Genomic DNA, 144,179 nt, shown 5'->3' on the forward strand with positions numbered 1-144,179 from the left:
CTCCTTTTTCAAAGAATTTATCATTTCCTGTTTTAGAATCTTTTTAAATTTTCAGCTTTACAGTCATATCCCATCCCTTCATCATATTTACCATTATTTTGTCTGTTCTATTCACCAGTCTAATATATATAAATTTTTTCTTTTTTCCTTTTTTCCTCCTTTGTTTTCCTCCCAGTTTTGGGTCTCTTCTGACTTGGTTAGTATATAATTTTCTGGGATCACTGCCACCCTTTGTTCGAGAGAACATCTTTTTTATCTGGAAAAAATGACAAGGTGGAAAAACTCACCACAAAAAAAAAAAGAGAGAGAGAGAGAGAGAACAAGAGGCAGTACCGGTGCCTAGGGATCTACAATACAAACATTAATAATATCTCAGAACTACAGTTCAGAATGATGATTATCAAGGTGCTAGCTTGGCTTGAAAAAAGCATGGAAGACCCTAGAGAATCCCTTTCTGGAGAAAAAAATCCCTTTCTGGAGGAATACAAGAATGAAAATCTAACTAAGTTGAAATCGAAAAAGAATTTAATGAGGTGTAATAAAAAAATGGAGGCTCTTACTTCTAGGATAAATGAGGCAGAAGAGAGAATTAAGTGATTTAGAAGACCAAATGATAGAGAATAAAGAAGCTGAGAAAAAGACAAACAACTACTGAACCACAAGGGCAGAATTTGAGAGATAAATGATACCATAAAATGAAATAATATTGGGATTATTGGGATCCCAGAAGAAGAAAGAAAGAGAGAGGCAGAAGGTATTTTGGAACAAATTATAGCAGAGAATTAATTTCCCTAATTGGGCAAAGGTACAAGCACCAAAATCCAGGAGGCACAGAGAAGCCACCTCAAAATCAATAAAAATAAGGGGGAAGGGAGTTGGGAGAGAGGGGTGGGGTTATGGACATTGGGGAGGGTATGTGCTATGGTGAGTGCTGTGAAGTGTGTAAACCTGGTGATTCACAGACCCGTACCCCTAGGGATAAAAATATGTTTATAAAAAAAATAAAAATATATTAAAAAATTAAAAAATCAATAAAAATAGGCCCACACCCTATCATCTAATAGTAAAACTTCCAATTCCCAGTGACAAAGGGAAAATCCTGAAAGCAGCCCAGGACAAGAGGTCGGTAAACTCGAACAGTAAAAATATTAGATTGGAAGCAGACCAAGCTACAGAGATCATGCCAAAAGGACTGGCATGATATAATCAGAGCAATATAATGAGGAAAATATGCAATCAAGAATACTATATCCAGTTAGGCTGTCACTGAAAATAGAAGGAGAGATAAAAAGCTTCCAGGACAAAGACTAAAAGAATTTGCAATCACCAAACCAGCCCTACAGGAAATATTGAAAGGGGTCCTCTAATCAAAGACAGATCCTAAAAGTAACAGACCAGAAAGGAACAAAGACAACATACAGTAACCGTAACCTTACAGGCAATAGTAGGGCACTAAATGTATAGCTTTCAATAGTTACTCTGAATGTAAGTAGGCTAAATGCCCCAGTCAAAAGACACAGGGTATCAGAATGGATTTAAAAAAAAAAAAAAGAACAAGAATGAAAAGACCCATCGTTATGCTGTCTCCAAGAAACTCATTTGAGACCTAAAGACACCTCCAGATTTAAAGTCAGGAGGGGGTGTAAAACAAGTTACCATGCTAATGGACATCAAAAGAAAGCTGGCATAGCAATCCCTACATCAGATAAATTAGATTTTAAGCCAAAGACTATAGTAAGAGATGAGGAAGGACACTATATCTTACTTACAAGGTCTGTCCAAAAAGATCTAACATTTTAAATATCTATGCCCCTAACATGGGAGCAGCCAATTATATACACCAATTAATAACAAAATCAAAGAAACATATCGATAATAATAAAATAATAGTAGGCAACTTTAACAACTCTTCACTGAAATGGACAGATCATCTAAGGAAAAGACCAACAAGGAAATGAAGCCTTTAAATGACACACTGGACATATGGAAATCACAGTTATATTTAGAACATTCCATCCCAGAATAACAGATTACACATACTTCTCTAGTGCACATGGAACATTCTACAGAATAGATCACATCCTGGGCCACAAATCAGGTCTCAACTGGCATCAAAAGATTGGGATCATTCCCCACATATTTTCAGGCCACAATTCTTTGAAACTAGAACTCAACTACAAGAGGAAAGTTGGAAAAAAAACCTCAAATACATAGAGGCTAAAGAGAATAATGCTAAAGAATGAATGGGTCAACCAGGAAATTAAAGAATTTAAAAAAATCATGGAAACAAATGAAAATGAAAACACAACTGTTCTAAATCCTTGGGAAACAACAAAGGGAGTCCTGATAGGAAAGTATATAGCAATACAACTCTTCTCAAGAAACAAGAAAGGTCTCAAGGACACAACCTAACCCTCCACCTAAAGGAGCTGGAGAAAGAACAGTAAAGAAAGCCTAAACCCAGCAGGCGAAGAGAAATCATAAAGATCAGAGCAGAAATCAATGAAATGGAAACTAAAACAAACAAACAAACAAACAAACAAACAAAAAAAAACAGTAGAACAAGTCAACAAAACTAGGAGCTGGTTCTTTGAAAGAACTAATAAGATTGATAAACTCCTGGCCAGACTTATCAAAAAGAAAAGAGAAAGGACCCAAATAAATAAAAACACGAATGAAAGAGGAGAGATCACAACCAACACCAAAGAAATACAAACAATTATAAGAACATATTATGAGCAACTATTCACCAGCAAATTTGACAATCTGGAAGAAATGGATGAATTCCTAGAGACATATAAACTACCACAACTAAACCAGGAAGAAACAGAAAACCTGAACATACCCATAACCAGTAAGGAGACTGAAGCAGTCATTTAAAAAAAAAAAAAATCTCCCAGCTAACAAGAGCCCAGGGCCACATGGCTTCTAAGGATGTCTACCAAGCATTTAAAGAAGAATTTAGTTTCCTGAAACTATTCCAAAAAACAGAAATGGAAGGAAAACTTCCAAACTCATTTTATGAAACCAGCATTACCTTGATCCCAAAACCAGACAGAGACCCCATCAAAAAGAATTATAGACCAATATCCTTGATGAACATGGATGCAAAATATCTCACCAAAATACTAGCCAATAGGAACCAACAGTACATTAAAAGGATTATTCACCACAACCACGTGGGATTTATTCTTCGGCTGCAGGGTTGGTTCAACATCTGCAAATCAATCAATGTGATACATTAATAAAAGAAAGAACATGAACCATATGATACTTTTAATAGATGCTGAAAAAGCGTCTGACAAAGTACAGCATCCTTTCTTGATCATAACTGTCCACAGTGTAGGGATAGAGGGTACATACCTCAATATCATCAAAGCCATCTATGAAAAACTCACAACAAATATCCATTCTCAATATCCGTTCTCAGAGAAAAACAGAACTTTTTCTCTAAGGTCAAGAACACAGAAGGGATGTTCACTATCACCACTGCTATTAAACATAATACCAGAAGTACTAACCTCAATAATCAGACAGGAAAAAGAAATTAAAGGCATCCTAATAGGTAAAGAAGAAGTGAAACTCTTGAGTCTTTGCAGATAGGATACTTTATGTGGAAAACCCAAAAGACTCCACTCCAAAACTGCTAGAACTCATACAGGAATTCAGTAAAGTGTCGGGATATAAAATCAGTGCACAGAAATCAGTTCCATTTCTATACACCAACAACAAGACAGAACAAAGAGAAATTAAAGAGTCAATCCCATTTACAATTGCACCCAAAACCATAAGACACCTAGAAATAAACCTAACCAAAGAGGCAAGGAATCTGTGCTCAGAAAACTATAATGTATTCATGAAAGAAATTGAGGAAGACAAAAAGAAATGGAAAAGTGTTCCATGCTCATGGGTTGGAAAAACAAATATTGTGAATATGTTCATGCTACCTACCTATAGCAATCTACACATTTAATGCAATTTCTATCAAAATACCATCAATTTTTTTTTCAAAGAAATGGAATAAATAATCTTAAAATTTATATGGAACCAGAAAAGACCCCAAATAGCTAGAGGAATGTTGAAAAGAAAACTAAAGTTGGCAGAATCACAATTCTGGACTTCAAGCTCTATTACAAACCTATAATCATCAAGACAGTATGGGACTGGCAGAAAAACAGACACATAGGTCAATGAAACAGAATAGAGAGCCCAGAAATGGATCCTCAACTCTATGGTCAACTAATCTTTGACAAGGCAGGAAACAACGTTTAATGGAAAAAAGACAGTCTCTTCAACAAATGGTGTTGGGGAAATTGGACTGCCACATGCAGAGGGATGAAGCTGGATCATTTACTTACACCACACACAAAAACAGACTCAAAATGGATGGAATACCTCATTGTGAGACAGAAATCCATCAAAATCTTTGAGAAGAACACAGGTAGCAAAACCTCTTCAACCTCAGCTGCAGCAACTTCTTCCTAGAAACATCAGCAAAGGCAAGGCAAGTGAGGGCAAAAATGAACTATTGGGATTTCATCAAGATCAAAAGCTTTTGCACAGCAAAGGAAACAGTCAACAAAACCAGAAGACAACTGACAGAATGGGAGAAGATATCTGAAAATGACATATCTGATAAAGGACTAGTACCTAAAATCTATAAAGAACTTACCAAACTCAACACCCAAAGAACAAATAATCCAATCAAGAAATGGGCAGAAGACATGAACAGACATTTCTGCAAAGAAGACATCCAGATGGCCATCAGACACATGAAAAAGAACTCAACATCGCTCGGCATCAGGGACATACAAATCAAAACCACAGTAAGATACCATACCATACCAATGAGAATGGCTAAAATTAACAAGTCAGGAAACAATAGATGTTGAAGAGGATGGGGAGAAAGGGGAACCCTCCTACACTGTTGGTGGGAATGCAAGTTGGTGCAGCCACTCTGGAAAACAGTATAGAGGTTCCTCAAAAGGTTTAAAATAGAGCTACCCTATGACTTAGCACTCTCACTCCTGGCTATTTACCCTAACGATACAAATGTAGTAATCTGAAGGGGTACATGCACCCAAATGTCTACAGCAGTAATGTCCACAATAGCCAAACTATGGAAAGATCTGCAAGATCCCTGAAGATCTCTTCTGAACCTTCTCCAGTTTGTGAGGGTCTCCCTCAATACGGAACATCTCCAGAAGTGAACACGACCACCCAGATGCAAGCTGCCGAATAAATCATGTAGTCATATCAGTATTTCTCCAGACCCCTACAACATATATCTTGATTCTATAAGATTGGATTAACACATTGATGGCAATCCCATCTTACAGCTAATTCCAAGTGCTCCATTAGTCAACAAACGCCTCTGGATCATTTTCCTCTATTGTATGCTGAGTTTGACTTTTGATTTAATCTAGATTGGTATCATAGCAAACTCTCAAACCCCTTACTAATATTACAAATACATTATGTTTGGGGGCACCTGAGTGGCTCAGTTGGTTAACTGTCTCTTTTCAGCTCAGGTCATGATCCCAAGGTCCTGGAATGGAGCCCTGGGTCAGGCTCAGCCTGCCTCTCCCTGTCCCTGTCCCTCCACTTGTGCTCTCTTTCTCTTTCAAATAAATACAATTTTTAAAAAATCTTTAAAAACTACATTATGTTTAAGTCATTACCATAAGTTCCCATTAGCTCCTAGCTCCTGATCAAAAACCAGAATAATATTAATTAACCTCTGTGAGGTAAAACACTTCTTTTCAAAAACAGCCCAAAGCATCTGTTTAATAATCTATTAATGAAACTTTGTGGGGTAATGACATCGAGCCCAACAATCTTGTTATCTTTTAAAGTATATCTCACAATATAAACATAACATCACTCCTATTATATTTTACTAAATCCTACCAAGACGTTTCTATCCCTGTAATGATATGTCTTTAATATTTAACAGCCAGCTTTAAGAATCAGTACATTAGGTACCTTTACCATCTTCTACCAGAGTAGAATAGTAATAGTATTAGATAATAGTAAACTACTACTGTCACATGAAATGTCCATTAAATAAATCCCAGAGGACTGCTTACACACTTAAAGGAATCTGTGTTGAACATACACATTTGTCTAAAAAAACTCCTTCTAAATGAATGGCCTATAGCATTTCTCTTTATACCATGTGTATAAGCTGTAAATGGTCAAGAAGAACCATTGTGCCCTTGATTTACCATGATTGAATCTGTGCATTATTACTAGGACAATGGCAACTAGAAATCAGTAAGAACCTCTTAACTACAGAGACATACAATGTTAGAAATATTAAAAATTTGACCAAGTGTATATACCATCTTCTGTATAGTCATGATATGCCTCTCACTTCAAATCCATCCCCTGTACAAGTAGACACTTAATAAGCGTCTCTTTTAAAATAATGTTGTGTTATTTTCCCCTTGCTTACATGATAAATCTACCTTTCTTTGTAGCTAAAACAAAAGAAAACAAAACAAAACCCTCATGACTTTATCTTTAAAGTAAATGAAATGTATGATATTTCGAAATTACATGCAATTTTTTTTCATTTACCTAGAAATCCCAGGAGAGCTTCTGGGGTTAGAAATAAAGAAGTCAAGCTACAAAATTCACGGAAGAAATTGAAATATAGTATGGCTATGAACATCAGATTACTAGGTAAGAGTCAGGAGCACTAAAGTCTATCAAAATGACAACGTCAGGCAAGTGAACTAGAATATAAAAAATGTCAAAGCAGTAAAACAAGCCAGGCAGATCATCAGAAGACAGCAAAGCCTCTAGGGCAATGGGTCTCAAAGGTTAGAGTTTGGGAGACACACCTGATATGCTTCTTGAAATTCCCAGGTTCCCTGGTCCTACCTTCGGAGATTGAAACTGAGTAAAGCTGGGGTAGGTCCCACGTCATTCCAGTAAATGCTGATGCATGTGGAACACTCTAAGTAAAATTGCCTTGGAGGCTTTGAGTACCTGATTGCAGGTGCTCAAGTGATCCTATGGCAACCCTGCTGACAGGGAGATAGAGGTGAGTACAGGTCTCTGCCTGAGGTAGTCCTGACTGCTTCCTAGTCCCAGGGTAGATAGGCATTGATCGTGTTACCATGGTCGCAAATATACCACATGGTCACCTCTGGTATATTTCATCACTGGTGAATATTCAATTATACCTAAGTAATGTTACATAACCTAGTTAGTGTTTTATCTTCATTTTGAAAATTGATGCTAATTTTTAAATCTAGAAATCTGTTCTTTGGCAATTCCATATTTAGTCATTGAACAATCATGTATGATAAACACTTTTCTCTAGATGAATACAAAATCAGGGTTTTAACATTTCTATAACATGCCAAACAATGTGTTAAACATTTTTTCCTGGTATAAATCTCTAGCAAGTAGGCTTCTCTGTAAAGTTTTAGGAAGCAAGAGGGAGAGAGGGAGACGGGAGTGAGGAAGAAAAGGAGGAAGGGAGGAAGGAAGGGAGGAAGGAAGGAAGGAAGGAAGGAAGGAAGGAAGGAAGGAAGGAGGAAAGAAATATGGTGGGAGGACAGGAGGAAGGAAAATAAAAGAAAGGGAAAGATGTTTGGTTAGATCAGTTTTGTACAGTCTTTCATGGGTCACCAAGTAGATGTTGAGGGCGGCAGATTATTTCACTATGGGAAAAACCCTATAGAAATACTTTTACAAAGATGGAATTTCATGTGTCTGTGAAAAAAAATATTGCCCATTAAAATAAGCTATTTTAACAGTACAGTGATATATCATAGAGTCATAAACGAACATTTGAAGGCAAGGTATAAAGAATTATTTTAAAAAGTAAGAGGGGGGCGCCTGGGTGGCTCAGTGGGTTAAAGCCTCTGCCTTCGGCTCAGGTCATGATCCCAGGGTCCTGGGATCGAGCGCCGCATCAGGCTCTTTGCTCAGCAGGGAGCCTGCTTCCTCCTCTCTCTCTGCCTGCCTAGTTGTGATTTCTCTCTGTCAAATAAATAAAGTATTAAAAAAAAAATAAGAGGGCTTGTATAAATCATTAATTTTGGACTATCCGAAAGCTATTGCCCATAATGTAATATGTATATGTACATATTCAATACAGATTTTTTTAAAAGATTTTACTTATTTATTTGACACAGACAGAGAGAGATCACAAGCTGGCAGAGAGGCAAGCAGAGAGAGAGGGGGGAAGCAGGCTCCCTGCTGAGCAGAGCCCGGTGTGGGGCTCGATCCCACAACCCTGAGACCATGACCTGAGCCGAAGGCAGAGGCTTTAACCCACTGAGCCACCTAGGCGCCCCAGTACAGATATTTTTAAATAATGTGTTTACCCATATGATTCAGACTTTTGCTGTCTCAGCAATCCCTTAAAAAATAACCAAAATAATGTACTTTTTTCACCTAGATGATTTATCCTTTTTAACATGCATTTCCCTTTAAGAAGCAACATTTATCATGTAAAATCACACCTGTGATGAAGTATATATATATATATATATATATATATATATATATAACTAAATACAACAAAGCCCCAGCAAGGACGTTCCATGGATGGTTCTAATCCTGACCACTTTTATTAAATCAGGAAAGGGAGGCTGAGTGGCCGTTCAAGGGGAGAAGTAACCACCCATTAATAACTGCACCATGGGTGGGAATCTACTCATCCAGTGCCTCTCCTTCCAAAAGCTTCTCCTTCTAGTCCAGTCTGTGGAAACCCATCTCATCCCTCCTCCTTCACCTTGGTCCCAGCAGGTGCAAAGGCTTGGGACTTGACCCCTGTTCCAGATTCTAGTGGAAGAAACAGATATGAAAGCATAGAATTAAATGCAGTGTGATCACTGCAGTAACAGAGTAGCAACAAAATGAGAGCTGGCCTGAATTAACACTCTTAGAGATAACTGTGTGTGTGTGATTATTTATCATTAACTATATAGTTCATTCCATGTCGTGGTTTCAGGTTTCAATCACTCTTTAGGGATTTTCTTTGTCAGACAAAGTACACCATTTCAGTATCACCTTCTGATAGGGTGAAAAGATCAGTATGAAATGGATAGAGCAAACCATGACTTCAGTCACTAAAGCCAGGACCCAGCGGCAGTCCATGTTGGCAACACTCCTCACCAAAGGCTCCTCTTCCCACTGTGGGTGTCTCATGGTCAAGATCCAGCCAGAAAATGGTGACAATTCAGAATCTAATTTGTTAAGAAGCTGAATAATTTTGATTCTATGAATTGGAGGTATAATCAGGTGTGAATTATATAGTCAGCATACATGAAAGACTAGTAAATTCAAAGTGCCATTACAGAATTGAATGTAATTTAATTTAATGTGGAATATGATGAATTTCCATAGGTGGACACAAGTTAGGTGACAAAGTATGCTTTCAGAAAATGACAACACCCAGAAAAGACAGTCAGGAGCGTGTGGATTTATTTTATGGCCCCTTTTCTAATTTCCAGTGTGTCTTCAAACATTAAAATGATTTATGAAGCACTGCAACAATAGAACAAAGCCCCACCTCTGAAAAAGACCCAATGAAAATACTATTGCTAAACCACATCTGGATTATTTGAAAGGTAAATCTTTTTATGTTAAGTTCTCTTAATATGTTATGGAAGGGTTCATTACTGATTCTTTGCAGCTATGAGGAGGCAAAAAATCACTATAATAGGAAACTAGTCACTAATTATCTGACCCCACTGTCAGCGCTCCCTGCTTAACACCAGAGTCTACCCCATTCATCTTGTCAACTCAATGTTGAATGTCAATACTGGAAAAATGCAGACTGCAGAGAGAAGGCATAATCTTGGCAAAGGAGGAGGATGACAGGAGGCCCTGAAACTTCCCCCAATCATATACAAAGCACTGACAGATGAAGATCTAACAAGAGCTAGACCCACTCACTGTGGAAGAAAAGAAAATTGACAAGAATGACAACTAGGTGAGCGTCTCATAAGAGAATGATTTCAGTATCAAAGGAGTGTCTCGAGAAAATGAATGAAGCATTTGAATATTCTTTCAAAAAACCTTTTAAATCTACTAGAAAAGTTAAACATGAAATGAAGAATATCACATCATTTTATCATAGACTGTCATAAAATGTATGTCTCACAGCAATATTCAGCATTTGGTTCACTCTTTTTGAGATTCAATTTATTAACTGATGTTTTTTTTTTTTTTTTTTTTTTTTTTTTTTTCCTTTTTATTTATTTATTTTTTTTTCAGCGTAACAGTATTCATTCTTTTTGCACAACACCCAGTGCTCCATGCAAAACGTGCCCTCCCCATCACCCACCACCTGTTCCCCCAACCTCCCACCCCTGACCCTTCAAAACCCTCAGGTTGTTTTTCAGAGTCCATAGTCTCTTATGGTTCGCCTCCCCTCCCCAATGTCCATAGCCCGCACCCCCTCTCCCAATCCCACCTCCCCCCAGCAACCCCCAGTTTGTTTTGTGAGATTAAGAGTCATTTATGGTTTGTCTCCCTCCCAATCCCATCTTGTTTCATTTAAATTAACTGATGTTTTAACCTAGATTCTGTCATCTATTAGATAAAACTAATAACATAAATGTTCGTTTTATCGAAATGAAGTCCCAATCAACCTTCCCCCCTCCCACTCAGGAAATTCTGCTCCCTTTCTACATAGATTGACTTTCAATGGCCTTCTTCCCAAACCACCTGTCCTTAAGTAACAAGAGCCATCTATAAATCAATTCTGTCTCAAGGCAGTAGACAAATTTGTATCTACCAAATCACCTTGTAGAAAGAAAAAAAAATTCTCATCACAACCTCTGTTAGACTCATACTCATAAAGTAAGAGAACATGACTTGAAGTCAATATACTGTCAGACACAATCATATATAAAAAGCAGGAAATGGATGTTAAAACGGTTTTGTGCCATTATATTTCTCCACGCAGAAAGCCAAGAGGTGTCAAATTTCTATTCTGTTTCTATTTCATAAAATGCAGTAACTATTTTGATCTTATTTTTTCCAGCACCTTCATATGTTAATAATTCTCCCTCTTATCTTCGAATATGATTGTTTTCAGATTTGAGAGGTCTATTCCAAACAGGGCTATCACGGATATAAAGCTGAATTACCAAGTGATATAATGCTTTTTGATACTCCCTTGTCGACAGAGTTCATTAGGACTCCAAAGATTAGAGTTACCATTACAATACTATCAATCAGCCAAAAAGCAGACCAAGACGGCGACTGGTCCTGCTCTATGAAATGAATCAGTGACTCTGATTAAACAACTAATGAACTTCCTTTCCAAGCACACTGATCACTGCCCTACAATTACCTTTGGTAGAATATCCTGTGCAATGCTCTGAATGTTGGAGAAGACATAAAACTGAGATATCATAAATTATACTAATAAAAGGCAGAACTTCAAATCTGAGCAATTAAACTACAGATCTTCTGTAATGGCAGTCACTATGTAAATGATGACAAACACCTAATTTCTATAGTAAATTTACTTCTAAATGGCAAGCAATCAACGTAATCTAAAGAATTAGCTTAATTTTTTTTCTGAGTAGATACAATACTACACGGTGACAAGGAATATAGGTTTAAACTCTGCCATCCATTAGCTATAAGCACTTAGGGGTAAATCATACGGGCCCTCACTTTTTAAATCTGTGTAATGGGGATTATAAAACCTCAGCCAACGGTTAAGGGCTCACCAAGATTGCATACAATGGAAGATCAGCCTTTCCTCAAAAGGGAAGTGGCTGACTGGCCAACAAGGACATCTGTCCTCCCCTAGGCAAGACTACAGGAATCTTAGATTTTGACCTTGAATCTTGAGTGATGTAATAAAATGGTAGAAAACATTATTAGAGTCTATCCATTTTACTCAGGGCACTGATGAACCTACCTACCAGTTCTGGCTGCCTAGACACCCTTGAGAGTGTAGCTTTTCTACTGATTCTGTGAGCTACTCCATATCTTTTAAAATTAATTTTTCTTTTAGTTTCTGTGACTTGGAGGTATCTAACCTTAAGTGAAGTGATATAATACCTTCAGTAGTCAGGAGCTTGTATTAGACAAATAGGAATTTCTCAACGGTAAAAATCCTACCATTGAACCAGAGCTTTAAAATACTTCTCATTTGCATAGGATTTTACAGTATTCAAAGCACTTCCACTTATTTCGTTTGACTCCTGTAATAATCCACATACTATGTGGGAGAGGTCTGATATATCATCCCCAAAGTAAGGGTTAGAGTCCGGACTAGAGAAAATCATGTTTCACCTCTGTGTTATCTAATTTGGGACCATAGATTTCAATCACTTGTTTACCTAAATTCAACATAAAGGAATGTAACGATAATTTATAGCACAAAATATTAGACAGGCAAGATACCAGACAGATTTTACTATAAAAAGCCTTCATTTGATTAATGAGAAAATAAGACTGGATAATTAAGTGACTTACATGAAATAAATAATCCACCTAAGGTGAAAACAATGCTAATTCATGCTGTATCAGATTCAGATCCCATTCAAGAAATTTTATAGTTACTGGAGCGAGGGTGTCATCCCTCAGGTGGTCCTCAAGGGTCTGCAGGAGCTTGGGGAAGGAACTAGACAGGGAGTTGTTTCCCAGCCTTCTTAGCTCAAGACTTCTCACCTCAAAGGCTTTTTAAGGAACTCTCCATTCTTGGCCAGCCTGCCACCTGACATCTGCCCTTGGCCATGTCCTAACCCCACGAGAGCTACTCTAAACATACACAAAGCTCTCTGCAAGCTGAGCAGTAATCTTTGTTTGCAATTCAGAGAAAGCTCTGTAACTATCCTCCTTCCCTCCCAGGGCCTGCATTCATCCTGTAAGACTACCCCTCTCTCCTGGACAAATCGGGAGTCCTATCAGCAGTTTCTCCAAAGCTTCCAGGAACAGACCAGGTGTGAGTATTGTAAGAGCTTTGCCCCTCTCTCCAAGCTGGTGGACTGAGATGAGGAATCATGTTCTTATCTAAAGTTGCCAACCAGTTAGCTGGGCATTCCTCCAAGCTCCGTTCCCTCAATGTCCCAAAACCCCCCAAAGTAGCCTGGCTGTGTCTTATGCAATTATATTCAAATCCTACTCCAATAGAATCTGCGTCACTGCCCTTTTTTGGGACCTGAACTCATATGATCTCCTCTGTGCCTGCTGGGACTGTAGTAATATCTGATTTCCTGCAGCCAGTTTCCTCTGTCCCGATGCTGCATTTTCCTCTTGCACTTCAACTGTTTGTTGTAAACAGAGAGCGCTGGTGAGATTGAGGCACCCCCTGTTAGGGACTGTAAGTAACGGAACATGATCCACACACATTCTTCCTCTGAGTAACTGCCATGCCCAGAGCAAGAAATATCAACTTTTTAAAGAATCTCTTAATTCTGCAGTAGATACATTTTTTTTTTTTAGAATATACATGAGGAGGAACAAAATTATGACAGATTCCATTCCCCTAGAGTACCGAGAAGAACCTGTGAGGTTTTGTTTTGGGAAAAGGCCTGGCAAATATCAATGAGAAACCCTGCAGTTTAAAGCATGTTCAGTTTTTCTTCCAATGCTCGCGTGACAACAGAACGACAAAAGCAAACTTCAGTCCATTTTCCTCAACCCAGCAGGCCAAGCGCTCCCCAAGAAAGGAATTATCATCATGAATCAACTGCAAAACACACAACCATTTTAACTGACTGAAATAATTAGCATTCATGCTGAAATGGGAGGTCCCCCTGGACACTTGAAATGAAAGAATATAGATGAAGAGAAAACTTCCATCCTAGCTGGATTTGAAAATTTCATGGTGAAGGGTGGATAAACTGGTGAATTCCCGGAGGTCAACGTTTGAGGTTTCTTTGCAAATCTGAATGGATATAATTTTTGAATGGATTTAATTTTAGATCTAAATGGAAACCAACATTTTGAAGATATGAAACAAATCAGTCAATTATAAGGTCCTAAAGATACAAAGCAATTCTCTCGAATTTGTGTGAAAACATTATTTGGTTGGAAACATTTTAAATCTTCTCTATCCCTTTAAAAAATGTCTTAATTGCTTTACTTTATAAAACTAAATGATCCCGGTTGAAAGCTCATCTCATCTCAATTAAGTCAATTTAAAGACAAAATTTCAGTTTATGCTTTATATAGCACTAAAATAACACATGGCTCCAACCCCATGAAATAACAAGGATTCAAAGTTACCATGGATGAAAACATATAACAGAGTCTGAATATCATTCTTTGTTTGCTTCTTTTATCATTTAAAAAAATCTTTCTTTAATGAGTCATAAATCCGTAAGACTTTTCATCTTGAATGGACCTTGAAAATCACATCATAAGACAGTTTCTTCACTTAGAAATGATGAAATAATTGCAAAGAAATGCAGTTTAAGAGATTAAGTGACCTTAACATGAAATTCATCATCAAACACCTAATTTAGAATCTGAAAATAACAGTATCATAGAACACATACGGGGCGTTACTCCCCTTCCTTACTCTCTCCAGGTTTCAGGCTATGTACTTATTGATCAAAGGTAGGCAGGGAAAAGGATAATCAAGATGCACAAATACTGAAATACCAAAGCTTATAACCCACACAACATTAGAAGGCTCTATGACAAAGCTTTCAGGTTGACGTTAAGTCAATTAACTTGCCACTCTAAAGAGATTTAAAAATAATAATGACAGCACTTTGCAGAAATGGTTATAGCCCTCTGGCATTATCTGGGAAAATGACCATTTATGGCTCCATCCACTGTCAACAATTCTACATGCAGCATAAGACATAACACAACTATTTTAAGCTCCACTGTTGAGTAGAGTAAATGTACCTCCCAGCCTTCAATGTGAGACTGCCATTCCTCTAAAACTTCTAACTTCTCCATCTGCCTCTTGGCCTCGTTTATGTTGGGGTAGACAGCTTTCATGGCTTGGAGGGCTTCCATTACTGCTGCGTAGACACTGTGTTTCCTTGGAGTCCGATTCAGCAACTCCTGTTTATACACAAAAAAAACCTAATCGCCCTTTGATCTTCAGCTTTCTGGTATAGCAGGTTCAGAATGATCAGGAAATGAGAACTGCAGAGATCGTGAGAGCCACCTTCAGAAGGGACATCACAAACTCCACTGAAATTCAGATCAATGAATGTACGTTACCCTGACACACATTTTGCAGCTCCTTTAATTTTTTGGCCTTAAAATTATTTTGTTTTAAAAACTAAATTAGATTTCTCCTTTTGAATTGTCAAATATCTCACCTGCAGCATGTAATTTGTTTATAAGATTGACCTCTGCTCCAACAGAAATAGAACTCTGTATGTCTTCCTAGAGTCTTAGCGGAACAGTAAGTCTTTAAATAAATATGTCCCATAATTTCAAAAATAATTTCAATGCCTTATTTCCTAAAACACTTTTGAGAAACTACAAAAACATGCCATGAGTAAAGCAAAATTTTTAAATGATGTCTTATACTCTAGCAAAATAAGTAACTTACAAGTTCCATGATACTCCATCACTAACGGAGCAATTTATGCTATTTACACCAATAACTCAGTTTCACTTTCTACAGTGAATGAATTGCCATAGGCCTCTCCAAAGCTTTTTTTGTTGTTGTTTTGATTTGGGTTTGGTTTTTTTTTTTTTGGCATTTTATGGTTTTGTCCATTCAGGATATCAGAGCAAGCGTGATCTTTAATCTTTTAAATATATTAAAAGGTTTTGTTTAGAAGCACGAAATTAAACATCTTCACCCACTGTCTAGACAGTTGTGACCACATTGCTTTTTCATTAGTCATTTGTCTCTTTACTACAGTTGCCATCATCACATTAACTAACACAATTACAGAAATCCTGGGGCAAGTCTTTAAAATAAGTTTCTTCATTCTTAACATCCAATGGGAAACTATGCAATTGTTATACTCTCTTGAGGTCTGTTGCTGTTGAAACTTCTGCCATAAACTTTGACCCTGCATTCAGTATGTTCACATTCCGTTCTGCAGGGCTAGCACCAGAAGAGTGCACATTACATCACTCCCAAGACAAGATTTAAAAACTTATGTTGGATCACAAATCCATAAAAGAGATATGCTGGCTTCTCTAAAAATTCTAAAGTGCAGAAGTATTTGTAAATTATGTGAAGTGGTCAAGTCAGTCTGCAGACTGTGATTTGAGGTCCTATGGAATTGTGCCAGTGCGTATCTGTGAAGTTGAGACATGAATGTAGACAATGTGAAACAGCAAGAAAAATGAGTAGTACTAATCGTTTGTCAGTTACTTTCTATCAACATTGTACTGGTTGGCCATGCCAATAATTTCAAGTTCCACAAAGATGACCGATAGATTGTATAACACACAGCCTAACCCCTAATGCTTTTCTCCGAATAAATAAAACCAACCAAAATCAAAGAGACTATAGGCACAATGGTACAACAACAACAAAATTATCAACACCAACATATCTACTACACAAATAAATAGTTTCTTCATGTTTCTTTGTGAAGATAATCATCCAAAGAAGGGGAAAGATGTCATCTTTCCACTTCTCGAAGGAGCTCTGAGTTGATCTTTTTCTTCCTAAGCAAGGATGTGTCCATTGTTCTATCTTTGGAGAGGTCAGATCAGCCAACCCTATCTGGTGGTCATCCCCATCCAGAAGTGATTTAGAACAACTACTTAGCATGATATCCTTCTCTTAATAGCACTATCCCTTCTGACTCTTACAACAAACAAATGCCTGGGATTCCAAAATCAGGGCCAGGAATAGCTGACGTGATCTGAGTCACCAAGTCAAGAGTCTGAAAGGACTCTCAGAAAGACAGGAGTCACGTTTGCCCCAATCTTACTGAACTGAAGACCATATTAAAGGTCTGCAAAACTGAAGATCCCCATGTTAGCTTCCCTCTGTGGCTTAAGCAAGCAATTTTGACTTGTTTTTTTAATAAGGAGAAATTGTTTTCAAAGAAATTTTACACAAAAACCCAATTATGCAACTCATGGAAGTTGTAGTTAAAAAAATTTTTTTAAGTTCAAATTCCTTACATTTGTTTCTCAAAAAGTAAATCAATAAGAACACCAGTTAATATGTGCATAACATATTGAAATATTTTAAAAATTTAGAGAGCAAACAGTAGTTCATCTATTAAGATAAATCAGAATCAAATATATATGAATAATAGCAGCTAACATATACGGAGTACATAATAACTAACATATACGGAGTACATACTGTGCTAAATGATTTGCATAAAAGTTGAATTACTATTTTTATGTAATACATTTTCCATATGTGTGTATGTATATATGTATATACACACATACACAGACATACACATCCATTATACACATCCTTGCAGACATACGCTACAATTTCATCATCATTTTTTCTGCTTCATTAATAAAAACCCAAGGCTTTAAGAAGTTAGATTATGTGGGGGCACCTGGGTGGCTCAGTGGGTTAAAGCCTCTGTCTTCGGCTCGGATCATGATCCCAGAGGCCTGGGATCCAGCCCCGCATCCGGCTCTCTGCTCAGCGGGGAGCCTGCTTCCCTCTCTCTCTCTCTCTGCCAGCCTCTCTGCCTACTTGTGATCTCTGTCTGTCAAATAAATAAAAATAAAATCTTAAAAAAAAAAAAAGAAGTTAGGTTATGTGTTCAGTCATAGTAAGCAGAATACTTAGGATCTGAACTCAGAGTTCCTGTGCTCAACCGCCAACCCAAACTGCTGTTCTAGTTCCAAGAAGCACCATTTCCAGAATTGCTATTCTAATCTATTCACATATTCTTACAGTACAAGCATAATTAGCACATTAAAATGTGTATTTCACAGTAACACTTTTAGTCATTGTAATGAGACAATGGCCTATGACTATTAATGCGTCCACAGGCAGTATTTGCTTAGCACGGTCGTTCTACATCCTACCATTTATTGTCCCATGTGACCCACAACATTCCCTGAATACTGATTCAAAAACCAAACTGTGAAATTAGGTAACTTTCACTTTAAGTTCATTAGCATCAAGAGGAGACCAGTGTAAGGGGAAGTCAAAAAATACAACAATAGTAGATTTACTTAAGATAACGAACCCTGTAGACAATATGCAATATAAACTTGTCATAAGGTATTTAATGGGATCTATCTTGAAACTAATGCATTTACTCTAAATGAAACTCAAACGGATAAGTTTTCTACAAAGAGCACTAAAAAGTCTCTTTTCCTAAAAGATTTGTTTCCTAATCCATATATATGTGATGAAATAGCTATTTTCCCTAGTAAGTATAATCTGCCCTTTCTTTAGAAAATCAGATTATTTAAAAGAAAAACATTTTAAAGCAAAATATGCAGCAAAATATGCAGATACAAGAAAATACTACAGTGAAATAAACACATAAAATACCTTCAAAAGGAGAGGGTATTTGCAAATTCTTTGTATTGGTGTTACTAAATATCCTTCCAGGGGAACATCTGTATTCTTCCGTCCTCCAAGTAGCATGCAGTTCTGCAGTGGAAATAAAAATAATTAATCGCAATTTTTTAAACCTGGAGCCATGAAATTTTCTTCTATCATAAAATTTTCTGCTAAAATCTTTTGAAAGCCTGTCTTTATACCTTCTTTCTCTGAGATGAGCCTGTGAAATCACAAAGAACATTGACAGAAGACAAAGAGAAGTATTTTCGTATCACGTTAGTTATAGAAACCAAAATAAGTTTTAAATACATACCTTTAAAATTAATTTTTATGTACTATCCTCTAAAGTCTGAGGAAAAAGAAATAGGATAGAGATGGAGGAATAAATGATGGGTAGGTGGATGGATGGATGGATGGACAGATGGGTGGATGAATGGACTGATGGATAAATAAATAACAGACAAAAAGATACACAGATCAATCCTGCTTATAAAAGGAGTTGTGTTGTAGCTGAATTGTGGTGTTGTGCTGTGTTGTAAAGAGCAGGGCCTGAAGACAACCGCGTTCTATACATCCTCACCACTGACTAGTGATGTAACTTTGGGTTGATTTCAGAATGCTAGTTTTCCTGCCTGTAAAACTGTCATGTTTTAACCAAGTGATTGCTCAGTCACTTTTAGCTATAATACCCCACCAGTGACAATGGCCAGTCAGTCTCTGAGAAGGAGGTCAGGTATGATCACCAGAGAGGCAAGATGAACGGAGAAATCTCAAAAGCAGCAATCAGAATAACATGAAATAGAAGGAAAATCAACTCTGATTAAAAAAAAAAAGCCTATATCCTCTGAAGCATCTGGTCTTTATTTTATAATTTAAGTATCAATTTAAAAAAGAAAAAGATTAGAAACTTGTGCCAAATCCTTTTCCTACAATGCCTATCAGAGGGACTGGCAAAAAGAAAGTAGTCGATAAATATGTAATAAATGGAGAAAAGGGCTCCTCAGATATCATACTGATAATTTAGCAACCTTTATACCAGCATTTTACAAGGGATCAGACTACTGTCCTACATTCACTGAGAAGAGAGACCAAGAGCTGAGCAGGAAAGGATGAAAATGAAAAGACTGGGGGTAGCAGTATCTGCCCCCCAGCCCCGAATGTCGTGAGCAACTTGGCTTTAGCCAAGTGTATTTGAGTCAGCAAAACTAACATCATGACTTTAACTTCACCCAGACACTTTAGAAGACAGGGGAGCAAAGAAGTGTTCTGACTCAAGCATGCTCTTTGAGGGCTTCATCCCCCCATTGCAATCAGTTTATCAAAATATTTTTTCCAACCCTACATGGTGTTGTCCCCAGAGGAACCGTATGAAACACAACTATGTACATCTCACTGTATTTTCAGTGATGTTTCAGCATCCTTACATACGTTAGCGCCCCTTATAAACACAGCCACCCCTTTCCCTAGCCCCGCGTTGAGGTACCCTAAGAAATTCATGACTGCTTAACACACTGTTATTTCCTTGTCTAAGAGGACTGTACAGATCATGAACTGTCTTCATAATAGCAGAGGTGGGTTGTCACTTTAGACTGGCTTAAGAAAGCCAACTCTCTCTCCATGCGTCTACAAAGAATATCTTCTAAATGAGCTCCCACAGATCTCCATGATGATGAAAACTGTGCCAGCATACCCAAGTACCCAAATAATACCACCACCAAATCTGTACTCTTACCTGTCTTCCCAAGGGTGACTGTTATTATCCCCCATTTTATGGAGATGGAAAATGACACCAGCGAAAAAATCAATTTCTTAAAGTCATTCAGGTAATTAGAGATCACTTAGTACCAGAGCAGGTATTATAAAAGCCAGGTTTCCTACCAGACTATGCTGCAGGATCATCTAAAAACCAACACACTTTGGACTTGACTGGCATGGCTTGACACAATTCAGTCAATAAACTAGATCAAGGGGATCAAAGAGTCAACTGTGCTGAGAACAGACTGGATTCACTAAGACAATGAAGCTTTAACACCTCCTAAAAAGCTCTAAAATTTTCGTGGCATAGAAGCCTCTTCTGGCTGTGGCAGAGAAAAGGGATTAGTAAATCCTCTTCCTAAAAAAAAACAACTGTAACCTCAGCAAAACTGTCGAAAATATCAACTTCAGGGCTCTGGAAATCAACTAAAGTCAAACAAAAAAACAGAGAAGTGTTTTTTCCATGAAAAACTGCGGAAATTTCTGGTAAGAAAGGTGGGAGTCTATAGCATTCTCACAAGAGCTTCTCCCACCTTCCCCCTGCCTCCCCGTGCTTCCGCCCTCCTCAGCTCGCCCTGCACAGTGGCCCTATCAAAATGGTGCTTCCACAGTGGCTCTCCTGCAGTGGCCGCATCACAGGGGCCCTGACATAGTGATAGACCCTGAAAACCTGCTTTCAGGTGGGGCTGCAGAAAGTAAATATCTCACTCCTGAGGGCGTTGTCAATAAAGTCAGCACACTATATAAGAAAAATGGAGAATGCCCACAATTCCCTTGGCCTAAGATTATAGCCCTCTTTGGAGCAGATATCAGGCTGTGCATCTGTAAAAAAGACCCAAGGGGGAAGCGGTGTCCCCATGGAAAGAAAAACCTAGATCTGACTTGAAAACTGCCTACTCTCTGAATGTCTCCCCCACCCCCCTAAAGTAACACATAGATCCATAGACAAGATGATTAACGATGTTTGGTCACCTCTGACAAACCACCGACAGAACTAAGTTAAGCAGTTACTGGAGTGACCCCTAAAAAGAGAGGCTAAATTAAAAAACAAAAAATTGAGTAGAGAGAGCAGTTGCACATACAAGAGTCACAGGTTCTTAAATCAAGTCCAGGAAAGTTACAAAAAGACAAAACAGAACAACACAAACAAAAAACAACAACCAACTTCAGGAAATAGACTTGATAAATTAAGATGAATAATGTTCTTAGAGCAATCACCCCCCCAAAAAAATAGTTCAAAAAAATCAACAGAGGAAATAAAACAGTACACTAAGGAAGGTAAAGGAGGAACAGAGGGGCAACAACAAAAACACATACAGAAAAAAACAATAAAATGATACCTGTCAATACAACAATACCAATAATTCAGTTAAAGATCAATGAATGGAACAGTCCAATCAAAAGTCAGAGATGATCAGGCTGGATAAAAAAATCAAGATCCATAATGATGTACTGTAGTTGGCTAATTGAATTTAAATAAAGTAAAATAAAAAAAAATAGGCAAGATCCAACTATATACTGTCTCCCAGAGACATGTTTTAGATTCAAAGACCTAAATAGTTTGTAAGGAAAATACTGGAAAAAGATACACAAACAGTACAAGAAGTGTCATGGCTATAATAATATCAGCCAAAACAGACTTTAAGAAATATCCCTAGGGACAAAGAAAAACATTTTATGATCAATAGAAATACAAATACAAGCACTTTCAATGAATATATATTTAACAACAGAGCCCCAAAACATATAAAACAAAACTGACATAATTGAAAGGCAAGACAGACAACTTAACAATTATACCTATAGATTTCAATATCCTACCCTCAATAACTGACAGAACACCTAGAGGAAAAGAGAAAGAAGAGAAGAACAACACTATGAACAAAACTGACCTAACATAGAACATTCCACCCAACAGTTACAGAATATGCATAGTTTTTAAGCACACATGGAGCATACAGAGAGGGGGAAAAAAACAAACAAAAAACAAAAAACTCCAGGACAGACCATATGCTAAACCATAAAAATGTCTTAATGAATTTAAAAAGATTTAAATGATTTAATTATGTTCTCTGACCAAAATGGAATTAAATTTAAAAAGTCAACTACAGGAAGAAATCTGGAAAATTCCAACCTTGGGAAATAAAATAACGGAATGTTAAAACTCATCATTCTAAGATTTTACCCTACTGACAAGCTCAAAAGTCAACTGGCCAGAGATTTCTGGATGCTGGAAGAACACATAAAACTCCTAGGCCAGAGCTACAGGACTTTTTTTTTCCCCTGAAAGCAATAGCAGTAGCCAGAGTATCATTATTTTGGGGCCAGTTTGCCAAGGCTCAGTTCCCAAATCGCAACACAAGAAAGACCAGGTGGCCCATGCACATGGATACCAGGAAAGGAGACCTGAAGCTAAGAACCATGCATCTTTCATGAGGGCAGCAGGCGTGACTGCCCGCCACTTAGGAGGAAGAGAATATCTCTACCTTCTGATATAAACATCCTTTATATCGTGATATAAACATCCTTTAAAGATCAGCCAGAACAAAAGCAGTCAGTTCCTCCGCTCCGAAACTGTGCAGGGACACAGTCCCATGCAGAACTGCCTTCCAAGACAAACTCTAAATAAAGAATAGACAGATATTACGAAGGAAACGAGACCTTTTCAATAACTGAATGAAACTGAAAACACATGTAAAATTTTATGGAATAAAACTAATGCAGTGTGTAGGACAAAATCATAGCTTTAAACACCTACGTCGGAAAAAGCAAAAAGGTCCCAATAAAAACTCTTGACAAACTATGAATATAGTGGAACTTCTTCAACTGGGAGAGGACATCTGTGACAACAGTAAACTTCACACTTCATGATGAAAAACTGATTGACTTCCCCCAAGATCAGAAACAAGGCAGGCATGTCTGTTCTTATCACTTCTATTCAATAGTAAACTGGTTCTAACCAGTGCAAAACCCAGGAGGGAAAAAAGACATCTATATTGAAAAGGAAGTAATATAACTGTCTACTCTCAGATGACTTCATTCGATATGTAAAGTGTCCTAAAGAGTCTACCAAAAAAACTCCTAGAACTAATACATGAATTTAAAGCACATGATATAAGAATATACAATAAACAAAAATAAATAAAAGTCAAATGCTTATATGGTAGCAATGAACAGTCCAAAAAATGATATTAAGATCATTCCGCTTAGTGAAATAAGTCAATCAGAGAAAGACAACTATCATATGATCTCCCTGATATGAGGACGTGGAGATGCAACATGGGGGGCTAGGGGATAGGAGAAGAATAAATGAAACGAGATGGGATTGGGAGGGAGACAAACCATAAGTGACTCTTAATCTCACAAAAAAAACCTGAGGTTTGCTGGGGGAGGGGGCTTGGGAGAGGGGGAGTGGGCTTATGGACATTGGGGAGGGTATGTGCTATGGTGAGTGCTGTGAAGTGTATGAACCTGGCGATTTACAGACCTGTACCCCTGGGGATAAAAATACATTATATGTTTATAAAAAAAAAATAAGAAATAAATTAAAAATTTTAAAAAAGAAAAGAAAACATCATTCCGATCACAGCAGCATCAAAAAGAGCAAAATACTTGGGGGAAAAATTAACAAAGTAAGTATAAAACCTGAATACAGAATTCTTTTTTTTTTTTTTAAGATTTTATTTATTTATTTGACAGAGAGAGATACAAGTAGGCAGAGAGGCAGGCAGAGAGAGTGAGAGGGAAGCAGGCTCCCCGCCGAGCAGAGAGCCCGATGCGGGACTCGATCCCAGGACCCTGCGATCATGACCTGAGCTGAAGGCAGCGGCTTAAACCACTGAGCCACCCAGGCGCCCCTGAATACAGACTTCTTAAATAAAATGAAAATATGTTCATATGGAAAAAATTTAATAAATCCTACTTCAACAAAATGTAAGAATTCTGATGTCCAAAAGATAACATTTTTAAACAAACCACACTGAGTGGAAATATTCACAAATTATATGTCAGATACAGAAGATGTGTTCCAAAATAAAGAACACTTATAGCTCAATATAAGATAAACATCTCAATTTAAAAATGGAACAAAAGATTTGAATAAGCATTTCACCAACAGGATATATGAATGTCTAATAAGAACATTGAAAGCATGCCTGGTATCAATGGTCATGAGAGAAATGCAAATAAATATCATCTTGAGATAAACTACACATCCAGTAACCCAGCTATAATTGCAACTGGTAATACCATGTGTTTGCAAAAATATAAAGAAACTGCAAACGTACATTGCTGGTGTATATGGCACAGTCATTTTGGCAGTTTCTTAAATATACACTTACTATGACCTAGCAATTCCACTCTTAGCATCCATCCAAGAGAATGAAAATATCCAAAGACTTGTACATGAATGTTCATCTCACCATCGTTGATAAAACAGTTCAAACTGGACATTTCCTGACTTTTTCTATACTAATACCTCTCTCTGAAAAGATCTTCAAGGCCCATCATTAATCATACTTGCTTGCTGACCCAAAGTCCATACACCGGCAAATGGATAAATAAAATATGGTATAGCCATACAACGAATACTATCCGGCAATAAAAATGAATGGCATATGGATACATGTTACAATGGAGATGAACCTCAAAACATTTACTCAGTAGAAGAAACCAGGTGTAAAATATTACATTGAACGATTCCATTTATAAGAACTATCCAGAAAAGGCAAACTACAGAGATTGAAAGTAAATCAATTGATAGCCTAGAGTTTACAGGGGTTGTAGAGATGAGCCATGAGCAGGCATGAGGGACTTTTCAGGGTGCTAGAAATCTCTATAACTGGATAGTGGGGATGGTTCCTCCACTCCACAATTGACTAAATAGTATTGAATTGTACACTTACAATGTGGTCCTTACGGGCAATTAAATTGTCCAAATTACTACCAAAATATGCATTTCTCTGTGCTATCCTAAAGAAATAAAACATATATTCTTGGGACCTGGGTGGCTCAGTGGGTTAAAGCCTCTGCCTTCGGCTCAGGTCATGATCCCAGGGTTCTGGGATCAAGCCCCGTATCCAGCTCTCTGCTTAGCAGGGAGCCTGCTTCTCCCTCTCTCTCTGCCTGCCTCTCTGCCTACTTGTGATCTCTGTCTGTCAAATAAATAAATAAAATCTTTAAAATAACATATATTCTTATTCTTTCTGTGGAAAGTGAGTAAGGAACTTATGCAGGAGAAAGTTCAATCTTGAAATTTCTTTTCTACTATACCCACGAATCGCTTCCTTCCTGTGATGGCCCCATTTACAGCTCTCTTAGCAAAAGCAAATGAAACCCTAGGGAGCTGAGGGATATACAAGCGATGATGAACTCTGGCATAAATGTCTTCTCTCACTAAGAATCTGAGGTTCTCACAAACAATTCATAGTCAGCCAGGAGAGGCCATTATCAGTGTTTTCCCATCCATGAGCTTCTGCCAACTCTCCCTTCTTACAATTAGAGTCCTTTGTGACTCTAGTCTCCTAGCCCGGACACATTTAAAGCATTGTCCCATGAGTAATTTTTGCACCACATTGACGCTAGTCCTTGGTTCCTTAGAGAGCCTAGCAACAAATCACAGCGTATGGTAACACTCATATATATACTTACCAAAAGAAATGTGCGGATTGTTCTTATTTTGTTAAGTTCGAAAAGCAATTTCTGTGCCTTCTCATGGTTACTACAATATTCATCATAGATACCAAACTTGTCTTTCTGTGAATTTGAATAAGGATAAGTTAGAGTCATGGTAATACCTATTTGGAAAGATCAACCTGTGTGATGTTTGTGAACATATTTTATGTGTCCAAAGCGTTTACTATATTTTGGGAGCTCTACTCTGTGTATGTATCTAAGCACACTTCATTTACCAATTTTCTCTGATTCAAGAAGAATAATCTAGGAAAAAAGGTTATACGAACTAGAGTCCAATATGACGTATGCAATACTAAGTAAATGAGCCAAATGGTAGCAAATTACAGAGAAGAGAGTACTTAGCTTTCCTGAGACGGTTCAGATACAGCTTTAAAAAAAAAAAAAAAAAGTAGTATCTGAGCAAGGTCCAGAGAGATGAATGCATCATTCCCAGGCAGGGTGAGGGAAGAAAGCATTTTAGGAACAGGGAAAAGCATGTGCCTGATCATGCAGGAATAGAGGGACCTAATACCCTGCAGTTCACATGCACCAATCTGGACAGCTGTGTTTAGGAGGGACACGGACAAACAAGAGAATAGTCAGCAACAAGTGACTAAGATAATGATGGACTTAGAGTCTCCAAATATGAGACTCTCTGTGACAAAGTATGAGAGGTCATTTCAAGTAGAATCATTTGTTAGTATAATAAAGTAAGGAAATGGTAGCTACTTTCAGACAGCTGTCATAGTGTAATGGGACTTACAACACTGTGTAGCTCCAAAACACAAAACTAAGACCACTGGGTGGACATTGCAAGGGCAATCCATAATGGGCAGTGGTAGGCAGATTCAGGATTAACATAAAGATCTTCTAGTGTTTATAGCTTTCATTAAAAGAGATCAAGTAGGAACAAGATAAATAACCTTCGTATTTGCCACAGAAGGGGTACATTCAAAAAGGGAGTAATTTCACCATCATGACCTCTAAGCATCCTTCTGTCATTAGATTTTTCTCTCAGTGGCTAGGATTAGTATCTACCAAAGCAACTCCAATAAGAGGAAGACACAGAAAATGTATTGATCAAATATTAGAACCGAAGTACACCCTCTGGAATTTCCATGACATACATTTGGAAAGCAACACTGAGTGCTATTTTATATAGCCAGCAAAAAATATTTTGAGTTACTTATATTTTGAGTTACTTATTTCAAGAGATGGTATGACCCAAAAGGAAATACGCTTCAGAAATAGTTTAGCTAAATTCATGGATGACAGATTCATAGTGTGTTACTGAGGAAATGGATGTCAGAGTGCAAGATTCCCATGTGAGGCCCTGGACTAAGGCAGCAGATGCTCCAGCTGGCAGAAGATGTGAATTCATTCATGAAGAGGAACAGTCTGCATTAAGTGGACACAAACATGCGTGGTTTCCAGTCATACCCAAGGAAAGTACGGCTTGATCTTCCTGCGCCAAGGAGCCTCTCTCCATTTAATATTAAGTACCTTTATGAAATATTTCCCGATTATAAAAAGAACATATGCAGCTTTGCCCACTCCAGACAGGATTACAGACCTAAAAATTACATACCGGGGGCGCCTGGGTGGCTCAGTGGATTAAGCCGCTGCCTTCGGCTCAGGTCATGATCTCAGGGTCCTGGGATCGAGCCCCGCATCGGGCTCTCTGCTCCGCAGGGAGCCTGCTTCCTCCTCTCTCTCTGCCTGCCTCTCTGCCTACTTGTGATCTCTGTCTATCAAATAAATAAATAAAATCTTAAAAAAAATTAAAAAAAAAATTACATACCGTTAACTTTCTAAAGGCTAAATAGAAATAAAAATAAACAAAAATTGACTTCTGTGACAAAATACTCTTTTGCATTTTTAACAAAGAGACGAAAATGATTACACGAGCATGATGTGTAATTTGAAACAACGGAGGACTGACTGGTTATTCTTCTGCACCACTCAGTACGACCTTCTGAGAAACTACCCTTGAAAAACAAGAGACTCCGGAGTCTGTGTACCTAGAGTGACAGGGCTCCTTCACCTGCAGGCTTGTCACCAGCCCATTAACAAGGGAACATTCTGACTCACAAAAGGCTCATCAGGCCATTGTAAGAGTAAGGATTTACTCCCTCAAAAGGGAAATGCTCTATGTTTGGGGGAAACATAAAAATCCATTCATTATGAACAGCCTGAATATTCATTAGGATTCAAAGCTACAGAGGATGCCAAGAACTAACTTGCTGGAAAAAAGAAAAGGCTGTTTGTTCTTCACTGAATAAAATGGATGATGTGAGGACCTCACCCCTTTCCTGGCTCTCAGTGGAAGATTTCATTGGCCTTAAAAGACCCCAAACTTTCGGTGTCACATTTTACTTCTACACTGAGTTCTCACATGCTACTGTGCCAAAAGCTAAACCTTAAAATCTGGGGGATGGGGCAGAGCTTCTAAAATAAACAGAAATTGATCTTACAAAGTGAAGAAAGCGGGTTCCCACTTCTTGTTGAGTGTTAGGTTCTGGATGCAGGCATTCTTCCACGCCTTTTAAAAATGCCTTAGGTACAGCAAGGATATCTTCAATATTTGAGAACAGCATCTACAAATAAATATAATAAGTGCAATAGTGAAGCAGGTCAAAAAAAAAGTCCATGAGAGGATAGTATTCTCTTTGCAAGCTGAAAATTTCAGGGCATGCTTATCCTTTCTACCCACGCAGAGGGCAGAGGACCAATTTTGTCTGGACATCCTTTCTACTCCTACACAGCTCTGGGAACCAGGAACCCATTCCTGGCTCTCAGGAAAAGCCCGAATAACTAAATCCAAGCGTGACAGTCCCCAACCCATTAGTGAGAATGGGCAGCAGGTAACATAGTGCAGGCAGATTTGCTGGCAGGCTTTTGGGGGCAAAGGCTTCTTTGGTCTCTGGAACAGCATCCTGGAATGGACAGCTTCCCCTCTGGAAAGGTGCTGTGTCTGGAAGTGATAGCTTGGACAGCTACAAGGTCATTTTGCAGGGATGAGAAGAGCCAGCCCTGGGGCAAAGCAGATAACCTGGATGAAAGTGAAGAGCTAGACAGAACCTGGCAATCTTATCCACCTCCCTGAGTCACAGGTCCTGAACCTTCTCTTCTGTCTGGAGTCCCCAAATGAGAGCTGATGTGTCTTCAACTTGTTTGAATAATAAGTGTCTATTGCTTGGGACCAAAAGCACACAAACTAAAATGCTCCCATGGTAAGAGAATTTGAAAGTTCATTTTTAATTTATAAAAAAATAGAAGAGCCTATAAAAATCCTTGGGAATTTTTTTTTTTTTTTTGTAAAATAAAACAGCAAATCAGCACCAAAAATAAATAATCAATAATAATTTAGGCAGCTTAAATGAATAATAACAGTAGTGCAATTAATTTTCTTGTACCTCCTCCCCCTTTACAAAACTCTTCATCATTTTCCTTTCCTAAAAGGAAAGGCTTATACATGTGTTTCTGAGTTGAAGACATTATGCAGACATTTTCTGCACCACGGAACCACCCAAATCATTTACTCTTTGGTGATCAAAGATTGAAGTCACATTTGTCCACATCTTGCTTCCTAAGCCACCTCAGGCAATGCTCCTACTTAGGGCTCTGTTCCCCCCTGCTCACAGACACTGAGGTTCTTGGTCATGTGTTTGTTTTTCTTCCTCTTTTCAAACTGCCCAAAGGCCTCGGCAAAAAATTGTTCCATGTCTTCTACGCCTCTACGTCCTCATCACTCTGTTTCTTTTCCCAAAACCTCTTTCCCTTTATCTCAGGGTCGTCCACACAAGTGACTGGCACAGAACTTAGAGTGGAACTGAGGAGAAGCTCAAGAGCCTAGAGTAACATCCCACAGAAGAAATTTTAACTAAAAGGGAATGTGTGCTTGGGTTGAGGGCAGACTGTGCCTCTTCTCACCTTCACTGTTTCTTCTGTTACATTTTGATCAATTTTTGATGCAGCACACTGGTTCATTCAGTGTAAGAAAACCTGCATGAAAAAAACAGAAAAAAAAAGATATTGTGAAGGCAACATTAGGTTAATAAAATAACAGGGTGTTGATTAGAACTAAATTTTTTATAGGAAACCAGAGTTTAAAAACCCAGTAACTCCTGAGAATAATTGTTTAGTTGTAAAAGGTGAAACCCTGGTTCACAGTGGTTTCTCCCTAGGAATATATCCTTCAGAATTTGGGGGCAAGGGGCGCCTGGGTGGCTCAGTGGGTTAAGCTGCTGCCTTCGGCTCAGGTCATGATCTCAGGGTCCTGGAATCGAGTCCTGCATCGGGCTCTCTGCTCAGCGGCGAGTCTGCTTCTCTCTCTCTCTCTGCCTGCCCCTCTGTCTACTTGTGATCTCTCTCTGTCAAATAAATAAATAAAATCTTCAAAAAAAAAAAAGAATTTGGGGGCAAGACCAAAAGTGATCATGTATATATGAACTAAATTTATCCACCACGATCTCAATGTTCTGTGGTAAACAGTTAGGAGTCAAAATTTCCTAAATTTCTAAGTCTTGCGAAGTACAAAACACCAAAATCTAATGAAAAATTATGAATAATGAATAATGAAATATTGAAATATTGAATAATGAAAATAATGAAATAATGAATAATGAAAAATGTATCTCCTTCAACTCATTTTTTTGTCCTCCCCACTCTTTCCGTCAGGCATGCACAGCAGATCACTCTTAAAAGTCACACAGACATGTTCATTGCTATAACATTTTCAGATAGTTGTGGATATTCTTCTTTAATACAACACCATACCTCAGGTCATTTCTTAAAGGGTAGTCATGATTTTTAATCTGAAACCAACCATATCAGTGAACTCTCCACACTCTGTTGCATTAAAACCAACTGATCTATCTGCAGTTTGAAGAGATCTATTATATATGCTTGATGCTATAAGGTATTTTAGCAATGATGCACTAGGAGTTAAACATATCTTCAAGATATTAACACATTTTGTTATTTAATATCAAAGAAAACCCACATCACAATAGTTAGTATCAGTATCCAACTCATTAGAAAAATCTGTAAGTATGAGGAAAGTATCGAGCTCATAGATATAAATTTTCCAAAACTCGAAATTCACTTGCAAACTTGAATTTATCATCATCAGCAAATACTATCAGTTGTTTTCCTTGAGGTGACAAGCTTACTTCATCCTTTTTGAAAAAAAACTATCTGCCAAATGCCTGAATGCCAGGAAACTGAAACATAGTTTATCTCACAGTTGTTATTTCAAGTAAATATAATGTTCCATAGCAACTCAACCACAAATTCTAGTCCCTGGAGACAACCATATTTTTGAGTATGAGCAGAAGTACTAGGTATACTTCCCATTTCATCACACAGAATATTAAAAAGACACATGCTCAAGAGTCAGGACTTAATAAAACTCGTAATTTTTACAGCTTTAAGTGAAATTGGCATCCCCTTGTCACTCCCTCATGAGTGAGGACCAGGAAGTATGTCGTGGCTACTAGTAGAGTTTGGTGCCACTGCTGGATTCACACTAAAACATCAGCAGTTTTACACATGACTGATTTTCCCCCACCAGTGTAAGCAACAGCACAGTAGCGGGTCAGGGGGGTGGGGGGGAAGCAAACGAAGTCTTAGAAGTCTTAGTATTACCACGAGAATAGCTTTGACCTTACATATTCTCCAAAAGGATTTTTGCAAAACGCCAAAAACCTGCAAAGCACCAGTTGAGAGCCACTGTTTTAGGTATATAAAACATATCAATAAACAAAATAGTCAAGAATTTCTGCTCTTATTCTAGTGGGAGGAGGCAGACAATATGCAATAAACATAATAAACATATTCAGCGTACTAGAAGCTAGGTGCTAAAACTGAGCAATGAACTTACTGTAATAATAACATATCTACACACAATTGAAAAAAATTATTATTAAATGTTACCAAACATTTAAATTATACCAAGTCTCTACAATCTCTTTCAGAAAACAGGAGTAGAAGAAACATTTCCTAACTTGTTTTATGAGGCCAGCATCATCCTAATACCAAAACCAAAGACTTCACAAGAAAATAACAGACCAATATCTCTTATAAGTATAAAAGTTCTAAGTGGGGCGCCTGGGTGGCTCGGTGGGTTAAAGCCTCTGCCTTAGGCTCAGGTCCTGATCTCAGGGTCCTGGGATCAAGCCCAGCATAGGCTCTCTGCTCAGTGGCGAGCCTGTTGCCTCCTCTCTCTCTGCCTGCCTTTGCCTACTTGTGATCTCTATCTGTAAAATAAATAAATACAATCTTTACAAAAGTTCTAAGCAGGGGCGCCTGGGTGGCTCAGTGGGTTAAAGCCTCTGCCTTCGGCTCAGGTCCTGATCTCAGGGTCCTGGGATCAAGCCCTGCATAGGGCTCTCTGCTCAGCAGGGAGCCTGCTTCCTCCCCTCTCTCTGCCTGCTTCTCTGCCTACTTGTGATCTCTGTCTGTCAAATAAATAAATAAAATCTTAAAAAAAAAAAGAAAAGAAAAAAGTTCTAAGCAAAATATTAACAAGTAAAAGCCAAAAATGTCTAAAAACAATTGTACTCCACAACCAAGGGGAATTTACCATAGGTATGCAAAGCTGGTTCAACATTCTAAAATCAGTTAATGAAATCCATCTCATTACCGATCTAAAAAGAAAAATCATACGATGTGATCAAAAGATGAAGAAAAAAGCATTTGACAATTCCAACACCCACTCATGACAAATACTCAGTAAACTAAGTATACAAGGGAATGTCCTCAACATTATTAAAAAAAAAAATCTTTTAAAAAAACCCTACAGCTAACATCATATATAATGGTGAGAAACTAGAAAATTTCCCATTACAATCAAGACCAAGGCAAATCCTGTCACCACTCCTTTTCAGCATTGTCTTCCATTTCCTAGTTAATACAGTAAGACAAAAAGGGAAGTAAAAGGCTTATAGGTTGGAAAGGAAAAATAAAACTGTCTTTGTTCACAAACGATATGATTGTCAGTGTGGGAAATGCAAAAGAATCGACAAAAAACCTCCTGGAACTTAGAAGCAATTATAGCAAAGTTGCAGGATACGTGGTTAATATACAAAATTCACTCACTTTCCTCTGTGCCAGCAATGAACAAATGGAATTGAAATTAAAAACACAATACCATTTACATTAGCACCTCCAAAAATGAAATACTTAGGTATAAATCTAACAAAATATGTACAACAGGAGGAAAGCCACAAAACTCTGATAAAAATATACCAAAAGAGACTAAATAAATGGAGAGAGGCAGTCCACATTAATGGATAGGAAGACTCGGTAATGTCAAGATGCTAGTTCTTCCCAACCTGATTTAACACAACTTTAATCAAAATTCTAGCAAGTTCTTTGGTGGATATCAACAAAACGATTATAAGTTTATATGGAGAATGAAAGACTCAGAATAGTCAAAACAGTACTAAAAAAAAATAAGGAAAAAGTCACAAGACTGACACTACTGGATTTCAAGGCTTAATATAAAGCCATAATCAAAACAGTATGGAATTGGTTAAAGAACAAATAGATAAATGAAATACAACAGAGAGCCCAGAAACAGACTCACACAAATATAGTCAACTAAGCTTTGACAAAGGAGCAAAGGCTATGCTATACAATGGAGAAAGGACAGTCTTTCTAACAAACAGTGCTGGGAACAACTGGACATCCACATGTAAAAAGATTAGAAAAAAAAAATCTAGACACAGACCTTACATCCTTCAGAAGAATTAGCTCAAAATGGATCAGACCCAGATATAAAATACAAAAGCCTAAAGTGCCTAGAATTAACATAGGGGGAAATTTCTAGGTGATGATATGGTGATGACTTTTTTAGATGTAACACCAAAGGCATGATCCATGAAAAAAAAAATTGACAATCCAGACATCATTAAAATTAAAAACTTTTCCTCTGTGATGACAAGAGAATGAGAAGACAAGCCACAAACCAGAAAGTATTTCCCTAAGAATTATATGACACATGTGATAAAGAATCATAGTCCAAAATGTACAAAGTAAAATTCAACAATAAGAAACTCAACAATGAAATTTAAAAATGGGCAGAACTGAACAGACACCTCACCGAAGATATACTCATGGCAAATAAGCGTATGAAAAGGTGTTCAAATCTTGTGTCACTAGGCAGCTACAAATTAAAACAACAATGAAATACTACACACCTATCAGAAAGGAGAAAATCCAAAATACTCAGAGTGCCAAAGGCTGTCAGGCTGGGGAATAATCAGAAACACTCACTCATTGCTGGTGGGAATGCAAACTGATACAGCCACTTTGGGAAACAGTTTGGCATATTCTTACCATAAATGTTCTTACCATGCCAATTCAGCGATCGTGTTCCTTAGAAGTTACCTAAATGAGCTGAAAATTTATCCATAACAAAACCTGCACCTGCAAGTTCACAGCAGCTGTATTCATTAATGACAAAAGTGGGAAGCAAACAAGATGTCCTTCAGTAAGTGAATGGATAAATACATCCAAACGATGGAATATTCTCAACCTAAAAAAGAAATGAGCATGATCTGGCCCCTCCATCCTCTCATATTCTGTCTCATCCCAGCTTCCCCATTCTGGACCACTGCCCAACCACAGCCACCTCTCTGTGCCTCCCCAACAAGCCACGCCTACTTCCACCTTGGCACCTTTTCACAACCTGCTTCCTCAGCCTAAAACCCTCTTCATCTGGCTGCCTCCTACTGTCACTCACTCCTAAGCTTCAAGTCTTTCATGGCCATCCAGTCTAAGTGTTCCCTTTCCCACCCCCCATCATTACCTACCTACCCCATTACTCTACTTTATCTACCCCATGGCACTACCTGCTCCTCCATGTCCCATTTTATGTATTTGTTTACTAGTCCCCCACCTTTATACCAGAGCTCTGTGAAGGCAGTCTACCTGTTTTGTTCACTCGGGTTTCCCCCGTGTCTCCCAACAATGCCTGGCACTTGGTAAGCACTCAATAACTTTAGTGGTATAAGTAAAAAATATTTTCTTCACTAGAGGGTCTTTGTTTCTAAAGACCACCAGACTGTGTAGTATTAATTCCCCTCGTGTATTATCTTCCCAGCTATTAGAATACAGCTAATCATCAGCAACTTAGAATATAAGAATATCATACAATCGCTTTTCTTTTTCATCATCATATACCAGGGTACCTCAATATTAACACTCTGGACACTTGTGTCAGAAAAATGTTGGTTGTGGGGTTTGTCCTGTACATGTAGGATGTTTAAGTGTTTCATGGCCTGCACTGACTAGATGCTAACAGCAACTACCATCCCAGTTGCAACCACCAAAAATGTCTCTCCACATTGCCATGACTCAGCACCCCCACAGTGGTGCAGTTGAGCGCCCCTGGTATATACAATCCCCAAATACCTATAGCACTATTAAGGAAATTCACAAATTTGAGACTAAAAGCTTCTGCATTATCAACATCTCTGGGCTACATGATAAAAATAATTTTTTCTGGCTTCCTGGGTTTTAAGCAATGTCCCCTATTTCTCCATATATCTTCTTATTTCAATGATTTTGTTAGATTATAAGTAAAAAGTCCACCACATTTTTATAAAATTATTAGGCAGAATTTAAAGTTCCTTTCAAACAAAGCAGATTTTTTAAAGCTCCCTTTGTTGTATAGTTTCAATTCAGGCACGATGAACAACAATTATAAAATACTTGGAGTTTGCATGTCTGTTCTCCATCAGACTATATAACACTACAGAAAATGTATGGGCAGCATGTTTTCATCTTTTGGAACAGATATTAGTTTGTCCCTAGACTGCCATGACAACATTCCACCCATACAAAGCTCCAAAAACAGAGAATAATAAATCACTTGTCACTTGTTCAGTAGCACTGAAGACTAACCCTCTTGGGCATCTATCTCTCTACAAACGATTAAAGGAAAATATATGTCACCCTGGGTTACTCAGATAGATGCCTAAAAAGATCACAGGGATACCAAACAGTATGTCAATATCCAGAGGAAAAAATCTTGGAATGTTGGTGTTTTTTCATGATTCAGAACCAAAAGGATTTATTACGTCCTATTTGTTGAGAGCCTGTTAATATGTACTCAATTTCCCACAAAAAGATGTTTTATTCTTTCTCAAAACAACTATTATTTCAAAATTAACATCACCAACATCTAGACGAAGATCATTTTTCACCATACAACCATACTTTTTAAACTTCCTTGGCTGAAACTTCTCCAGGATTTGAGGATAATTAAAACATTATTTAGTGTCTTCTGTTTGACCTCAATGTGTTAAAAGGCAGCATGACAGAACTGTGCTCTTCAGGACTTCTCAGGGGCAAGAATTTATGAAGGATCAGCATGTAATCGGTAATCTAACCACATACAAGGCACAAGATTTTAAGGATGGTTAATAGGTGGTTAGAGAGCCACTAGTGAAAATGGACAGAAGATGAAGGAAAAACCAAAACCATGATGAATGGAATCTCGGAGATGCATAAAATGGAAAGGAGAGTAAGAATCAGAATAATTATTAAGTGATTTCAAAGCATACCAAGCTTTTCTGAAGTGTGTTTTTTTTGCCAATTTTTGTTATTTTGTTAAGTTTTTGGTTTTCTCTTGTGTGTTTTTGTGATTTCAATTCCTATGTCTCATCCTCACCGCTCAGCCCATAAAAGATAAATAATAGCCATCTTTCTTGGATATTTAACTTCCATTGACTTAAGGCAGTGAGTTAAGTCTAAAGCGGAGATAGAAAGCAGTAGAGGTATTTTGAACATAACACAATTGGTTAAAATATTGTTTCAACTGCTACCGTTTAAGGAAATAAAAACATTTACATAAAAAAATCAATCATTACAGTCCCTCTTCAAATGCTAGGAAAAAAAAAAAATCAACACAGGTTCCACATCCTGAATGGTAGCAATAGCCTGGAGCAAAAGCAACCACAAGTTCCCTTCACAGGCTGCAGTCATCACTATTCCCTGTTACCCTCAGACCAAAACTAAATGGCAATTGTTTTTTATTCTCAACACTAATATTGTCATCTAATTTATATAAAATTCATTTTACTGATTTTTGTGACTTAGAAATCTCTGTGGCCCTTTAAATTTTCAGCACATAATCTTGAGGTTTTGCCAAGGCCCTGTTACCTTTTATAAAGCTTTCTTTAATAGTAATCATTCTGTTAGGGTCCGTGATCAAAGGACAAAAACCAACACAAAGTGAAAGTCAAGCAAAGCTTTACTTCCAAGCATCGAAAATCAAACCAACCAGTGGCGGCCCTCTCTTACAAAGAGGCGATGACAACCAGGACACCGACTCTGGAGGTTCCCATTACCAGGCGAGGCGAAGCGAGGCCAGGCCAGGCCGCTCCCCTTACCCCGCGAGGCGGCGAGGCGAGGCCCAGCCGCTCCCCTTACCAGGAGAGGCAAGGTGAGGTGAGGCCAGGCCGCTCCCCTTACCTGGCAAGGCGAGGCGAGCCGAGGCCAGGCTGCTCCCCTGATGCTGGGAGAGGCGAGGCCAGGCCAGGCCGCTCCCCCGCGAGGCGGCAAGGCAGCGAGGGAGGCGGGGAAGCGAGGCGGCTAGGCCGCTCCCCAGCGAGGGAGGCGGCGAGGCCGCTCCCCCGCGAGGTTCATGACGCTCTGCTCCTGACAATTACAATGCTCCCAAGGATGCTGGTCCCAAGGACCATGCTCCCGACGACTACCACGCTACCACTACTACCCCAAAGACTATTACTACCCCCCCGCCTCACAGACTAACCTTTATAGAGGTGCTTGAGCCCGGCCCACACACAGATGGCCAATGAGAATGCAACACACAAGGAAAACTGCACAGTCACCCTGGGTCAGCAATAGGGGTGGCCAATTGAATCCCAATTCACCACAGCAAATATATGTGCACCCCACTGATTGGATGTCTCCATCCAACCTGGCCCGCCCCCATATCCGGGGCCTGCAAGCAAGTTCCTCTGGGAGGGGCAGGGTCAACCCAAGCCCACAAGGAAATGGCTCTCTCTGGCCAACCAGGCCCTTACAATTCCACACTTCTAACTTCTATTTGATTTTATTTTCAAAGTTTGCTTATTTTTAGTAATCACTACACCCAACAGGGAGCTTGAACTCAGCATCCTGACATCAAGTCGCATGGTCCCCTGACTGAGCCCCCAGAGTTCTAAGTTTTAAAATGGCACTTGGTCTTAAAGTATTAGAGTGAAAAATTCCCCCGAAGAGAAGAGAAAAAGCTTGAAGAAAAAGCACGAAGAAAACTGGAGCCTATTGACTTAACATCTGTTTTTCCAAGGCATTAACAATTATATTAGATGTTAATTCTAACATAAAGTTTACATTTTTTTTTCAGATGGGCCTGTCATTTTACTTTATCAGCCTGTGTGAGTTCTGTCCATACCAAGATCATGTAGCACATCACTGAAATCAAAGCCATAGTGTGGCCTTACTCCACATACATTGTTCAACTTTTATTAGTACTTTGTGCTCTAAGTCCTCTCAAGGATGATAGATGGGCTGCAGTCTCTATAAACACCTTACCGTTTGGTCTTGAATTAATTTTTTCTACCTTCTTTGCATTTGTTAGTTTTTAAATTTCTGAAATGTGTAGAAAATATGACTGAAGAGACTCGGCCAACTAAGCCACCCAAATATCCCAAAGTACTATTATTATTAACCTAATTTAATGAGTGAGGAAACCAAGGCTCAGAGCCTTGGCTGCATTCCCTGCCTATGAGACATACTGTATCTGCATAGGTGTGTGGTAGGTGTTTATAGGTGTGTTGAGGAGGATTAGCTCTGAGGGGTTTCAAAACAGCAGACTATAAACATTGGGCACTTCTTAATCTTATTTATTTAGTTGTTTTTTTCCTGAAGTTTGGTGTATCACTGACCATTCCGGAAAAAGACATCAATCACCCAAAACAATATAAAGGAACACAAGATCATCATGAATCAAATGATACGTGGAATATATAAGCCAAGAGAAATTTATTGCCAAAAGTCACTTTATTAAAAAATATTTAATAGTTTAAAATAAAGTAAAATGACAGGCCAACCTGAAAAAAAGTTCTACAGAAAAGTCAGGTACAGAAAAGAAGACTAATATCCTTGGAGCTGCCTTAGCTCTTCTGAATGCTATCAACTCTTTATAGCACCAAGAGAACCATTAAACAAACATGGCACATTAGGCGAGATTATAGAACAAAAATTAAAATCTATTCCTTTATGTATTACAAGTCATAATATTTGTAAAAGAGCTCAAAGTCAAATGAAAATAATGAACCTTTCATTACATTCTGAATTAATAACAAAAAAGGGTATTTCCAATATCTCAGAATTTGGGGTGCCATTTAATAAGATAAAAGTATGTTTCCGGTGTTGGTGATCGATATGGGATAAAATGAATTTCCAAGGGCCGTTCATAAGCTTATACGAACATACTTGTGAAAATGTTTCCTCAATAAAATGCCGGCTCAATTAACTTATTTTTAATATTGCACAAATATTTAGTCAGAGATGCCAGGAGACTATTGTGGTTCTAATATAATACTTCAGATTGTGCTGCTCAGGAATTCACAGTGATATCAGATAACTTAAAAATCACAGCACAATGAAAGAAAAGGCTAAGCAGGAAGTACAAAGCACACTATATAGATAATATTCTCAAGCACAAATTTTTCTCTGGCACAGGAAACTGGTCATTTCCCAAATTTAAAGTGCAGAACACTATTCCTGTTTAAGTCGTTATTTGAGAATTCAGGTCCCATGAAAAGGAAATGTAGCTGGGGCACCTGGGTGGCTCAGTAGGTTAAAGCCTCTGCCTTAGCCTCAGGTCATGATCTCAGGGTCCTGGGATCGAGCCCCACATTGGGCTCTCTGCTCAGCAGGGAGCCTGCTTCTTCCCTCTCTCTGCCTGCCTCTCTGCCTACTTGTGATCTCTCTCTATCAAATAAATAAAATATTAAAAAAAAAGAAAGAAAAGAAAATGTAGCAGTGATGGAAGGAAAAGTATTTAGTGCTGGAAAATAACCCAGAGAAATGACTTGAGGATCCCAACACAAGGATTCATCTCTGCCTGGTATCCAGACCTCATTTTTTTTTTTCAAACTCTGTTCTAGCTCACTATAAAAATCCCACAAGGTAGAGAAGAAAGGTTTTTTAAATTTGCTTCATGATACATATATGCTTGAATTAATTTTAAATTTAAATTTAAATTTTTTATTTAGAAATTTCTGTATCTATTTTACCTTTTCTTCAGAACTCCTAAAATTGTTCATTCCTATCCTTAAGATACATATGACTTTTCTACCAACATCCTTTTGCCCCTTCTGACTTACCATACCCCCTTCTCTCCTTTCTTCATGTCTAGATATTCAACATACCATCCACTTCTCAGTCTGTAGTTCTGTTTCCTTTCCATTTTCGTTCTATTTGAACTCTACTTCTAAAAGGAACTAATGTATAGTAATGTTAACAGTTAGTTTGGGGCTAGTACACATCAGTGGAACAGAAGAGAGCCCAGAAAACACTCTGAGTAGGAGGGAATTCTGTATCTGAAACCAGTGGTGCTTTTTTTTTTTAAATTAATTTACTCATTATAGAGAAAAAGCACACTTGCGAGCATGCACAGGGGAGAGGAGAGAGGGGCAGAGGGAGGAGGAGAGAGAGAATCCTCAAGTTGACTCCATGCTGGCCCACAGCCCCACTGGAGCCCAGTCTTACAACCTTAAGATCATGACCTGAGCCGAAATCAAGAGTCTGAGCCTTAACCTACTGACCCACCCAGATGCCCCATGAAGCACGTGGTACTTTCAATCAGTGGGGAAGGAATGCACAGGTGTTGAGACAACAGACAGTCCAGTTTGTAGACTTTGTCAACTTAAAAAAAAAAAAAAAAAGAATGTGAAGTGGTTTAAAGTTTGAATTCTGGAGTCAGTCTGCCTGGATTCAAACCCCAGGTCTACCAAATGCTAGATACAAGACATCTCACCAGTAAATTTACCTCCCTGATGCAGTCCCAATATCTGTAAAATGAGAATAATATGGTATTTATTCTTATAGCCTTCATGCAAAGGTTAAATAAATTAATATTTGTGAAGCAACTATTACATCAAAAACCAATATACCACTGTTAGCTAGAACTACTAATTTTTCCTATTTTATATCACCAAATATACTTGCCAGATGTTACTCTCATTAAATAACAGTACATTTAATCTCTGATTAATTAATCTCTAAATTAATTAATTTAGATTAATTAGATTAGATTAATTAAATTAGATTAATTAATCTCTAAATTAATCTCTAAATAACAGTACATTTAATCTCTAATTAATTCTTCTTGAAGGTTCAAGAAGAATCAGTTTTTTTTTTTTTTCTTAATATTTTATTTGACAGAGATCACAAGTAGGCAGAAAGGCAGGCAGAGAGAGAGAGAGAGAAGGAAGCAGGCTCCCCATGGAGCAGAGAGCCCGATGTGGGACCCGATCCCAGGACCCTGAGATCATGACCTGAGACGAAGGCAGAGGCTTAACCACTGAGCCACCCAGGCACCCTGTTTCAAAAGCCAAGAGGAAAATGAAATAGGAAATATCATAAATAGTCTGTATACTTCATGAACCAAGTAGGAGCCAGGAAAATACTATTAATGAGTTCATTTCCATAGATATTAGCTTGCAGCTCCATCAACAGCTGAATATTCATGAAGCAAGTTGGATGCAGGTAAACGAGAAAACTTCCCTTACACGAAAACAGCAATTATAACAACAAAAATTTATGCATTTTTTTTCTGACCTGGGTTATGTAAAATAACAAAGAAAAAGCTAATGTCCATTCAAAACTTTATGAATTTTGTTATATAACCACAAAGATGCAATAGATTTGCTTACTGCTCCAAACAGCAAACACCCTCTAATACCAGTACTTTCTGTGTTTCAGAACACTTAAATCATCCTAGATCCTCAAGAAGCAGCCTTAGTGGGATGTACATGAAATTGTCCCTAGGCTGAGTGCACATTACTAACATGGTTTAGGGCAATTATTTGCAGAGCTTAGAGCTTGAAAATGCAAACAATATAAAGAACAAACTAAACAGTAAACTAAAATCTAATCAGAACTACATCCAATATTTGGGGGTTTGTCTGGAAGTCCTAAGTGCCCCCAGCAAGAAGACGTCAGGCAGCAATGATATTATTCAGGGATATGGGAGCATGTGTCCTGCTGTCATTGGTCTGAAAGTTATACGTATATACAGATGCTCTTTGACGTGGAGTGGGGAGAAGAGGAGGTGGGAGGAAGGGAAAATGGCACCTACCGGGGAATAATTTTTATTGTCATGGCCTCTTCCAAATGCAATAGGATTTAGATTTGGACCCTAGAGCTGATAAAGAACTGGAATAAAATTCAGAAATGAAGTAGCATGTGACTTTATAGTGCCGAGTCACACTGTAGAGGTGGGTTATCAGATTGATACTCAGGAATTGGTGTCTTTGCTCATCCCAGTCCCCTGGACCTAAGACAGTAAAACTCATTCCAGACCCTGCTTCCCAGGGTGGAAGAGGCGATGCGGTCTGTTTATCGCTTATTGCCTTGTGTTAAGTTTATGGTCCTGAAACACCCGCCACCTCCCAGTGTCCATTTATCACCTTGTTTCGTACTCTGTGCCTGTGTCCTCACCATGCCCTCTCCCTGGAATGCCCTCCTCCACTCCAAATTTAGTCAACTTCTACTCCTCCCTAACAGTGGTTCAGGGTCCTCTTCTGTAGGTAGCCTTGCGCTAATTCTCTAGGTTGGCATTGGTTCTGCTCTTCTGGTTTCCAGAATGCCCTGTGCACTTTCTCATGATTGTACCTCATGTACTATTTGATTGTATTAAATGTATGCACCCTTCTCCCCCACTAGCTTGAAGCTGATGGGGATAAACACAGTATTTTAACCGCCTTTATACCCAGAACAACAGGCCAGTGCTGTGCACAAAGTAGAAATTCAATGTTTCATAAATGAACAATGGACTGAATGCAAGCTAGATTAAGAAATCTCTGAGACTCTGTTTCTTCATGTGTAAGCAGGGGCCAAAAATAGTATCACCTTATAGAGAAGGAAAAGAGGTAGAGGATGAGAGCAGAGAGTAAGGAGGTAAGGAGACGGCAGAGTATAGGACCTTGTTGACCATTATGAGAACGTCGACTTTTACTCATAGTGCAATGGGGAAGGTTTCCAACTGAGTAGTGACAGGATTGGCCTATGTTTTAGATGGACTCTGGTACCCTTCTGATAATAAAAAATGAGATGCAAGCTCAGAAGCAGGAAGATGAGTGATGAAGTTACTGCATCTCTCATTCGGTGAAATGAATTTTGTTAGTACCTCCATAATTGCAAATGTTTTTCACATATCCATATGCACACACACATACACACACACACACACAAGCACACCCCATTTCAATTAATAAACACCGATCCAAGTAATCCCATTTTTTATTTCTCAAAATCATTTAAAATGCCAGTTAAGGAATAGATGCATGGCTATTTCTTCTGTTCTGTTTCTCTTTTTCATTTAAATATTCCCTTCTGTTCTGTAGACTGAACTAAGGAAGCCATCAAAAATTATGACTTATAAACTGTGTCAACAATTGCTTTCTTATGTATCACTTCATTAAGTGAAGAATAAATGGGATGTGGCCATACTGGTTTCTTTCTCATTCCAAAGTGATAGAAATGAATGATGAATTCCCCGGGTCAAAAGTCCACACTCGTTGGAATATTTGTTCAGAAATGAGAAATGCTTTATATATTTTCATATATGGATTGTGACTGTTTAAGAAAAATATTAAACATTATTTTAATCAAGTAAATTGCCTAAATACTAAACTAAAAAAGCTAAAATAAGAGTATTTCATATAAATTGGCATGGCCCTTTTCTCAGTGGCAAGAAATATAAACAACTCTGAATTCTCAGTTGGCTAAGTAAAGACAGACATAACTGCTTTGATGCCTATTCACTAAAGAATTAATTAATAAGAACACATATGAATAAAGGGACATGAAATAATTAGCCATTGCCACATGACCAGAAAAAGAAAGGTTACTGAAAAATTAAGGTTACAGAAAAATTAAGGTTACTGTTCAAACTTACTATTTCTACCACAGATAGAGCAATAATATTTAATTTATTAATTATTTAATAAATAAAGTGTCCTTTTTTTTTCACCAGTTATATAAATTAACTCAATTAATGTTTCCATAATCCTCTAAGTTTGGGTATAATCTTAGCTGAATTTTAGCAATGGAGAAACTAAGTCTCAAAGAAGTGAAGTAAGGTCTCCAAGGTCAAGCAGCCAGGATATGAGGGAGCCTGGAATAAATTCCTGCTTGACTCAGCACCAACTCTCCCATGGCTCACTGGATTATGAGACCCACACTCCCCCACTGGGAAATTAAAATAGTCAGGTCAGGAGACCTCATGCAGAGGCTGAAACAGAAACCAAATAAAGTTCAGTTTCTAAATTTGATTTCCAATGTTCCTAGCCCTGCTTTGGAAAAGGATGGCACTCCCTCATATCTTTGAGCACAGAAATCTTCCGCTTAAGGCTACTTGATTTGATTGTAGGGACTTTTTCCTGAAATGAATAAAAAGCACAGAATTTGAGTAAGCTCTTGTATCTGTAACAGAATATTGCTTACAGAAGACAATTTTCTGAAAATCCTGTCCTCTTAACCTAATTATAGCATGTAAGTTAAGACCACATTAAAGAGCACAATACAATTGAGTACCTACTTTCAGCTAACGAATTCCATCAGTTGCCAGGGGCAGACCAAAGTCTGCCTGGTTAGCATACTACCCACTAGTTTCACCTACAAAATATAGGAAATGGCCTTTCACCATTTGAGGAATTTAAATACTTAGAGTTACCTTGTTTTCATCCAAAATTATTGTATTACTACTACAGAGAGAAATACAGGAGCTTATAAGGGTTTAGGACATAGGATACATCCCAAACCCTGAAACCCTGAATCAGTCTTCAGACATCCAAAACAATGTACTAATGAATTCAAAACAGCATAAAATCTCCTTTGAAGATGACCAATGGAGTTAATAATGATAATAATTATCCTAAGCATTCATTCTCCATAAAGCTAACTGTTGCTTTTATGATGTTAAATCTAAGTTTTGCCCGCACCCAGACACCATTAATTAGGGTAATTAATAGGCAAACCACAGACTGGGGAAAAATATCTGTAATACATAAGTATGACAAAGGTTCCTTATGTAGAATATACAAATATTTAAATCAATAATAAAAAAAAAGAAATACTTTACAATTTTCTAACGAGTAAACATTTGAACAGAAAGAAGATACAAAAATGCTGATAAACGCTTAAAAGAGCAGCTTGGGTCATCCGTTATCAGGAACAATCAAATTAAAATGAAAATAAGATACACTAATACCAGGAACTAAAATAATAAAGACTAACGATACCAAGTGTTGGGGAGAATGTGGTTTTATCTAGGACTACAAATGACACTCTAAAAATAAGTTAAAGTGCCAATTCTCAATCATCTTCAGGTGAGCAATTTATATCACAGTCTGTCTGTGATACATAAGCAGTGAAAATAAAAAAATTAAAACCCATAATAAAAGGCTTATTAAGAAAATGTTATGCATTATACTAATTTTAAGGAATCTAAGCATGAAAGGCCATGTAATTCTATTCGGTAGCTTTACAATAACTCTAAACCTTATACTTCCCATTATCTGTAAAACTTTATTATATATCATTATGTACGGAGGGCAATCAACATAAAGAGTGTACTAAGTAAACTGTCTAAAAGAAGAGGAGAAAACTATGGAGCAGGAAGAAGGGAAGAAAAGAAAAAAGATGAAACAATTCTTCCCCTCAAAATATTTAAAATTTAGTTTTAGGATAGAATTATATACCTATCAAATTATATTCAAATTGTATAGATCTCCTTTGCATATACTGTCCTCTAGGGTCTAACCCCTGTGTCCTCTCCAGGCACAGCTCTTACTCTTAATGTGTCCTGGATTTTATACGGTCTGACACATAGCACAAGCTCCATACACATGTCATTATCACATACTCATTATCACATACTCATTATCTGGACTTCATGGTGAAGCAGTTCTCCTGAATACTGAGTCAGCAATGGTAGTTACTGATAAAATTCTTAAAGACCAGGATTAAATCTGTTTCCCTGGTTCTCTCACAGAATCTAGCCCAGAATCTCACGCATAACAGATGCGTAATGAAAACATGTTAAATTCATTGGGTATAACGATTTCATTTCTCCAGTGTCCTTTTTTGAATTCCAATTTTCCAACAACTGCTTAATATATGATTATATGTAAATAACTCAGAGTCATCTGTATTATCTTCTGCAAGTACAGGAAGATATTTCGTTCAAGATTTAAGAGAAACAATTAGTCGACATCAAAAGGCTGTAATCAGTGAAAGAATCTTCTCTCTTCTCTACCAGAAAACTTAGAATAATACATTCAGTGACAATATTAAGGCAACTCCTACTGAATTTTTGTTCTGGTATCCATGCCATGTCGAATAATTGTCAAAGGCAAAAGAGAAGATTCCTGGGCTGGCTAATGCAGGTTTTTTCCTGTTGCCTGTCAATAGCCACCTGCTTGATGACCCATGCTGCAGGTTTCTGAGATAGTAAGTGTAGTCTACAGCCTTGGGACAGAAGCAAGCATGAGGGGCACCTGGGTGGCTCATTGGGTTAAAGCCTCTGCCTTCAGTTCAGGTCTTGATCCAGGGGTCCTGGGTTAGAGCCCCACATCGGGCTCTCTGCTCAGGGGGGAGCCTGCTTCCCCCTCTCTCTCTGCCTGCCTCTCTGCCTGCTTGGGATCTCTGTCAAATAAATAAAACCTTAAAAAAAAAAAAAAGAAGAGGAAGCAGCAAGCATGATCTGGCTTGCACCAGATGTATGCTTTAACCAGTGGAATCACCCAGGACCAGATGATAGTAGATGAGCAATAATCAGTTTAAAATTATATAAATCATTCCTACAGAACTTCATCTACCTTTTTAAATATTATCGCTCAGCCATTCCTCGTCTCAAAGTCATACTCTAATTCCAGTCATTTCCCTTCAATCACCAGTGTCATTGATAAGAACTGCAGCCACCATTGCAGTGGTGAAGGAAGGTTTCAATCCATCCTCCAGGGCCTAGATCAAAGCCCACTTCCTTCCAGAAGATTTCCTCCAATCCTTTGGCCCATATTTTTTATTTCTTAATTAGATAACCAATAGAATTACTAGATAAAATACTCAATACGTAGCTACCAAACTGAAGTAGTAATTCTAAATTTTCAAAAAGTTAGACATTATTATTCTTTCAAAGAAACTAGAATTTTATGTACAAATTGAACATTTCATCTTCAATCATATGATTACAAATGGATGTTACTATCTGGAAAAAGAACACAGTCCAATAAAATGTGCTGTACGGTTAGAAAGTCGAGTTGAAGCATGGCATTAATTTCAGGACCTACCTGTATTTAAAAGAAACAGAATTCTTAAACAGGAGAACACCTATCTCTAAATACTTATAAATCTAGAACAAATTTTAATAATTATTTCCTCATCATTAAAAGAAAAAAATACAGAATATATTGAAATCTGTTTACAAACTTAAGCCAAGGATAATTTTGAACAGTTCAAGTTCTGAAATAAACAATCCATCATCTTCAAAACTTATTTTTTAAAATAAACAGTGCAATTTTTTTCATAACCTTAGGTTTTGCTAGAGAAATGTATTCATCTGAAGTTTTTCCTTAAGAATAACTAACTACATTGCCCCTGTTTTTCTAAGGTACCAGTTATGACCCCCTACATCTCCTAAAAGAACTCAGTTTGATTCCTCTAACAAAAAGACAGTTCCTATTACGTTCAGATGAATAACTCAAACTCATGGAATCTGAACCGTGGCTATAGAGGCTATGAAAAATAAGCTTTTGACTGTTTCTAAATCAAAGTGCTATCATTCAGGTCCCATGGTTATACTGCCCTTAACAATGACATTTCTTGCAAAACACTGCACTGTTTTAAGAATTTCTAAACTATTGTGCTGTATTAGAACACTAAGGGAGAAATCTATGTCTCAAAAGTTGCTTATAACTAATGTTCCTTAACCTTAGGTATTATTTAGAAAGGCTCAATATCTGACCAAATCAGATTTGAAGCAATGTTCCTTAAAGTATAAAACACTTTATTTCTCCAAGTTCTTAAATACTTCTCAGACTGTATCTTTGTTGAATGAATAAATACTAAGACAATGTTCATCATACTTCCCAGCTGAGACTCATTAATGCACATGCAGAAAAATGAGAAATTTATACATGAAAATTAAGCAAAACCAGGATATTAAGTTGATGGGGGCAGGTTATATCTTAACGCCTGTGTTTATGATATCATGATACCCTCATCTGTGCTGAACCATAGACCACAGAGATGACAAAGAAACTGGAGAGATATCCTTGCTATGACCTTCTGATCAATAAGACATTCCCATACCTGAAGCTTAGTTTAGTGTCACAAAGAACAGTATATACCAGTTTCAGAAGAGTAACACAAAGAGCTTGTGTAGATCAATGCAGGTCCTGTCTGTGGAAAGCCAAGTCCCTCCCCAAAAGAATCTACATGCTTTCTTTTCACAGAACTTAATGCATTGCTCATATTGTCTTTTCAGTATCTCTGTCCTTGACCAGGGCTTCCCTTAATGAGAACGAAGAACAGTGAAGATTGCATAATTTGTAACAGAGGTTTGCTAGTTTAAAAGTTGAGGAAGATTCATATTAAAAATTCCAGATTTGGGGGGCGCCTGGGTGGGTTAAAGCCTCTGCCCTCGGCTCAGGTCATGATCTCAGGGTCCTGGGATTGAGCCCTACATCGGGCTCTCTACTCAGCCCGGAGCCTGCTTCCCCCTCTCTCTCTGCCTGCTTCTCTGCCTACTTGGGATCTCTATCTGATAAATAAATAAAATCTTTAAATAAATAAATAATTTTAAAAATTAATATTCCAGACTTTTTAGAGTACCTCTTAAAACATTAGATGAGCTAACTATACTTGCTGCCTGGCAGCAATTGGGTAGAGCAGAGGGGTGCTGCCCTCCTTGCGCTCCCCAGTCCTCACCACTCCCTAGTGTTTGCCCCTGAGCAGCTTTGGCCATTTTTGTTCCTTGCCTTACTTCATGAGCATTTTATTTAAACCCTTTGGTTTAAGCGTGTGAACTCTGCAGTTAGAATACCTGGATTTAAATCCCAACACTTCCTTCTTGTATGACCCTGGGCATATTACTTTCTTCCCTCTCCCTGCTCTTTTGTTTTCTCCTTATAAATTTATAATAATTTTCACTACTTTTAGAGTTGTTGGGGAAATTAAAGATAACTTGGACATCAAGTACAGAGCCCAATGAATCCATAAATGCACTTATTATTAAGGAAAACACACAGACACACGAGTGGGGCTAGATTAAACCCCCTCTGCCCCACTGCATTAGGTGTATAGAGCTATAAACTCGGAGCTTTCAGCCTTAGGCCAAGGGAACACAGGCCACAGCCCCAGTAGGCTGCTTGGGACCTTGAGTGAGGTGGACCCAGGCTGAAACTCAGTGCATTGTATCAGTTATGGCTGGCATTCTCCTCGAAGTCCCAGGACTGTTCTTATACCTAGCTACACTTTACAGCCACCTGGGGAGAGTTTCGAAACTAAAGAAAACAATGCCCAAGCCCTACACCAAACCAAGCAAGTCAGATCTATTGAAGTGGATCTATATGTATCTTTAAAGCTCCTAGGTGATTCTAACGTACAGACAGGCTTGAGAACCACTGTTCCATGACACAGAGAGCACCAGCCCTCCCCAGCCATGTCTAGGACTCTCGAAAGATCCAACAAAGGGGTTCACATTTTTAAAAATGAGCAGCTTAGGAAGCATTAAAATACAGAAATTACTGATTCATCTGGCAGACAATATTCATTTTGTAAACATGTCTGCATTATGGATTAAGTGATTTACATTTTTTTAAAAATAGGAAGATCACTGTTTACAAATGTGGTATTTCTTCAAGTGTATCCCCACACAAGTGATTTTTAATGCCTGTTTTAAGTGCATTCCACAGACTGAGGGACAATAATTTTGAGTCTTTGGAAGGTGACTGAATTTAGCAATACCACAGTAATTAATTAAAGGTTGACATATAAAGCTAGTTTTACTTAATAGTGAGACAACTTTAAATTTTTATAATGAAGTCATAGCTTTCTACTTAAAAATAACAAAATCATCAATAATTTTGCAGGAAATATAGAGCAACATTATTAAAATGTTGCTAATATATGTGTAAGTTCTATGCTAATTTGGCTAAACAGTTTAAATGCTTATCAAACTACATGTATAGAAAATAAAATATTAGTATTATTCTTTAGAAGTCTTTAATTAGATCTGGAAATTTTTAATTATTAAAATATCTAAGATTTAGATGTTTTTAAAATACATTTAAAGATCATTCTTAGGCAAAATTTAGGTAGAGGGATAACTAATTTGGGGAAAACTCTATTTTGAGGAAATCTGATATTCTTTGTGGTCGCTAAATTAGGATGCCATGTATATTTAAATGTAAATTTAGATGTGCCCCACTTATTTTAGCATGAATCTTTTAAATCAAATATTAACACTTTTTTAAATTTCTTTTTCCATATCTGTATCTCATGTACTAATTTCCTTCTCCTTTCCCCCAAACAAGGTCACAAACCCAGATCTCTACAGGATAGGGAAATCACACCAAACAGCAAAGTACGGGCGACGAGTCAGGTCCCCAGGCAGAGGCCACAAAACAGCAGTCCGGAAATCCGGTCCATACACATGATTGGTTTGCTTGTTCTTCATTTCAAAAATTTGGAAAACTCAGATAAAAATCCAGAATCCCAGCTTACTCTGGAAAAGCAGGAGCTTCTGGAACATTGAGGTCCCAGTCTTCAGCAGCAGTTGACTGGACGTGAGTATCGCTGCCCCTTTGGATGGGGCACAGGCTCCCTCCACCTGACCAGTTATCACCACCTGCTTGTTATGTATGCATTGCTTGCTTTACCTTGGGAAGCTTCTGAGTTTCCAACAAAAGGATAAACTAATCAAGTAAGAGACCCCTAACTTGGGCCCAAGGCTCCACAACTAAGGCGGGGGGGGGGACTAGAAGACAAAAAAACGAGTGGCGGGCAACAACCCTGGGAAAGAAAGAAGACACGCAAAGTCTCCTATATATATTTTGGGGAGTCAGGAAATGGTGTGGTTCAATGGAAAGAGAAGAGGGGGGATCATCTGTGCTTGAATCATGGGCTCTCCCACTATCATTGGTGGGACCTTGGGTGGAGCTCGCTCTCTGTGGATAATGGGGCTACCAATTTCTCTCTCAGTAAAGAGTCCCTAGGGTGATGAGGAGTGCACCGTATCACGCACATTCAGGGCTTAGGAGGCTTAAGGAGTGGTAGGCGAAAGAACATGGGATTTGGTAGCAAAATCTGGCTTTGAATCCCAGCTGCACTCCGTCATCTCCATGAGCTTCAGTTTCCTCCTTGGAGGCAACATTCCTGGAGTAATGACAGAAGGGTTGCCAGGAGAATGTCTGATATGGAGTGCATTGACTTTCACCAAACCTCTATCATCAGCAGCCCTACTGCTTTGATTCCAGTCCTTGTTCCACTGCAGGGGCAAGTGGAGGAGTGCTGGCTAGAACTGAGGCCAGGCAGATGCTAGGTGGCTGTGCACTCTGTAGCATTTCATAAATGAAAAGAATGGGAAGAGAGACAATCCAAAAACTGTATGACTAGAAGGCAGCAGTGTTCAAATATTTTCTGTGGTATCAGAATGAGGCATCCATGATGTGTGGAGGCAGAAGGTGAACAGGAAGATGGAGGGTGGTCATTCAAATGGAAAAAGTATCTTTGAGTACCTGCTATTCTGCCTTATGGGACAGCAAAGACATTGGGTATATTTATGTACGTGGGAGTAGCCACATGTATACACACACACACACACACACACACACACACACACAACTTTCTGGTCCTCCAAAATTCCCAATGAAAAAGACAGACACATTCAAATACCTAATATAAGGCTTGCCTTAGTAAGAACAGTCTAGAAAGAAGGATTATCAGAGTAGGGAAGGAAGAAGTCAAATGCAGGTGGGGAGATTCTGGACAGATGCTTAGAAAAGGTGGAGTCTGAACATCACAGACTGAGAAGCGTTTCCAAAAAGAGGAAGAAATGGGGTATCTGGTATCTCGAAAAGGCAATTATCGAAAAGGCCAGACCCAAGGTTAGCAGCTACCAGATCTATGTGGGAACAGTCAGTCCAGTGCACGAGATGGGGGGTTGGGGGAACAAGGCAGGAGATGAACTTGAAATATACCTGGAGAGGAACTCTCAGTCTGCGACTTCATTCTGGACACATTCAGTAACTGAACCTTTGCTCCCAATGCACACAGCTTGCCTCAGAGATAACCTCAGAATCCCTGCAGAAGTATGGCAGGTTGGAAAGAAATAATAAATATCTTAAAGGTGCCCAGCCAGGTCAGAGAAAAAGAATCCGGCTTTATGATGTCAATAGAGGCTCTGAATTGATCTATTTAGCATTGCTAGCTAACGGTCTCTCTAGCTTACGTTCTGGGAAATGTTGACCAGCTTTACATAGTTCTAGAAAGATGAAGATATTGATAATAAAAGGAGAGCAAACATAAACACATCAGAAATGAGTGATTCTATTCATCTTTAACTTTGGTTTCAGTGACTTCTAAACTCTGACACATTATCTCTATTCCCCTGACCAGAGCTGGAAAGGCCACAGGGTCACTTGAATTTCCCAGCCTTGCTGGTCTTCTTGGACCCCAGATTGCTGGGACCGTGTTCCAGAATTTCCTAAGGTGCCAGGAACGCAAGCTGGTGCCAGGGATGCAAAGTCAAACCCCTGCCTTTGGAAGGTTACAGAAGGAGAGAAGTAATATAAATGGAAATCAATAGCTTAAACCCAGTGAGATAAATCAATGCTCCATGAAGTGTTACAGAGAGTTCAGAGACCAAGCCAACTATTGCATCTACATGCTCCCCGCATGCTCAGGCAGTACAGTGTCCTGACAAAGAGCAGAAGCTCAACTCTAAGACGAGGTTCAAATCCCAGCTATGCCACTTAGCTGGGTGATTCCGGGGCAATCACTTCATGTCTCTGTGCCTCAATATCCCAACCGTAAAAAAGGCAGAATAAGAGCACTTACCTCATGGGATTACTGTGAGAATTAAAAGAATTTACACACATGGTGCACTTAATACTGTGTGTTGCACACTAAAATATTTTCATTAGTATAACCTGATTAGCCCAAAAGAGAGCCTAGAAAAATGTTAATCTTTCCTGCATTTCTCCGGTCTCCAGCCAAAAGAAGCATTATGAAAATGAACTTTTTTCTCAATACACATTTGCCAACTAAGTGAAATTAACCTTGAACTTCCATCTCCCAAGTGACAGCTGCCTGAGATCTTTCCACCACTACGTGAGTCTTCTTACTCATCAAGCTTCCTGAAAGCCTCCAGCAGAGCTGTTCCCTGCTAGAAACCTCATGGTCCTGATAACAGAATTAAAGAGACATCATTCTGGATATTTCTGGTGGGAAGCACTGGTTGTATGCAAGGTTGGAGCAGCTCCACACCCCAGATAATTTGTGGACCTTAGCCAAGCCCAAATGCCCTGTCCGGACATGGCACTCAAATTGCCTCCAATGGCCTAGCTGCTCCTCTCCCTTCCAAATGTTTGGTCATGCCAGGGAAGAGAGATTCCTTCCTGATTCCCCTTTAGCCCCCTACACTAAGCACCCTCCCCAGGATTCTCTGCCTCTGGTTTCGGGACTCTCAGGCTTCATGGCTTAGCAGTGAGAGGCCTGCTATTCCAGACTAAAAAGTTGTTTTCCCATCCTTGAAAAAGAAAGAAAAATAAGTTTTGTCAGCGCACAAGTAGCTGCTCTGATCTTGGCATTTAGATCCAAAGTGGTACCTTCTCAATAACTCATCAGGTTTTTAAAAATATAACTTGGGGGTGGTGCCTGGATGGCTCAGTTGGTTAAGCAACTGCCTTTGGCTCAGGTCATGATCCCAGAGTCCCGGGTCGAGTCCAGCATCTGGCTCTCAGCTCCATGGGGAGTCTACTTCTCCCTCTAACCTTCTCCTCTCTCTCACTGTCTCTCTCTCAAATAAATAAATACCTTTAAAAAAAAAGATAACTTGGTAATATCCATCACAAATGTGTCAGCATCAATCGTCAGCAGAATCTGAAAACTGTGTGTGTTCAAATTAAAGCAAACATGGCCAGTGGAATTAATATTTACAACATAATGTCCAAAAATTAGAAATAACAATCCTTAAACAGAAGAGAAAAATCAAATTTCCCACGATGGTACCTCTTTACCAAAATCATCCCCTTTATTCTCATCCCTTTAAATAAAAATCTGTTAATTAGCTTGGCAGCAAAGCAGCAAAGCTGACCAAATGCTGATGAGTGTTCAGGATGCTATCGTGTTTGGCTTTGAAAACAAGTCATGATTAGGAAATCAACATGGGAACCAAACAAAACCAAACAAAAAAACTTCTGCATTGAAGCAGCGGCACAAATTTAGCCTGAAAGCTGCTGTGTGTGGGGACCTGTGTGACTGGGCTCCATGCCCACCAGTTACTAGTCAAGGAAAGGCTAGGCGGTGGGGCCCCTCCCGCTCGCAGCCCTTGGTTTCCTCCTAGCCCGGCAGTGCAGTGAGGGACCTTCAGCATTTCCTCTTCTGGGATGGCTGGGAATTGACTGTTTTTATGAAATGAACATGACCTAGAAAAGCATTCAGCATGATCCGCTTGTGTACTTCAAAGAGTCCTTAGCTGTACTTCCCATCACAAAGTGTTTGAGCTCCCGTTTATTAAAGCACAGCTTGAACCAGAGGACGCGTCAGTCTTCCAGGTGAACAGCAACAGATCTTTGGCACGGAATCACCACAACTCTCGGCTTGCATTTTTACATGGGAAGTCAGAAGATTAATTTCTTATAAACTACCAGAAGTAGTTAAATAAATGCAAACTGGCAGGAATGATTGTATTCAATCAGGCATACACTAATAAAACTACACATATGCAGATATGTATCTATACCTATCAGAATCACACAAGAACACCATGCTCTGGACCAAAGTCCAAACGAAATCTTGAAATTCAATACTACCACCACCACATTCTGTTGTAAAATGCTTTGCTGTTCAGTCAAAAAAAAAAATTGTCCAATGATTTTATTAAAAATGATGTGCTTGACACTGAGCTAGCTTCGGAGGAACCAATGATAAGTCAATAATGACTTCATGGGTTGATGATCCAGTAGAGGACACTGATATATATAAAAATATTTGCATCACAGTGTGTTCCATATAAATTTGTTTTCAAGGTTCAGAAGTAGATGGAGTATCAGATCTTTCTGAGCATGTAAAGGGTAACATGGAAAGGCTTTACTAAGAGACTGATGTCTTAGAGGAGGGTTCTAAAGCAATGGATAGAAATTCTTCAAGTAGAGAAGAAGAACTCTTAAGACAGTGGGAACAGCAGGGGTGCTTGAGTGGCTCAGCTAGTTAAGCATCTGCCTTCAGCTCAGGCCATGATCTCAGGGTCCTGGGATCAAGTCCTGCCTTGGGCTCCCTGCTTAGCTGAAAGCCTGCTTCTCCCCTTCTCTCTGCCCCTCCTCCCCCCATTCATGTGTATGCTTTCTGTCAAATAAATAAATAAAATCTTTTTAAAAAATAGGGAGAACAGCAGGAACAGGAATAAAGGCATGATGACACACATTCCCAAAGCAGGACAGAGCACAGAGGTACACTGATGTACTACTTTACAAATATTAACTCAATCCTCATAACAATCCTATGACTTAGGCACTAACATAATCCCCATCTTACAGTTGTGGAAGTTGAAGGAAATAAAATTTGGATGTAGAGCCCACATCCCTAATAACTACAATAACATTTAAGGGGTTATCAAAGAGTGAATAACACAACAAAAAACTACCTATATTTCTGAGCATAAAATCCAAGGGGTCTGGCAGAAGGGAAAGGACAGAGAAAGACTGCTGCTAGAAATCTGTTGGGGGGAGGGGGAGATCTCAGAAGGACCCTGAGGCCAGCTTCACTGCTTGAAACTCCTGTGGCATTCTAGGTCCATGAACATGGTCAGCTCTGTGCATAGAACGTTCATGATCACGAAGGGTGGGGGCTTACCTGAGTCCAGAATGGTGGCAGGCACCTCGATGAGGAACCTAGTACAATAACTCAGGTATAAGAATTTAAACGAAGTGACAGTGAAGATGGAGAGGTGGAAGGTATTGCAAAGCGTGTGCACATTCGAGCATCACTGCACCAGCATGGCTGGGTGATGAAGGGGGGCATACACATCCACACATCTGTGCAACTGAGTCAGTTAAAGGGAGCATTTAGTCTTTTTGCATGAAAGCCATTTGGGGCCAGAGTGAAATAAAGTTTCTTTCCTCCCCCACTGATTCATAATCATTGGTATGCAGATACCAGATTCAGGATCTATTTTCATTAAAGTAATGTTTGTTTTTAAAGAAGTACACAAACTTAAAATTTTAGGAATTAGCCTATCTGCTTTAAAAAAACAAACTCTAGGGGCGCCTGGGTGGCTCAGTGGGTTAAAGCCTCTGCCTTCGGCTCAGGTCATGATCTCAGGATCCTGGGATCGAGCCCCGCGTCGGGCTCTCTGCTCAGCCGGGAGCCTGCTTCTTCCTCTCTCTGCCTGCCTCTGCCTACTTGTGATTTCTCTCTCTCTCTGTCAAATAAATAAAATCTAAAAAAAAAACAAAAAACAAAAAACAAAAAAAAAACAAACTCTAGGGGGGGTGGGGGGGGTGGGAGGTTGAGGAACCAGGTGGTGGGTAATAGGGAGGGCACGTACTGCATGGAGCACTGGGTGTGATGCCAAAACAATGAACACGGTTATGCTGTAAATAAACAAATAAAAATAAATAAATTTAAAAAAAAAAAACAAAACTCTATGGTCTACAGAAAGTAAATGTTCTGTGGATGCCTTTCAGTATTGTCTAAAGGGGTCAGTAAAAAAAAAAAAAAAGGATAAAAATGAAAACTTAATAATGCGGCTCAATTCAAATAAAGACTGGAGTACCTGCATACCAGAACTGAGGTATTCCAAGAAATACCACAGAGGAGATGCTAAAGGCCAGGCCAAAACTGAGCTTCAGGTTCTTTGGAGAGTACACAAGTAACCATGATATAAATCAGGAAATAATAAGCAAGTAAGAACATTCAGGGTCGGGGGTGGGGGGTGTGTGCAGGGGTGGGCAGTTAAAGGAAAACATAATCCCATTCCAGTTTGAGGACTGGAAAAATTTTATAAAGTAAGTAGCATTTTGGATTGGTGTTGAGAGGTTGTTAACCTGAAGGATATATAACTCCAATACTGTACACCGTTCTTATACATAAATATACGAGACTACTCATGTAATCATCAACTGCTACCTGGCTCTCTCCCAAACTCCCAAGTGGAACAATATATTTTTATTTTATATATATATATAAAATATAATATGGTAATATTATATTTAATATATATATTCCCCCCCGTAAAGAATGAAGATTCTAATATTTTTTCATATTTCTTTAGCTGTGACATTCCCCCAACCCACTGCAACTCAGGGAAAACAACATGAGCTTTGGAGCCATAGTAAAAATTAAAGTATGATAGCAAACTTGTATTAAGCATCTACTATGTACTAAGCATATTTAACTCTCATCTATGTGGCAGCCACTCTTACTATCCACACTTTTCGATGGGGGAACGGAGGCATGGAGACAACGTAAGTCTCCAAAGTGACACAGCTGGCAAATGTTGGAGCTGGAATCAATCTAGTCAATCCTTTCTTTGTTCATTGATAAAAGAAGGGATATTTAATAAACTCCACCACCCAAGTCTGTTGTGATGACTAAGTCAGACAGTGTGTATAAAGTACCCAGCTGAGAATTGGGCACTAGCAGGCATTCATTTCCTAATGGCTATAATTGTTATTTCATCTCAATTTAGCAACTAGGTCATTTCCCACGAGTCAGATCTCCAATGAAAGCTCGCACACAGCCCTACCGCATGCCCAGGGCTCGCTGGCATCAGGGCTCCTAAATGCATCCAGCTGAGGCCATCTGGTTCACATACATCTTAAGGCTATCAAGAGTGTCATATTTTACATTTTCAGACATCTTCCAATGACACTCAAGGTCATTATCAAAATGCCTACAAATCACAGCATTACTGACAAGTTGGCACCCATCACAGCTTGAACACTCCCAATACACAGAGAACCCATTATCCTGGAGGTATTTCTTCCAAAGTTGTTTATTTCCCTATTGTCAATGAAAGTCGTAAGAAAGATCATAGAACTAAATTTCTTCATAGAACTAAATCTACTCCTCGGACTTCCAGTTAGTGGTTGTTGCCTTCACTCTAGACAATTCTTGCTTTTGACTGTCTTGTCTCCTTTATTCCATGGGAGGGTTGATCAGCTTCAGGTCCGTTGTCTCTTTTGCCTGCAATATTCTTCCCAGACCGTTCACCACCCTGGTTACCTCCCCAGCCATTCTCTTCTCTGTAATTATCTCTAAAAATATGGCCTCCAGGACAAAGGGAAATGGAGGTGACGCCTCCATCCAGTGTCACTTGTCTTCACCAACATCGTCCTGGTAAGACCACATTTACTTTCCCAACAGTCTTCTAATACTGTTCCCCTCTTTTAGGGGCTTGTTTAAAACACAGAACATCTCTTTCCCAGTAATTGTAGAAGTGCAGAAGTTTGGATTTATGCCTTTAAACTTTACTTTCTCACTCTCAGGCCAGCCCATCTCCCTATCATAATCACTCTGTTGCCTATTTCTGCTATCAACCACATTAGTGTCTACCTAATTCCATCCAGTTGCCCTCTGGGGTTTCACCCAGGTTGATGAAGGAAGACGAAGAAATATAGAAAACCATGCCCGGTGCTCAAAGGCACTCTAATGGAGGCTTCCTTCCTTCTTAGCTGTAGCATCTCTACTTTGGGAATGACCACTGGTTACTTACTGCTCTGAGCCTATGCTGGGGTTTTACTCCCATTTGTCCTTTTTACACTTTTTTAGAAAACTCAATCCTATTTTCTTTGCTGATCAAAAAGCCTACTTTTTATTCAATTCCTGCCAATTGTACCAAGGGTTACCAGTTCCCATATTACTGTTCTGTTCCAAGATAAAAAAGAGGGGGTCATTCTGGGGGAAGGCTGTGCTTTTCATGTCTGGCAGTGGAAATGGTAACCTTCTTCATCTCAAGTCTTCCCCCTCTTCTTTATCCCAGTGTGCTTTAAGCTCTAAGAAAACCACACTTATCATTGTTTCTTGAATATGCCAAACCTCTCTCATATCTGTGCCTCTGTATTACACTACTCTCTTTGCACAGAAGATCTTTCCTTCCACTTTTTTGCTCAAATTACTATACATCCTTCATGTCTCCCTTCCAATGTTATCTGCTGTGTACAACTTCCTGGACTCCCTTAAGCAGAACGAGTTGCTCTGATCCTACTTTCCTCAGGTTTACTGATATTATATTGTATCCATCTATATAGCTGGTATTCCCAGTACACTTGATCTCCTCCAGGGAAGAGCCAAGTCTCTGAAAATGGGAGGCCCACAGTAATGTTTACCTCACAAAAAACACTCAGTAAATGTTTGAATAAATAGATGAATGGGAAGATGCAAAAGACATCACGGTATTCAAAAAAAAAAAAATACTAGGAATTAAAGGAACAAGGATAAACCAAGATAGAAAATGCATGGCATTTGTTCATAAACACGGATATTTTAAGCTTGGTAGTTGAAAAGATTCTTCAATCTTTTTATATATCCTTTAGATTCTTTAGAGTTAACAACAACAAACCACAAACTATAAACCATCTGAAACTAATTTAAACCTCCATGTCACTCATTTTTTTTTGTTCAAGAGTTACACTTTACCAAAAAAGAAAAAAAAAGTCTGGTATATCAGAGTCAAACTTTTCCATATGGTATTGGCACTTAAAGTAAATTTGCTGGAATGGAAAGTAATCAGACCTGGCCTATTTGGAATAGTTTTATCATTGTAATTTTTAAAATAAATAATCCAGGTGTTATGACAAAGAGGCAAAAAACAAGAAAATTCCTCAAGTTGATTAGCTGTGAAGGAAAAAAATGTTGTAATTTTAGTACCCATTAATTTATACTATAATAAATGATATGATGCAGCTCTAAAATATAGCTCATCAAATAGAAAATATGTACTCTAACACTCTTCTCAAGTTACACACACTGATAATTTATAAGCTCTATCCTAACAAGTGATTTATTGAAGCTTAGAACCCTAAGGTATGATAATAGTACACAGAAACTTCAGTTGTTTATTACTACCCTTTCTTTTATCATTATGAGAAAAGTGATTTTCTTTCTCATGTTATTTGTAAAACAATAAACAATAGCTCTGGGGAGATGAAATATTTTCCAACAAACTGCTATTTATTCAACAGGAATGTCTAATTAAAAAGATATTCCCTATTTTTTTTGATGCTTCCATTTTATTTATTTTTTCAGCGTAACAGTATTCATTCTTTTTGCACAACACCCAGTGCTCCATGCAAAACGTGCCCTCCCCATTACCCACCACCTGTTCCCCCAACCTCCCACCCCTGACCCTTCAAAACCCTCAGGTTGTTTTTCAGAGTCCATAGTCTCTTATGGTTCACCTCCCCTTCCAATTTTTTTTTTTTTAATAAACATATAATGTATTTTTTTTTTTTTTTTCTCATTTTATTTATTTTTTCAGCGTAACAGTATTCATTCTTTTTGCACAACACCCAGTGCTCCATGCAAAACGTGCCCTCCCCATTACCCACCACCTGTTCCCCCAACCTCCCACCCCTGACCCTTCAAAACCCTCAGGTTGCCCCAACCTCCCACCCCTGACCCTTCAAAACCCTCAGGTTGTTTTTCAGAGTCCATAGTCTCTTATGGTTCGCTTCCCCTCCCCAATGTCCATAGCCCGCTCCCCCTCCCCCAATCCCACCTCCCCGCAGCAACCCCCAGTTTGTTTTGTGAGATTAAGAGTCATTTATGCTTTGTCTCCCTCCCAATCCCATCTTGTTTCATTTATTCAAAGAACCTAGATGTCCATCAACAGATGAATGGATAAAGAAGATGTGGTATATATACACAATGGAATACTATGCAGCCATCAAAAGAAATGAAATCTTGCCATTTGCGACGACGTGGATGGAACTAGAGCGTATCATGCTTAGTGAAATAAGTCAATCGGAGAAAGACAACTATCATATGATCTCCCTGATATGAGGACATGGAGAAGCAACATGGGGGGGTAGGAGATAGGAGAAGAATAAATGAAACATATAATGTATTTTTATCCCCAGGGGTACAGGTCTGTGAATCGCCAGGTTTACACACTTCACAGCACTCACGATAGCACTTACCCTCCCCAATGTCCATAGCCCCCTCCCCCTCTCCCAATCCCACCTCCCCCCAGCAACCCCCAGTTTGTTTTGTGAGATTAAGAGTCATTTATGGTTTGTCTCCCTATTTTTTGTCCTTAATGACTGGAGTACAAACTCCATGATTAATTTAGAACTTTTTTTGAGAAGCCAAGCAGATGTGCTTTAAAATTTCTAAATGAACAATCAATGTATATTTCTTGAATAATTAAACTATAAACTCTGCTTGGTAGGCATTATGATAAGAAAGAGAAACACATACACCCTAGTCATTACACTCTAAAATGGCATATAGGCTACTTGTAGACACAAAACTAATGCAATGCAAAATAGCCATAAAACAATTCAAAACCACCCAACAGAAAGGGGTACCTACTTTTATCAAAGACATTTATAAGAATGCTAACAGCAAAACTAGCCATATTAGTCAACAAGAGGAAACTACTCCAATGTCCATCAAGAGCAGAATGGATAAATTGTGATACACTCACAGAATGGGATACAGTATAGCAATTTAAAAACTACAGGTAAATTGCACAAACAGTGGTATGCGAAAAATAGGACACACAAAACAGCTGACCTTTAACATGAGTTTAAGTGCATGGCTCTCCTTACAGGTACATTTTTACACTATAGTACAGTGACTGTGTTTTCACTTTCGTGTGATTTTCTTAACATGGCTCAAGCTTCTCATGGCACAGTGGTCTCAGAATAGGTCCACTTCCTACATGGTGACTGGCTTCAAAGCAAAGCATCACAAAAGCAAAACTTTCTTCAAGCTGCACAGCTTCTTATGACCTAGACCTAGGAGTCTTTGGTCAACAGCAACTTGCAGGGCCAGCTCAGAGTCAAAGAAAGGATGCCAAAAAGGTGTGACCACTGGGAGGTAAAGGTCCTTGGGGAGACAACTTTGGAAACCAGCTGCGGCAGTGCATTATTATTTAAGCAAATACTTAAAAATATATGAGACACAATTCATTTCACAATTTCACAAAAACCAGTTACTGAATTCCTGATAAATACTGGGAACATTAAATGAATAAGATATGGTTGAAAAGATATAATTACATGCTAAAATATAATACTTACTTAGGCACTACTTCCTTGCCCTACTTATTGATAATAATATCCATCCAACACTTTGTTCAATTCCATTGCCCTCATCTTTTCCTATAGTTTATTCAGACTCTTATGTACTTGGAAATGTAAGAGATTTTTTAAAAAGATGTATACTAACATTTATTTGTTGCACTTTAAATGCATTTGGTCATTCATTCATTCTCTAGGTTCACTATAGGATTGGCAGTGCATTATGAACTAGTTATAGAAAATAAAAATAGGAGAAAGGCACAGTTTCTGCTTAAAGATACGTAGAGAAAACACAATGAAAAGGACATAGAGACAGAAAAGCACAGGCTATACACTCGTAACATTGACCAGATCTATCAGTTCATTTGTTGTTGTTATTTTTTAAGGATTTTATTTATTTATTTGACAGAGGGAGATATAGCAAGAGAGGGAACACAAGCAGGGAGAGTGAGAGAGGGAGAAGCAGGCTTCCCGCTGAGCAGGGAGCCTGATGTGGGGCTCAATCCCAGGACCCTGGGATCATGACCTAAGCTGATAGCAATATCAGAAACCAAATAAATGATGATGCAAGACAAGTAGCATTAAAATGATGAAATTTGTAATATGAATAACAAAACATTGGGAGGTGATGAAAGGTAAGAGAGGTATGAGATGTCTTTATAGAAATGTGATATTTGAATCGAGTCTTACAAGGCAAGTAAACTATGGGTGTCCAAGAAGAGAGGAGAGTTTATTCCGGCAGAAAGAAGAGCATAAGCAGAGGCAATCAGATAAGTCAGCAAGATAACTGACTGGATTACTTGAGAAACAAACTAACCCTACAGGAGAGATTTGTTACCATGGTAAGTGTGAAAAGATATGGTAAGGAGATTTTTATGAAGGTTCTAGAATGTCAGCTGGGGCAATTAGGACGTGTGAGCCTCAAGGAGGTAAGGTCTGTCTTTGGCAAAATAAATAAATAAATATAAAGATGAAAATAGTATTTTAGCAAAACTAATCTGGGCATGTTTGTTGCATGGTTATCACTCTGCCTGCTCTGTCATTGTTACATCTTTCCTGAACAAAGGAAGATCAATTCATTACCTAAATAGCAGCATCCTGGACACATTTAGAAATGTCTAAACACAATCAGAAGAGGGAATCAATAGGGCATTGAAACTGGTTTGAAAGTCAGGAAATGACAGATGCTGGCGAGGATGTGGAGAAAGGGGAACCCTCCTCCACTGCTGGTGGGAATGCAAGCTGGTGCAACCACTCTGGAAAACAGCATGGAGGTTCCTCAAAATGTTGCAAATAGAACTACCCTATGACCCAGCAATTGCACTACTGGGTATTTACCCTAAAGATACAAACATAGTGATCCGAAGGGGCACGTGTACCCGAATGTTTATAGCAGCAATGTCTACAATAGCCAAACTATGGAAAGAACCTAGATGTCCATCAACAGATAACTGGATAAAGAAGATGTGGTATATATACACAATGGAATACTATGCAGCCATCAAAAGAAATGAAATCTTGCCATTTGCAACGACGTGGATGGAACTGGAGCGTATCATGCTTAGTGAAATAAGTCAATCGGAGAAAGACAACTATCATATGATCTCCCTGATATGAGGACATGGAGAAGCAACATGGGGGGTTGGGGGGATAGGAGAAGAATAAATGAAACAAGATGGGATTGGGAGGGAGACAAACCATAAATGACTCTTAATCTCACAATACAAACTGGGGGTTGCTGGGGGGAGGTGGGATTGGGAGAGGGGGAGGGGGCTATGGACATTGGGGAGGGTATGTGATATCGTGAGTGCTGTGAAGTGTGTAAACCTGGCGATTCACAGACCTGTGCCCCTGGGGATAAAAATACATTGTATGTTTATTAAAAAAAAAAAATTGGAAGGGGAGGCGGACCATAAGAGACTATGGACTCTGAAAAACAACCTGAGGGTTTTGAAGGGTCAGGGGTGGGAGGTTGGGGGAACAGGTGGTGGGTAATGGGGAGGGCATGTTTTGCATGGAGCATTGGGTGTTGTGCAAAAACAATGAATACTGTTACGCTGAAAAAATAAATAAAATGGAAAAAAAAAAAAAAAAGAAAAGAAACTGGTTTGATAGGGGATAAAAAACAAGAAGACCAAAAAGACACTGAGTTTTCCAGTCTAGGGAAATTGGAAAATGCCAATTATAAGAAGGTAGTAGGGCCCAAGAGAGGAAAAATAATGACAGAATTGGAGGCAAAAGTGAAACATATGGGGCGCCTGGGTGGCTCAGTGAGTTAAGCCTCTGCCTTCGGCTCAGGTCATGATCCCAAAGTCCTGGGATTGAGCCCCGCATCGGGCTCTCTGCTCTGCAGGGAGCCTGCTTCCTCCTCTCTCTCTGCCTGCCTCTCTCCCTAGTTGTGATTTCTCTGGCAAATAAATAAAATATTTAAAAAAAAAGTGAAACATACGGTGCAATGTCCCGTATATAGAAGACATGACTTTGGAACTCGACATCTTAACTGGAATGATATATTTCACTTTATGTAAAGGTAATTGTAGAGGTCATGATGAGTTGATAAGTTTATTAAAAAGACAGATAAAATTTATGTAAAAAAGGGAATGAAAAGCCAAGAATGAGAGTTGAAAGCAAAGGGGGATATTATAGACTTTCATCAGTGAACCCAACGGATGCTACCCAAGGAGGAAATTTCAAAAAAGTAACACTGATGAGCAATGTCAAATGCCACAGGGAAGCAAAAGGAGATCCTACTGGGGCAGAGTTAAACTATATGGTTACAAGATGGTCATGGGAAAAGGTTAGGAGTCTTTCTTCTGAAAAGAAGGGTCAAGAAGCCAGGTTGGGAAAGGCTTCAAAGAAGGCAAGAAAGCAGTCAGTGCAACAGTAAATACGTACAACAGTGTGGTCAAGGTGTCTGAAAGCATTGCGAGAGAATTTCCACAGCAGCTACAAGAAGCAATGGAATCCACAGGAGGTTTCATTCATATTTTTCAACACTAAAAGACCTGCCTAATCTCATAGTGTAAGGTATTTCCATAGAAAGATATAAACTAAAATGACACTTTTTCTGCCTCTTCATATACAGTAATAGCCTACATTCTGTGGAGATCACCAGTAGACTTCATTTATAAGAATTACTGGTACTGGAAATCAAAATTCTACTATTACAGCCAAAAGCAAGGACATCTGAGCCTCTCACAATGGTGAACTTTAATTATGTGTTTAGACATAGGGATGGGATGAAAATAAAACCAAATCATTAAGGACATCACATCAAACAAGTGGTTTCATATAAATCAGTTTCTTGAATTTCAAATCTCCCTTGGCATACATATGCTTATGTTCACAAATTGGTACTTAGAAAATAACCTTCCATATTTCATCACAACAAAGGACTTTGGAAAATACATCAGCCCCCTATGGGAATCCTCTTAAGACTTTAAAATCTTAATTTCTACAACATCCTTATATCCCAAAGTAGTATACTTCCTTTCCCACACCAAAAGTACTTTCCACTAATCACTGTTGTCTTATTACACTGCTCAGACACATGGAAAATAATTAGTTGACTGCTTTCCAAGACAAATCGAAAGTTTAACAGTATCTCCTCCACTACAGTATTTCTCAGTAATTTAAAAAAGTATTATTCGGTAATCACTGAATGACATCTCCTTATAAATGCAGTCTCCTAGCTAATTTCATTTCTCTTTAGTTTCTTCTTCAGTGTTTACTTGCCTCTTAGTTTTATGAGTTAATTTTTTCAGTGTATCCCTTCTCATCATCCATTTTATTATCAATATCTACTTTGCTAAACTCTTAGCATTTATAGATCAGACTCAAATTTGTAACCCTTTACTAGATTTCTAATACCTTTCCAATGCATTGTGTATGTTTTAAGAAGTTTTCTTAACAAAGGGTTTAAATACACACATACACACACACACATATACACATATATATGTCATATGATATTGAGTATGAGTCACACCAATCGATTAAAAAACCATTTATGAACACCTACTATGTGCTAAGCATTGTTTTAGAGGTTGTGCGAATAGCCATAAACAAGCAGTCACGGATCTCCTTCATTTCCTAATGAACTCGCTTCCTAGTGGGAGAAGAACAAACAAGATACCTGAGGTATTTAGTAGGTCAGCAGGTGCTTTAGAGAAATTAAAGCAGTAAAGGTGGGTGAGGAGTGTTGTGTTGAAAGGGAAGAGATACAACTTGGTATACAGTGGTCAGGGTGGGCCTCACTGAGAAGCAGCATCTGAGCAAAGATCCGAAGTAAGCAAAGGACCTGGCCATGAGAGTACCTGGGGGGAGAGCATTCCAAGCCAAGGGAACAATAGTGCAAAGTTCCTGACACAGGAGCATGCCCAGCATTTTGAGGATCAGCAAAGGGGTGACTGTGATCAGAGAAAGGCACGTTGGAAAAAGAGCAGGAAATGAGATTGAGATGTAACAGAGAAGACCACAGATCACAAGGTCTCACAGGCCATTAGAGGGACATGGCTTTTACTCTGAACGAGATGAAAAGTATTTGAAGGGCTTAAACCAAAAGAGTGAAATGATTTGACATGCTCATAAAGAATTACCCCAGCTACCTTGGTTATAGGGATCCAGGGAAACCAAGCAGGAAGCTGCTGTGTCAGGATAACAGCAGTGGACAGAGGTAGTGAAAAATGGTTAAATTTCGAATTTTTTAAAGTCTTTATTTTAATTCCAGTTAGTTAACATACAGTGTTATATTAGTTTCAGGTGTCCACTATAGTGATTCAACACTTCCATATATCAGGGCGCCTGGGTGACTCAGTTGGTTAAGCACCTGCCTTCAATTCAGGTCATGATCCCAGGGTCTTGGGATTGAGCCCCGCATTGGGCTCTCTGCTCTGTGGGATGGGCGTGGGGGGCTGCTTCTCCCTTTCCCTCTGTCACTGCCCCTGCTTATGCTCTCTCTCTCTGTTATATAAATAAATAAAATCTTTAAAAAATAAATAAACTCTTCCTTACACCGCCCAGTGTTCATCATAGCAATTGTACTCCTTAATCCCCATCACCTGTTTCATTGATGCCCCCCTCACCTCCCCTCTGGTAACCAACAGTTTGTTCTCCATAGTTATGTCTATTTCTTGGTTTGTCTCTCTTTCTTTTTTTAGGCCCTTCTGCTCATTTGTTTTGTTTCTTAAATTTCACATATGAGTGAAATCATACAATATTTGTCTTTCCCTGACTTATTTTGTTTAGCATTAATGCTCTCTAGCTCCATACATGTCCTTGCAAATGGCAAGATTTAATTTTTTTTATGGCTGAGAAATATTCCAGTGGGTGTGTGTGTGTGTGTGTGTGTGCGTACATATACCACTTTTTCTTTATCCGTTCCTCAACCAATAGACACTTGGGCTGCTTCCATATCCTGGTATTGGTAAACAATGCTGCTATAAACATAGGGGTACGTGTATCTCTTTTGAATTAGTGTTTTTCTATTCTTTGGGTAAATACTCAATAGTGTGATTGCTGAATCATAGGGTAGTTTTATTTTTAACTTTCTGAGGAACCACAGAGTTTTCCACAGTCCCTGCAGCACTTACATCCTTACCAACAGTGCAAGAAGTTTCCTTTTTCTCCACATCCTCACCAACACCTGCTGTTTCTTGTTTTTGGTCTTAGCCATTCTGAAAGGTCTGAGGTGATATCCCATTCTGATTTCAATTTGCACTTCCCTGATGATGAGTGATGTTGAACATTTTTTCATATGTCTGTTGGCCATTTGGATATCTTCTTTAGAGAAATGTCTGTTCCTGTCTTCTGCGCATTTCTAATTGGATTATTTGGCTTTTAGTGTTGAGTTGTATCGTTCTTAATACATTTTGGATACTAAGCCTTTATCAGATATGTCATTTGCAAATATCTCTTTCCATTCAGTATGTTGTCTTCTAGTTTTATTGTTCCTTTGCTATGCAGATGCATTTTATTCTTTAAAAGATTCTTAAAAATATTATTCTTTTCACAGTAGACTTTACACGTATTTTTGTGATTTTACAGTAGTTTAACACACTGTTGGATCTTTTTTTACTTTGGAGTTACATTTATATTCTCCATTGCATTTTGAAAAATTACCCACAGCAGTGATGGACCTTTATTTTTCTGTGCATGGATTTTATTTTTTAATTTTTTTTCAGTGTTCCAAGATTCATTGTTTATGCACCACACCCAGTGTTCCATGCAATACATGCCCTCTTTAATCAGATGCATTCTATTTTTTGTAAGTCCCGCTAATTTATTTTTGCTTCTGTTTCCCTTACCTCAGAAGGCATACATAGAAAAAAAGTTGCTATGGCCAATGTCAGAGAAATTATTGTCTGTGTTCTCTTCTAGGATTTTTATGGTTTGGATCTCACAAATAAGGTCTTTCCTCAACTTTTAGTTGATTTTTGAGTATGGTATAAAAAAAGTAGTCCATGGGCACCTGGGTGGCTCAGCGGGTTAAGCCTCTGCCTTCAGCTCAGGTCATGATCTCAGGGTCCTGGAGTCAAGCCCCATGTCAGAATCTCTGCTCGGCGGGGAGCATGCTTCCCCCTCCCTCTCTGCCTGCCTCTCCACCTACTTGTGATCTCTGTTTCTCTCTGTTAAATAAATAAATAAAATCTTTTAAAAAAAAAAAGTGGTCCACTTTCATTCTTTTGCATGTAGCTGTCTAGTTTTCCCAATACCATTTGTTGTAGAGACTTTTTCCTATTGCATATTGTTGCCTCCTTTTTCACAGATGGATTTCTGGGCTTTCCGTCCTGTTTCATTGATCTATGTGTCCATTTTCTATGCCAGTACCATACTGTTTTGATGACATAAGCTTTTTAAATAGGTTGAAATCTGGAATTATGATACCTCCAGCATTGTTTCACATTTTAATGATTGCTTGGGCTATTCAAAGTCTTGTGGTTCCATAAAAATTTTAGAATCGTTTGTTCTACTTCCTTGAAAAATGTTGTTAGTATTTTGATAGAGATTACATTAAATGTGTAGATTGCTTTGGTAGCATAGACATTTTAATGTATTTGTTCTAATCCATGAGGATGCACTGTCTTTCCCTATCTTTGTTCATCTTCAATTTCTTTCATCAATGTTTTACAGTTTCTAGAGTATAGGTTTATTACTAGATACCTTATAATTTTTGGTGCAGTTGTAAATGGAATTGTTTTCTTGATTTCTCTTTCAGTTGCTTCAGTATAGAAATGCAACAGATTTCCGTACTTTGATTTATATCTTGCAAATTTACGGAATTCACTTATTCATTCTAGCAGTTTTTTGTTGGAGTCTATAGGGCTTTCTATATATAATATCGTGCCATCTGCAAATAGTGAAAGTTATACTTCTTCCTTACCAATTTGGATGCCTTTTATTTCTTTTTGTTGTCTGATTGCTGTGGCTAGGACTTCCAATACTATGTTGAATAAAAGTGGTGAAAGTGAACATCCTTGTCTTCTTTCTGACCTTAGGGGAAAAGCTCTCAGTTTTTCCCCATTGAGAATGATGTTAGCTGTGGGTTTTTTACATATGTTGAGGTATGTTCCCTCTAAGCCTACTTTGTTGAGGGTTTTTATCATGAACGTATGTAAAGTCTGGATTTTCTTTTTTTTTTAATAGAGCTAAAAGGATTTGCCATTATTAAATGTGATCAATGAGAAAAGATTAAGTTGTTGTTTACTGACAAGAGTAGGATCTCAGAAAGATGAGGTTTGGCTGGGAGAAAGAATGAGGTGAGGTGTTAAGCAGTTTCATTTTGGCCATGTTAAGTTTGAGACATGTATTAGACATCCATGGAGAGACACAGACATTCAAGACTGAAGTTCAGGGTGACTACCAAAGGAATAAATGTACGTAAAGAAGAAAAGTGGTCAGAGCAATGAATCCTGTATCTCTAGGATAGATACCATGTGGCTCCAATAGCTACTTATCATGGAGAAGATGACAAACCAGCAAAGGACACTGAGATAGTGGAGTACGGAGTCAGAAACAAAGTCAATATATACTGTCCTGGAAGGAAGTGTTTCAATTAGAAAACCAACATTCCTTTAGGTCAAGCAAAAAGAGGACTGAAAAACTGGCCAATGGCCACTGGATTTAGCAATGTGGATAGCACTGGTGACTTGGATAAATATATATTTGGTGGAGTGATGAAATAAAAGCCCACAGGGTTGGGGTCAGAAAAAAAAAAATGTGAGGAGAGTGAAGTGAATTTACTTGCCTCTTCAGCCTAAACCTTCTTTCTGTTCTTTGGGTATGCTCATGAACTCTGATTTCCTCTGCACACCCTCTCCTTTGTCATTTACTTTCACATAACCTTGAATGAGCCATTCGTCTGGGTTATCTCTATAATACCTGAAAATGACAATAATAATACTAACCTTTGCACTCATGGTTTATCTCCACTCTTTCTCATGTCTGCTGAGACAGGACAGGTAATAAGAAATAGCACAGGCTTGGGAGCAAGAGCAGGTGTGTGCTCTCTTGAAAGCAAGAGCCTCCTTTTATTTCCTATAAAACTGGGAGGTTAATCCCTACATCACAGGACTATTGGGCAGGTTAATGATAATGTATATAAATTCCCACTGTATGGGAATTATTTGGCACACATCAATTACTTTCTCACTTTTCCTAATAAGTAGCGGAAGGGCCAGAAGTCAGATTTCACCATACCAGGTAGCCAACTTAACTATCGCACATAGTACTTTAAACTCAAAACAAACAAACAAAAAACTCCTTTTTTCCCCACAGAGATTCATGTATCTGGAGAAATAGATCAAAGCATGAAAAGGGAGAAAGAAAATTCCTAAACAACTGCAGAAAAAGTTTGTTCTGGGTCATGAGTGTGATCATTCTGCCCCATTTCTGATCATTTTGGCTGATGCAATAATGTCTTTCTGGTGGTGGTGGTTTTTAAACTACTCCATAATGCATACCAGTCCTCAACTCAACATCTTGCCTCTGTCATCTCAGAGCTCTATCTCTTTTCAAGAAAGCATGCCCACAACTTAAACCACACTTGTCGACTTTTTAGCAGCATATTGGAAAAAACATTATTCATCTCAATCCCTGATTGATACATATGTTAATGCTATTTTATTCATTTTCTTTTATTTTTTGACCTTACCTACATATTCAAATCAGCTATGAAGCCTTTTAAAAATACTAATTCCTGACTCTCCACTCTCTCTCCCATCCCAAGGTTCTAATTAAGGTGGTCTAGAGTGGGAGCCTCATCATATTCTCCACTCATTTAATCTCTTGACGTTCGTTGGGCTTCATCGGTTGGTCTCTTCCAGTCTTACCTGTGCCCAATGAAGCCATTCCTACAACCTATTGCTAAAAGACTTTCTGCCAGATGACCCTTCTTGAATCAAGGCTCAATTCTATAACTTCTGCTCAAAAAACTCCCCACCTCTCCACTGTCTACCACTAGTTCTAAACTAATCTGGCATTCAAGGCTACTCAACCATCTGACCCTAGGCTACCTTGACCACCCACGACTCCCCTACACCAATCCTTTGGTCAGACCACTTTAATCACTGTTCTACAAAAACAAAAGAATGAGACAGTCTTTCCAGTATAATCTACTCAAAAACCATAGGCCTTTCCTCTTTGGCACTAGCATGACAGATGAAGGAGAATCTGTTTGCATTAGGTAAATTAGTGTAAGAGCGTAACTGATAAATCCTTCAGACAGTGGAAACTCTGCTAGGTCAACAGGTGGAGGAAGGGAGCCCTGAACCATTGGTCTCTGTCCTGACCCTCCAGGCTCTAGTCTAGCAGGTTCTGAGGATCCTTGTGTAGGACATCAATTGTATCACAATCTTAGAAGAGGAGAATGGTCTTCTCTTGATGCATTTTGCATTTCTTACTTACTCTGAAATCAAAAGAGGATTACCTCCTGATCGAGAAAACATGAGTTTATAGCTACTAGTGTGAGAACTCTTAACTCTGAGTTATTTTTTGTGTATTTTCCCAACTGGCAGGCCAACGCAATTGCCGCGGGGGATTGGCAAGGCTGAGAACTGCAAAGTAAAATGTCAGCCTTTATTTGTAAATTGGTTCCATCAGAGACATAGAAGCGTGAAAATAGATTAGGGGTATTGTTCTTTTTACTGGGATAATTAATCCCATGTTGTTGAAAGGCTGATGATCATTACAGTATTTCTTCATGTCAATAGGAATAGCTCTCATTGAGGTTTTGGGGTTTGGGTTTTGTTTTTTTTTTTACTCATTTTTGTCTTCAGTTTGGGGTGGCAGTTTGAAAACTAAGTTCTCTCTGTACCTAATACTGTTTTATGTGAAATTCAGAGATTATGACTCTGTGAAAAAGACCTTAACCTCTCAACAACTGTTACTCAAACATACAACATCAAATTAATAAACAAAACCACTTTGCTCTTTGGTTTCCCAAAATGGAGATAACTGATTTCTCTCTTAACTTTTCTTCCATACTTCCTGAATTTCTAAACAAATTATACCAAAGGTATGAATAAAAAGGAGAAGAAATAGTCCAGGTCCTGGGAATTAGAACAAATCAAGCCATAGAAACTGGAATTGTAAGATGTTAAGCAAGGCTGACTCAGATGATAGGCAGAAGATTCTCTAACTCTGTTGCTTCTGTTTGGAGCAACTCACTTCATCTGTGTCAACCTGGGACCAGAAATGAACTGAAAGAAGACCCTTGTAACATTTCCACAGGGGTAGCCAAGTGAACCTGCTGATCAAAATAAACAGCAAACTTCAAAGAAGTGGTCAGGAAAGTTTTCAAGCATTTCCAAATGGCACAGTTTGTCGCTAAGACCAGACTCGAGTTATCAGGGAAGTTCTTTGAGTCTGATAAATATTCTTCAAAATTATACAAGAATCATAAAACATTAGTAAACCTTTCTAGGTGAAAAAAAATGCATTAAGGGAGTAACTATGAACCAAATGGCTTAAATGATTATTCTAATCATCTAATGAAATAAGTTTAATGAAAGCAGTCAAAATCTACCTCATCTTGGATTACAAATACTGATACTAATCTTTATCATTATGGAATTATCCACCCCTCAGAAGTTACCATAAGCCTGAAGCCCATACTCAAAGCTACCCGGTCAGTCCAGGAAAACTGTCTGCTAGAGGAACCTGAAAGTGAAAGGGGAGAGGGTATGGATAGACCAGAGGGCACGGGAAGGAGCTAAGGAGTAGGAGCTATATTTCTCAAGTGTAAAAGATGGCAGAAATCCCCCAAAGCTGCTCCTTGGCTCTGTGTCACAGACTGCAGACCTCAGCTGTGTTAATCCTTGACCCCAACTCCTTTTGTGACCTCTGAAATGTCCAGATGTTATCTTAGACCAAATTCTAAACCCAGCCTTGTTTCCCAGGGATCACTTCATCCACATTCACTGTATTCTTGATTAAGGAGCCCCATCAGCTCTCAGCTCCTCCTCTGGGGGCTTCAGGACTGGATGAGGACTAAGAAACTGAGCAGAGTGGAGCAGAAAATCTCAAAGCCCCCACGGAAGAGCTACTGATGGCACTGAATATTTTGTTACAGAGTTAACGGAATGTTCATTCTATATCTGATCTCCCTCCTTGCATTGTATCTTGCATTATCTCATTAGACAAATGTACTTGCCTTTAAAGCTCACTGTGTATATTCTGCACACATTCTTGTGATTAGTTTGGTACAATGGCTGCTAGCATGAAGGTTGATTTTGTCCCAGTTTTGTCAGAACCACACCACACACTCAAAGCCAGTGCCACTGATAATGATAGATAAGAATCCCAAGCTTTTTCTTACTTTGAAACAATCAGGCAGACAGTCATAAACAGCATAAAGAAGTGAATGGAAGAGATTTTGACTTTCTGTGGTAATTGTGTTTGCACTTCCTTTTCACATTTATGATGTATTAGCCATAGAACGGTCTCTAAAGAGAAACGGAAGAGGAAAGCACAGAACCTTATCAAAAAATACAGCCAGCTGAATCCCTTTCCCTCAGTTATACTTTTTAAAAGTCTAATGTAAGTATAATACTCACCAATTTCTATTCTGAAATTGGTAATGACGATAGCAATAAATCTCTTTCCGTTCCTTTGTGCTACAAATTCAGTGAACTAAAGAATGAAACTCCACAAAAAGGTTGCTTAAAAAATATCATTTATAGAACTAACCCGGAAAAAAACTTCAGCACCAGAATCCAAGCTCCCAGACTCTACTGACAATAACACAAGAAACAAGGCCTTAGGATGCTGAGGGGAAAGGGAGCGTTTTCCACAGTCCTGAAGTGACCCTTTCCCTCCCCCACAGTCTCTGGCTGTGGCTCCCAATGACACTTTATAGGCCACAGAGGGGCTGCCTCCAGCTGTCCACACTTCTCCAGGGAGTCACTTCTATAGGGCCACAAGGGAGCTAATACTATCCGAACAAGGAATGGGGAGGGGTTACAAGGTACACTCCTTACCCTTCCTTTTTCCTCTCAGGGGAAGACCTTAATGGATAAAACGGAAAAAAGCATTCCATACCTTAGCTTTAACTCATCTGGGATTATCTAAGGTAACAGTTATAAAACTGGCTTGAGATCCTGCTGCACCTTCAGGATCCCCAACCTGTCACCTCCACACCTCGTCCACTCACGGCTGAAGGACACTTCATTTCCAGCAGAAGCTTCCCCGAGGTGGTGCACTGCTCAGCTGGCTAGTTCCCACCAGTGATGGATTCTAACCCGGGCTACAATTCCCACTAGACACAAAGCTGCCAGGATGTGAAACCGTATTGACAAACACTCTACAAAATAAGCTTCTCAATGGCATAAACATGTAACAGTGACAGGGTGAGGTAGATACATTGTTAGTTTGCTGAACCTCCAAAAAACCATGTGCCTACTCTATTAAAGTCAGTGTACCGAGAAATGACAGCTAAAGAATTAACTAGTTAAAGCCTTAAGTCTTACACTCACTAAGCTATTGCTAATCTGTTCCATTAAATTTATTAGCAATGTATATCTGGGTTTAATTTCATCATTAGGGGCGCCTGGGTGGCTCAGTGGTTTAAGCCGCTGCCTTCGGCTCAGGTCATGATCTCAGGGTCCTGGGATCGAGTCCCACATCGGGCTCTCTGCTCAGCGGGGAGCATGCTTCCCTCTCACTCTCTCTGCCTGCCTCTCTGCCTACTTGTGATCTCTCTCTGTCAAATAAATACGTAAAATCTTTAAAAAAATTTTTTTTAAATTAATTTCATCATTAGATTATAATCATACTGAAGAGCTGAACAAGAGACCTGAGTAGCACTTTCCTCTTAGGTACTGCCTGAGTTAAGAGTGTCAAAAAACAAAAATAAAAAAGTTATTTTTAAATATTCTTAGAGCCTTGCAGAGAGGAGTGACTTTCTGAATTTCCAACCTATATAAAATGTAAAAACATACACAAATTTTTATTCTCCATCTGCTTCACTCATTCTCATTGCCATTTAAACTAGCTAATATACCAAATAGTTCACTCATTTATCTTGTATCTACTGTTTTAGAAAGGGAGCTCCAGGGGCGCCTGGGTGGCTCAGTGGGTTAAGCCTCTGCCTTCGGCTCAGGTCATGATCTCAGGGTCCTGGGATCGAGCCCCGCATCGGGCTCTCTGCTCAGCAGGGAGCCTGCTTCCCCCTCTCTCTCTACCTGCCTCTCTATCTACTTGTGATCTCTCTCTATATATCAAATAAATAAAATCTTAAAAAAAAAAAAAAAGAAAGAAAGAAAGAAAGGGAGCTCCATGAAACAGGGGATTTTTAACTCCTCCTCCCAGCCTAGAACAGTGATTGGCATGCAATACGTGCTTAATGAATATGCCCTGGAATATTAAGAATCAAAATTGGTGGGCCTGTGTGGCTCAGTTGGTTAAGTGTCTGCCTTCGGCTCAGGTCATGATTCTGGAGTCCCAGGATCAAGCCCCACATGGGGCTACCTGCTCAGCTAGGAATCTGCTGCTTTCTCTGCTCCTCACCCCACTCATGCTCTCTCCCTCTCTCGCTTTCTCTTGCTCTCAGATGGATAAATAAAATCTTAAAAAAATATATCTGGGGGTGCCTGGGTGGCTCTGTCACTTAGGCATCTGACTCTTCATTTCGGCAGGGGTGGTCTCCACTGATCCTGGAATCAGGCTCTGTGCTCAGTGGGGAGTCTGCTTAAGATTCTCTTTCCCTCTCTCAAATAAATAAATAAGTCTTTAAAAAAGGAATCAAGGGTGCCTGGGTGGCTCAGTCCTTAAGCATCTGCCTTCAGCTCAGGTCATAATCCCAGGGTCCTGGAATCAAGCCCCGCATTGCATCAGGTTCCCTGCTCAGCGGGAAGCCTGCTTCTCCCTCTCCCACTCCCCAGGCTTCTCTTCCCTCTCTTGCTGTGTCTCTCTCTGTCAAATAAATAAATAAAATCTTAAAAAAAAAATCAAAACACCTGAATCTTATGCTTTTAAAACAATTATTGAAGAGACTAAATCATAAGGCCTAGTATAAAAAAGGTTTTTTTTTTAAAGATTATTTATTTATTTATTTTTTGACAGAGACAGAGATCACAAGCAGGCAGAGAAGCAGGCAGAGAGAGAAGGAAGCAGGCTTCCTGCTGAGCAGAGAGCCCGATGCGAGGCTGGATCCCAGGACCCTGGGATCATGACCTGAGCTGAAGGCAGAGGCTTTAACCCACTGAGCCACCCAGGCGCCCCTAAAAGAGGTATTTTTTAAATTGACCTGAGACATAAATTGCACTGTTAAAAGGTTTTTCACATGTAAGTTGGTTTTGAAATAAATTTAAAAATCACTCCAATTCCATTCCTTTTTTTTTTTTTTTTTTTTTTACTGATTGCTTAGTTCTGTCTTTACTTATTACAAAATTACTACAGATTTCACTTGGCAAAAATTAAATTCTAGAAAAGAAAATTCTAGAATATCACAGAATAATTGGAACTTTAATACTGACAAGCTGGAAAAGAAATGGTTTGTAGAAAGAATATATAATACAATATAGTAAAGCTATAATTTTCTCTTTAAGTCTAGTTAGCAGACTTTTTCTTTTTTAAGATTTTATTCAAATATCCTGGCTGACTTCCTGGACCTCTCATTTAGGTTTGCATATATTTTTCTGATGCCATTAAAGTTGAATCTGAACCAAATACTCAACTATAGAAATGTGAATGTTTAAAATTAAGAATCTATTGAAGTTATCAACTAAACTATCAAATTTTCTGATAATCTCAATAAATTAAGAATAGAGCTTCCCTATGACCCTGCAATTGCACTGCTGGGTATTTACCCCAAAGATACAGATGTAGTGAAAAGAAGAGCCATCTGTACCCCAATGTTTATTGCAGCAATGGCCATGGTCGCCAAACTGTGGAAAGAACCAAGATGCCCTTCAACGGATGAATGGATAAGGAAGATGCGGTACCTATACACAATGGAGTATTATGCCTCCATCAGAAAGGATGAATACCCAACTTTTGTAGCAACATGGATGGGACTGGAAGAGATATGCTGAACGAAATAAGTCAAGCAGAGAGAGTCAAGTATCATATGGTCTCACTTATTTGTGGAGCACAACAAAGAACACGGAGGACTTGGGGAGATGGAGAGGAGAGGGAGTTGACGGAAACTGGAAGGGGAGATGAACCATGAAAGACTATGGACTCTGAAAAACAACCAGAGGCTTTTGAAGGGGCGGGGGTGTAAGAGGTTGAGGAACCAGGTGGTGGGTAATAGGGAGGGCACGTTCTGCATGGAGCACTGGGTGTGGTGCAAAAACAATGAACACTGTTACGCTGAAAATAAACAAATAAAAAAATTTTTTTTCTGATAATATAACTCATTAAATTCCTTATAATTAAGTCAATTTTAAATATAAAATAATTAAAAAAAAAAAACAGCCCTAAAGCCCAAAGAATATTTGCTATCCTCAGAAAATTTCACCATACAGAGAAGGTAAAATTTATATGTGAGAATTATTATTTCAAAATATACATGAGAAACATCAACTTCTCATATTTTATTTGAAAGCTATATTCATCTATCCATAGCATGATTCCCTTCTGGACTCTAAGATTATACAGCTGTGCTAACTGTCCTTGCTAGAAGCTAAGAAAAATGGCCCCACCTATAGAACGTGGCTTATTTATCAAACGTCATTCTGGGATTACCACAATGCCTGTTCCTCTCCCTCATCTATCCCATCAAAAGAAGTAGTCCTGGCAAATAGAGCACTTCCAGGAATAACAACCATTTGAATTATAGTTCACTTTCTCTGTGTTTTAATTACATTAATGCTTTCTACCAACGCCAATTATACAAAATCCACTGAATGCAGAACAATACATACATTCTGAAGAGTGAGGATGTGTGTCTGGGTGTGCGTGTGCGTGTGTGTACTTAATCCCTGTTTCAAATAGCATATGATTTAATCATATAGAGGACACCCATGAGCCACTTTCAACACATAAAACCAAGAGTAAGTAGTAAGTAATTAAGCACATGGAGATCCAAAATGATCCACACTGACATCACCCTTAGCAATGATATACACTAACAGATATCCAACAGTAGAACTAAGGTTGTCTATTTTTAAATGATTCATTGCATTTCCTCATTTCTGTCCTGGAAACTCTTGACTTCTGGGTAATTGTTGGCTCCTGAGTGCTTGCCTGGCTCTGACCCCTGTCTTGGATTGACCAGGCGATTCTTGTTGCTCCTTTGCTCTTGTTCCTTTGCCTGAAATGAACTACTGTCCCTTCCTGACTTCTAGCTTCTGTGTACTTCCGGAGTCAACAAGTTCTGCGCCCTGATCCCAACATCTGCCTTGGTTCTCTGAGTCCTGATTAATCACAGTGCTCCCACAATCTAGAAATGCCTGGGCCAGTAAATACCAGCAGAACCTCTTGGAATAGCTGCACAATGGATTGGCTCAGAATCCCCCCTCTCTCACTGAGGAACCAACCAGACTATACTTAGGTATTTGTTAAAATGATACAAGCCTTGAAAGGAGTTGTGAGTTATACATGAATATCCAGTGCCTGACATACAACAAAGACATATTAAATGATCTCCAGATTTTCCTGGGACAGTTTTATCATTTGTTTGAGACTTCAGGAAAAAAAACATGTTTAATTACAAACATGTAAATTACAAAATTTCCAAACCCTCTCTTCATTCTTCCTGTAGTGAAAACCAATGGGAAAATAAAACAACAAAAACAAAAATAAAAACCACGAAAACCAAACAAAAACAAACAAACAAAAAAAAACCCTTTACATTGCTCTTACAAACATATGTGAAGAGATAGACAAAATATTAGATAGATTTCTATGTGGACAAGAATATATTAGTTTAGGGGGAAATAATCCAAATTATATGTTAAGTAGAACAGATTCTTATAGTAAAGGAACCCAAGAATTAATATATATGATTTTCTGAGATCCAAGCCTAGGGGCACCTGGGTGGCTCAGTCATTAAGCATCTGCCTTCAGCTCAGGTCATGATCCCAGGGTCCTAGGATTGAGCCCCACATCGGGCTCCCTGCTCAGCTGGAAGCCTGCTTCTCCCTCTCCCGTCCCTCCTGCTTGTGTTCCCTCTCTCCCTGTGTCTCTGTCAAATAAATAAATAAAGTCTTAAAAAAAAAAAAGAACCAATCCTAATGTTTCACTGGAGCCTAAGTTTTACACCTTGCTCCTCAATATTTATTTTCTACTTCTTCATATTAGTGCAGAACTTCCCAAATTTCAGCCGTATACATGGCTACCCAACTAGATAGCACTATTCCAGTCTCCCCTGCAGCTGGTTCAGCCATGTAATGACGTTCTGGCCAAGGGGATGAGAGTGAAAGTGATGTGTGGAATTTGCCTCTGTCCCCTTAGAGCTGGAATGAGAAAGGGGTCTGTAAGCCAGCTTCGACCCCTATGGACAAGAAGACCCTCGTGTATTGGTTCTCCAACCTTCTGCACATTGGAACCACCTGGAGAAACTATATAAAATACTGATGCCTGGCTCTCTCTCCTATAGACTTTGATTTAATGGGTCCTAGGGGATGGTGGAGCAATAAGATAGAAGGACTGGGATACTCAATGACCTGATAGAGCCAAGCTGCTTACTCCTCTGAAATACTGTTAGGCAATCGAATTGAAAAATTAAATAAGCAGAGCTCCAAGACAGAACACACACACAAAAAGCCATGTTGATTACATACGGCTTTCATAGTCACAAACAATCCGTGTTGTTTAAACCACTGTTGTTTAACCTCAGTCAAAGCAGCTGAACAAATGTTCTTACAAATATACACAACAAACACACAAAACCTGGCCTTCAGGAAAAAAAAATATAGAAGCATAGGTTAAAAATTATACTGTTCTTGGGGCGCCTGGGTGGCTCAGTGGGTTAGGCCTCTGCCTTGGGCTCAGGTCATGATATCAGGGTCCTGGGATCGAGCCCCGCATCGGGCTCTCTGCTCAGCGGGGAGCCTGCTTCCTCCTCTCTCTCTGCCTCTCTGCCTACTTGTGATCTCCACCTGTCAAATAAATAAATAAAATCTTTAAAATAAATAAATAAATATACTGTTCTTTTTCTAACAACAAAAAAAGAAAGTTTACCAAGAGCAAAAGAGAGTGTAGTTTTAGTGTATTCCAGGGAAATCACTGGTGAACTTTCATTAAAGAAAAGCTAGAAATAAATTTAAAACGTTAGGATTACTCAGTGAAGACAAAGGCAGAAAAATCGATTAAAGTTTGCCAATTCATTAATAATTTGCATAAATCAGTGAAAAATTGGAAGCACAATGTAAAAATGTCAAAAAAGATGATGTTAGGGCAGAGTTAAGTAAATACTGACTTATTTTTACAGACCCATTTTTGACAGGATACCAGTTAGACTGTTTTAGTAAAGAAATGGACTCTTTCTGTTTTGTTGTTCTGTTATCCTCAACATGTGACTCCATTTCAATGAAATCGTTGTCGAAAATGGCTGCCTCATTTCCTACCATCACATCCTCACACCACCCAGGGAGAAGGGAGAGAGTGCATACTCCTCCATTATCAAGGTACACCTTGGAAGTTACCCATGCCACTTCTGCTCACAACCCACTACCCAGACCCTATTCATAGGCTCACACTTAACAGCAAGGGAGGCTGAGACATGCAATCTTAAGTTAGATAATCATGGCCTGAGCTAAAACTTTTATCACTATGGAAGAAAAGAATATTGGACATTGGGAGCGATTAGAAATCTCTGCCAGACATCTCATTATTCAAGAGATACTAGAAACCCCGGCATAAAGTGTTTAAAATATTCAAAAATTTTTAGTAGAATAAATATATGAATACAAAAATATTCCTACATAACATATAAAAATATATTAAAGTCACACAGAAGCCAACACACAGATACACAGTGTAGAAAATGAAAATTCCCTTTCCTTCCATAATTTTAGTTCTGGGGAAATAATGAACTATTAAAGCAATCTTGGAATATGCAAGTATGGGACTAACATCTAGATGATAAAATGTCTTTCCATAGCTCTCCCCCAAGTGCTACTGACAGAAAAAAAAAAAAAAAAAAACTTTGGAATGGGAGATGTTATTTCTGGAATCCTAAGATTTGTTTCTTTGGGGCAATAGTCTCAAACAAGAAAAAAACTAGAAACCAAAGGAGCATGAAAGCGAGGCCAAGGTGAAGCATTACCAGGCAGCAAAGGAAAACATCCACATTTCTTGCACAATCACTGAAAATGTGTCACCATCTATAAAGCCTCTTCTACTGTCAAGAAGACAACTTCAATAGATAATTAAAATAACAAAAGTAGCAAAGCAAAGTCAAACACAGACATCAACTCTTAGGCGACTCTCCCAGAGAAACAAAGTTTTAAAATAAATAAAAATGTTTACTCATTCATATTCTATATTACTGTATTTTTGCTATTAACCCAGAGAATATTTTTATGTCAGTATTCTAAATTTAACCCGATGCCGTCATTTCTTAAGTATTATACCATTTAACCTTTCCAAGTGAAGGGGTTGTCTTTTAATGGAAAATACTCATTTCACATTGATGACAGAACATAATGTCCTTGGCTTAGCTACTCTCCAACAACACAGGTCCTTTTTTGTACAGTATGCTTAGCTATATGGTAAGGCTAGAATACTACAAATTTATGCATGGAATCAAAGTCTGAAGTTATCTATACTAACTAGAGATGTTTAAAAACCATAACCTCAACTTAACATATCAATTTTCTTAAAATTACAATCATTGAATTCTTGGATAAAATTCAATGATTGTTCAGAGAATGGGAAAAAATTGAAAAAAAAGTTTTTATAAGATGTCTCAGGATTTGAATGAATATACTGAACACCATTTGAAAATTGGCCCAACAATAGTTTTAAGCAAAGAAACATTTATTAAGGGGTGATTTTGAATTTGTTATTGTTTGAGGCAATAATATAATAAGTCAAAGAAATCTTGATTTTAATATAGCTAATGCAATTACAATACACTGAGAATAAAAATTCATCTATTATGAAAAGTAAATATTATAGATAATAATTTTAAAGAATTCATGTAAACAGAAACAACTATTTTTAGGTTAAACTAATTGTACTCAAAACTCAAATATAACAATTTTATTTGGAATTAAAGTATAAACCAGGTATATAATAAGAGAACACTCAACAGAACAATGCTAAAAGACAGTACTGAGAAAAAAATGTAATGTTATCAAAATGTTGTCAGATAAATCAATGTTCCTTTTCAAAAGAATGTGCATAGTAATTGCTGTGTGCATTAAATGTAATAATACAGAAGTTCTACACAATTTGTGTCATGGTTTAAAAAAATGATTATGTCATTATTTCCAAGATTTGAACCTAGTCATAATATAAGAAATCAGGTGAAGCTACTTCTCTATTTTGACTTCTAAATTTATATGTTGCATTAAGAAAGTCACTTTTAAAAGAATACGCATGAGGTGCTTGGGTGGTTCATTCAGTTAAACAGCTTCTGCCTTTGGCTCTGGCTCAGTCATGATCCCATGATCCTAGGGTCCTAGGATTGAGTCATTCCCCCCTCTACCCTCGTTGAGCTCCCTGCTTAGCAGAAGAATCTACTTCTCCCTCTCCCTCTATCTCTCTCCCCACCGCTCATGCTCTCTCTCCCCCCCACTTTCAAATAAATAAATAAAATTGTTAAAAATCATAGCAAAAATAAATAAAAGAGGGTGCCTGGGTGGCTCAGTGGGTTAAGCCGCTGCCTTCGGCTCAGGTCATGATCTCAGGGTCCTGGGATCGAGTCCCACATTAGGCTCTCTGCTCAGCAGGGAGCCTGTTTCCTCTCTATCTCTCTCTCTCTGCCTGTCTCTCTGCCTACTTGTGATCTCTCTCTGTCAAATAAATAAAATCTTTAAAATAAATAAATAAATAAAAGAATGATTACACAAAGACAGTCAGACATCCAACCTCAGATACCTGAGTTCAGTTCCCCTTACTGTTCTTGAAAGTGTATGTTTCAAATCTTTACCACTGTCTTCATAGGCCTTACTCTCAGCAAAAACAAACAAAACAGAACACAAAGAAAACAATAGTTCAATTTCATAGAAAAGTAAAGGTCACCAGGCAGAAACCTCCAACTCCCCTCTCCTCTAAAATAACTCTAGGCATTGCATCCTTTGTTCCTCCCAGAGGCAAACTACTCTGCACCTTCCACACACTCCCAACCCGCATCTCCCACACCCTTACCACTCCCTCTCCTCCTGGAAGACCACACCTCACCAGCAATCCTGAAGGCCCCTCCAGCCTCCTCAGGACTTTTCTATTAAAACTTATCTATTAAAACCTCCAGTATGCTTCCAGGCTGGAAGAGAAAGGGCCCAGAAGCAGGCTAGGTAGCCTCAACAACCACCAGACTCTGTCTGTGAGGCAGGACGAGAAAGGAAAAAGAGGAAAGCCTTACTACCTATCAGCACTATACCTACAGAAGCTGATTTGAACTTGAGGCCAGCCTGTGAGATATTATTAAATGTATTTTCCAAATATGAAACCAAGCATAAAGAGGCTATGTAATTTGCCCAAAGTTACACACAGTTTGTAAGTTTCAGTGCCAGGACTTTAACCCAGGTCATCAGATTCCCTAAACCCATGCTCTGTACCATGCACCACACCCTACTGTCCCAGCAGGATGCTGGTGAGTGTGCAAAAGGAGGCACAAAGGCCATCCCAGCAGTTCCTCACATGCTACACTAGAGAAGCAGCAGAAATTTAAAAGTATCCAAGACAGCCGGCCCACTCTTGGCATTACAGTCTGCAACGATGTGTTGTTGTGGGTGTTTCGTGGCAGTGAATCTTGCCAAGGATCCTCTTTATCTCCTAGTGACATGGCAGTTCCTCAAACATCCCTCGACAAAATCACCTGCTTCTGTTACTAACCTACTTCTCCCCTTACATTTACTGACAAAGTCTCAGTATAGTTTTTTCTCCACTGGTCTTCATCCCTCAGCTTCCACTGGGGTCTCAGCTCATTGTCTGTCAGTCTACTGCTCACACACTCCTGAACTAAAGCCCAATGACAGGCATTTAATTGCCAAATCCAGGGGCCTTTTCAGTCTTCCCACCACCTACTTCTCAAAAGTTCTAGGAAGACTTTCTCCTGGGTACTACTAAGTCCTTCCTTGGATTTCAAGAGATCACTCTTTCCCGGTTCTTTGTTTCAACCTTTGATGGCTCAGTCTGGGTCACCAATGCAATCTACTTCTTCCTCCATCCTTCAAATGCTGGCTTTCCAACAACCTACCCTGTGTCTCTATGGCTTTTTTCCTCAAGTTCATCCCCTTAGGGCATCTCATCCACCTGATGACTTCAAAAAAATATGATAAGTTAATTTCTAGAACTCTAATTTTTGCCCCAAATTCTTTCTCTTTTTTTCTTTTTTTTTAAAGATTTTATTTATTTATTTGACAGACAGAGATCACAAGTACACAGAGAGGCAGGCAGAGAGAGAGGAAAGGAAGCAGGCTCCCTGCTGGGCAGAGAGCCCAACGTGGGGCTCAATCCCAGGACCCTGGGATCATGACCTGAGCCAAAGGCAGACGCTTAAACCACTGAGCCACCCAGGCGCCCCCCAAATTCTTTCTTAACTTTCATATTCATATCTTCAAAAACAGCAGAATTTGCAGCCCAGCGAGTCCAAAACCAAATTCACCTTTTTCCACCTCCCAATGCTCTTCTGTCCCTTGTATTCATCTTGTTTTCAAACTACAGGCTGAAGTTCCACACAATGTTCTCCCTTCTACAGAAACCTCCACTTCTGAATGAACACACCTACCAAAAGTTCCAACCAAGGATGTCTCCTAGTTGGTGGGTGCTTGTTTTCCTGTTTGTGGTTTATTTGGTTTTTATTCTGTTTTGTTTTTTTTATCTTCTTCATTGCTTCCGTCTTAAATCAGACATTCCACATTTCTTACCTGGACCAATGCAATGGCAGAAGCTCCCAATGGGAACCAGACTCCAGTCTTCATTCCTCAATCCTACTGACAGAATTCTCTTGCTGGGAAACAAAGCTAATCTCAGTAGATACTATTCTTATATTAATGGCATTATAATAAGGTACAACTATGCAGATGAAACCATAAGACTAAAAATACATTCCTTTGTATAGGGAGTAGGCTCTGGCCATAATGATTAATATTCCAAATATCTGAATTATGGATGAAGGTGTATTCACTACGAGACTCAAGACATCCTAAGGGCAGTGTCCTGAGGCCATCCTCATACATACATGTTCAAGTTAATGTTTAGAAAACAAAGCACTCCCCCAAGTCAGCCCAGGAGTAGTGCCCAGCCAGGGGGTCAGTTAGGAACTACCTTGGGGCTTAAGATAAAAATAGTTCCGAGTCTCCGGCCCTGAAAGATCACCTTGTTAGGAGCAGGAATCTCTATTATACAAGTTGGACTATGTTTGTGTTTCATGTTGTTTCTAGGATTACTGGCCTCTGTTCTTCCCTACTCAAGAATAATGTTTTGAAGATTATAACATGTCCCAGATTAAGAGAAGCAAGGAAAGGTCTTCTCTGTATGCTTAAGTGGATTGCTGAGGACCAGAGAGGTCGTAGACATAGGGAACAGAGAGAAGGAATCCCAAGGTGAAATTCAGAGACAGTGATTCAGGAAATCTTGGCCTAGTAACTTTATCCCACAAGACATCCTTTTCCGGTGCCAACTTTGGAGCTCTCAAATTTGTTTATTACTAACAGGACAGTAGGTGTCCCCTCACAATTGATTTCCTACTACTTTTAGTTAAAGTCAGGATTCTTCAAATAAGGGTGCCTGGGTGACTCAGTTGTGTCTGCTTTTGGCTCAGGTCATGCTCAGTGGAGAGTCTGTTTCTCCCTCTGTCCCTCCCCCTGCTCATGTTCTCTCCCCCACTCTCTCTTTTACATAGATTAATAAAATCTTAAAAAATAAAAATAAAAAAAGAATTCTTGGGGCATCTGGGTGGCTCAGCTTGTTAAGAGACTGTCCTCAGCTCAGGTCATGATCATGGAGTCCCAGGATCGAGTCCAGCATCAGGCTTCCTGCTCAACAGGGAGTCTGCTTCTCCCCTCCTCATACTCTCTCTCTCTCTTCCTCTCTCATTCTCTCTCTCAAATAAATAATAAAAATAGAGAGAAAGAAAGAAAGGGAGAAAGAATTCTTTTTTTTCTTTTTTTTTTTCCATTTTATTTATTTTTTCAGCGTAACAGTATTCATTCTTTTTGCACAACACCCAGTGCTCCATGCAAAACGTGCCCTCCCCATTACCCACCACCTGTTCCCCCAACCTCCCACCCCTGACCCTTCAAAACCCTCAGGTTGTTTTTCAGAGTCCATAGTCTCTTATGGTTCGCCTCCCCTCCCCAATGTCCATAGCCCGCTCCCCCTCTCCCAATCCCACCTCCCCCCAGCAACCCCCAGTTTGTTTTGTGAGATTAAGAGTCATTTATGGTTTGTCTCCCTCCCAATCCCATCTTGTTTCATTTATTCTTCTCCTATCCCCCTACTCCCCCATGTTGCTTCTCCATGTCCTCATATCAGGGAGATCATATGATAGTTGTCTTGGGAGAAAGAATTCTTAAACACACAATCCTTCTCAAACTGGACTGAACTTACTTCACCTCCTACCAATACCCAAAAGTATCCAAAAAGCATGTAGAACTTATCAGTCTCCGTCAACAAAGAGTTGTCAGCATCGCCTATGCACCGTCATGCCAGCAGCCCCAAAATGTCATATGAAGGTCACACGGAACACGCTGCTCTTTCCGGATGGATAGTTAGCTGTCTTCCCAGTCTGGCATATTCTCCTCATCCCTCAGAAGCTATCCGTCACCTCTTTCCCAAAACTTCCCTTGACCCCGGACTGAAGGGGCCCCTTAATGCCTCCATGCAACTTTGCTTATTACTCTATCATTGCCTCGCCCACATGGCATTGTAATTATTTGTATACTGAGGGTTAGGATGGCAGCATATGAATTTGACGATCACACAATTCAGCCGGGATAGCACAAACCTAAAGGTAATGTGTTGAATTCATTTATCCTTGCCTGAAAAAAGTTAGACCGTGACTGAAGGAAGTTGTTTTTGGACTCATTCAAACTGTGTGTTTGCTTTTGTTTGATTTGTTTGTTTCCCTGTGTACCTATTTACACACCACTATATTTAGGCCAAGAAAACTGTACCTAAGAGAAAAATGCACCACTCCTGTTCTCTTGGAGTTTACTATCTAGGTAAGAGGCTTTTCTAACTGCTTTAGCAAAGGCACAAATCAGAAGAAGGTGGGGCTGTGCTAGGAGAGGTTGAGTGGAAAGCCTGAAACCATCCAACTCAGTTCCTGCTCACCCTCTATGAGGGCCAAACCACAGAACCCTGGAACTCTAGGGAGCACCATTTGAAAGAGTAAGAGGCATATATATTAACCCAAATCAGATAATAAATATGCAACTATTTACTATAAACTGTAAAATGGCATACTAACTATGGTTGTTGTTTTATAGACTGCAAAGTGTTCTTACAGTTTTAAGTCAACAGAGTATGTATAAGAATATCATGGGGCACACCTGGGTGGCTCAGTTGGTTAAGTGTCTGCCTTTGGCTCAGGTCATGATTCCAGGGTTCAAGTCCCACACTGGGCTCCCTGCTCGGCAGGGAGTCTGCTTCTCCTTCTTCCTACCACTCCCCCTGCTTGTGTGTGCACTCGCTCACTCTCTCTCTCTCTCTCTGACAAGTAAATAAATAAAATCTTTTAAAAAATAAGAATATCATGGGAAGAAGGACTGCATGCAAAGAAGGGGAAACACTGGGGGAAGAAGTAAAGAAGAGACTCAGAGACAGAAAGTATAAAGAGGAATATCACCCATGCAAAAATTAGACACTAAGGCTGACCAGTATGGGTACCTCTGTGTAGCAACTGTAGCATCAGAAGAAATAACAGTAACCATATATAGGGCACTCCCGTAAGTCAGGGACTGGGCAGAGCCCAAAGCATCCATCATCTCATCCTTACAGCAACCTTGAGAAATGCTATTGGTTCCCCGTTTTAGAGATGAAGAAAATGGGGCTTGAAAAGTTTAGGAATGTGTCCATTCCTAATTTAACTAGTAAATTAGAGACAGGACTCAGATTCTGGGCTATCTGAGGTCAGCGTCTAGACAGGTAACAAACTTCAAAATCTTTTGTTTATGACAAGACATGTAACTCATGTGCCCGCAATGTGGAAGAACAGCACATTCTGATTTGCCAGGAACACTCCAGGGTTACATCTGTTTCCCAGTGTAATTATTAATAACACTCCCTTTCACCCTCAGAAGTGTCCCATTTTAGACAAAAGTGTTCACAGCCATCCGGCCACAATGCCAGAGTGAAATGTGTCGACAAGATTTTCCAGGCCCAGTGCAAAATAAAAGTGTGAGGCCTTTTGCTCAAAAAGCAGGGGGAAATGTGTTATTAAAGATACTGAAATAGGGGCACCTGGGTGGTTCAGTTGGTTAAGCCTCTGCCTTCAGCTCAGGTCATGATCCCAGGGTCAGGGGATTGAGCCCTGCATTGGGCTCCCTGCTCAGCAGGAAGCCTGCTTCTCCCTCTCCCTCTCCCCGTGCTTGTGTTCCCTCTCTCATTCTCTCTCTCTGTCAAATAAAGTCTTTAAAAAAAAGAGGTATTAAAATATAAAGCTTTTCTCTTTCTTTCATATATTAGCTCTACTCACACTCTACTATCCCAATGGACTTCACTTGTAAAACACAAGTTCAAAGATAAAACTAGCACAAATTTCAAGACAGTGTTAGCAGAGTTCTAAACCAAGTTCCAGGTCCTTCTGAGTACGAAGCCCAGAGCAAAGCGCACAGCATGCACACCCATGAAGCTGGCCCTGCTCTGCCCTTCTTCTGTTCACTCAGATGGGTCTGGGAAGACATCCTGATCTTGGTATGGCCTATGATTTCACAAGCACTGCACAAAATTCTGTGGAAAAACACATAAGTAAAATATGGGCCTGTCCTCAAGAAGCTTACATTCTAATAGAATGAGACCAAAGTAAACACATACATGTATAAGCCTCCTTTGGTGCAGGGAAGAAGAAACTACAAAGCAGTGAGCACTGTAGCCTGGGATGGGGTAGGGGGGGCAGCAGAGAGGACAGGATTATGAAGTTTCCTCAAGGAATGGAGCCCTGAAAGCCCAGTGGGAATACAAAAGGATAGAAGGGCTAGTAAGAAATAAAAGAAGCCAGAGATCCCATGGGAAGCGAGAATCACTCTATATACCAGCTATCTGTGGGGTGGGAAAGTTGTTCTCACTTTAAAAAATGAAAGGGTTGGAAATGAGAACAGAAAGGAATTAGAAGTATAAAAGATCTTAGGGGTACCTGGGTGACTCTGTCAGTTAAGCTCAGGTTAACTGATTTAACTGTCAAATTAAATGCTCAGGTCTTAATCCCAGAGTCATAGAATAGAACCCCAGTCAGGCTCCCCTTAGCAGGGACTCTGCTTCTCCTTTTCCTTCTCCCTCTGCCTCTCCCCTGGTTCATGATCACATGCTCTTTTTCTTTCTCAAATAAAATTTTTAAAAATCTTTAAAAGAAAAAGAAGTATAAAAGATCTTAGTATGAAAAGTTTTCCCCTTCAGGTCATATGATCATTTCATCAAGAGAAAAAATACAATTTTGTTTGATTATTTATGGGCTTGTAAGTCAAAAATATGTTCTTGATAAAACTAAAAATACATTTTCTATCTCTTCATAATAAAAATAAGAGTTACCCTTACTGCATGTTAATGGCTGAAACAATGACAGAAATCTAAAACAATGACTAATCTAACAAATATTTACATTTGACTTAGAAATGCACTACCAGATTTTTTACAACAAATGTACCCCTTATTTAATACTAGTGCTAACTTTTTTTAAAAATCACTTTTATGGTTTGTCTACATTTCTGATCAGTCCTTCAAGATGGACTCCTAGTAAAAGAATTGCCAGGCCAAAGAGTTTGAATATTTTTAAAGCTTGGTATATTATTAGCTTACGTTAAAGTTAGAACTAGATTGACTACATCAACAGAAGGTGAACAAGTAATAATACATGCATATTCAGTGTTACTATAAATAATAATGAAAAAATAAATACTCAGAAAAGAAAATCTAAAAGTGTATTACAAGTAGATCTGAGGCTTTCAATGATTATGATTAAAAAGAAGTCAGGGTAAATTTTGTTTAGGATGACAGGCCAATTAGTGTGTTTGTGTGTGTGTGAACATGTCTGTGCATAAGTACTGGATGTACGTGCACAAAATAATGGACAAAGAAAAATAAAAGTGGAAGAGTCCATAATTTCTGAATGAAATAAGAAGAATGAAATCATTAAATGAACTACTTGTAAATAGGGACATATAATTAATTTACTTTATACCTCCCACAATTTCTTTTTTTTTCCTTTTTTTTTAAGATTTTATTTATTTATTTGTCAGAGAGAGATCATAAGCAGGGGAAGCAGCAGGCAGAGAGAGAAGCAGGCTCCCTGCTGAGCAAAGACTCCAATGTGGGGCTCAATCCCAGAACCCTGGGATCATGACCAGAGCCAAAGGCAGATGCTTAACCAACTGAGCCACCCATGTGTCCCCTCCCACAATTTCTTACCCAACTCTATCTAGCAATAAGTTTTCAATTTTAATAATCAAGTGCTAAGGTTAGAGGAAAAACGCATATATTAAATAAAGATCAACAAATTAGTTTTTGATGTAGATTAGGTTAGATCTCTATTTCTACAATTCAGGACTCTACACAGTACTTTTTTCATATACCTCTAGAAAGAAGTAACTAATACAGTTTAAGAAGTGGCTCAGATTTTTCAAAAGTCAAAGGACTTTGTCACCAGTGAAGTTTCATGAAAGGCAAATCTGAAGCTATTAAAAGTCAAATCTCCACCTCACATCAGTCAGAATGGCTAGTATCAAAAAAACAAGAAATAACAAGTGTTGGTAAAGACATGGAGGAAAGGAAACCCTCATGCACTGTTGGTGGTAATGTAAATTTGTGGGGCCCTTTTGGAAAACAGTATGGAAGTTCCTCAAGTAATTAAAAATAGAAGTATCATATGATTCGTAACTCCAGTTCTGGGCGTTTGCCTGAGGAAAATGAAAACACCAACTCAAAAAGATATATGTACACCTATGTTTGTTGCAGCATTATTTACAGTATGTAAGCAACTTATGCATCCATCTATAGATGAATTGATCTAGAAGATGTGGTATGGAATAGAATATGAAATTCACAATGGAATATTACTCAGCCATTAAAAAGCATTAAATCTGGCCGTTTGTGACAACACAGATAGTAGTATGCCAAGTGAAGTAAGTCAGACAGAAAGACACCATATAATTTAATTTACAGTGGAATCTAAAAAACAAAACAAGCAAACAACAACAAAGAAAAACAGATTCATAAATACAGAGAAAAAACAAGCAGTTGCCAGCAGGGAGGGGAGTGGGAGGATAAGTGAAATAGATGAAGAGGATTAAGAAGTACACACTTCTGATTATAAAATGTCATAGAAACATACAACATAGGGAATATAGTCAATAATATTGTAATAACTTTGTAAAAAAAAGTCAAATCTTAAAAACATGCTTTTTAGAACATTGCTGCATGGAAGTGTACAACAATCCAATTTATCACCAATTACCCATATATTCTCAAATATCTAAATATTTCCAAAGAATGTGGCCCCAGGGGCTCAGGTATACTGATTTTAATTTGAGAAGTCAACCAGAAGTCAACCTGTGTTGAAACATTGTTCTCTCCTTCTTGACATAGCAAAGAAGTGAATTCCTCTACCATAATTATAAGCAGAAAGTTTACATCTTACAGAACACTGAGCGGAAAGTTTTGGCCTTTGAAACATTTCCCTTTGGACCACGAGGGCATGCAACACGGAGGTGGAAGGAGCAGTAGGTTTGAAGATGTGAGTTAGATTGCAAAGGCTAAGAGCTCCTCAGTCCTATGCTCGCCCAGGCATCTGGGTGGAAAGGAGCCAATGCTCTTTTGTCTTTGCAACAATGAATAGAAAAAATTCAATTTCTGAGTGATGTCTCAGAAGTTTCTTTCACTCAGTTTTGCCCCTTCTGGCTCTAAAATGAATGAAACGTTTCCAGAGCAGCCTTCCAATACGTCAAGCTGAAACTTTGAAACAAAGTTCCTGCCAGTTCTTTCTATGAAATCTTGAAGTTTTTTGACACTAGTTTTATTATACTACTCTCCTGGGCTCAGTGTGAACAGAGAATCCAGAAGCTGAGCGGGGAGCAAATTTAAACCCGGGATGGAGGATGGGGGTAGGAGACTGCAGAGCTAGAACAGGGTAAGCACCACAGGTGGCTTTAATAGCCAACAGCCGCTAGAGATCATAACCCCGCTGCTCCTTCTCTAGCCCCCGCCAGAATCCTATGTTTCAAAGATTATTATAACTAAGGGACTTCGCTGCCATCTAATCTGAATAATGAACTCAAGCTCTAAAGCAATCAAGGATTTTTTTTTTTCTTTTAACTAAATGTGCCTGAATGTGGTAAACTGACTTTAATCACCAAGCCAAAGTCTTAAAATCCCAGGGGAGGAAGAGAAGAGGGTAAAAAAATTACATAAGGCAGCCGGGGACGGGGTAAAGAGTGAGGAAAGATGGGGTAAGCAGGGATTCCGGGGACAAGAGCCTTCTCCCATTGGAGCTAACTTTTCAAGCCCGCCTATCTCCAAGGCCCTGGCAAACTCACTGCGTGTCCAGGCGTGAAACAGCCCCGCCCGGGGTCCACGCGCGGGCGAGCATAGTGTCCGTGCGCGGGTTCATGGTCCCGCGACGCTGGGAGCGGTACCCCGTCCCCCAGTAGACAATGCCACGCGCGCTTCCAGCGGCCTCTCCGGGATCCGCGCCTCGCGCCGCCCGCCACCCCCTGCCTCGCCGCGCGGGGACACACTCACCAACACCAGGAACTCCAGCGTGCCCACATAGTCCCGCTCGGTCTTCTGGAGCTCGCTGAGCATGCAACAGGCGCAGGCGAAGCTGTTTCTCCAGGTCCTGGGCGCTCTTGGCGCTGGCATCCCCGTGGCTCTCATTGGTCACGGTGGGCGGCGGGACGCAGGGCTGCGGTCCTGCGCGCTATGCCGCGTGCCGACTGGTGCCCCGCCCCGCACCGGCCAGAGGGGAAAGTTGCTGCCTCTGAGAAGTCGGAGGGGGTATGGGCGACTTTACATGCCTGAGAGAGGCTGGGGTGTTGGGAGAGTAGAGTGCGCTAGCTGGAACTCCAGCGCGGGAGGCGCGAGGCTCTGAGCAGACAAGGAGATGGCCCCTGCCCGGGACCTGTAGGCTGAGCCCCATGGCTCTGGCCTCACGCGGCCGGGGCTGGAGGAGAGGCAGCTCCGACAGCCACAGCGGTGACTTGGACATTAATCAAATGCTTTGTATCCATGTGACGCCGACACTTTACCCTTCGCCATATCTCAGGAAAAAGGAAACAACCCTGGGGAAGTGTGTTGCATGCCAGCTAACTAAGCACACACACACACACACACACACACACACACACACACACAGGGAGTCAGCACTTGAGATAGAACTAATTGGAGATTCCCAAACCCAGGAGGAGGAACTCCAAGACACAGCTCCAGGGTTGCTTCTATGACTCCCGCCTATTGTTTAGCTTTAATGTGTTTTGTACAAATCCTGAAAGCAAAGAAACAAGTTCCCAAGGTTACATAACTGGATGGGAACAAAACAACCATGGTATTAACCCTCCCATCTTTGAAAAGAAACACATTGATTTTTGGTTTTGTTTGGGCACAAAATAGGTTTGCTTTTAAAAGCCCCCCAACCGAGAATAATTCACAGAGCAGATACCCTTCTGCCTGCCCTTGGAAAGTCAGTTAGCATAATAAATGAAGACACTATGGGAAAATGACAGCCCTGGCCCAAACAAACAGACTCCAGATAGAATAAGCATCCCCCTTTGCACTGTGCTGTTTTGGAGGGGTGCTTTGCATGCCTATGACTTTTTTTCAATAGCAAGATAGTATGTGAATTTAATCACAGGCAAAAATACTCGTGCCAATTTTGTTTCTAAGAGGTGCTATGATTTAACACAGTGTCACTAAATGAGCAGCTTTGTGTAAAGCTGTTATTGAGTGGTTATCAAAAGATATGTAGATACGTAAAGGTATAGAGATACAGATATATTCTTAGGATTTGAAAAAGGAGAGAAACACAGAGCATGTCCTGATTGTAATGTGTATGTTTATTGCCTTTTCTCACTTGGAAACAGAATCAGAAGCTAATGAGCACTGAACATTTACAATTCCAAGCAGAATAATCCATATATATTTTTGTCTTTATATTATCCACATTGATTTTTCAGTGTCATTTTATTCCTACTTAGAACTTGAAGCACTCCACACTAATGACATTTAAATATACTGAAGAGTGAATGGTTTTGATGAAAGAAAGTAGCATGTTAATTTTTTCCAATAGTTGAAAGCATTAGCAAAACTCTAAAAATAAAAGATATTTTCCACATTACTTACATTAAAATAATTATCAGAGATATCTTTTCAGAGCATGATGAATCCCTACATCCCTCAAAGAGCAAAGAGGGAGTGAAATATTCTTCTTTTATTAAGGGCACAGCTTTTGAATGTGTGAGGAGCTGATGGACAAGATATGATTTTCCTTTGTTTTGTGCATGCCTATCTATAGGTAGCTCTGAGCAAAGGACAAATAAGCAAATGGCTTCACACCTGTGGCAGAAGAACAAAGGAGGAGGGGCATTAAAGAGCAGATCTCATAACCCCTAGTAAACAATAAACAAAAGAAACAAGGGAGGACAAAGGAAACACACATCCAGCAATGAATGGGAAAATCAAACATGGTTTAGCCTTTACACAATGTACCACAAGGAATGAATGCATTTCCTCCTTACATCCACCCTTCTCCAATGTAAAAAGTGAGTAAATAAATCACGCTTTCCATTCAGGGACTCTTATAGATAAATATATACATATCTATATATATTTCTAACCAATTGTCCCCCCCCCAAGTTTGAGAGCTGTTTATGCCATTATCCTTCTATCAAAAATAATTAGTTTATATACAACCCACTAGAGCTTCAGCCTTATCTCTGAGAGTAATATATTGAGCTTGAATCTCCAGTGGGGTTTTACCTACCCAAACCATTTGCCTTGAATCTACAAACGTGTGTATTGAGTAACTCTATGTGCATTGCATGGACCTATGGCCTGAGGACCACAGAGACTTGATCTCTAGGCAAATATTTCTGAAGGTATTTCACAGACCATTACACGGAGGTCTTGTTAAACATTTCTGGGCCTCATCCTAGATGTATTGAATGAGAATCTCAGAGATGCAAGCCCTAAACTCTTTTGACGGGTTTTCATATTATTCTTAGCCCTGCTAATATTTGAGAGCCACCATTCTAAGGAATTATAATTGAGTAGGAGAGTGTTATAAATATAAGTAATTCTGTTAAAAGGAAGCTGCAAGGCATGCTTTGAAAAAATAAAAAAGTGCAAGGACGTTAACAGAAAAATATTCAAGTGTGCACATCCAATTGTCTCTCAAAAGTGCCCATAGAAATTATTATGATATTAACAGTTTCTCCCCATTCTTCTGTTCCTCGGTGTATTATTCCTCAATACCATTTGTAATTACTAAACAGCTTCAGAACACCATGTAGTGCCTTCTGCCAGGCACCTCTCAGTGTCTTCTGTAGCCCTGGCAGGAGTTCTTAATTCCTTATCAGAGACTTGAGAGCATAAGAAAACAGGGCCCTCATATCTGGAAACCTTCACTTTGATGGTAAATAAGGTCTTTCATAAACTCTGAACGTGTTGTATCCCTCCCCACTTCCTCTATTGAAACTTTAAGCTCTGTCTGCCAGGAAAAAGAAAGCGACAACAAAAATGATGGACAAGACCCAGGTTTTCCTGAAATAGTAATGAGGTTGAAGCATCCAATAAAAAGGGGATGGGAAAAAAGAAGATAGTGAGAAAAGGCTAAGTGGTAAACTAGCCCAGCCATTAAGTTTATTTCATATGCATGAACTTGTTCGGGTTAGAATCTATTATTATACAGTTCAAAGAGCCAAAGTACAATGCACAGTAGGTTTTCTTTGGTCAGAATTAGAGAAGAACAACTCCTGGACAGAAGAACCCAAGATGGTCTCTCTAAAAAAAAAGAGTTCCCAGCTTGTATTTCTGATAGAGATCATTTTAGCTTGCCTGCCATTCCGGTACTAGTGTTTGCCCAGGTGAAGTAATAAATCAGATTTGATGTGGAAGTCATCAAAAGACAATAGCACTGGCTAAAAAAAAGAAAGATCACTTCATTGCATGGCCATCTTGTTAAACAGAGAATTCTAGGAGTCAGACTTTTTTATTTATAAGTAAAATCGATTCTGGCATTTCCTTTACTACTCTAGCCTATAATAGATGATTCTAGACTATACTAGTATAAAGATATAGGTATGTTGGAGCTGTATAAAGCATAATTAGGAGTCTTGGACAAGAAATAATTCTAAAAATACTTATTACTTTAGGATTTTAGAATGTGTATTACCTGAAAGGACAAAATTTAGTTTCACAGCCATATTTTAATTTTAGATACAATGTTCATGGCATAGCAAACTAAATAAATGTTTGAATAGGATTCCTTTGGGAAGACTCTCAAGTTCTTAAAAGTGTGGTCCTTTCTACACTAGCTTGATCAAACCCAAATCATCCTCACAGCCGTAATCTAACATGTAATGGATAATCACTTTCCTCATTATGGAAACTTGACCTACAGCTGTTAGGTCCGTAATCAAAGGAGCGAGACTGATACAAAGCGAAAGTCAAGCAAAGCTTTATTTCGCACCAAGCATCGAGAATCAAACCAACCGTTCAGGGCCACCTCTTACAGAGAGGGCGGCCACCCCCCAGCCTCATAGACTAACTTTTATAAAGCAAAGGCCATGTGGTTGAGCATGGCCACACACAGGTGGCCAATGAGATTGCAACACACAGAGAAAGCTGCAGTCATGGTAGGTCACACATGGGTGGCCAATTGAATTACAGTTCACCCCATAGTAGCTATTTGAACTAGTCTATCTCCTTAGTCAGAATTGGCGCCCAAAAGTTGCCCAAAAGGCAGGGCCCACACTCCTTGGTAGCTAGGGAGACAATATGCATACTCCACTGATTGGATGTCTCCACTTGACCCGACTCATCCCTAAATTCGGGCTCTGTTATTGCCACCTGATCTGACCCACCCTTGTATTTGGGCTCTGTTAGCAGGAACTGGTCAACCATATTTTACTGGTTTCCCAGACTTGCTTTTAAGTAAGTTCCCGTGGGGGGGGGGGGGGGTAGGGGGCGGGGGCAGGGTCAGTTTAAATTTTACTGCATAAACAACAAAATGGCTGTTCAACCAAAGTGGAGCCACTCTGGCTAAATATGCCCTTACACAGCCATGCCTGCAAAATAAGCAGCCAGTTTTTGTCTATGGTTAATCTCAGGAGAATATCATTCTTACATCATACCATCTGCCTGCTTAGCTCCCTTTAAAAATCCTCTCCAACCTCATAAACCTCAAGCTATACCTTATTTCTCTCCTCCCCGTAAAAACTTCTACCCGGTTGTCTTGTTGCCTCTATTAACACCCTCTCTTGTGTCCTCCAAGGTTTTCATTCTAATATATATAAATGTACATGAGATATATAATATATTATATATAATAGTATCTTATTATTATCAATATCTATATATAATATATGTAATTTATAAAAATTATATGTCTTTCATGTCATTGCCTGTGTGTCTTATCCTGGATTCCTTAGAAAGCAGAGAGGAGACAATAGCTAACGTGAAGATAATATATAGGTAATGTGATCCTGGGGGGGGGGGGGAGAGTGAGGGAAGAAGGAGTGAAACAGAGAAAGGAGAGAAACAGAGTGAAACAATACAAGAATACAAAATAGAGTTGACCATTCCAGTGGGAAACTAGATGCTCTCTTCTACAGGACCTTCTGTGTAGTCTTTTGAAATACAGCTCAGAACTATCCTGGGGGAAGAAAGAGGGAAGCATTTAATCATTATTTCCTATCCCCAGGTGGTCAAGGATTGCTCCATAAGGCATTCATAGGACCTTGTACTTGCATGGTGCCCTTGCATGAATGCTTAGAGGTTTGCACAGATAAAAGTGGAGTCAGGAAGCAAGAAGGGTGAGGCACTCTTAGATTGTTCCTGTATGAAGTTGGTGAGGGCATTTGAGGAACTGCATCCATGGTCATCAAGAGTAAGAGAAGAGGTCAAGAGAGTTTTTCCTGGAATACAAGAAGGGTTTGAATCTACTTCAAATCCCTCAGGATAAAGGCAAATGTCATTTATGACCCAGCCTCTCGGGGTTTATTTCATGCCACTCCCACCTTGGCAAACGAACCCCAGCCATGCAGGAGTACTTTCAGAATTCTTAAGTGCCAAGATCCATAGCACAGTCCTTCTTCCTTATCATAGCATCCGTTATGTTCATTGTAATTGCCAGATCAATTGATGGAATTCTTTACAGGATCACAGTATCTTGAAGGAAAAGACAGTGTCACCACAGCTTCTCCAGAATCTGGCATACAGTCTTGTTAAATATATATTTATTGATCAAATGAATGAATGAATTGCACTGGAACTCTTTAATCATTCTATCTCTAAACCAAAATGGTCTTTGTTTAGAGGTGGCCTTTTGCTTCTCCTCTATCATTTCTTCAGGGGAAGGCAAGATAGATACTCTTTTATTTTCTCAGAGAAAAATGGTGTATATGTAAATGACTGTGTCTGTGAATTATGAGCCTGTTTAGGGGACCAGAAGAAACTACAAATATTACATTTCTTATATTCTCAAAGAAGTACCATTCATCTCACCTGAAATGTGGCAATCACATAATTAAAATCCATATACATATTCCTAAACCAATCATGGAAAACTGAACAAAATATATGATAATAAATCCAGGGGGAAAAAATCACATTACCAAAGCAGAAAAGCAAGTTTACTGAAAACAGATATATAATGTATTAGGCTAGAGAGTTCCTATAAACCCCCTTATATTCCACCTTCCCAACATAGATTTTCTTATTGTGAACATCTTGCATTAGTGTGGCACACTTGTTACAATTAATCAGCCAATGTGTATAAATTATTTTTAATGAAAATCTATAGTTTACATTAGAATCCACTCCTTGTGTTGCACATTCTGTGTGTTTTAACAGATGTATGATATATGGGTGCCTGGGTGGCTTAGTCTTTTAAATGTCGAACTCTTGATTTTGGCTCAGGTCATGATCTCAGGGTGCAGAGATTGAGCCCTGCATCAGGCTCTGTGCTAATAGGAGAGTCTGCTTCTCTGCCTCTCTCTCTCTCTCTGCCCCTTCCACCTTGCTCTTTTGCTCTCTTTCTCTTCAATAAATAAGTAAATCTTTTTAAAAATGGATGACATATATCCACCATTACAGGTCAGAAAATAATTTCTAAAAGTGCCCTGCTCTCTATGTATTTACTCCTCTCTCCATTCCCCATCCTGGCAATTACTGATCTTTTTACTGTCTCTGTAGTTTTGTCTTTTAAAGAGTGACATATAATTGGAATCATACATTATGTACATTTTCAGACAGGCTTCTTCCACTTAGAAATCTGCATTTAAGTTTCCTCCATGTCTTTTCATGGCTTGATAGCTCATTTCTTTTTATCACTGAATAAAATTCCATTATCAGGATGTACCAGCTTATCAACTTACCTGTTGAAGGACATCTTGAATGTTTCCAAGTTTGGGCAATTGGGAAGAAAGCTACTATGAACATTATTGGGCAGGTTTTATACAGATAGAACATTTCAGCTCCTTCGAGTAAATACCAAGGAGTATGACTGCTGGATCACAAGATGAGAGTGTATTTCTGCCAAACTGTTCTGAAGAGACTGTATCATTTTTCATTCCCATCAGCAGTGAATGAACATTCTTGTTGTTCCACATCCTCACCAGCCTTTGGCAGTATCAGGATTTTGGATTTTGGCCATTCTAATTGGTATGTAGTTGCATCCTATTGTTGTTTTATTTTATAATTCCCTAGTGCCATACAAGACTGAATATCTTTTCATATGCATACTTGTCATCTGTATATCCTCTTTCATAATCTGTCTGTTAAGGTCTTTGGTCCATTTTTAATTAGGTTTTTTTTTTTATTATTACTGAGCTATAAGAGCTATTTGTATATCTTGTACAATGGTCCTTTTATCAGATGTGTCTTTTGCAAATATTTTCTCCCAGTCTGTGGCTCGTCTTTTTATTCTTTTGACGTTGTCTTTTGGCAGAGAAGATCTTGATTTTAATGAAGTCCAACTTATCAAGATTTTCTTTCATAGATCACATTTTTGGCACTCTATCCAAAAAATGTTTGGCTTTATCATTGTCACACCCAAAGTCACCCATATTTTCTCTTAGGTTGTCTTCTCAGATGTTTAGCTTTGCATTTTACATTCAGGCCCATGATCCATGAGTTAATATTTTTGAGAAGTGTAAGGTCTTTGCCTAGATTTGTGGGGGTTTTTTGGTTTGTTTTTTGCATGGGTTGTCCAGTTGTTCCTGCATGATTTGATGAAAAGATTATCCTTTCTCCATTAAATTGCCTTTGCTCCTTTTTCAAAGATCAATTGATTATGTTAGTGTGGGTCTTTTTCTGGACTCTTTATTCTCTTTCCTTGATCTATTTGTCTATTCTTTCCCCAGTACCGCACTGTATTGATTACTCTAGATTTATACCATGTCTTAAAGTTACTCCTCTGACTTTGTTCTTCGCCATATCGGATTGGCTTTTCTGGGTCTTTGGCCTCTCCATATCAACTTTAGAATAGTTTTTTCAATATTCGCAAGTTAGCTTGCTGAAATTTTGTTTGGAATTATGTTGAATCTATATATCAAGTTAGAAAGAACTGACGTACTTACAATATGAAATATTTCTATCCATGAACATAGAATATCTCTTCATTTATTTGGATCTTCATTGATTTCTTTCATCAGAGTTTCATTATGTTTCTCATATAGCTATTACATATACACTGTTAACAATATACCTAAGTATAATTTTTGGTACTAAAAATAAGAATGAAGCTGCTATAAACTTTAGTGTGCAGGTTTTTGTGTGGACATGAGGTTTACCAAGTAAATGGTCTTGTGTTTTTTATTTCAAATTTTAATTATTCATTTCTAGTATAGCAGAAAGCAATTGGCTTTTTATATTTGCCTCGTATCCTTCTAGCTTGTTTTAATCACTTACTAGTAACAGGAGGTTTTTATTGTTATTGTTTTGGATTTCCACATAGACAATCATGTCATCCTACAGCAAGGACAGTTTTATTCCTTCCTTCCTTATCTGTATACTTTTTATTTCCTTTTCTTATTTTATTGCATTAGCTAGGATTTAATACAATATAAAATAGAAGTGGTGAGAGCACATATCTTTGCCTTATTCTTGATCTTAGTGGGAAAGCATCTAGTTGCTACCATTAAGTATGATATTAGCTGTAGGTTTTCAAGGATGTTCTTTATCAAGTTGAGAGAGGGTATGCCCTTTTTTATTTTTAAAGATTTTTATTTACTTATTTTGAGAGAGAGAAAGAGACAGAGTGAGAGAGAGCATGAGAGGGTAGGTCAGAGGGAGAAGCAGACTCCTCATAGAGCTGGGAGCCCGATGTGGGACTTGATCCCAGGACTCTGAGACTATGACCTGAGCCGAAGGCAGTTGCTTTACCAACTGAGCCACCCAGGCGCCCAGGTATGCCCATTTTTGATAGTTGTTTTAATTCTTATATTGGCGACATCTGTAAATAAGCAGCACATTTAAAATACTCCTTCCTGTTACAGAAAAGTTATGCAATGTCTCCTGACTACCTACTGTATTATTACATGAGACTATTAACAATTCTGCCTTTCTTTCTCTGACTCACCACCTTCCACCTTTACCTTTTAATTGGTATCTTTAGTTCTGTACTGTCAGGATTGATAATATTTATCTTGTATTCTGCAACTACATTTGAGACATCCACGTTTCTTTTTAAAAGTTTAAAATCAATTAACAATGTATTTATGATATGACTACTTAAATAATGCTCATTGCATAAATAAGTAGTACAATAAAATTGTACTTCCTTCTCCTTAGGTCCAAATTCATAACACTCAGGACACTCAGGGACCTCTTCTAGGTTAAATGGGTTCTGTTTCATAACACACCGTCAATTGCTGAAAGACCTGCATGACATTGGGTTTCTTTCATATCTGAACCATGACTTTATTACACAGTCTCTTAGGTTTTGGTTTTATTTTCTACTTTTGGTAGAGATTCTACTTTTCTGTGAAAAGAAGAACTATATCCTTTCTTTGGAAAATCACTAATATTCTCCAGCCCCTTAGGTACTCTCTGTTGCTCTGTTTTGTCTTTATTCTGTTCATTCTTCTTGGAGCCCTTGATTGCATTCCCACACTGGACTGATTGATTAAGTACCTGATCAAAAACTGTCATCCTGGGATTGTTTTTCCAAAGCCTTCAGGTGAATTCCACCATCTCTCTTTTCAGAGTCTTTTATCTTGGTATACTCATTTTCCAGGGCTGCCATAACTAAGTTTTAACAGCTCACAGTACTGGAAGCTGAAAGTATAAGATCAAGAGGTTAAAAAGGTTGATTTCTTCTAAGGTCCGTGAGGGAGAATCTGGTCATCCCTCTCTCCTATTGCTGGATATCCTCAGATATTCCTTAGTTTGTAGATGTGTTCTCCCCATGTCTTCACATTGTTTTTCTTCTGTTCATGTCTGTGTTCCCTTTTTAGAAGGACACAGTCATATTGGATTATGGTCTCTTCTAATGACCTCATCTTAAATTGATCTGAAAAACTTTGGTCCAAAGAAGGTCACATTCATAGGTACTGGGGACTAGAATGACAAAATCTTTTGGGGGCATACAATTCAACTGACAACACTTGATATCTACACCCATTTTACTGGATTATATCTCAAATGACTTCCTTTAGAAGAGTGCATGAGATATAAATTTTCCGAGTCCTGGGATCTCTAAAATGTAGTTATTTTGCCATGATGCATTTGCTTCAGAATTATTATCCATTAGAACTGGAAATACCATTGCTCATTTTTCTCTTACCTTTTGATCATGCACAGAAGAGTGCATGAGATATAAATTTTCCGAGTCCTGGGATCTCTAAAATGTAGTTATTTTGCCATGATGCATTTGCTTCAGAATTATTATCCATTAGAACTGGAAATACCATTGCTCATTTTTCTCTTACCAGTTACCAGTGTTGGTGATTAGAAGTCCAGTGCGACTTTGACTCTCTATCCTTTGTAAATGACCTGTTTTATCTGTGTGAAAGTTTTTTTGGAATTCTCTTTCTTTGTGTTCTGACAGAAAGATTTCAGGCATATGTTTACATGTGAATTTTCTCTTAATTTACTAGGAACTTGATAGACTCAAACAGAATAGTGTTTTCTGACCTCTGAGAAAGTTTTTTTGTAGTATTTCTTTAAAATTTCTTTCTCTAGTTTGGCTATTGTCAAACTATGGAAAGAACCTAGATGTCCATCAACAGATGAATGGATAAAGAAGATGTGGTATATACACAATGGAATACTATGCAGCCATCAAAAGAAATGAAATCTTGCCATTTGCGACGACGTGGATGGAACTAGAGCATATCATGCTTAGTGAAATAAGTCAATCGGAGAAAGACAACTATCCTATGATCTCCCTGATATGAGGACACGGAGAAGCAACATGGGGGGTTAGGGGAATAGGAGAAGAATAAATGAAACAAGATGGGATTGGGAGGGAGACAAACCATAAGTGACTCTTAATCTCACAAAACAAACTGGGGGTTGCTGGGGGGAGGTGGGATTGGGAGAGGGGGAGGGGGCTATGGACATTGGGGAGGAGAGGTGAACCATAAGAGACTATGGACTCTGAAAAACAACCTGAGGGTTTTGAAGGGTCAGGGGTGGGAGGTTGGGGGAACAGGTGGTGGGTAATAGGGAGGGCACGTTTTGCATGGAGCACTGGGTGTTGTGCAAAAACAATGAATACTGTTATGCTGAAAAAAATAAATAAAATGGGGAAAAAAAATTTCTTTCTCTTAGTGGGGCACCTGGGTGGCTCAGTTGGTTAAATGTCTGACTCATAATGTCAACTCAGATCTTGATCTCAGGGTTGTGAGTTCAAGCCCATTGAACTCCATGCTAGGCATAGAAAATTTTTTAATTAAAATTTAAAATTAAAATTAAAATTTCTTTAACTTTGTTAATGTATGCCCATTTTTCTGGAAATCCTGTTAGTTGAGTTGGATCTCTTAGAATTATACTCTGAATATCTTATCTATTTCAAGTGTTCAATCTCCTCGTTTTGTTGTTGTTGCCTCTGTCTCATTCAATCTCTTTGTTTTTTTCTTTATGTTGTGTGAGAACTACTCACATTATATTCTAACCCTTCTTTAAATATTTCATTTGGCATATAATTAAATATATAATAAATGTTCTAATATGTACCTTGACTGTTCTTTCTTGTAGCATTCTGCTCTTGTACTCGGGGGTACTACCTTCTCAAATCTTTCTCTGAAATTTCTTTGTTTCTTCTAGCAACAATTTTTCTGTTGTTGTTGGTTTTTTGGGTTTTTTCTTTTTCTTCTTTTTTTTTCTTTTGTCTTGTCTTTGTTTTATCCAGTCCTTTTGTGATGTTGACAGTATATTCATTCCAATTAAGAAAAGGGAATGGGATTGTTTCTCTCTGTAGCAGGGATGTGTTTCCTCTATTTATGTGGGTTTGTTTTTCTACTTGGTTTCTCTCTCTCTACTTGGTTTTTCTACTTGGTTTACTGAGACCTTTATGTAGGTGTCTAGGACTTGTCTAAATGAAATGAATTATTTAATGGGTACAGGCAGGTAACAGGTCTTTAGCTGTGGAGGTTCCAACTGCCAAAATGGGAGAACTTTACTCTGGGGTGCTGGCACCAAAAGTTCCAATTCTGCCTATATCGATGCTTCCATCTTATTAGAGAAGAATCCTTAGGTGTTTTTAGTCTGAGACTGATGCTTGATTTTTACACTAAGCATCAGAAAACACAGAGAAGGAAAGCAAAGAAATGAGCATGTCAGGAAGAAAACATTAGGCTGCTGTGCAAATAGCCTTCTCAGATATGCCACTCTTCTCACTCTTGTTGGCTTTATACCTTTCAACTTTCCTCTAGGTCGACCTTCTCCTGTTTTGTGCTCTACACCTGCCTCACTCTCTTTTCCTTGTTGAAAATCTTCCATCCTCTTTTTATCTTTCATAAATGTGTGGAAATCTCTCCCCTGCTCATGTTTTTATTTCATTCCCTTTGCAGAAATGGGTGTTTTCTTTTACTCTTACCTAACGTTGGCAGGGTGTTTGAAGGGATTAAGGAAAAACACATACCCTCTGCCCGTTATCTTGTACCATCTATAAATACAAATTTCAAATTCTGTGTAACACTGATGCCAGTGGAACATTTAAATAAAAAAGTCTGTATTACCAAAAAGAGAAAACTAGTGGTGACTTCATATCTTGATTAACGACATGTATACATACACTTAAATAAGTGTACACACACAAGATGTGGTAGAACAAATAGCCAGTTCTAAGAGGAAAGTTATGGAACTGAAATATACTAGATGGAAGAGTTTACATAATTTAAAAAAAATAATAAATGGCTCTTTTTTTTTAAAGATTTTGTTTATTTGTTTGACAGAGAGAGACATCACAAGTAGGCAGAGAGGCAGGCAGAGAGAAAGGGGGAAACAGGCTCCCTGCTGAGCAGAAAGCCCAATGTAGGGCTCAATCCTAGGACCCTAAGATCATGACCTGAGCCAAGGGCAGCGGCATTAACTCACTGAGACACCCAGGCGCCCCTACATAAGTTTTTAAAGATAATACTATATAGTGGGTTACACAACATGTGGTATTTTACAGCATAACTGATCTCATTCAATGATTGTAGGTAGATAATGCCCCTTGATGAATTCCCTATATCCACATCATTTAATAATTTCACAATTTGGTTGCTCCCACTAAGGCATAGAGTCTTTTTTCCCACTTACTTAAGTCTTAACTGACCTTGTGAATTGCCTTTTCCAAAAGAATGTGATAGAAGTGATGATCTATAAGTTCCAGAGATTAAGCCCTTAGAAAAACTTGTAACTTCCATTTTTGCCCTCTTGAAAACCTGAGATCATCATCTAGACAAAAGCCCAGAGTAACCTACTGTAGGATTGGAAGCCACGTGGAGAAGAGCCAAAGTACCTTAACCAACAGTCATCATCAGTTGTCAGACATGAGAGTGATAACATCTGGGACTCTAGTTCCAAGTGAGCTGTCACATGACTGCAACCATATGAAAGAGCTCAGGCAAGACAAGAAGAAGAAACACGTGGTCTACTCACAAAATTAAGAAAAATAATAAATTTTGATGTTTTAAGTCACTAAGTTTTGGAATGTATTTTTTTTCTTGAGCAATGGATTTTTTTTTTAAAGATTGTATTTATTTATTTGACAGACAGAGATCACAAGTAGGCAGAGAAGCAGGCAGAGAGGGAGGAGGAAGCAGGCTCCCCACTGAGCAGAGAGCCCAATGTGGGACTTGATCCCACAACCCTGAGATCATGACCTGAGCCAAAGACAGAGGCTTTAACCCACTGAGCCACCCACACGCCCTGAGCAATGGATTTTTAAAAACAACCTCTAACAGAAGTTCTGAACTTTGTGTCTAATTGAACATTTTTAGGGGTGGGGGAGGGGCAGAGGGAAAGGGAGAGAAAGAATCTTAAGCAGGCTCACGCCCAGCGTGACATGGGGCTCTGTTTTACAACCCTGAGAAAATGACGTGAGCCAAAATCAAGAGTTCAATGCGTCACCAACTGAGCTACCAAGGTGACCCTCTTATTGGACCATTTTAATGGTACAGATTCATTCCTTCAACAATCAATGTGACTGAAGGAATTATGTATACTGATTGGCTTAGGTCTGAATTTTTGCTTTTCCTTGAACTAGTTAGTGTAGCAAGAAGTTCTCATGAGTGGCTTAGGTCAAACCAGGTCATCCCTAGCACTGAGAGTGGGTTCAATCTCATGGAAACCAGTGGAGTTGGAGTAAAGGGGATGCTACAGAGGCAATTACAATGTCTAGGACAGGTGGGAGGAGGCTAGTAACTCACCTTGGAAAAGTTTCTGTTCATGACCATTATCCATTGTTGCTTCTCTTGAACCCAACATTATCACTATGGAAACTGCTGGCACCTTTGCCAACTTGCAACTATTAGAATTGTCACCTTTGAGTCTACCTAATTGCTGCTGCCATTACTTCAAGCCATTGCTGCCAACATTATGAAACTACTCCATAGCTTCAGTAATCATGACTTTCAGCGTGAGCTGCAGCTACTGCCAAAGTGCTGGACTGCGTTCCAACCTAAACTGAACTGAGAACAGGGTATAGGGAAGGTCTAACTGAAAGGTAAAGTTGGAAAGACAGAAGACATGAGGCAGAAATAAAGGACAAACGGGGAAGAAGAGGAGAGTATGTGGCCCCACCTTGGTGGCAAAGGCACAGAATTCACAGGTGATCTGGAAAAGACTGTGTCCCTGCCATTAGAAGCACAGTAGCTTTGGTGGTGACAAGAACAGCTCTGACTGCAAAATCATCTATAAAAGAGAGAAAAGTCAATGTCCAGTGGAGGAGCCAGAATTTTAGGAAGTACTCTGAGTTCTGACACTTGCCATACCTGCCACCCAGAATGATCTGTGGGCCTGCCTTGGAAGTCAAACATCTGGATCCCTGAAGAATGTCTCATTGCCTCCAGGATCTCATTCATACATTCCCTAAATAGCTGCCAGAGAGGATTTTCTCACTTTAACAACTGTGAAGCCCTAGGAGGTTCTGTGTATTCCCACTTCTTATGTTTGGCTGCTGCTTTGAAAGTGCTCTACATTTGCACCCCAGGTCAGGTTGACATGTGTAGTCTGTGGGATGTGGGGAGAGTGAAAAAGAAAAAGCTGGAAGGGGATATGCATATCCCAGGCAGAATTCTCTCAGCTCTTGCATTCTGTCCTCTCACATTTGTATGCATTTCTGTCATATTTTATTTTTTAAAATGTGGTACCAAATTAATGGGTTCTACTTGATTATATTTTCTATTTGAGTGTGCATCCATATTCATAAAAGCATTGGATCCCTAGTTTTCCTTTTCTGTGCTCTCCTTAACAAATTTTATTATTAAAGTTAACCTGAATTCTTACCATAAATGAGAAATCATCTAAAAAATCTGTGATCTGGAATAGTTTAATAACATTGAAATTATCTGGATTAAACATGTGAGCTGGAAGACAGTTGTAAGATAACCCATCCAATAGTATTCCCTATTTAAATAGTAGTGATTAACCTAACTTGCAACATCTATTTATATTCGATTATGAGAAATTTTTTTATTAAATTTTTTATTTATTTCTTATTTTTTTATAAACATATAATGGATTTTTATCCCCAGGGGTACAGGTCTGTGAATCACCAGGTTTACACACTTCACAGCACTCACCATAGCACATACCCTCCCCAATGTCCTCCTCTCCCAAACCCTCCTCCCCCCCAGCAACCCTCTGTTTTGTGAGATTAAGAGTCACTTATGGTTTGTCTCCCTCCCAATCCCATCTCGATTCACTTATTCTTCTACTATCCCCTAACACCCCATGTTGCATCTCCATGTCCTCATATCAGGGAGATCATATGACAGTTGTCTTTCTCCGATTGACTTATTTCACTAAGCATGATACCCTCTAGTTCCATCCATGTCATCGCAAATGGCAAGATTTCATTTCTTTTGATGGATGCATAGTATTCCATTGTGTATATACCACACCTTCTTTATCCATTCATCTGTTGATGGACATCTAGGTTCTTTCCATAATTTGGCTATTGTAGACATTGCTGCTATAAACATTCGTGTGCACGTGCCCCTTCGGATCACTACGTTTGTATCTTAGGGTAAATACCCAGTAGTGCAATTGTTGGGTCATAGGGTAATTCTATTTTCAACATTTTGAGGAACCTCCATGATGTTTTCCAGAGTGGCTGCACCAGCTTGCATTCCCACCAACAGTGTAGGAGGGTTCCCCTTTCTCTGCATCCTCGCCAGCATCTGTCATTTCCTGACTTGTTAATTTTAGCCATTCTGACTGGTGTGAGGTGATATCTCATTATGGTTTTGATTTGTATTTCCCTGATGCCGAGTGATGTGGAACACTTTTTCATGTGTCTGTTAGCCATCTGGATGTCTTCTTTGCAGAAATGTCTGTTTATGTCCTCTACCCATTTCTTGATTGGATTGTTTGTTCTTTGGGTGTTGAGTTTGCTAAGTTCCTTATAGATTTTGGACACTAGCCCTTTATCTGATATGTCGTTTGCAAATATCTTCTCCCATTCTGTCAGTTGTCTTTTGGTTTTGTTAACTGTTTCCTTTGCTGTGCAAAAGCTTTTGATCTTGATGAAGTCCCAATAGTGCATTTTTACCCTTGCTTCCCTTGCCTTTGCCGTTGTTCCTAGGAAGATGTTGCTGCGGCTGAGGTCGAAGAGGTTGCTGCCTGCATTCTCCTCAAGGATTTTGATGGATTCCTTTCTCACATTGAGGTCCTTCATCCACTTTGAGTCTATTTTCATGTGTGGTGTAAGGAAGTGGTCCAATTTCATTTTTCTGCATGTGGCTGTCCAATTTTCCCAGCACCATTTATTGAAGAGGATACCTTTTTTCCATTGGACATTCTTTCCTGCTTTGTCGAAGATTAGTAGACCATAGAGTTGAGGGTCTATTTCTGGGCTCTCTATTCTGTTCCATTGATCTATGTGTCTGTTTTTGTGCCAGTACCATGCTGTCTTGATGATGACAGCTTTGTAATAGAGCTTGAAGTCCGGAATTCTGATGCACCAACTTTGGCATTCTTTTTCAATATTCCTTTGGTTATTCGAGGCCTTTTCTGGTTCCATATAAATTTGAGGATTATTTGTTCCATTTCTTTGAAAAAAATGGATGGGATTTTGATAGGGATTGCATTAAATGTGTAGATTGCTTTAGGTAGCATAGACATTTTCACAATATTTATTCTTCCAATCCAGGAGCATGGAACATTTTTCCATTTCTTTGTGTCTTCCTCAATTTCTTTCATGAGTACTTTATAGTTTTCTGCATATAGATTTTTAGCCTCCTTGGTTAGGTTTATTCCTAGGTATCTTATAGTTTTGTGTGCAATTGTAAATGGGATTGATTCCTTATTTTCTCTTTCTTCTGTCTTGTTGTTGGTGTAGAGAAATGCAACTGATTTCTGTGCATTGATTCTTTTTTTTTTTTTTTTTTTTTTGGTGAATTTTCCACCTTGTCGTTATGTCCAGATAAGAGTATATGAAGGAGCAAGTAAAATACTAAAAGGGTGGCAAAGACCCCAGAAAAATGTGCTTGAACCAAATCAGAAGAGACCCCAAATCCTGTGGGGGAGAAAGGGGATAAAAAGAGGTTCATTAAAAAAAAAGAAAAATTAAAAAAAGAAAACAAAGAAAAAATATAAAAAAGAAAAAAATACATATATATATTAGATAAACTAGTTAAAAACTTTATAAAAGAAAAGGGTAAAAGTTAAAAAAAATTTAGCAGCAGAAGAAAAAAATTGAAAAAAATTTAAATTAACTGCAAGAGTAAAGAATCATGGGGAGAAAGCCATGAGCTCCGTGCTTTGCTTTTTCTTCCTCTGGAATTCCGCTGCTGTCCTTGGTATTGAACCTGCTCTCCTTGGTAGGTGAACTTGGTCCTGGCTGCATTTCCTGTTGATCTTCTGGGGGAGGGGCCTGTTGTAGTGATTCTCAAGTGTCTTTGCCTGAGGCGGAATTGCACCGCCCTCACCAGGGGCCGGGCTGAGTAATCCACTCGGCTTTGCTTTCGGGAACTTTTGTTCCCTGAACACTTTCTGTAGAGTTCTGGAGGACAGGAATGAAAATGGTGGTCTCCCAGTCTCTGGCCCGGAGGAGCCGAGAGCCAGGCCCCCACTCTTGAGTGCGCCCCCAGAGAACAGCGCCCAATCACTCCCATATCCCCGGCCTCCAGCCATGCTCTGAGCTCACCCAGCCTGGGACGGGTTTAAGGTAACCCCAAACTGAGAGCTCACTCCTCGGCTCTGTCTCTGTAGCTGGCTTCCCTGTGGTAATACCTGCAAGCTCTGCGACACTCCAACACCCCCCATCCTTCTGTGACCCTGTGGGACCTGGGGCCATGCTGACCCTGCGCAGGCTTCACCCCAGTTTAGCCTCTGGAGCAATGTCCCTCAGTGGAACAGACTTTTAAAAGTCCTGATTTTGTGCTCCGTTGCTCCGCCGCTTGTCGGGAGCCGGCCTCTCCCCCGGCAGTCTATCTTCCCGTTGTTTTGGATTCACTTCTCCGCCAGTCCTACCTTTCAGAAAGTGGTTGATTTTCTGTTTCTAGAATTGCTGTTCTTCTTCTCTTCGATCTCCCGTTGGATTTGTAGGTGTTTGCAATGTTTAGATTAAGTTATCTAGCTGATCTCCTGCTACCTGATGTAGTCTCAGCCTGCTACTTCTCTACCATCTTGACTCCTCTCTCTGGGGCCGGTTGTTAAGAAAATAAGCCCAATACATAAATTCCATTAGGACTTCGAATGTGTGCCTTTGTCACAAAGGAAAACAACCAATTGCTTGAAAATCCCATGTCATATAATGTATAATATTCCATGTAACCTGTAATTATGGAGACTAAAGGCAGTTGTGGAATAGGTAGTTCCTATGAGGGAATTTTTCCACCTTAGGAAATTCTTGGTGGCATTGGCGATCACATATTAGAAAGCTTTCAAAAATAAGACTTGAGAGTGGACTATATTTCCCGGTGGGGGTAATTTCCACTGGATAGCTGGAGCTTAGTTTCATTAGCACAGAATCCACCTTTGTCTGCCTCAGCAGAGATACCGGAACAAACAACAGCTGGCCAAGGCCCCGCCATACAAAGGGCTATATCAGGACCAGGCTGATTGCCCATTCTATTGCCAGTCATGAGTTCATCATGCCTTTTAATCCTGCTTACCTCAGGTATCACAGCAATCAAGACTCCTGACACATTTCACGTCCTTTCTTTCCTTACTATATGGCCTCCATGAAGGGATTTCCCTGTCATCTAGAAATTCTATATTGGATGTGCTCTTCCTTAAATCACAGGGCTTCTCAATGCTGCTCAGAATTCCTATGAATGACATGTGGAATCTATCTTTTGTATAGTACCTGATTTTTTTTCTTTCTCAAATTTTTAAGATTTTTTTGTCCTTATTTGCCTTTCTTTATTCGTATGGCTGCACATTCAATGGGTCTTTTTTTCCCCTTTCCTTTTCTTTTTTTTGGGGGGGGGAGAAAGGGAGGGCCAGAGGGACAGGAAGAGAGAGAATCTCAAGCAGACTCGATGGCCAGCGCAGAGCCTGATGTGGGCTCAATCTCACAACCCTGAGATCATGACTTGTGCTGAAATCAGGAGTCAGGTGTGTAACTGACTGAGTCACCTAGGCACCCCCAGTGAGTCATTTTAATCTGGAAACCTGTGTTCCTCAGTTCTAGGAATTTTTTTGGTTTAAGGCATTTTCATACTTTCCTCTGTATTTCTTTCTGGAACTCATATCATTCAAATATTGGACCTCCTACACAGATCTTTAAATTTGTTTTAATTTTCATCTATTGTCCATTTAAATTTCATCTATTGTCCATTTCCTTTTTATCCATTTTCAGAAAGATTTTCCTGACTTAACCTTTCACCCCTCCTACTTCTCATGTATTTTTGGTGTCCAAAAGCCCATTCTTAGGCTTGGTAATTTTTTAAATAACATTCCATTTTTGTTTGTGGATGCAATATCATCTTGCACCTCTGTGAAGATCCTATTAAAATATCTTTTGAAGTTTCTTGATCCTCCTGGAATTTTCTATTTTATTTTAAAGATTTTATTTATTTATTTGACAGAGAGAGAGCACAAGCATGGGAAGCAGCAGAGGGCTCTTGATCACAGGACCCTGGGATCATGACCTGAGCCAAAGAGAGAATCAACTGAGCCACCCATGTACCCCTACTTTTTCTGTTGTTGTTTTTTTAAATAGTTTGTTTGCTTTTTTTTTTTTTAATTTTCTTGTTGTATTTCGTGTTCAGAGTTCAATTTGCATGAGCAGAATAAGTCTCTGGTGGACATCACTTAACAATAAGCTGGCTTTTTCATTGAAGGGCACACAAATATCAGTATTTCTCCAGTTTTTTTTTTTTTTTTTTTACCACTGGCAGATTTTTCCCTGACAGTGATTCTCTATTCTCCCACCTGATTATGGCTGGGAGAATTTTCATATTGTTTGGGGAAAGATTTCAACATGCCTAGATAGGGAATTTCCAGTCTTCTGTAGTATTAGGACAGGGTACCGATTGGCTAAAGACTGGAGAAGATGTGAAAAGTTGTTTCATAAACGAATTTCCAACTGATTTTTCAGAGATCCCTAAGACTTAAAGTTACCAAGTTCTTCCAGGGTTCTGAGACATGAATCATCTTGTTCTTTGTCTGCTTGCCCCTCACACTTTCAGTTTGCCTTTTCTAGATTGCTAAGTCAACAACCACAGTTCATTCATTTCTCATCGTTCAAAAGCTTGTTAGAATTTCATCATTATTTTTCTGGGTTTATCACTTTTTAGAAAAATCTTCTTTTGCTATCTTTTCAATGGTGTTATAAAATGGACAGAAGTAACCACTTGTGTCTGATAGACCTCATTAACTAGAGATATAATTTTCTCTTCAGTTCTTATAATCTGACTTCATTCTTATCATTTCAGTGAAATTACTTCCATAAAGGTCACAACAAACTATACTATATTGCTATATACATTGGGGATTGCCTTGACCTCATATTCCTTGATATTTTGGCATTTAATACAACTGGTTACTAATTGAAATTCTCCTTTTAGGGGTTGAATGATCCCACATTCTCCTGGTTTTCTTTTACTTCATCATCTGGTCCTCAGTCTTTCTTGTCTGCTCTTCCTCTTTTTGCCATCACCTTTAAATGTTCAAGTACAAGTCACCAGATCAGTAGTCAACAAGATGGAGACCCAGAAGAATCTATAGTACAGTTCCAATGTGAGTCCAGAAGAGCTGATGGTGTAACTTCTAGTCTGAAAGGTGATAGTCTTGAGACAAAATGAAGTTTGATGTTTTAGTTTGAGTGCGAAGGTTGGAAAAGACTGATATTCCAGCTCAAGGAGGCAGGAGGAATTTCCTCTTACTCATGGGAGAGTCAGCCTTCTTGTTCTGTTTAGGCCTTCAACTAATTTGATAAGGTCCACCCATATTAAGAAGGGCAGTCTCTTTACTCAGTCTACCTAATCAGATGTTAATCTCATCCAAAAACACCCTCACAAAGTCAGAATAGTGTTTGACCAGATATCTGAGCACGTCAATGCCTAGTCAAATTGACATGTAAAATTAACCATCACATTCAAGCTTTACTACAAAGCTGTGATCACCAAGACAGTGTGGTACTGGCATAAAAACAGACACATTGACCAGTGGAACAGAGTGGAGAGCACAGATATGGACCCTCAACTCTATGGTCAAATAATCTTCCACAAAACAGGAAAAAAGTATACAATGGAAAAAAGACAGTCTCTTCAATAAATGGTGGTGGGAAAACTGGACAGCTATATGTAGAGGAAAGGAACTCAACCATTCTCTTACCGTACACAAAGATGAACTCGAAATGGTTAAAAGACCTCAACGTGCGGTGTGCCTGGGTGGCTCAGTGAGTTAAGCCACTGCTTTTGGCTCAGGTCATGATCTCAGGGTCCTGGGATCGAGCCCCACATAGGGCTCTCTGCTCAGCAGGGAGCCTGCTTCCCTCTCTCTCTCTCTGCCTACCTCTCTGCCTACTTGTGATCTCTCTCTGTCAAATAAATAAATAAAAATCTTAAAAAAAGAACGTGAGACAGGAATCCATCAGAATCCTAGAGGAGAACATAGGCAGTAATCTCTTCGATATCAGCCACAGCAACTTCTTTCAAGATATGTCTCCAAAGGGCAAGGAAACAAAAGCGAAAATGAACTTTTGGGACTTCATCCAGATCAAAAGCTTCTGCACAGCAAAGGAAACAGTCAACAAAACAGAAAGGCAACCCACGGAATGGGAGAAGATATTTGCAAATGACAGTACAGACAAAAGGTTGATATCCAGGATCTATAAAACTCAACACACACGAAACAGATAATCATATCAAAAAATGGGCAGAAGATATGAACAGACACTTCTCCAATGAAGACATACAAATGGCTATCAGACACATGAAAAAATGCTCATCATCACTAGCCATCAGGGAGATTCAAATGAAAACCACATTGAGATATCACCTTATCCCAGTTAGAATGGCCCAAATTAGCAAGACAGGAAACAACTTGTGTTGGAGAGGTTGTGGAGAAAGGGAAACCCTCTTACACTGTTGGTGGGAATGCAAGTTGGTGCAGCCACTCTGGAGAACAGTGTGGAGATTCCTCAAGAAATTAAAAATAGAGCTTCCCTATGACCCTGCAATTGCACTGCTGGGTATTTACCCCAAAGATACAGATGTAGTGAAAAGAAGAGTCATCTATACCCCAGTGTTAATAGCAGCAATGACCACGGTCGCCAAACTATGGAAGGAACCAAGATGCCCTTCAATGGATGAATGGATAAGGAAGATGTGGTACATATAACACAATGGAGTATTATGCCTCCATCAGAAAGGATGAATAGCAACTTTTGTAGCAACATGGACGGGACTGGAAGAGATTATGCTGAGCAAAATAAGTCAAGCAGAGAGAGTCAAGTATCAGATTGTTTCACTTATTTATGGAGCATAACAAAGAACATGGAGGACATGGGGAGATGGAGAGGGGAAAGGAGTTGAGGGAAATTGGAAGGGGAGATGAACCATGAGAGACTATGGACTCTGAAATACAACCTGAAAGTTTTGAAGGGGCGGGGAGTGGGAGGTTGGGGAACCAGGTGGAGGGTAATAGAGAGGGCACATATTGCATGGAGCACTGGGTGTGGTGCAAAAACAATGAGTACTGTTATGCTGAAAATAAATAAATTTAAAAAAATTAACCATCACAATTGGTTAATCAAGAAATATCAGTCATATTAGACAGTCATAAAAGAGATACATATTAAATTGGAACTTTGAATTTTACATCAAACATATAAATACATATTTGCTTACCTTCCTTTTGTAGTAGACCCAAAGCTTTTTTTTTTTTTTTTTTTTAATAAGAATCTGGTGACTGGAGTTCCAGATAGTCTTTTTCACAAAACTATACGCTTAATTCATCTACATTTCCTAGTGTGTTTCAAGTGATAAAAAGATCTTAAAGCTAACAGCAAAATTTTTCTAGGCCTTAAAAGGGTTTTTCCCCCTAATTCTTTATAATTATTTGATTTGATCTCATTTTAAAAAGCAGTTTGCTTTCTGAAGTATTTAATTTAGTTTTCACAGCAGCAACATTTTTCTTTTACAACCTGTCATCTTGGGTAATATGTAGTTGTCAAGTTGTATTAACATGTAGTTGTTATAGTATTACAATGACAAGGCTTCAAATCAAACACAATTGAGTCTAGGGAAGCATACAACTCAGCTGATGGGAGCACAGGTACAAGGATAGAATGGGGCTAGTATGGCAGTGCTGAGGGTCATTTTGCTGTGGGAATCAGCCAGTATGATTCACAGAGAGAGGGTAGAGAGTCTGTTAATCCTGAGAGTCCCCTCAGTGGAAGCCTTAGTGAGTTGCTTCCCATATTATCAGGCTAAAAAGACATTAAACATTAACATCCGTTTGCATCAGATTTATTTGAGAGTTTCCAAAGGTCACCATGAAAAATAAAATAAACAAGAGGAAGAGAATCTATTTCCAGAATTTTCTAGTAACTTTCTTGACTCCTTTGGTTTATTCATCAGTTCCTATTTTCATAATTGCTTTCAAATATGTAATTTAAAAATGATAATTCTTACTCAAGTCTCTCTGAGTTATTGCCTTTGGTATCTCAAGAGTAAAATCATATGCTGTTTTATTGAAATGCCCACTTTTATTATGACAACTACTTTTTTAGAACAAGTAAAATTCTGCTCTATTTCATTCAGATGATAAAATAATCAGTGCTGCACAGTGAAGACAAATTGGAAATCAGTACTTTGATGCATAATGCCATGTAAAGGCAAGACCCATTTTTACTTATATGTCGTGATAAAACACAGCTCAATATTTTCATATGACAAGTTGATATATAAAGAAATACTATTACTTTTGCTAATTACCTTGATATATTTGTGAATCTAAGTAACACAAGTCTTAAAAATTTAAGCTTTGGGGAATGATAAAAGAAAAAGACTAATTTTTAATAATTTTTTTCTGAATACCTGAAAAGATAGTGCTGTTATACAAAGCCATCAGGGACTGTGTTAAACACTCTAGTGACCAATTAGTAACATTTATGCTACGTGATTTGTCACATTTTCTTTTAATAGTATAGCTTATTAGAGGCAAAAATGTGTGCTCTTTATGGGAGGGCTCCAGGGTCAGAAGGCCTCGGTTTGAATCTCAGCTGCACGTCTTCCTATCTAGCTAAACTTGGGTGATTATTTAAGTCCCTAAGTGTTAGTGTTGGCAAATGCTGGATCCTCAAAAATTCCACCAAAATAACCTGTTGAAAAGGTAAATCTGAATTTATTGCTTACCTCAGTAAGGGAGAACACTGCTTGACCATGAAATTAGTAGCATCTTGGAAGGAAGAGAGCAAAGTTGTGATATGAAGTTTCGGTATTTGGTTTAAGGCAAGTCTTTCAAGGCAAGGAGTGACTTTTAATTAGGATGGGATAAAGATCAAAGCAGAATGCTTTAGGATTTGTGGGTACAGAAAAATAAGGGCTTTGAGGTAAAGGTATGGAAAAATCGGAAAGCAAAGAATTATTGGATGCTATCTATTGAAAAGCCAAACAATCTTATGTTCATTAAAAATGGACTTTTTCAGGAAGTTCCTGAAAGGAACATTGAAGTTATTTTTAACTTTTAGCTCTCTGGACAAAAATTTCCTGCATTAGTTAAGACATTGTGATAAAGACAGTGGCAGAGTAAAATCACAATAATGTGAATAGTCAAGTATGTGAGGTGGAGTGAGTAGATGGTTTTGATTTTTAGTTTCCATTTGCAAAATGGAAATAATAATAGCACATTTATGGATGATTTGCTAAGTAAGTATTAACAAACCTTCTAGAAGGAAACTGTATGAAATGGGGGAGAAAGGCTCAGAGATGGTCAAATATAGATTTACTTCTAAGTTACAACTTTGTGGTAAGTATGATTCTGTTTTGGTGATCTTTAGAGTGATACTTCTAACAAGCGCATTGTGGGAATTATATTAAATAATGAATGAGAGTCCCAAACATCGAATATGCAAGTTGACTCAGTGAAAAGCAGCAGAAGTGACTTAAATTTTCAAGTGTCAAATGGAGAAATACCTCATACACAACCTCAGGCTTCAGCCATATCTCTCCAGGCAAATTCTGCTTCCCTACAGTATCTTCTCCTCTGGCTTGCCAGCAACCAGTAAAAGCATTTAGCCACCATGGCTCTAGTTCTCCAGGTACCAAAAGAAACCATGGCTCTCATTCTCCAGGTACCAAAGAAACAATAGCTCATACCAACCCCCTCCCCAGCCGGGTCCTCCCATGGCTCAGAGTACACAGTCCCAGCAAATCTTCCCAACAATATCAACAGCCCTCCTTCGACCAGATCTGCAGGAACAACCACTGTGAGAAGTGGCTTGCTGAGACCCACTTCCCCTTCTTCTGGGGGTATACCAGTGCCTCACAGTAAACTTGCACAACCTATTTGTGGATCCTTGCCAGCTCCTAAAACCTGTGGTTGCCTGAAAGAGGATAGTTGGAAGGATGGCTGTTATTGATGAGTAGAGACAAGAATGCAGAGGTCCACAGCTTCATGGATACCCCTTTAATAAACTAAAAGACAACTTTTATATGCACACTGTTCAGATAAGGCTTGGAATTTATAAAATCCCAGCCCTCTCTGTCATAAGTAGCACAAACTGACAGAGATGATCAAGAATCAGGGGTGTTTTTGGTTTTTGTTTGTTTTTTGTTTACTAAATTTTGGTGGGGGTTTTTTAAGTTGGTTTTTTGCTTTGTTTTGTTTTTTGTTTTTTAGATTTTATTTATTTATCTTTCAGAAAGAGAAAGCACAAGCAGGGGGAGTGGCAGGCAGAGGGAAAAGCAGGCTCCAGGGAGCCTGATGCAAGACTGGATCCCAAGACCCTGGGATCATGACCTGAGCCAAAGGCAGATGCTTAACAGACTGAGCCCTCCAGGCGTCCCAAGAAACGTTCTAAATGACATTTGACATCAGATGTATTTGGTTACCATACAGTCACTGTCACAGAATCACTTTTAGTTTTGTTTAATAGAAACTAAGCTAATTTTTAAATATTTGACAGTGGCCAATATCTGGACAAAAACTAAAGGATGACAAAGAAAAATGTTCATTAATAAATAAGAAAATCCCTTTGTGCAGAAGCAAATGGTGACTTCAAGTTATCCAAACTTCAGACTCAACCTATTTTGGTGTATAAATAGTGTTAATAAATATTTGTGTTAATGAGAAAAAAATAATATATAAGAAAATAATACATGGAAGATATACGTTTCAGGCAGGAAGCCATTCCAATGGGGAAATCAAAGAGGATTTGATGTAGGGACTGATTGTCAAGGATAAGGAACCAACAGAGGATGTTGAGGAGACAGCAGGAAGTCCCAAAGGAGAGCTCTACTGGAGCATGGTAAGGGCTGTATCCCTTGGAGAGAAGCCACCCGACCAAGTGCTGAGGCCATCTGTAAAGGAACATGGGTGCTCCTGAACCAGGCAGAGAGCAGCAGGAATAAATTTCTGACCTCTTCCTCCTCTCACTCTCTAATCTCTTGCATTGCATTTGTCAAACCCAACCAAATGACAGAGGGCAGACGAATTTGGATAACGCAGACTTCCAGGTTTGCTTCTTGGGGCATGAAGCAGGATGGGGAAGAGCAAAAGCTATGTCACAAGAGGCCCACACACAGAATAACCAGCCTCACTGGGGACCTTACAAAGTCCAAGTTCCCCCACTGTGACCCATTTAGGAATTATGATAATGTTGACATAGAGGTATATGTCAGTATAGTACTAAAGAAACCTCTGTATGTCTATTTTGAAGGAATCAAATTTAAGCACTAACCACGTACAATCCTTGGTTAATGTAAGGATGTTTACCAAATGGCCCTGCTTACTCTATAATGGGACTGATACTCTATCTACCTGTGAACAAATCAGGGTGTTAAGTGTATACAGTGTCCATTTGGATCAGAAACACAATGTCCTTTCAGTTTCAGAATCCCCCTTAATAAAACCTTTTGGGTTGTTTTTTTTTTTTAACTTGGGACAAAAAAGAATTGGTTGAACACAAATGAACCCACATTATGGAATAAACATACCAAGTCATATATGAGTGGGTTTGATGGCAATGAAGCTATTACCAAAATATTATCATAGGGCACACTGAAGAACCTGGTCAGAAGCTTCTAGAATGACTTTCAGGAACTCCTTTGTGTCCTGATTCACTGTTATTCTTGATCTCACTGAATTAGGATCTTGACCTGTTTCATATGGTGACCATTTACATGTACCATGCTTATGGTTGATTGTAGACCCCTCCAGACACACAAAGTTCATTAACCTTACTTCTTTTTTTTCCTTAAGATTTTATTTATTTATTTGAGAGAGAGAGAGCATGAGAGTGAGAGAACATAAGCAGGGGGAGCAGCAGAGGGAGAGAGAGAAGCAGACTTCCCACTGAGGAGGGAGCCTGACGTAGGGCTTGATCTCAGGACCCTGAGATCATGATCTGAGCTAAGACAGCGACTTAACTGACTGAGCCTGCCACATCCCCCTAGCCTTATTTCTCTTGCCATATAAACTCCTTTTGAATATTCTTGTATGTCCACGAATATCCTCTGAAAATTCTTGTTTCTGCTGTATAGGAAGGTATGAGACTACGCCTTACTCCCACCATTGCCTCCTGACAACAGTTTTAAGCAAGAAAAAGAGTATCTTCTAGAATGAGTCTATTCACTTGGTATTCAAAGTCAGTTCTTTTTGTGGTTGGTTGTTTCCCATTGCAAAAATGTCCACACTGTTGGATCCAAGCTTGACCTACTTTCCTGAATGGGACTTTAACAATTGAATGCTCCTTTGGATCAGCATTTCTGAACCTTGTTATAGTCTTATGTAGAAAATGTTGAGGGGCACCTGGCTGGCTTAGTCTGCAGAGCATGTGACTCTTGATCTCAGGGTCATGAGTTCAAGCCCCATGTTGGGCATGGAGTCTACTTAGAATTAAAAGTAAGAAATATATATATATATATATATATATATATATATATATATATGTATAGAGATGATAGATAGATAGATAGATAGATAGATGATAGATAGATGATAGATAGATAAAGAAAATGTTGAAAGGAGAATAGATCATGGAAAGATCCTTAAGAATAGTCACCCCTTTAGAAAAATCGCTTATCTATGTTCTGGGCATTTTATATCCTAGTGCTTCTCTGTGATACCATTCCCATTACTTTATCATCATAACTTATCTTTCAATCAAATAAGTTTTTGAGGCATGACAGTGTATACTTTCCAGGGGAAATTTTTAAAGGAGATAACTGTAGTTTTGGTGTATAAACTCAGATATGCTTATTTGTTTTTTAAAGTGTGGTCCTATTTCTTTATAATGTACATAAACTTTTACATTCTGCACATTCTTATGTACAATTTCCTTCAAGGCTGAGGCTATAACTTACTCAGCTCTTTTATTCCATCAATGTCTTCCTTTGCTTACTGATTTTACTTCATTTGTGAAATTCTGCCACCATGTGAAGAGTCATTAAAGGAAAAAGAAAACCATTAAATTTATCTTTTTTAATTTTCAAAGAATGCAGTTTGAATATCTCATAAGTGTGATTTTATTATTACTGTTACTTAAGATTTATGTATTTATTTTAGGGGGGAGGGGAAGAGGGAGAGTATTCTCAAGCAGACTCCCCACTGGTCACAGAGCCCCATGTGGGGCTTGATCCCATGACCCGTGAGATCATGACCCATGAGATCATGACCTGAGCTGAAACCAAGAGTCAGATGCTTAACTGACTGAGCCACCCAGATGCCCAGGAGCGATTCATTAGTAACAAAACATTTATCAGTAAATAAATAAATGCTGTGAAAGTGCTTGAAACTATTTACTCATGACATTTATTTTTTTAATTAATTAATTAATTATTTAAAAACCCCACAGCACTTTCAGCACCAGTTTTATTAACCCTCTTTTTAACCCACTGAGCCACCCAGGTGCCCCATATTAACCCTCTTTTTGATGAAGAAAGGAAGTCTCAGAGAAGTGAAGCAACTTGACAATTCAATTAAAAATCTATTAAATTTAACAAGGAAATTTATGATGTTTTATATCAATACCAAAGGAAAGATACCCAAACAATCTTCTTAGAAAAATACATGAATTGAATTGTAAGAAAATAATTTCTTGTAATTAATAACTAGTTTAAAGTAAATATAGTTTATACTTAAAATGTAATAAAAGACTATAGTGGATGGTGGGTTTTAGAGGAGGGGTGTAGGAAATATATTCTTTGGAGGGTTTGTTCTCCATCTTTCTCTTTGACAATTTTTCAACCATTCTTTGGTACATCATTGTCTAGTACACAAATCTACACTCAAAGTTATAGCCCAGAAATATATTTTTAGGGTGAAATAAAGACTAAATAACCATGAGAATACTTCAGAACACTTCAAAATCACCCATGTGAGTAACTAGCTGAAGATGCTGTGTTCTCATCTCTTTCGCTTGTCTTGCATACACAGAGGAAAATATTTTGGGTGCATCCTTCACAGTATGCAATTTAAATTTGTTCCACATGTTGTACTCTGTCTAAAAACTTGTTTTGAATGAATTGATAAGCATGTCTTTGTCTGAAATCATAATGTTAAAATACCACTTTTTTTTAAAGATTTTATTTATTTGACAGACAGAGATCACAAGTAGGCAGAGAGGCAGGCAGAGAGAGAGGGGAAAGCAGGCTCCCCGTCCAGCAAAGAATCCAATGCGGGGCTCAATCCCAGGACTCTGGGATCGTGACCTGAGCCAAAGGCAGAGGCTTTACCCACTGAGCCACCCAGGTGCCCCAAAATACCACTTCTTAAGAGCATGATTATCCAGTGTGCTTCATGGTGAAAATTGTGCTATTCTGGGGAGAAAAGGTCATTGTTTGAAAAGTAGTATAATTTTCCCAGATATGTTATGTCAAAAAACCACTAAGTAGTTGCACTTGGGTGGCTCAGTAAGTCAAGCATCTGCCTCTTGATCTCAGCTTGGGTTTTGATCTTAGGGTTGTGACTTTGGGCCCCATATTGGACTCCATACTCAATGTGGAGCCTACTTTTAAAAAAAGTCACTAGTTAAGCACTCATAAGGTGAGGTATAGCAGCATGGTAGCATCAATCAAGGAATGAGTCAATGACAAAACACTATTCCCATAACAGTCTTATTAGAAGATCATATAAAGCAATGGTCAAATTGGTCATTTGCTTCTGAAGGAGAAGTTGTTTTGATTGTAACAGTTAAAATCTCCTCTGAAATGTTTAAGTTGCTACAGAGGCTAGGTATCTGAGGAGTTTTTCACTTAGAATATGATGGAGTCCTCGTTCTGGCTTTCAACAACTTTATAGCAGAAACTAGAGGGACACGAACATGAACACCTATACCCCCTGAATATGTGGGGGTAAGAAAGTGAAGAAACAGTCTTGAAAAGCAAAAGACCCAGGTAATCTAACACTACAACATCCTGGCCACTTGAAAGTGAATGAGTAAGTCACCAGTGTCCCCACTCCCACTTATTTTATGTAGTTCTTCCAAGAATCCCATTTTTTTGGACTCATCTTTCTTTATCCACCCTTGTTTTCTGCTCACTATAGCTGTTTTCTTTCTAGGACTAATCAAAGTCACTGAACTCTGTTTATCCTACCCAATTTCTGACATCATAAATACTTTATCCTTAAGTTACTTAAGTATCCTTTATGTTTAACATATATCTCTTCCCCCCTTCCTCTCAGGCCCTTATCTTATCCCCTTATCATGTCACTGAATTCTACTTATCCTACCTAGGTTCTGACATCATAAATACTTTATCCTTAAGTTACTTAAGTATACTTTATGTTTAAAAATACACCCCCCTCTTTCCCTCAGGCCCTTATCATGTCCCAGAAAATCTGGGATTGTGATGTGCCTATATTTGTTTCTGTGTGTGTGTTTTTATCTCTAGATACCACTTTATATTATGAAACTTTTATATGATTACACAAGCTTGAGCTTACAAATAATTTTTTACTTCCAGCAAAAATTTTATTGCAAATCCAAACTAAGGGTATGTTGGCATCAAGAAGCACAATTTTGGAAATTTTTTAAATGTGTTGTCAGTTGCCATGTAAGAAGATAAAAAGTTAGGTATTGGCTGCTTCTTACTATTTCTCTTCACTTCTCGTCATCTTCCTTACCCTCCAAAAAGGTTAAGATTACAAAACAAATTAGAATGGAAATAAGTCCAAGGATTTAAGATTCCCCTGAAGAAAGGTGTTATGCAGTTAGAAAGGTTTAGTCCTAATCCAGGTGGTCATCCAAGCAGAAATAAAGTAATTATTTAAAAGTATTAGTAGATCCTATTACTAATTTCATACAGGAAAAAAATAAGAAGAAAGAAAAGTTGACTAGAGACTTGCCTTAGTGAGAGCTCTTATGTTTTGTTGATAGTGACAGACTACAAGATTTAGTAACTAAGACAAGCATATATAAGAATTTTAAAGGAAAATTTTTATTTAAAATTCCTGTAGAAAAACTCACACGAAGTTAATGGAAAACTCCACCAACCCAAATAATGTGGGTTGTCTTAATCAGATGTCAATGACAACAAGGCTTAAGGAAACTTCTGTCCCTCTTTCAGAGAATTCTCTTCTACAAACAGGAAACCTACTGAACAAAGGGTTAAATACTTATTTTTTCTCATGGTTCTTATGAAACACTGATGTTTCTACTCTAAATTATTTTTCTGGGAATAAATATCAATTTTCAGTAGGCTTAAACTAATGTTTAAACCCATCTTCCAAATTTGGTTTGTCTATTTGGTATAGGGGAACAAAGCCACGTATTTATTTATTTACTGCCATTTTAGTCATTTTTAAGTGTATGATGTAGCAGTGTTAGTTACATCTACAATATTATGCAACTATCACCACCATCTATTTCCAAAACCTTTTCATCACCCCAAATAGAGATTATATAATCAGGTTATAACTCCCCATTGTCCTGTCCTTCTACATCCTGGTAAACCCTAGACCACTTTCTGTATATGAATTTGCTTATTCTCGATATTTCATGTTAAGTGGAGTCATACAATAGTTGTTCTTCTCCATCTGCTTTCTGTCACTAAGCATAATATTTTTAAGGTTCATCCAGGCTGTAGCACGTATCAGAACTTCATTCCTTTTTATGGCTTAATAGTATTTCATCAGAGGTATGTACTGTATTTTGTTTATCCTTTCATCTGTTAATAGACACTTGGGTAGTTTCCACCACTCAGTTATCATGAATAATGTTCCAACGGACATTGGCATACAAATATCTGTTTGAATCCCTGTTTTAATGATGTGAGGTATATACATAGGAGCATAACTCCTGGGTCTTATAATTCTGCATCTAGCTTTTGGAGGAGCTATCAGACTCTTTCACGGAAAGCTGCACCATTTTACATTGTCATCAGCAATGGAGGAGAGTTTCAATTTCCCCAACACTTGTTATTTTTCCATTTTCTTGAAGTTATGGTAGTATATCTTAGTAAGTATCTCATTAAGATTTGTATTTCCCTAATGATTAGTGATGTTGAGTATCTGTTCATGTGTTTATGACCCATTTGTAAATATTCTTTGGAAAAATGTCTATTCAAGTCTTTGCCCATTTTTAAATTGGTTTTTGTCTTTTCTCTGGAGTTTTGGGAGTTCTTTATATACACTCTATATTAAACTCTTACCACATAAATGATTTATAAATATTTTCTCCCATTCTGTAGGTTATCTTTTCACTTTTTTTGATAATATCTTTTCATGCACAATTTTTAAAATTTCACCAAAATCCAGTTTATCTATTTTTTTCCTCTTACTGTTCTCTTATTGCTTTTGGTGTCAGATCTCAGAATCCATTGCCAAAATCTAAGGTCATGAAGATTTAACACTGTCTTTTCTTCTAAGACTTTTATGGTTTTAGCCCTTATATTTATGTAGTTGATTCATTTTGAATTGATTGCATATGGTATGAGTTACCTGTTTATTTTTGAAGATTATATCTTGACATAAGCAAGGTGACATGTGGATTATTATAGGAACTCCCCCAAGACACACAAAGTCATCTTTTCTCAGTGAGCTACCAATAATTCTCTAAATTGGGAAGAGCAATAAAGGAAACAGGGAAGAAAGCAATAATTCTGGCTATTTAGTGCAGAAGACTAATTTCAGATGAAAAAGAAGAAAAAAAATATTGCAAGTTTCAGTTGGGTAAAGCTTACATTCCCTGTCATCTATAACACACCATTTCCCCATACTTGATAAAATGCTTCTAGTTCAATAGAGTAGGGAGATTAATGAGATTTTAGATCAGGGAGGGTCTCAGAAAAAGGAAATCTATGCTCACCTCCAGGCTAATTTCCAGCAAGAGTGAGATAGAATTCCATATTTTGGGGGTCTGAAATCAGAGGGACGAGTATTATGCTTGCTACCTCTCTACTCATGGTAACTACAGAACCCACTGAAATTTTCATGCATTCTCACCCTGAAAAATAGTAGAGTAGGTGACTATATAGGGTATCATATATATACAGGCATATGGGCCAGAGAAGAACTTCAGAAATATTCGCTGAGCCTCCCTTACACAGTGCCTGGATTACTGTTGAACTACTTACATGAAACATTGTAAATCACCCTAAAAATACAGAGTTTCTATTACAATGAATGAATTTAAAATCAAGTTCAAAACATATTCAATTATGTCTAATAAAATTTTATACATTCAATAGGGAACTATTGCATTTTGGGGGAATAGAGAAGACACAGGTGAAGTTTCTTTTTGCTTTGCTTCAAAGCAAACTTTTATGGCTGAAAGTTTCTTACCAAATTTCACCATTCTCTAATTTGGAAGATTAGCCCAATTTGAACTTTTCTACAACGGTTGCCAACCAAATACAGTTGAATGCACTCACTGGGGGTTAGATCATGATATTTTAAAAGAACACCAATATTTTCATGTGATGTTTTTACAAAGCCATAAAACAAAATGGTCATTTGAGACTGTTATATGCAAATAAATTCTCTAATCTTCTCTATCTCCAGTGCAATTTGACAGGCAGATGTAGGCAAGAGGGAAGAGACTGGAGAATAACAAAAATTTGGCAAAAGTCAGAAGTCTCTCTCTTCACATCCCAGCTTTATAGGTGCCCAGATGAAAAGACAGGACCTAATCTCGTTCTGAATTTAAAGGGGTCCAGATATTAAATCTTTAACAGTCTCAGGCCTTTAGCAGAAGGCTCATGAAAACTGATGAGAATCCCAGGGGAAGAAAGGTGATTTTCTCCACAGAAACACAAATCATTCTGATGGCTCCTAACAACTCCAGTATGAGGGGCAGTATATTGAGATAATATAGAAAATTCTGTACCATTTTTTAAAAAGATGTATTTATTTATTTGATATAGAGAAAGAGGCAGAGGAACAGAGAAACAGAGTCCTGAAGCAAACTCCCCACTGAGCTGGGGAGTCGGACTCAGAGCTTGATTTCAGGACCCTGAGATCATGACACTTTACTGAGTCACTCAAGTGACCCAAAAAAATGCTGTAACATATTGAAGAGGATAACAGAATATGGAGTTGAGCATTCACTTTGGAAGCAATTAGAGCGAAAAGTCAAAGGTGAGATTTGTCCGGCTCTTAGAAAGAAGTTATAATTTCACATTCAGAGATTCGATTGACTGGTCTTAAATCATTATTGTCTTTTTAAAAAGTATCAGTACAGAACATCATGTAACTTTATAATTAACATTATTTTTCAGCAGTCAAGAGTCAGGCAAAAAAGGCGAAAATAGTCCCCAGTGGTGGGATCTAACTTGCAAAACTTTCAAGTGCTTCCCTATTAAATAGCCATGACTGAGAAAGTAGTTACACTCAGATCTCTAAGTGTGCACAGAATGTGTCCTGTGAGGTGGGCACTGATCTTTCTCCTTGAAAGGAGAGGGACCCACATATTCATAAAATGCAACCCACCCAAAAGACACTTCCACCACAAGAGATAGCACAAGGATCTCATGGTAATATAACAAATATGACAGGAAGTGAGTAAAATCAGTAACATATTAAATAAAAGTCCTTTGTAAGCAAGGAAAACACAGAGAAATACTCTGCTTGGGAAGAGGCTGCTGCAAAGGCTTCACAGACAATGGGAACCAATCTTAAAGGATGAATAAGACAATAAGGATTGAAGACTGTAGGAAGACAAAGCAAGTGGATTAGGGGCACACCACCTCTGTAACCAAAAGAATGGTCTGAGAAACCGAGGATGCATTTGGGAGACCATTATCCTGACAAAAATAACCAGCGTTAGAATAAACAATTTAAAGCTGCTGAAATACTAAGTACACAGCATAAATGCCATTTTATTATAATTTCCTCCAAAATTCCTAGAACTCTCAGTTTTATTGTTATAAATGAGCTGAATATTCATAATTTCAGATTACACTATGTTCATCTCAAACCGCTCTAAGAATCTCCATGCTTTCAACAAATAGCATTGTTAATTTCTAAGGCACATTAGTTAGTCCATCTTTCAAGAGGCCAATACCAAGACAGGGTTGAACATGCTAGAAATTTATTAGGGCTAATGTCCCTAAGGAGAAAATAGGGAGGGAGTTGGGGGAAGGTAGGAGAGCTATTAGACTGTGGTGCAAGTCTGACCTCAAGAGAAGAACAGAAACAAGGAAAGACAGTCATGTAGAAGTTCACTTGTAAGGGGAGTTCCACACGCTGCTGGGACATCTTGAACCAAAGTCACCCATCAGAACAGTAGCACACATCCAAGGAATGGACCTGCTATAATATTCCTGCCACACTCAGTGTCCAAGAACAAGGCCTGAGAAGCATGAGCTTTGTCCAAATGGAGAAATGGATGTCAAAGGAAGGTGGCTGGGCTTTAGGTCAGTGATGCTTCCTGCCATGGGAGATATGAAACATGAATTCTTATGGTGGTCACACCAATGAGTCTGCTCTCCTGGGAACACCTTCCCAGGCATAGAATCAGTACAACGCATTTACTGGTGCATCATTTAGCCTTACAAATATGTCAGTTCAGGGGCACCTGAGTGGCTCAGTCATTACATGTCTGCCTTTGGCTCAGGCTGTGATCCCAGGGTTCTGAGATGAAGCCTTGCATGGAGCTCCCTGCTCAATGGGAAGCCTGCTTCTCCCTCTCCCACTGCCCCTGCTTATATTCCCTCTCTTCTTGTTTCTCTTTGTCAAAGAAGTAAATACAATCTTTAAAAAATAAACAAATATGTCTGGTTAAATGAGAAGGAAATTAGTTCATATATTTACTTGACAGGGAAATGACTTTCCTACCTCAAAAAAATAAAGGAACTTATTACTCAGAGAATCTTTGCACCTACTGGACTCCTTTGGAAGCCATATGATGGTTTTCAGTTCAAAGAAAGCTGTCAGTTCCTCCTCAGTAAACGGTAAAGAGAGAGACAAAGATTTGCTATTGTACTAATATAGAGAAGAAGCAGCTCCATTCCCTGTCCTCCTCCTCCTTCTTCTTTTTTGTTTTCTTTTTGTGCCTTGTTTTTTCCTGACATGAGCTTTTCTTCTTCATGGCAAATGGCTGTTCTGCTGAAGCTTTTGTTACTAGGGCGGGGACAGAAGTGTGGAGTAACCATGTCTGTGATATTCCCAGCATCTTTCCATTACAGTCTAGTTTCTCACATCTGTTTCCTACAGAAAAATCTCTCCACAACATGGCATCATCTACTTCATGAGTTAGGATGAGTAAGGGGAAAGAAAGAAGTGGCATCCTCTTATGGCATTACAAGTTGCCACAATGATATCCTTGTTGTGTTGATATCAAAATTCCATCCCCTCCTGATATAAGTTGATATCACCATAGCCACTGAACACTTTCTGAGTGTTTATTGAAGTTTATGAAAGGCAGTGCAAAGAGGACTCTTGATCTTGAAGGGCTTACTATTTGGGGGCAAAAGCACATACATAAACGCAATCCAGGTGGTATAGACTGTGGATATGGATTTGGTTTTATTCCACTTAGAGGCTATAAAGTTAGCTTATAACGGTTTCCCAGGTGCTTAGCAGAAGACACAAGATCTTGGGTCAGAAACAAAGGGCTTTATTATTCACAACACGGCAAACATCAGTGGAGCTTGAGGAATCCATTTATTTTTTAGCAAGAAACAAGCTATTCTGCTCTATGCCCAAATATTACTCATCTTGAAGGCTCCCAGATGCATAAACAAACATCAGAAAGGGCCTGGGTAATAGGGACTTGCAGTCTTGGCTCACCCAGCAAGACGTGTAGAAACTCAAGTAGCTCAAATAAGACTATCTCCCATGGGCAGAAAGCCAAATGATCAATATAGGTGATAGCACACTGAAGTTTGGAGATCAGAAGTAATAGGTGACCTAAGGTGGGGAATTGATACTGACACTGGCTATTAAAAAAAACAAAAAAGGAAAAAAAATGATTGGTGGCTATAATAACATATTTATTACCAGCTTAAGTCTATAGGCAGCAGTGGGTTTCTCACAAGGAAAAACAAAGCGAGAAGAGGAGGAGGTGGAGAAATGGGTCTTCAGGAGTTTTAATACTTAATAACGATGATGAGATTGGGTTAACTACACTGAGACATACAATGTAAAACTATCAATCTGAACAATTGTCCTCAGTGATTTGAAGGAAGGGATGCAGGAATCTGATTATTATCAAGTCAGTTGAAGTATTATCTCCATCCAGACATTTCTACATATTTTCTATTAAATAGCCATCCTAAGCAACAATAGGGGGGAAAAATGCCGGTTTTTTAAGTTTCAGTTAGTTGCAAAGGAGTTGATGGGAGTATGGGGATTTAAAACCTTTTATGCTCCCATCAGATAAGAATCTATGACATATAATTCATTATTATTCATCAGCATGAGGCCAAGTAAATTAACGACAGGCCAATTCCTGCTCCATACCCATGTCTCGTTGGACCAGTTCCCTCAGAGAGTTCCAGAGCCACACGAGAGGTTGTAGCCAATAGTGACGTTTTGTACAAGAAGCTCAACTGATTCTAGCAGGAAATCGGGTTTCCTCTACTTCATTCCAGAGGACACTGTACATGACCTTGAAGTATTTTGTGATCCTGTTGTGAGGCCAACAGCAATGAAGCAGCAAATTTCCCAGAACAAATGTAGCTGACATCAGGCAGACACAAGGCTCACAGTTATGAAGCAGACCAGGACTCCTTGCCTCTCTAAACTGTATCAATTTATGGAAAAAAGTACATTAAAAAGTAGAAATCATTGGCTAGCACTAAAACACAGTTAACTGTGGAAAAGTGGCCCAAATAAATATGTGAACATCAATGCTTTTTTCCCCCCGCAAAAGTACCGTTTATCAGTTTTCTTGTTCATAGCATACTTGCTGTGTCTTTGATTATGAAAAAAGTTCAACTCTCTTTGTCTCTGTCTCTGTCTTTGTGCATCTATGTGTGTGTGTGCCTCTCTCAGGAATTCCAGAATCCTTTTGCACGTTTTATATGAAAATCTCATTTTAGGAGAAAAAAGATAAAGTGTTTGTCTGTGTAGGAAGAATAGAACTTTGAGAAATCTCTGTGTTACTTAATTTGAAGAGGTCTTGCTTACTTCCTGAAATTGCTTTTCCCTCTTCATATTTTTCTCTAATTACCCATTTCCTAGTTTATAGCTTACTCTAGCCTAAACGCCCAGACAACTTTCCTTCCATGATTTGCATGTATGTATTTTAAAGATTTTATTGATTTATTTGACACAGAGAATGGAGGAGAGAGAGCACAAGCAGGGGAAGCAGCAGCTAGAGGGAGAGGGAGAAGCAGGCTCCCTGCTGAGCTGAGAGCCCAGTGTGGGGTTTGATCCCAGACCCTGGGATCATGACCTGAGGCCAAATGCAGGGGCTCAAATGATTGGGTCACCCAGGTGCCCCTATTTGCTCATGTATTTGACAAATTGTTGTGACTACCTCTGTCATATTTGCATTTTAAGAGAGAGAAAATTTCTATTTTAAAAAAAGGAACTAGTCTATTATTGACAGTGGACTTTTAAGAGATATCTTTTATCAGGAGAACAAATCTCCCAACTTCTAGAGCTACAAAGCATTTAACAAAACATCTAATGCTTCTGCTTCTGCTTATGTCTATTTCTTGTTCACTTCACCAAACAGAGGATTTCTATGCCCAAACTTGGACTGCATTATTGACTTTAGTCCTATTTATGGACAATGCTAAATATCCACTGCAAAACATTCCAGTTCAGCAGTCAAACAGATGTTTTGTCTGATATGAAGGATCCAGATACTATTTGAAAACACATAGATGTTTGAGTTTTTCATTTGTCATCTGGCAATTTTTCATTTGGCACTAAATACACATGGTCTTTAGAAATCACAGAAGGAAATAATTCTCCAGGCATTTTCATGTAATCTTCCCTACTACAATGTTGTGTACTGTTCTAAAAGAAAGTTCCACTGTCCACTGAAAATGGCCACATCATGGAAATCTGTCATAATAGAAAACTTGGATATTTAGAAGGCTCTTTTGATCTTTGGACGAGCCAGTGTCAGTAAGGAGCTCAAGTTGCTGTCCCTGTCATTCAGGATAGGCTAACTGTGGAAACCCTGAATGCTCCAAATCTCAGTGGCTTAAACAACAAAGGTGTATCTTTCACTTACGTTAACAAGTCCAACATGGGCCTGGGGTGGTATTAGGTGGGGGCGGTAGGAGGGGTTGAAGAGTCTCTGCTCAGTAGTCACTCAGGGACCTGAGTTGAAGGAGTCTTATGTCAACACGTATTTCCACATTTGCCTCACAAGAATGAGCAGAGCAGGTGGGTCTCTTACTGGCATTTTGTACAATCCAAATCAGAAAGGATCCTCAGCATTGGGCAGAACGAGGTCCAGGGACACACCTAACTATAAGCAGTCAGGAAAGAACAGTTCCTCTGAGTGTGCTCCAGAAGAAGAATGGAACCAGAACATTGTAGTATCTGTCATATCCATTCAAGTTTCAAAGGAAAAATTCACCAAAACATAATTTTCTTGAAGCTGGATTTCTTCCAAAGGTAAAATCTGACATTCCTTTGTTTTCTCAGACAAAATTCCAGGTAATAATGTATTAATTCATTATTACACAAATAAGACCACTGAAAGAATGTTTTATTTACAATTCATTTTAAAAAAATTTTTTTAATTTTTGTCTGAATGTTGATTTTGTATCCTGTAAGTTTATTAAATTTGTTCATTAATTCTTTTTATTTATTTATTTTAATATAAATTTTGTTAGTAAACATGCAGTGCAATATTGGTTTCTGGAGGAGAATTCAGTGATTCATCACTTATATAGAACACCCAGTGTTCATCACAACAAGTGCCCTCCTTAATACCCATCACCCATTTATCCCATCTCCTACCCATATCCCTCCAGCAACCCTGTTTGGTTTCTGTCCTTATGAGTCATTTATGGCTTGTTTTCCTCTCTCCATTTTTCTTTCTTTTTTAAAAAAAGATTTTATTTATTTACTTGAGAGAGAGAGACAGACAGAGATAGTGAGAGAGTGCATGAGTGGGGAGAAGAGGGAGAAGCAGACTCCCACCAAGCAGGGAGCCTGATGCGGAGCTCAATCCCAGGACCCTGGGACCATGACCTGAGCCAAAGCAGACGCTTAAATGACTGAGCCACCCAGGTGCCCCTCTCCATTTTTTCTTCTCCCCCTTCCCATGTATTTATCTGTTTTCTTTCTTAAATTCCACAAGTGAGTGAGATCATGTGGTATTTGTCTTTTTCTGACTGACTGATTTCACTTAGTATAATACACTCTAGCTCCATCCACATCATTGCAAATGGCAAGATTTCATTCTTTTTGATGGCTGAGTCATATTCCATATATATATATATATATATATATATATATATATATATATATATATATATATATACTGCATCTCCTTTATCCACTTATCAGTAGATTGACATTTGGTTTCTTTCCATAACTTGGCTATTGTTGATAATGCTATAAACATTGGGGTGCATGTACCCCTTTGAATTTGTATTCACAACTTTAATGTTTGTTCTCTCAAGGATCTTCACCTTACTCCTTACCCCATCAAAACCAAAAAGAAGCAATGAAAAGAGAAAGAATATATGTTAAAACTTTAGTTCCTCATTGAAGCATGCAAAGGCTCTAAATGCAAATTCAAACAATGGTAAAACAAGTCTACTTGTCTCCTGGCAAAAACATCACTCTCTCTTTACTTGTTTTTAAAGATTTAATTTATTCATTTGACACACAGAGAGAGAAAGTACAAGCAGGGGCAGCAGCAAACAGAGGGAAAAGCAGGCTCCTGCTCAGCAGGGAATCTGATGTGGAGCTCAATCCCAGGACCCTGAGATCATGACCTGAGCCAAAGGTAGCTGCTTAACTGACTGAGCCACCCAAGGACTCCAAAACATTACTCTTCAATGAGAACATCCTCTATGCTTCAAAATCTCAATGTGGTATATAATCAACTTTCCTATGCATGGGCAAACATGCATTTGTTTTATAAAATAGGGATTATATCCTATACTTTTATGTCCCACTTTTAATTTTTAAAGATTTTATTTGAGAGAGAGAGAGCAAGACGCAAGAGCAGGGAGAGTGAAGCAGGCTTCCTGATGAGCAGGGAGCCCAACTTGGGACTTGATCCAAGGACACCAGGATCATGACCTGAGCCAAAGGCAGATGCTTAACTGACTGAGTCACCATGGTGCCCCCTTGTGACCTATTTTTAAATATCCATTGTATTGTAATCATTTTACATCATTTAAAGCATTTTCCGCAGTTTCATAGATGAAGTCGAACATAATTTATTTCACCATTTACGTTGACATTTAAGTTGCAGCATTAGTTTGGACATTTAGGTCACTTGCCATAAAAATTTATGTTTATCTATGTGCTGATTTGATGAATGTTTATTTGCCTCCTCAGACTATGACCTTTTGTGTTTGTTTTTGGTTACCATCATATTCTCATTTGCGGCAGTACCTGAAATGTACTAAGTAGGCTCTCACATCTGTCAAATGAATAAGTGAACCTGTTCTTCAGTTCTTGGTTCAAATCAGCCTCATCCACAAAACATTTCTCATCCTCACCTCAGGTAGACATGGACTCTCCCTTTCCTAAAAGTTCCCTGTAGTTCTTTTTTTTTTTTTCTTTTAATAAGTTTCATGCAGGAAAAAGAGCTTTATTACATGCCAGGCACTCTGTTAGAAATATTTGAGAGGGAAGTCCATGTCAAAGCATTGTTCCTTGGTCTAGAGAACATACAGAAAGAAAGCATACCACAAAATTTTCAGCCAAGGACCCTTCCAAGACTGTTCAGTGACCTCATCAACAGTCCTACTCTTGAAGAAGCTCAAAAGTCTCAAGCTAAATGAGATCTCTGTGCCCTCCACCTGGGGACACAGGGCACACCTGAGGACAGAAGCCTGGCACACATCAGAGCTCAGGGGTCAACAGCACTGTCTGAACACTATATAGGGAATGTGAGCCAGTATCTCAGGAGTGGGTGCACTCAAGTAACATCTATACTACTCTACCAAAGAGGGGCTCTGATTATCAAAGAGGGGATAATGCAAAGGAGTAAGCCCTAAATGATGTCATTAGCCTATTCTGGAGAAAGGGAAGAGAAAGTAGTGTTCTGGGTCTCTCTTGCCTTGTTAACATATTGTACTTATTCTTAGAAATACATGCCCTTAATAAAAACATTATTCCCATTCCCTCAAATTACAATCCAAAAATACATGTGTGAATTATCACTCTCTTAAGTACAGAGTCTCTATGGTCTTCTCCTGTAAATGACACTTTTAAAACTAATGAATGTCTCAGATCTTTTACTTCACATCTGGGAGACACCAAAAACTGCAATGTTTCAACACTGTTACTTAAAAATAATGCAAGACATTTCTTTACACAATAAACGATGAGTAGCTCTATTTTTTTTTGTGTGTCTTAATACACATGTCTCAGCAACCAAGGAAGTATCTAATTAATCTTTACTACCAATTCCAGGACAATATTACCTCACTTCTCAAGGATAGTTCAATATATATGAGAGATTTTAGGGGACAAGGGAGAAAGGGTTGGTAGTTGAAGGTTTCAACATTCATCCAGATTTTGTTTTCAAGACAATGTAACTTTCCTTTTTTTATTATTATGTTATGTTAATTACCATACAGTACATAATTAGTTTTTTTTTGTTTTTAAAGATTTTATTTATTTAAGATACAGAGATCACAAGGCAGGCAGAGAGAGAGGAGGACGCAGGCTCCCCGCCAAGCAGAGAGCCTGATGTGGAGCTCCAACCCAGGACCCTGGGATCATGACCTGAGCCGAAGGCAGAGGTTTAACCCACTGAGCCACCCAGGCACCCCATCATTAGTTTTTTGTTGTTGTTGTTGTTGTTGTTTTTAAAGATTTTATTTATTTATTTGACAGGAGAGAGATCACAAGTAGGCAGAGAGGCAGGCAGAGAGAGAGGAGGAAGCAGGATCCCTGCAGAGCAGAGAGCCTAATGTGGGGCTCAATCCCAGGACCCTGAGATCATGACCTGAGCCGAAGGCAGTGGCTTAATCCACTGAGCCACCCAGGCGCCCCCCCATCATTAGTTTTTTTTTTTTCTCCATTTTATTTATTTTTTCAGCGTAACAGTATTCATTCTTTTTGCACAACACCCAGTGCTCCATGCAAAACGTGCCCTCCCCATTACCCACCACCTGTTCCCCCAACCTCCCACCCCTGACCCTTCAAAACCCTCAGGTTGTTTTTCAGAGTCCATAGTCTCTAATGGTTCGCCTCCCCTTCCAATTTTTTTTTTTTAATAAACATATAATGTATTTTTATCCCCAGGGGTACAGGTCTGTGAATCGCCAGGTTTACACACTTCACAGCACTCACGATAGCACTTACCCTCCCCAATGTCCATAGCCCCCTCCCCCTCTCCCAATCCCACCTCCCCCCAGCAACCCCCAGTTTGTTTTGTGAGATTAAGAGTCATTTATGGTTTGTCTCCCTCCCAATCCCATCTTGTTTCATTTATTCTTCTCCTATCCACCTACCCCCCCATGTTGCTTCTCCATGTCCTCATATCAGGGAGATCATATGATAGTTGTCTTTCTCCGATTGACTTATTTCACTAAGCATGATACGCTCTAGTTCCATCCATGTCGTCGCAAATGGCATGATTTCATTTCTTTTGATGGCTGCATAGTATTCCATTGTGTATATTGATGGATGTGTATACCACATCTTCTTTATCCATTCATCTGTTGATGGACATCTAGGTTCTTTCCATAGTTTGGCTATTATAGACATTGCTGCTATAAACATTCGGGTACACGTGCCCCTTCGGATCACTATGTTTGTATCTTTAGGGTAAATTCCCAGTAGTGCAATTGCTGGGTCATAGGGTAGTTCTATTTTCAACATTTTGAGGAACCTCCATGCTGTTTTCCAGAGTGGTTGCACCAGCTTGCATTCCCACCAACAGTGGAGGAGGGTTCCCCTTTCTCCACATCCTCTCCAGCATCTGTCATTTCCTGACTTGTTAATTTTAGCCATTCTGACTGGTGTGAGGTGATATCTCATTGTGGTTTTGATTTGTATTTCCCTGATGCCGAGTGACATGGAGCACTTTTTCATGTGTCTGTTGGCCATCTGGATGTCTTCTTTGCAGAATGTCTGTTCATGTCCTCTGTCCATTTCTTGATTGGATTGTTTGTTCATTAGTTTTTGATGTAATGTTCAACAATTCATTGTTTGCATATAACACCCAGTGCTCCATGAAATACGTGCCCTCCTTAATACCCATCACCAGACTAACCCATCCCCCCACCTCTTCCCCTCTAAAACCCTCAGTTTGTTTCTTGGAGTCCATAGTTACTCATGGTTCCTCTCCCCCTCTGATTTCCCCTCCCCTTCATTTTTCCTTTCCTTCTCCTAATATCCTCCATGCTATTCCTTAGGTTCCACAAATAAGTGAAACCATATGATAATTTACTTTCTCTGCTTGACTTATTTCACTTAGCATAATCTCCTCCAGTCCCATATATGTTGATGCAGAAGTTGGGTATTCATCCTTTCTGATGGCTGAGTAATATTCCACTGTATATATGGACCATATCTTCTTTATCCATTCTTCTGTTGAAGGGCATCTTAGCTCTTTCCACAGTTCGGTTATTGTGGACATTGCTGCTATGAACATTGAGGTGCATATGGCCCTTCTTCTCACTACATCTGTATCTTTGGGATAAATAACCTGTGGTGCAATTACTGGGCCATAGGGTAATTTTTCGAAGAACCTCCACACTATTTTCCAAGGTGGCTTTAACAACTTGCATTCCCACCAACAGTGTTAGAGGGTTCCCCATTCTCTACATCCTTGCCAACATTTGCTGCTGCTTCTTTTGTTAATTTTTGCCATTCTCTCTGGTGTAAGGTGGTATCTTAATGTGGTTTTGATTTGAATTTCCCTGATCGCTGCCAATAACATTTTTTCATGTGTTTGTTAGCCATCCATATGTCTTCTTTGGAGAAGTGCCTGTTCATGTCTTCTGCCCATTTTTTAACTTGATTATTTGTTTTTTGGGTGTTGAGTCTGAGAAGTTCTTTATAGAACTTGGATATCAGCCCTTCATAGTGTCATTTGTAAATATCTTCTCTCATTCAACAGGTTGTCTTTTTGTTTTGTTGATTGTTTCCTTTGCTGTGAAGAAGCTTTTTTTAACTTGATGAAGTCCCAAAAGTTCATTTTCACTTTTGTTTTCCTTGCCTTTGGAGATGTGTCAAATAAATTTGCTGTGGCCTATGTCAAAGAGATTACTGCCTATGTTCTCCTCTAGGGTTTTAATGGATTCCTATCTCACATTGAGGTCTTTCATCCATTTTGTGTTTATCTTTGTGTATGATATAAGAGAATGGTCAAATTTCATTCTTCCATATTTAGCTGTCCAATTTTCCTAGCACCATTTATTGAAGAGACTGATTTTTTCCAATTGGATATATTTTCCTGCTTTGTCAAAGATTATTTGACCATAGAGTTGATGGTCCATATCTGGACTCTCTATTCTGTTCCATCCGTCTATGAGTCTGTTTTTGTGCCAGTAGCATGTTGTCTTGGTGATCATAGCCTTGTAATATAGTTTGAAATTGGGCAACGTGATGCCCCCAGCTTTGTTTTTCTGTTTCAACGTTTTCTTGGTGATTTGGGCCTTTTCTGGTTCCATACAAATTTTAGAATTGTTTGATCCAGAACTTGGAAAAATACCATTGGTATTTTCATCAGGATGGTGTTGAAAGTATAGATTCCTCTCCGCAGCATAGATATTTTAATAATATTTATTATTCTGATCCATGAGCACAGAATATTTTTCCATCTTTTTGTGTCTTCTTTGATTTCTTTCATTAGTGTTCTGTAGTTCCTAGTGTATAGATCCTTTACCTCTTTGATTAGGTTTGTTCCAAGGTATCTTATGGGTTTTGGTGCTATTATAAATGGAATCAGTTCTTGATTCTCTCTTTCTTTTTTATGATTTTATTTATTTATTTGACAGGAGAGAGATCACAAGTAGGCAGAGAGGCAGGCAGAGAGAGAGGACGAAGCAGGCTCCCCACCCAGCAGAGAGCCCAATGTGGTGCTCCAACGCAGGACCCTGGGATTATGACCTGAGCGGAAGGCAGAGGCCTCAACCCACTGAAACACCCAGGTGCCCCTCAATTCTCTCTTTCCACAGTTACATTGTTATGTATAAGAAAGAAAATTATTTCTGTGCATTGATTTTATATACTGCTACATTATTGAATTGCTATATGAATTCTAGTAATTTGTGGGTGGAGTCTTTTCGGTTTTTCACACAAAGTATCATGTTATCTCTGAAGACAGAGAGTTTGACTTCTTCTTTGCCAGTTTGAACACATTTTATTTCTTTTTGTTGTCTGATTTCTATTGCTAGGACTTCTAGTACTATGTTGAACAATAGTGGCGAGACTGAGCATCCTTGTTGTGTTCCTGATCTCAAGGGAAAGGTTCTCAGCTTTTCCCCATTGAAAATGATATTTGCTGTGGGATTTTAATACACAGATTTTATGAAGTTAAGGAATGTTTCCTCTGTCTCTACATCTGAAGAGTTTTAATCAGGAAAAGATGCTGTATCTTCTCAAATGCTTTTTCTGCATGGAGAGGACCATGTGGTTCTTCTCTCTTCTTTTATTAATGTGTTCTATTACATTGACTGATTTGTGAATGTTGAACCACCCTTGCATCCCCGGGATAAATCCCACCTGATAATGGTGGATGATACTTTTAAAATACTGTTGGAGCCTATTATTTAGGATCTTGTTGAGAATTTTGGTATCCATGTTCATCAGGGATATTGGTCTGAAATCCTCCTTAATGGGATCTTTGTCTGATTTGGAGATCAAGGTAATGCTTGTTTCATAGAAAGTCTGGAAGTTTTCCTTGTTTCTATAGTTTTGAAACAGCTTCAGGAGAATAGGTTTTATTTCTTCTTTGAATGTTTGGTAGAATTTTCTAGGGAATCCATCAGCCCCTGGACTCTTGTTTATTGGGAGGTTTTTGATCACTACTTCAATCTCCTTACTGGTTATTGCTCTAATCAGGTTGTCAATTTCTTCCTGTTTCAGTCTTGGTAGTTTATAGGTTTCCAGGAAAGCATCCATTTCTTCTAGGTCACTTAACTTATTGGCATATAGCTATTGATAATAATTTCTGATAATAGTTTCTATTTCCTTGGTGTTAGTCATGATCTCTCCCCTTTCATTCATAATTTTATTAATTTGGGTCCTTTCTCTTTTCTTTTGGCTATAAGTCTGACCAGTGGTTTATTGAACTTATTAATTCTTTCAAAGAACCAGCTTCTAGATTCATTGGTGTGTTCTGTTGTGTTTCTGGTTTCTAATTCATTGATTTCTGCTCTAATCTTAATTATTTCCTTTTCATGCATGGGTTAGGCTTAATGTACAGAGTTGAAATTATTGATCACAACCCAAACAATATGCACCTGTTTTATAGGGACTTTAAGGTTGTAGGCCTCTTCTTCTGGGACTGGAACTGGTAATGCCATTACTAAGGCAACCCCGTTTGGGCAGAGTTGAACAGGCTCAGCGAAAACTGGTTTTAAGGGGCTTTTGTTCTCTGCCAGTTTTCCCTGGCAACTTTCTGCATCTTTCCAAGAGTCAGAGCAGAAGTGACCATATCCAAACTTCTGTCTCAAAACAGAGAAATAGCATTCTGTTCTCCAGTGAACTCTGTAGGCCACACTGTTTCTGTTTTTGTTTGTGCTGCTAAAAGGGGCAACATCCTAGTTTGTACACCCCACAGTACCACTCCCAGTGCTCACTTCCAAGTCCAGACAAGTCTCTGCCCTTTGTGCTTCTAAAACTGCCAGCCACCCCCTGTTTGCTTGTGTGCCCCCACGGCTCCAGATTTAGTCTGGGGGCTGCCCTAAAGTACTTTCCCCACTGCTAGCTAATGGGTCTTTGTGCCTGGTCCCCAGAGGGGAGGCTTTTGTGCTCCAGGGGTGCAGGATCCTGGAGGCTCCTTCTCCCTTCCATTTATCTTCCAATATTTGCCCTCATAACCATGGCTCCCTGCTTCATACCTCAAAACCAACCACCAGAGATATTCTGTTTATAGAGATCTGGATATATCTTCTTACATCTCAGGCTGATTCTGTGGGTGTTCAGAGTGGGCTGGCAGATATCCAACTCAATTCAGAGGACTGGTTGAATTAGGGTCTCCTACTCTACAATCTTTGTCCCCTCTCCCACAATGTGACTTTGAAAAGTTAAGCATTTATATGATAAATTTCTATATGGACGAAAAATGATGCTAATGGTATAAGCTAGACATAGTTGACACCGAGCACAATCCTGTGAAGTAGACATAACATGCTTAATATAAAATTTTTCTCTATATACATTTTTCCTGTGTGATTGTTCTCACCCTATCACTGCTGCACTGTCCTAACCTCATGTCCCACAAGGCACAGAGTCCACGGTCAATCATGAGAGAAAGGCAAACACAAGAACTACTCCCCTCAACATACCCAAGTGCCTCCATCTCTACCATTTCCTCCTCTTATATATAGATCCTCTGCATCCTAATAGATGCACAATAAAGGCTACCTCTACGAACAATGGAATAACTCAAACTGACTGCACTATCCTCTGTGATCTGTAAAGATCTTTTTAAAGATAGGATTTTACACATCTATAAGCATAATAAAAAATATGAACAGCCTATTGAAATTAACACTTGGGAGATACATATTGACATCAGGAGAATAAATGGAGCAATTACTTTATGCAAGTGATATAAAACT

At 38.8% G+C, this 144,179-nt stretch overlaps 1 long non-coding RNA gene across 1 annotated transcript; it reads right to left on the reverse strand.

The window, feature by feature from the left end:
* Positions 1-28,415: 28,415 nt before the first annotated feature.
* On the reverse strand, positions 28,416-94,210 carry LOC123954623. Its single transcript, XR_006821104.1, has 3 exons — positions 94,096-94,210; positions 29,783-29,854; positions 28,416-28,446 (listed from the first exon to the last, which is right to left on the reverse strand). It is a non-coding gene; the product is annotated as an uncharacterized LOC123954623 (long non-coding RNA).
* Between the last annotated feature and the right edge of the window lie 49,969 nt (positions 94,211-144,179).

Source organism: Meles meles, chromosome 1 (genome assembly GCF_922984935.1).
Source record: "Meles meles chromosome 1, mMelMel3.1 paternal haplotype, whole genome shotgun sequence".
Taxonomy (NCBI): domain Eukaryota; kingdom Metazoa; phylum Chordata; class Mammalia; order Carnivora; family Mustelidae; genus Meles; species Meles meles.